The sequence below is a fragment of the Anolis carolinensis genome, chromosome 3 (assembly GCF_035594765.1).
Source record: "Anolis carolinensis isolate JA03-04 chromosome 3, rAnoCar3.1.pri, whole genome shotgun sequence".
Taxonomy (NCBI): Eukaryota; Metazoa; Chordata; class Lepidosauria; order Squamata; family Dactyloidae; genus Anolis; species Anolis carolinensis.
This window is the reverse complement of record NC_085843.1, coordinates 44,532,242-44,676,420: the sequence shown is the minus strand read 5'-3', so window position 1 is coordinate 44,676,420 and position 144,179 is coordinate 44,532,242. Positions and strand designations below refer to the sequence as shown.

General features: G+C 41.7%; 2 long non-coding RNA genes across 2 annotated transcripts; one reads left to right on the top strand and one right to left on the bottom strand.

Moving 5' to 3' along the window:
• Positions 1-32,744: 32,744 nt before the first annotated feature.
• Positions 32,745-77,718, bottom strand: LOC134297387 (uncharacterized). The gene is made up of 4 exons (XR_010004112.1): positions 77,579-77,718; positions 55,700-55,788; positions 49,847-49,962; positions 32,745-34,480 (listed from the first exon to the last, which is right to left on the bottom strand). It is a non-coding gene; the product is annotated as an uncharacterized LOC134297387 (long non-coding RNA).
• A 186-nt stretch (positions 77,719-77,904) lies between these two features.
• Positions 77,905-115,217, top strand: LOC134297388 (uncharacterized). The gene is made up of 3 exons (XR_010004113.1): positions 77,905-77,995; positions 83,813-83,855; positions 114,651-115,217. It is a non-coding gene; the product is annotated as an uncharacterized LOC134297388 (long non-coding RNA).
• The last annotated feature ends 28,962 nt before the right edge of the window (positions 115,218-144,179 follow it).

Below are 144,179 nucleotides of genomic sequence, written 5' to 3'. Positions count from 1 at the left end.
ACTAAGTGACTTGAAGGTTGGGTTGCTGACCTGAAAGCTGCCAGGTTCGAATCCCACCCGGGAAGAGTGCGGATGAGCTCCCTCTTATCAGCTCCAGCTCCATGCGGGGACATGAGAGAAGCCTCCCACAAGGATGGTAAAAACATCAAAACATCCGGGCGTCCCCTGGGCAACGTCCTTGCAGACAGCCATTTCTTTCACTCCAGAAGCGACTCAAGTTGCTCCTGACACACACACACACAAAAAAAAAAACCAAAGTAATTCACCTGAAGGGTTCTAACCTAGCATCATGCATTGGATTCATAACCTAGAGTTACAGATTTATAACTGACCCACATTCATCTATGCTATGCATAGAAGAATGTGGCAATAGAGGCATAATTGCTTCAATTGTATGTGCCCCTCAGTACCCACCTTAAACTCAAGGAAGATATTCCAAGTAATGGAGGTCTGTAGCATGAACAAGTGGAGTTCTTTGAAATGATGTGACTAAAACCTTTCCACCCACAAATCATTGTATGATGAGCCAAAGTGTTTGCCCAGTTCACCAGGGACAGGAATAAGTGAGTTGCATCATTTTGAAGCGCCTAACTATGCCTGTCATGCCTTCCTCTTGAGAGTTCATTGCTCAAGGGCAAAGCAGATCTATCCAAGCAGATGCCTGATAGGCAGTCCAGTTCTCCCTCAATTCATTTTGAGGGTCAACCAAGTTATTCTCCAAAGCAACAGGATTCTCAAGAGAAGGAGGAAGTGGAAATAAGATCCCCAAGCCTTCAGGAAAGTCAAAGACCCAGACAGTTGGCACAGACACTTCCATATAGGTGCAACAAAAGGGCTTTAAATGATCCATTCATTTAAAATACCATATGGAATATGGCCATTGGATGAACTGATTGTCCTTAAAAGCAGAAAGTTGTCATTTGTTAATTTACTGGGACCAAACTTTCAGCTGATCTCTCGACCTGAAATATATTACTGATTCTGCTAACTCACCTGTTTGTATTTACAGGTTTTTAAAAACTTTTGACTGATTGTTATCAGATACTTCTTGTTGCCACCATTTTTGAACTACCTTGGGTTCTGAGCAGGACAGCGCCCTGGACTGTCATCTCTTGGATAAGTTCCCTGGAGTTTAAGCCAGGGTCTGGGGGTCTGATTCCTTAGGTGATTTATAATTATGTATATGCAGTAACCCTAACGGCGCTCCATGCAGTCATGCCGGCCACATGACCTTGGAGGTGTCTACAGACAACGCCGGCTCTTCGGCTTAGAAATGGAGATGAGCACCAACCCCCAGAGTCAGACATGACTGGACTTAACGTCAGGGGAAACCTTTACCTTTACACACAAATCTTACCAGATTAAGAGACATTTGACAATTTACCTTTACCTATATGCAGTAACACATGCATTTTTTTTATTTCCACATGGAAAATATACTATATGTGAATGTCAATTAGTGCACCGTTCCCTTTTTTTTTTTGCAATATAATTTTTTTTAAGAGTGTCAATACATCGAAAGTGGGAGAATAAAATAAATAGTAAAGAATAGTAGGAAGGGAAGACAGAAGAGAAAAGAGAAAAAAATTAAAAAGTAAAAAAAAAAAGTAAAAAAAGATGACGGTGCAATTTGACTTCCCATCTTATGCTTCGAAGACTTTTTTCTTGTCTTTCCTGATATTTTTTCATTTCTTCTAGCCACCATCTTTTTTGTTTGTTTTTATATGCAAGACAGATCTATTAGTGCACCGTTCCTGATGTGCACATTTTGTGAGTAGTTTCCCCATATTTTGTGAGTAGTATTGACAACAGTATGATTATGAAATGGTATGCATTTTATCAATGTTTTTTAAAATGTATGCTTGATTTCATGCATATGTTATCCTTTGAACCTAACATGACCCTGCTGAACAAATGTATCAAAAGATGCTCACTGCTGAAGAACAGTATCAATTTTCTGCAATCACATGGGGGAAAGGCTTTTAATAATGTGCTGTGTTGTCTCTCTTTGTTGATTTTCTTTTTAATAGGCATGCTATTAATTTTTTTTACATTATTTTTATCCCTATGAAGTAGACATCCTTACCAGAATACTGTCAGGGATGTGTCTGTGATTATTCGTATTGGGCAATCCCATAAGGTTCATATCCACTAAAGAGGTGTTGTTATGTTACTGTATAGGAAAGCCAACAAAGTGACCAATGTCATGGCACTGGTGCTCAACTGGACCAATGCATCTAGGGCCAATGTACATCAGCTCTTTTGTGAATGAGATCATTGTGCATTGGGATATCACCTAAGGCTACCAAAGCACTTTGGGAACTCCCTCTTCACAATTCACTAACAGGGTTTCATAGCATTTCTGCTACACAGAGAGAGAGAGAGAGCGAGAGCGAGAGCGAGAGCGAGAGCGAGAGCGAGAGAGAGAGAGAGAGAGAGAATGAGAATTCTGGACCCGGTTGTTGTAGAATTCCCAATAAAATCACAAAGTTCCTGTAAGTGTATACTTCTATAAACACTACACATCTTAAAATTCAAAGAAATTGATTAGGACAGAATCTATTCTCATAATCTCTCATCTCTGTGTGCCACCTAACATTCCACAGTTAAACTTTTGAACTGTGCCAGCATGAATTGTCATGCAACATCTGTCTGCGATATTAGATTTGTGCTTATAGGTGTCTACATTCAAGCCAGTCTTTATTGTATATAAAAAGAGAGAAATATTTATGTGTGAAATGTAAGTAACTTTGACAAAATAAGATCTTCCAAACAGCTCTCATCTTGTTGTCAAAGGCTTTCATGGCCGAAATCACAGGGTTATTGTGGGTTTTCCAGGCTGTGTGGCCATGTTCTAGAAGCATTCTTCCCTAGGAGAGAATGCTTCTGGAACATGGCAATACAGCCCGGAAAACACACAACAATCTCTCATCTTCCTCAAAAACAGCATTAGTTCAGTGAAATTACTCATAACTCATTGGTACAGAAACACATGTAAAGCACATGTAAAGCATGTGATTAACTTGGTGTTCCTACTCCATTTGGAACCCTGGTAAACCGTTTCTACTTAGTATCAATAATACTGAACTAGAAGAAGTGATGTTTTCATCATTATGAACAGCTTTTTATGCCCATACTATTGCATTTAGATATGAACTACTATGGGGTTTCAAGTATCAGTCATGTCCCTGCCCTGTTACTGTGTATGGTCAGGAGATGTGTATATATTTTTGTTCAGATGTAACATCATCTAGAACATGAAAGATGAGGAATTTGTTGCGCATAAGCAAATATCAATCAGGTCCAAAGCAATAGACAGACAAACAAGAGGAAAAAGGAAAAAAATCTTTACTCTTGTCAGCAGAGTTGCAAAATCAAAAATGAAGTAAACTCAACAAACTTACACAGTTCTTCATAACAAAGAGCATTGCTGGTCAGTCATTGCACATGCAGCATAACCATCACCATCGCCAACTGTATTCTAAAAACTCATACAGTTATACCCCACCAGGTGTGGTCCAAGCTTGCTTGCTGACCTACATCAGCAGCTGCTCATAATAATTAACACAATAAGGTTTTTTTTTTAACACACACACACATATATATATGATCCTGTTACTACTTACTGTAACAGAATTTTAGTTTGTTGGTTTGAGGAAATTGTTTCCAATTTTCACCCCTGAAAATTCTAACAGCGGACATACTCCAGTGTGCTCAACGGAGCTCATCCAGAAACTAGCACATTTGCCAAAGCACATAAGAGCACAGTGTGAGTACTTTTGAGTCAAATCAGGATACTGGACTGCCATCATAATGTACTTAGGAAAGCAACAGAGACAAGATTGGAACTTTTCCAGAAGCTGAGTGCTATTGAGAAAGTAAATAGCATAACAATTCAATAGAACTCTGAAGGCTCTGCTAGAGGCAGGAGATGAGTAGATCAGAAGTGATGCTGCCTAGTGGATTGCTGGAACTTCCCCATGGAAAACAGAAGGCAGAATTTCAGTGTGTATTCAAAAACTGTTTCCAGAAAGGTTTCCTTTCTTGTGATGCTCTATCAAAACACAGAGAGAGGTGTGACAATGCTAGGTATCATTGGGGGGTGGAATGAAAAGGCATGGATATGCTATTTTGTTTGGGAAAGCCATCATCAGGTAGAAGTAAATATAAATTAAATACAGCCAGCAGAGATTCGAAACTATAAAAGATTTTAGGCCTAACCATGTCTCTGTCTATAGGTGTAGAAAAAAATAATAAAGCTTGACTAAAGCTTCAGTGACCCTTTTCGTTAAATTAAGAATTAGAGACGGGTATCTTATTTTACAAACCATCCAGCTAGGGGAAATGACAAATTTTCATACTGGCCCTCCTCACTTCTTGGATGCTTACTCCTGTTGGGAGATTTGGATATTCCATTCCCTTTCACATGTGCAGCCCTCCAATACAAGACTCATAGGAATTACTATGAACAGGCTCACAGATGTCCTGTATCAAACAAAAGAGACAAGCATTTTTTCCAGAACAAAGCCATCAATTGATTCCTTCTCCCTTTATCTATGTCAGTTTAGCACATGTTTATTCATAAATCTGTTCTGATTGATTCTGACATGGACCTAAAAGATTTATTTTATTAAACCACTTGAAAATTCAGGTGATGTTGGCATGCATGTTTCACCTCAAAATTATTCATTTCTATGTATGGCTAACATATTGCAAAAGTTTGGCAAAGTAAGAAAAGCAAAGAAAACTGTTTTGACATCACTGTATCAGCACAGGAAGGGTTACATAGGCTTTGATTTAAATAGAGATCAAACAAAATCCTCAGACACCTGTACCAAGTTGGGAGGTCTGCATGATGGGAGACAGGATGGAATGTTTTCTTATAAGCAGATCATTGTAACCAGTATGCTGGTCGTCTTCTAGAGTGCATCTACACCAAAGACGTAATGCAGTTTGACACCACTTTAACTGCCTTGGCTCAATGCTATGGAATCATGGAATTACATGATTACACAGATTAAACACAAATTGCACAGTCTAGATGCATTCTTAGACTTCTCTCCACAAAGCAATTGGCATTCTCCTTGGCTCAATGCTATGGAATCATAGAAGATTCAATTTTACATTATTTTTAGCCTTCTCTGTCAAAGCGTGCTGGAGCGTTTCCAAACTACAACTCCCCGGATTACATAGTTTAAACATGAATTACACAATCTAGATACATTCTTAGACTTCTCTCCACAAAGCAATTGGCGTTCTCCTTGAGTAGTCCTGACTCTGTGAAACATCAATTCACAGATAGACCGATACAGCCTAACTCAAATGGCATATGGAGAAATCATTTTTTTCTGGTTGATGTTCCAAATTTCCTAAGGGGTGCATTAGGTAGAATACCCAAAAGGTGGCAAAATATTTGAGAAAAATTGGCACAAAAATGCATGTGTACTTTTCATGCATACTAAACCGCACAAATTCATACTAATGTTTCCACAAACATTTTTTTAAAAGCAAACTGATGCAGAAATAACACAGAGTGATTTTGCCCTTCCAAAAATGCAGAAAGTATAAAAACAAAATAGACATGTTCATCCATACATACCAATGAGGACTTCTCTTCTGAGGAAAGAGCTTAAGATTATTGTAATTCTATCATTAACATTGTTTCCTTGCTAGAATTTAATTTAAATTGCAAAGCATGAAAATATTACCTTTTCATGGCTATGTATTTTATGAATTGTTACATTGTTAAATACTCCGAATTACACAAAAGGAATACAAGAAATAAGTAGACAAGTCGACAGGAAAAGAAGGAAGCGTAGTTTGCCCATTTGCTCTGTGATGGATGACATAATTGGAATCTGTGGTTCTTTGTTTTGTTAGTATGGACAAGGTGGTTTCTGTTAAGAGAATTGATTGTCATTGTGCTGTAAAGTAGTTTCTTCCAAGAATTTGCTTTATCTGTTTACAACCTTGGTTTAACTTCCATAGCAACATAAAGACTAAAAAGAACTGGGGGAACACTAAATTACTTGCTGTACTGTCACATAATCCCATTTATGCAGGAGGGATTTTCTTGCAGCATTTTGCAAGCTTCCTCTTCCTTTTATTAATATTTGATAAAATTGCTTTATTAGTATGACATAACGAGAGAATTAGAAATAGTGCTTTTGACTCTTGATGGGATGCTGCATGCCACACAGTTACTCTGTGGCTGAATCTCCAGTGCAAATGTATTTGGTACTATTTCTGTCTCTATGCTAAGCTTTAATCCCTTTGCTTTTCTTGATTACTCTTATTTTCCTCATGATTAAAGCTCCCGTCCCAGCAGTTGTTGAAGGGTAGCTTGCCTGACTTACCTGTGCAAAATTTCCTTCTCAGTTTGTCAAGAGATTAGGTTTATTTGAAGAAAACAGTGCACTTTGATTTTACATTTTTATTTAAGGGATGAGTGGAAGAAATATTCTCCTTCCATTTTATCAGAGCATATTAAGAATGAAATAAGAATTTTATTTTTTGTTTTGTTTTCTTTGTATCCTGACATTATCCTGGCACAGAACCCAAGGCCATTTGCAATATGTTAAAAGAAAGTAGGGCTAAAATCTTATTATACAAAAGTTTCAACATTTAAATAAAGAATTTCTGGGAGTAGTAGGCCAAAACACCTGCTGACCCACAGGTTGAGAACCACTGCTCTAGTGTGATGAGGTCCGTAGTTATGTATGCTTAGTAAATAATGTCTTCTGGCCAAAGCCTCTGAACCAACCTTAACAGCCAGCAGCTGAATCAGGTAAAAGGGGTCTATTCAGTTGCTTGTTAGAATGGAAAAAGGACAAGGTTTCCAAACACCTCCTGCCAGCAATTGATGTGGTGACAAGAGATTGAGATAGAAGTCCTGTTTCTTATCATCACAGTACTGCTTATTGATAAGAATAGGCTGGAAATGCCATCCTTCACTATCCCAATTGGCAGCTGAACTGATCTCCTTCATCTGATTAGCAGCTGATTGTTAAGGTGGGTGGCTATGGGAAAACACGTACATAATTCTACAGTAAGACTATGCTATCTAGTGAACATCAAGCAGTTAAAGATCAGTAATGCAAAGTTACCGATCTGTAACTGCAGTACAGAACACTAGCAATGTTCTTTTCCTGCTGGTGGAAAAAGAGCAGGAGCAAGGATAGATACTTAGATCAATTCCTTCAGAAAACAACTGCTATTTGTAGAAAAGCACAATAAATAAATATTGGGCAATTGATAAGCTGTCACCCGCCTCTCACTTTAAAATCTTCTTGCATTAATAGTCTATCAATGCTAAGATTTCTTTAAAAACCAAGTTGGGGGAAAAACTTCTACCATCAAGAAAAGGCATGTAATATTGCACTTGATACCCCTATCATCTAGTGTTATGATTTAGTTGTGCCTTTTCATTATATATGCAAACCTTGTTACTTAGCATTAAACATCTTCCATTAATCTGCCTTTCTGGTACTGGAATTGACATGCACTAATGTAGCTATTAGAACTATTTATACTAAGTGTCTCAGAGCTGGTTGTTCATAAACATATTCCCAATTGTTCAAATGGCACCTCTGGTCTAAAATATTAAATGGCACACTTTGACATTTTGTTGTTTCTGAATAACCAAATCCCTTGAAAACTATAGGAAAATCTATAAAGCTATTCACTTTTAATCACTGCTTATGTGAATCATTTTTCAGTTAATGCAAAAGCATAAGCTGCATGAATAATGATTTGCGACATTGAGATATGTCATTAAACCAGTTCTCAGTTTTCATTAGAATGTTGTGGTTTTAGGATATGAAAAAGCACATTGCCTTGGTTGGATCATATTTTGATCCTCATTTCATGTTTTCTTGTGAGCTTCCATAACAAAGAAATATAACCTTGTATTCTTTGCTTCAAATAAAGTGGTATGGTTGAGTCATATTCTACATTTCATGCTCATAAGCATATGGGCAGAAGGGTCCCTATCTGGCATCCCACCAGTAGCTATGGGAAGGCACGAGGGTAGACCTTCTCTGCCATGACTTTCTGGTTATGTCATACCCTTTCAAGAGCAACCTGTTTGGCATTAACTCGTGTAGCCTGAGAACAAGTAAAAAAATAACACTAAATCATTCAGCACCTCATTGATTTCTTCCAAAACTATTTATGCTTTTCAATTATTGTAACTGACTTGACAGATTGTTTAATGTGCTTTTCTTCTGTTGGAATTATTATATCTTTTTCAAAATTGTCTTAAACAGTTTTAGTTATTTGTATTTTCCCCTAAGATCTTTAGTTAACGGGTGGGGTATAAAAGCTAAGGATCGTATTCTACATTAGCTACTTAGCTACACATGTGTGCTTAAGGGTGCATCTACACTGTAGAATTAATGCAGCTTGATACCACTTTAACTGCCATGGCTCAATGCTATGGAATCCTGGGAGTTGTAGTCTAGTGAGCCACCAGCACTCTTTAGCAAAGAAGGATACAAATCCCATGGTGTAGCTACATTTCCTGGTGAAAGATAACTGGAAATGCCATCCTCCTTGAACTTTAGTTAGCAGCTGAACAGTCTTCCTTTGCCTGATGCAGTAGCTGGCTATTCAGGTGGACTGGGAGGAGCATTTGCCATCATAGCAACAGTGCTACAATCAGGACTATATACTGAATACAGAACAGTTACAGTCCCTAACTCTGTAACATTTATAAAGCTGCAATACAGAATGTCACCAATATGAACAAATAACCAGTAAATTTAAGTAATTTGTGCAGGAGCCTCACAATTTACACAGTGCTACCATAGAATCATAGAATCATAAAGTTGGCAAAGACGTCATGGGACATCCAGTCCAATTCCCTGTAAAGAAGCAGGAAATCGCATTCAAAGCACCCCCAACAGATGGCCTTCCAGCCTCTGCTTAAAAGCCCCCAAAGAAGAAGCCGCCACCGCACTCCGTGGCAGAGAGTTCTACTACCAACTATCAGGAACACCTTGGTAGGCAGTAACAGTGAGAACTTCCACTTCATGTTGACACATGGCATATAACGCTACTTTGAACCTTCCCAATGATTTGAAATATAGTTCCATTTACCCCAATTAGAAATGTTTTTAAAATGCTCAAAAATGTCTCATTATCATTAAGAAAGGTTGTGTCTCAAACTGTCTATCAGGTAATCCCTATTTTTGTGAAAGTTCTTGCCTCCAATACAAGAAAAACAAAAAATACCACTGTTTTTGTGAAGGGTTCTGCCATTTCTCACACACATTTTTTTTCTATGCAAAACTAGTCTTTGCTCTCCCACCAGTGAAATCACAAGACAACATCACATTGTGGATTAGTTATGGGCAACTTTATTATATGTTACCAATCAATCTCTGTGTGATCTGCCAACCAAATTGAAGGGCTTGAACATAAACTTGAACTTGTACATGAATTTGAACTTGAACTTACACTTGAATTTGTTATGTAATAAAAACAAGGCAGTGGCCCTCAGAGACCAAGTCATCCTCAAACAATGGCAAGACACCATGGTCCCCGAATGCAACCCACAAGGGGACCCATCAAGTAAACAGGCATTGTTGAAGGAATGAAGTGGATGGGAAATGCTCTCCAACTGACCCTGCCCACAACAAGTCCCAGCCAGGACTCTTTCTTGCCTCTCCCTTCACTGAAAAGAAGCAAAGTGCTTCCCCACCCCCATGCTGAAGGCAGGAAAGGAATTGTGAAGCAAAGCACACACAAACAGAAGTGTACAAAAGAATGGTCAATGCAGCACTGATGAAGAGTCAGCTCAGTTTAGCTGCCTAAGCAGTTTTGCTGAATATACCAAGAGGATCTGACATTGTAGATTTCTTCCTGTCTTTTGCTCCTGGAATAACCTCTTTACTCAGCTAAGCCTGTTTCCTGGAAGTCAGTTCAGCCTTCTACATGTGCTTAGCTTTGCCAATTGCTGCCCCAATTCCCTTTCTCTTCTTATTATGTTCCTATTGGTTTGGTCAGGTTGTAAGAGATGATACAGCCTGGCATTTTTCTCCACATTCAGCCAGTTGTCCAGCAAAAAAAATATTATGAATATTAAAAGGGTTTTACAGAACCCTTTCTATTTCCCCACTTTGACCCTTGCAGAATCATTACACCTGGGACCTTTCTATTCCTCCTCTTTAGGAAATAGCTCTATTTGCACTGTTTCTCTCTCCTTTACAATTTCCAGTATTTCTCTATTATCTCTCTCTTCCAATAGTCACTCTTCCAAGACCTATGCAATTTTTATTTTGCTGCATTGCTACTCTGCCCATTCCTTAATTTGGTAACGTAATTTTGTCATTTGATACTCTGCTGCTTCCTCCTCCTCCCAGTTTACTTCCCATTTCTTCACTCTAGTTCTGTGTAATAACAATCAGTGATCACAGCTCCAGGATTGGGTTCATCTTCTCTGTCCTCATTAAAAAAAATCATGTCAGGAGCGACTTGAGAAACTACAAGTTGCTTCTGATGTGAGAGAATTGGCCGTCTGCAAAGACGTTGCCCAGGGGATGCCCGGATGTTTTGATGTTTTTACCATCCTTGTGGGAGGCTTCTCTCATGTCCCCACATGGAGCTGGAGCTGATAGAGGGAGCTCATCCGTGCTCTCCCCAGGTGGGATTCGAACCTGGCAGCCTTCAGGTCAGCAACCCAACCTTCAAGTCTCAAGGCTTTAACCCACTACGCCAGCAGGGGCTCCCTCTGTCCTCATACAAAGCCATAACTCAGACATTCTCCTTGATGAAAGTTTCCACCTATGCTCAGCAGCTAATATGCCCTGATTTATATGTAAAACATACATTTGCATTTAGGGAGGAAAATACCTCCATTCAAATATTAAAAAATAGATAGAATGGGTGATAAGTAGAAAAATACAGGATGACTGACAACTAGTTTGACAGGGGAAAATATCTAGAGCTCTTGGTATATCATAAGCTAAACATGTGTAGCCTCAGAAACTGAAAATATAATTCTCAACTTCATGAGCCAAATGATAGTGTGCAGATCAAGTGAAATACCAATACACACTGATAGTCTTTTGTCAGATGACATCTGAAGTACTGAATCCAATTCTAAACCTTACCATTCAAGAAGGATATGTAAAATACCCAGAGGAAAGCAAACAAGATAGTAAATTATCTGGAAACCGAACTCTGTGAGAAATGCCGAAGGAAGTTGAATGTATTTCGCCTGGACAACAAGAGACTGCGAGGGAATATGATAGTCATCTTTAAATACTTGAAGAGGTGCAAGTTTGATGATGGAGTGAACTTGTTTTCTGCTTCTCCACAGGATAGGATTTGAACCAGTGGTTTTAAATAACAAGAAAGGCAATAATGACTAAAGAATGCCTTGACAACCAGAGCTGTTAAACTTTGGAACAGACTGCCCTGAAAGCTTTTGGGCTGTTCTTCACTGGGGGGATTTTGAGCAGAATTGGTATGGGCACCTGTTAGGAATATTTTAACTCTGGATTCCTGAGCAGTTGGATGAGATGGTGTTTAAGGTTTCTTCTGACTTTATAAGTCTATGGCACACCTCATCTGAAAGTATTAGATTTGTATGTCAATTTGTTGCATGTGTGAATTTGCATCTTTTGTGTAATGATAACCAATAACTAGGGATAAAGGATAGCAAATCATCTTCACAGCTAGACCAACATGGTGATTATAATTACCCAATACCAAAAGTAAATAGCAGATGCTCTGACCACACATTATCCCAATCACTCCCAAAGCATGGGGCCATGACCTGGCACTGAATTAAGAATGACAAACCCACTAAACCAGTGTGGTCCAACCTTTAGTTACCCGAAGGCCAATCAAACTTTAGTATAGGAATGTGAGGGCCAGAGACATTCAAGAAAGAAAATGTTTCTTAAAAACTTAAAGCAGTAAGAAGGGTAAACTATTTTTCCCAAATGTTAAATTAAAATATTTTTCCAGTAAGAAGGGCAAGGGCCAACAAAAACGAATTGATGGGCCACATGTGGCCCGCGGGCTGCAGGTTGAACCACACTGCACTAAACAATATCATTGAGTGCCCTTATCTTTAAATTTGACTTCCACCTGGAATTCTAGATAGCACTGTTTCTCATGTTTAAAGTGGCAGTTGTTCACATTTTATAAATGGATCTAGTAGGGTTAGATACTAGAAAAAGCATACTACCTATTTCAAAAAATAATCTAGATCAGTGTTTCTCTAACTCTGGTCATCTAGGTGTTTTTGACTGATGGTCAGGGCTTCTGTGTCAAGGCAGCTGATGCTTCTGGAGGTTGAAGTCCAGAACACTTGGAGGACTAGTGTTTGGAAATCAGTGCCCTAGAACATTAATTTCTAGAAAAAGTGACTTATTTCCCATGTAGCTACTGCTTATCTCTTGTGTTCACTCTCAAAAGAAAAAGATGAGGCTGCCACACAAAGTTTTCAATACCATCAATTTAGCCTAGTGGCACTTATAGGCTGGGTCAAGTGCACTGCAGCCAGCTGTAATTGGAGACATTAATGCAGTTTTAAATGGATTTCAAAATAACTCGAGGTATTCCAGCAGGCTAGAAACTAATTTTGTTACTGTATAAATATACCAAGCAATCAAAAAGGAATTATTTAAATACTTGGCTGAAAAAGACCTCAATAATGTTTCCAGTTGATTCTCTCAAACCTCAGGCATATTATAGGCAACAAAATGTATTTCTCTTTTCCGCATGTAGGCTTTTACCTGGAAGGGATGCAGATTTGCAAAGAATAAGTACTGTTTCACTTTCTGTTTCTCCTGTCTTTTGGATAACTAGTAAGTGTAAATCTACACATGGAGCCAGAATCGTGTAGTGGTTTGATGCTGGTCTATGGACAAGTCTATATGAACAAGAAAAGGGGAACTCACCTCGAATCCAGACTGGCTGTCCCCATGATGTACACTAACTTTTATTGAGTATCCCAGTTTTTCTTGCTTTAATTTGACTTTGCTTTGGGGCTTCATGTTAGTCTAGACACCCAAATTGGGTCCAGTTTGACACAGTTCCCTGTTGACATGGACACGCATCATCACTCTTTACCTATATCAATCAACACAGGGGAATGGGATGGCTCTCCCCCCCCCCCCCCCCCGGTCACTACTGCCATTCCCCACTGGGCACAGAGCTTATGCAAGTGCCTAGCTGCTACAGTCAAGTCTGCATTGATCAGAATGAGGCTCCTGCAAAATAAGTCCATCTACCCCCACCTTGCTGGTTGCATGGGGTACTGCTATGACATCACAAATGTGACAGGTGATGTTCAGGCACTCATATGGAGCTCTGTGTCTGCAAGGAGCAGTGGTTCTCAATTCACTTCTGACATGATAAATAAAAAAAACAGTGGTAATACGGATGACAAAGTGTGTCCAATTAGGTAAACAAGGTCTTGGCATAGCTGAATGCCAAAGCAGCTCTGCAGCATATTCAGCTAAGTGCATCTGGATGTCATTGCAATGTTCTGGACTGGCCCTAGGCTTAAGCAGTCCTTGCAGACTCACCTTAGGACTCTGGAAGACCAAAGTTCAAATCCCCATTCAGATGTAGAAATCCCATTCAGTGTTTTGGGCAAGTCACATTCTCTCAGTATTAAAAGAAAACTGTGGCAAATCTTCTCTGAATAAATCATGTTAAATAAAGAGTCTCCATAAGCCAAACTGACTTGGAGACACATAATAACAACAATGTAATTCTACACATGATAGGTACTCTTTTGCTCTATGCTTTGCTCTCTTCTGTTGCTCTCAGCCTAATGCAACTACTTGGTTGCATCTGTGAATGCTGAAATGGCATAGTTCAAAAGAGATGCGAAATTTCCCCCAAAGGCCCTAGGGACATAAGTGCTACTAAAGCCTTCACATTTTTAGTACTAAGGTCTGCAGTGTGGAATTTTAGGCTCAGTCTGCTATGTGTGCTATTAAACTGCCTTTGGTTCAGGATAATTCATCACCAGAGATGTGGTGAAATCACAAATTAGGAAGAAAAGTGACATAATTCACTACCACCCTTTAAATGGCCCCAGATTCCAGAAGATGGGACCATGGCAAATAATGCTATAATTGTATAGTCTGAAAGGTTCCAAAGTTACATCGACTGCACTTTTCCACTTGAAACTGGATCACGATGTTACAAATTAGTCCAACATATTTGTTCTGTTTTGTGATTTTGCATGGGTTAAAAGGACCTTTTAAAAATTTGATTAAGGGTACCCAGATGTGTCAGCACTTCAACATGTTTAGGAACTTCTCTTGTCTTGTGACAACAAACTGTCAGAATTCACATCAATCACTTTTGAGAATGACAGGTTATTTTTATGTATATTAAAGAAATAGATTTTCTTTACTCAACTCCACCTGTGACTTATTATCTTCCACAAAATTATTCATGAACTAAGGAATCTGTTTAGAGTACAAAACAGTAGCAGACTCGGTGTCCTGGTACTCCCAACATTTGTTGGAAACACAGTTCTAAAACTCCGAATAACAGAAATACTTTTTGAACAAGCTAGAATGGGGATGTTAACTATAACTATCTAGTGGACAGATGCAATAACTCTGTGTACTGTACCTAAACTGCTTTCCTTCTAGTCTCCCTTCATTTCTTTTTTGTTGGCTTTCTACATCATGCTTCTTTGTGATTCAGTCTAACACTGAGCTTTACCATAGGTTGATTATGATTTTTAATTATTACAGATTCATGGAAGCAACCTGGGGAGACTGTCAAAGCCCATTCCTGGCGAGTTGCTGTTGAAATGACTGCTGTTCACAGCTTTTGTTTCCTCTTTACAAGGGTTCCATTTTTAGCAAATGAAATGCAATAAAATTTGATTTTAACTCTGCATCTACTGCACAGCTAGCAAAATTGAGCTAAAACACATACATTCAGTTTTGTCTGCAGCTAATATCAATTTGGTATATATTTTAAATGACTCAAGCCTTCATTTACCAAAACCTCCTGTATTCATTTTCTTTGGAATCATATATTGAATGAGAGCACTTCTCCCCTGGATCCTATTCAACTGGACTGACCCCCATTTATCTGAAATGGATGTTGTGCCCTCAGACCAAATCTGTTTACATAAACATGGTCCTTGTTGTAGTTTTCTCTGTTTAATAAAATTAGCAGATGTTCCTTCAATTAAAACTTGGCATCAGTTCTTATTTAACATTATCAATCAGGCAGTTATTTTAGCTTGTTTGCATTAAGCATTCTATTTTTCTCTCTCTTCAGTTGGGATGAAAAGGAAAACCTTATTAATAAGCCAAAAAAGGGTACAAGATGCTCTTCTAGTGGCATTTGCAACAAATATAGTGGTCAATAAAGGAAGGGCAGTATTCACAGCCAGTTGAGCAAGTTGTACCCAGATTGACATCCTCTCCTATCTCCATCTTCCCCGCTTCCTGGACCAGAGCTTAGATATTATGACTATTTTGCTGCTCATCATTCTCCTTCCCTATCAATTTTCATTTCCCTCCACTGCTTCTTTATCGCTTTCTTTATCACTTTTGTTGTCAGGCGTACAACTACTCTTAGATCAAATGCATGCCATAAATCCAAGAAATAGGCATTTCACCCATAAAGTATATAAATAAATTTGGCTAGCTTTAAGAGGCATTAGTAGATAATGTTGTTTCATATCCAGAGATGCTATTAAATATCGTCACATCTCTATTTGGAAAAAAGGAGGATTTTCTTATGCTCTCTATGAGGTTTGTACTGTGTACTACAAACCTTCCCCACCCCCATATACTCACACCTCATCCCAATGTGTAGTTTGAACCTAAGTAATGGCAGTAGCACATCCCACACATCACACAGCAGAACAAATAGCGTGTATTGTACAGTATGTTTGGTAAAAGTGCTGTTTTCCATCTTTTGAGAGATCAAGAGTTGTTTTGAAATTGTTATTCTAAAGCATTTTAATGGTTTTTGTTTTTTAAGTCTGCCTTCTTCTGAGAAATACTGGATGCTCAGAATGAGACCACTTAGCCAGAGCTGATGTGGTGAGCTGAAGCAGGCAGTGGTATCCACTGTCTTGAATGAGATAAACTTCCTTGGACCAAGAGATATTTGAGAAATATCACCCCATTGCAAATGCCACCTTCCCTTTTTTGGCAATGTGCTCGGGTATAGTGGCTGGACAGGTGTTTTTGAAGAAAAAGCTGGTATATATTTTTGCCTTTTTCTAGGTCAGGTTCAGATCTTGTCATGGGAGTAAGAGACAAAATGATGCAGTGGTTTCACTCCTTTTAGCTGTGGTTACACAATTGTATGTACTTCCAGTCAGCACAATAACTATGAATGTGTTGTTGCTATTTCATTCATTTACATCCCACCTTTCTCTCAATAATAACTCAAGGCAGTTAACAGCATATTGTAAACAATACATATGAAAATAATGCAAAACTTTCATAAAAGCCTAACATAAAAGTTATTTTAAAACAATTTATAATGTTAAAAGCATTAAAATTAATTAAATGTCTGAATAAAAACTTACAAACAACATCATATAGCATTAAAAGCCCACCCAGCCAGTTTCTAAATGCTCCGTGGCATAAAAATGTGTTGAACTGCCTGACAGGAAAGCAAGGATGGGGGCATTCTGGACTCGCTAAGGACAGGATTCCAAAGTGTGGGAGCAGCCATCAAGAAAGCACTCTCTCTTGTTTCAACAAAACAAGCCTAAGATTGGATGCTATACTATTCCATCATTTCCCTTATGAGGCTTTGTATCTATCTACCGTATAATGCCAGATAAGGTCACTAGGAGTTTTGGACTCAAGATAACTACTGTTCTTTCCCTCCTTATCAGAACCAGGTAAAGCAGTGTAGGTGCTGGATTTCAGATTAGGTGTTATAATGAGGCCAATGAGGGCCAATAAATTAATCATGAGCACTGACAAGATGGACTAACTGGTTCATTGGCTTCCATTTCTGGAACTAGATAAGTTATCCTGTTTGAAATATGCCTTTCTTATGAAGGATCAGGCAGAAAACTTGCAAATTCTCATGGTTCCATCTCAGCTACTAAGTTGTTTAAACTCTTTTGACACTTTCCACACCACAACCTGGCATGTACCAATAGGCACATGTTGTCTCAGATGGTAAATTATGGATGGTCAGCCTCCTAGCCATTATACTTTGTTGGAAGACACTAAGTGAAAAATGTTGTCCTATAATTTCTTGATTCAATCACAGAAACAGAGTGAGAATGAGCCTCTAGGACAGGCCTGCACAACCTGTGGCCCTCCAGATGGTTTGGCTTCCAAATCCCAGAAGCCATAAACAGCTTGTCTAATGGCAGGAATAGGTCAAAACAGCTGGAGGGCTGGAGACTGTGCAGTCCTGCTCTAGGGCCTGCTAGTTCAATACTCCTACCATGCAGGAATACATAGTTAAAGTACCTGTGAAAAATGGCCATCTCATCTCCAGACCTCCAATAAATGAGAGTATTTCATCCTTTAAACAGTCCATTCCTATATCAAGCTGACTGGTTTGCCTCCTCAGTTTGTAACTTTGCATAATACAAATAATTATAATAATACTTTATTTTTTACTTGCCCTCTCTCCCCAAGGGGACTCCTGTTGACTTTAGCAGGTCTAAGCAACCTTGAACTGAATGTTGCTAGGGAACCAACTTTCTCATTCACCAACCTCCCTTCTCCTAACAACAGCAATTTAACATCAGATTTCATTCTCTTACAATTAGTAAAAATTGTATTATTCCAGCCAGGTATCTCTTCACTTCAACCTGCTTGGACCTCTGCTTTCCTCCAGAAATCTTAAATTATTATTAGCAGTAGCTCTGTAATTACTAGGCTTGCTCAAATAATTCGTTTTCCCCGTTTACCGTTATTGATTCGTTATTTTCGGTTTTTTTGAAGCAATATTGAATCTTGGTTGTCCACACGCCTGGATATCGCGGTTTCGAACCGCGATTGGCCGTTTTCCGTAATGGCGCCTTTTTTTTCGTTTTTAAAAAATGCTTTGTCAAATCATCCAAACTTTTTTAAGTCCACTGGGGCAATCTAGTGTGTTGTTTGCACCTTGTAGCCAATCAGAGAGCACGTTTAACCAGGGGGAGGGGCTGGTAGGACGTGCTTAATGAAAACAGCGTGCACACGCCTCGTGGCTCAGTCGCACTGGGAATTTTGGAGAGGGTGGAAGGGTAGATTAGATTTTGGTGCAGGCAGGCAGGAAACATTGCTGCGTCACAGCATGGCTGTGTGAAGACCAGGACAGGAGAAAAGGTGGGGTGGTCTGTGGCTGAGTTTGGTGGTGTGGGTCTTAGGTCTTTCTATTTCTTTTGTTGTTGCAAAGGGCTGTCCTGTGGGTGTTTTTCCTGTTCAAAATACAACTCCTTTGGGGGAAAGAAAAGGTTCCCTTTGTGCCTTTCCCAGTCTCAAACACCTCCAGGGCTGCCTGTGTGTGTGTCTGCCAGGGACGCTTTGGGAAAGAGTTGCATATCCCATACTTTGCTGTTCAAAATACAACTCCTTCGGGGGAAATAAAAGCTTGCCTTTGTGCCTTGCCTTCCCCAGTCTCAAACACCTCCAGGGCTGCCTGTGTGTGTGTCTGCCAGGGACGCTTTGGGAAAGAGTTGCATATCCCATACTTTGCTGTTCAAAATACAACTCCTTCGGGGGAAATAAAAGCCTGCCTTTGTGCCTTGCCTTCCCCAGTCTCAAACACCTCCAGGGCTGCCTGTGTGTGTGTCTGCCAGGGACGCTTTGGGAAAGAGTTGCATATCCCATACTTTGCTGTTCAAAATACAACTCCTTCGGGGGAAATAAAAGGTTGCCTTTGTGCCTTGCCTTCCCCAGTCTCAAACACCTCCAGGGCTGCCTGTGTGTGTGTCTGCCAGGGACGCTTTGGGAAAGAGTTGCATATCCCATACTTTGCTGTTCAAAATACAACTCCTTTGGGGGAAATAAAAGCTTGCCTTTGTGCCTTGCCTTCCCCAGTCTCAAACACCTCCAGGGCTGCCTGTGTGTGTGTCTGCCAGGGACGCTTTGGGAAAGAGTTGCATATCCCATACTTTGCTGTTCAAAATACAACTCCTTCGGGGGAAATAAAAGCTTGCCTTTGTGCCTTGCCTTCCCCAGTCTCAAACACCTCCAGGGCTGCCTGTGTGTGTGTCTGCCAGGGACGCTTTGGGAAAGAGTTGCATATCCCATACTTTGCTGTTCAAAATACAACTCCTTCGGGGGAAATAAAAGCTTGCCTTTGTGCCTTGCCTTCCCCAGTCTCAAACACCTCCAGGGCTGCCTGTGTGTGTGTCTGCCAGGGACGCTTTGGGAAAGAGTTGCATATCCCATACTTTGCTGTTCAAAATACAACTCCTTCGGGGGAAATAAAAGCTTGCCTTTGTGCCTTGCCTTCCCCAGTCTCAAACACCTCCAGGGCTGCCTGTGTGTGTGTCTGCCAGGGACGCTTTGGGAAAGAGTTGCATATCCCATACTTTGCTGTTCAAAATACAACTCCTTCGGGGGAAATAAAAGGTTGCCTTTGTGCCTTGCCTTCCCCAGTCTCAAACACCTCCAGGGCTGCCTGTGTGTGTGTCTGCCAGGGACGCTTTGGGAAAGAGTTGCATATCCCATACTTTGCTGTTCAAAATACAACTCCTTCGGGGGAAATAAAAGCTTGCCTTTGTGCCTTGCCTTCCCCAGTCTCAAACACCTCCAGGGCTGCCTGTGTGTGTGTCTGCCAGGGACGCTTTGGGAAAGAGTTGCATATCCCATACTTTGCTGTTCAAAATACAACTCCTTCGGGGGAAATAAAAGCTTGCCTTTGTGCCTTGCCTTCCCCAGTCTCAAACACCTCCAGGGCTGCCTGTGTGTGTGTCTGCCAGGGACGCTTTGGGAAAGAGTTGCATATCCCATACTTTGCTGTTCAAAATACAACTCCTTCGGGGGAAATAAAAGCTTGCCTTTGTGCCTTGCCTTCCCCAGTCTCAAACACCTCCAGGGCTGCCTGTGTGTGTGTCTGCCAGGGACGCTTTGGGAAAGAGTTGCATATCCCATACTTTGCTGTTCAAAATACAACTCCTTCGGGGGAAATAAAAGCTTGCCTTTGTGCCTTGCCTTCCCCAGTCTCAAACACCTCCGGGGCTGCGTGTGTGTGTGTCTGACAGGGACGCTTCCTGATTTTCCCAAGCCAACTTTGGGAAAGAGTTGCATATCCCATACTTTCCTGTAGAACTGGAAAGTACAGGTATCCCCTTGTAAATAAATAAAACTAACTAAATGTTATAGACTACGCTTTTGCAACAGTATATTGGCCAGAATATAACACGTTGCCAATCAAGATTCAACAAATATTTCCCACCAGTAACACAACACCTTACCATCATCCCTTCTGTTACCTGAAAACACTCCCCTTGTCATGAAGCGCTCAGCTGTACGCGGGTCTGGGGGAGCAAGTCCTGGTAGTGGTCAAGCCACGGCCAGGACACTGTGGGGGGCCAAAAAAGTTAAGGTGGGTCCCATACGTCTGGAACGCCGAACTATGGGAGTGGGTGGACTTGATGAAGAACCAGGCTGTTCTAATGCAGACAGTTCACAGGCATCCACCCGGAGCCGGCTGTCGCATGGAGCTGAGACAACTGGACGATCATTGGAACATACAGGTGTTGCCGTCCTGGAACTACAGGTGGTGGATAGTGAGGATATAGATAACCCCACCCCTCCACCAGCTACTGACAGTGAGGAGGAGGTAGAGGAGGTACTACCATCAAAACGTAGACTTTCTCATGCTGCTGAAAGGGTGCCCACGACTCCCATCTCTGAGGGCGTCGCCACAGTGGCTGTGGGGAGGCCAAGGTCATTTATTTGGGACCATTTCCATGTCCACTCTCAGAGTTCTACTTTGGCAGTTTGTAGACACTGTGGGGCAAACATCAGCAGAGGCAGAGACACGAGACATCTTGCGACCTCGGGGTTGAGCTCTCACATGAAGCGACACCATCCCTCCATTTCGCTTGGAGGGGGAACTGCAAGCCCTTCCAGTGGCAGCCTTAGCACGCAAAGTTCACCAGGTGAAGATAGTGGAAGGCGGACACAGTCCACCATGGAGGATTGGGCCATTCCATTACCCAGAAAGAAAACGGGGGAAACATTGCTCACACCCCAGCAGATAACCCAAACTGTGGGAGAGATGATTGCCCTAGATCACCATCCCTTCCGCCTGGTAGAACAAGAAGGCTTTGTACGCCTTATGAAACGACTGTGCCCCCGCTACAAAATCCCCTCCCGTCACACCTTTTCCAGAAAAGTAATCCCCGGCTTGTACGAGGGCTGTAAGGAACGCATTATCCAGATGTTGCGTACCGCCATGGGAGGACACATCCATTTTACCTCTGATATTTGGTCAAGCTTGGGAGGAGGCCACTCCTACCTCTCTCTCACGGCACATTGGTGGGAGAAGGAAGGCACTATGGATACATCCCATCGTTGGGCACTCCTCGCATTGGAGGTAGTTGATCGTGATCACAAGGCAGAGACCATCTGCAACTATCTGGAAAACATGATGGGGGAATGGATGCAGTGTAGGCCGGAAGAAATGAGGAGGGGCTTTATGGTGACGGACGCAGGGAAAAATATGATCAAAGCGGTTGAAAGTGCCGGGTTTCAGAATGTGTCCTGCATGGCCCACTTGCTTCACAATACCGTCAAGGAAGGTTTAAAGAGCCAGGAAGAGCAGTCGGGCAGCAACACAAACATCTCCCTGCTGATCGAGCGCTGTAGAAAGATCGCGGGCTACTTCCACCGGAGCATCAAGGCAGCCCGGCAGCTGAGAGACAGGCAGAGCCTTGAAGGCCTCCCGCAGCACAAGCTGCTCCAGGACGTCTCGACTCGGTGGAATTCAACCTTAAAAATGCTGGAACGCATGGTCGAGCAGCAGAAGGCGGTACACGGCATCTCCCTCACTTTGGTTGCGCCTGTTAGCAAGCTTGTTCCAACTAAGCAAGAGTGGGACACCATCTCCCAGCTAGTAGACGTACTAAAGCCATTCAAACATGCCACTGAGACACTTTCGGAATCAAAAGCTCTTCTGAGCCAGGCAGTGCCCATGGTCTTGAGGCTAAGGAGGCACCTAGAAAGGCTTGGGGCCGGTCGAACAATGGACTCCCTGGCTGGACCGCTGACACCGCCGGTCCAGGAGGTGGTGAGGAGGTTGTCCTTTGCTGTACGGAAACGGCTAGAGCCACTTCTTTCCAGCAAGGTCCATATGCTGGCGGCCTTGTGTGATCCACGGCTAAAGTACAACGTCTGCCCAAAAGACTTTACCATGTGGAAGGCCCAACTTGTTGACCTTGTGAGGGAGGTCTTTGCTGCCAGGGTGGAGGAAACGGCCACAGCGGCCCCTCTTCCAGAACTGCCTGTCACCCCAAGCACTAGCGCTAGTGGCGAGACGGAAAGTCCCGCGGAGCCGGTAGGGGGTTGCCGTAGGGATACGGATCTCCAGCCGCGAACAGGAAACGTTTTCTTTGCAGAGACGGTGGCCATACTTGCCTGCTCTGAAGAATCCTCTTTGCTGGCTTCTGCTCAAAAGGTAGACTCGGCCGAATGCTCGGTCAACAGGTACTTTGAGGAGCCTCCTGAGATAATTTCTTGTGATCCATTGTCCTATTGGGCTTCACGCGAACACATGTGGCCGGATCTGTCGCACGTAGCCCGCCAGTTCCTCAGCTGTCCTCCCACCAGCGTCCAGAGCGAAAGGGTCTTCAGCATAGCGGGAGATGTAGTCACGCCCCACCGCAGCTTGCTGGACCCTCAAACAGTTGAGAAACTTGTTTTCCTGAAGGCCAACCTTCCTGTGTTGAATTTCCCAGATTTGGATTTTGAGGCCGACTGCTCCTAGAGCAACAGTTCTCCTCCTTTAACCAACTCTGCTTCAGAGTAACTTTGGCCAATTTTTTGGGCGTCCGGGCGGGGGGGTGGCCCCTTTGGACTCTGTCCAACAACTCTCTCCTCTATCCTACAATGCTTTCCTCTCTCTTTTCCCTTCCTTTCTCCTCTTTTTCATCACTCAACGTTGCCCCACTGACGTTTTTGGGTTCATCCATCTCAAGGGGCCGTTTCACGAATCATGTAATCATGGAATCATAGAAAAGTAGAGTTGGAATAGAACTCATGGGCCATCGAGTTCTCCCCCAAGACAGACGCAGGAAGTTTCATTCAAAGCATCCCCGACAGATGGCCATCGAGCCTATGCTTAAAAGCTTCAAAAGAAGGGGCCTCCAACACAGTCCGGGGGAGACAGTTCCACTCCCGAACAACCATCGCGGAGAGAAGTACTATCTTTCATTTGTCCCTGTTGAACTTAATATACTTTTGGCCCATCTCTGTATTCGGAAGTTACAAAACGTTTTCTCTCATGTAATACTGGCTCTGTAGAGGTTGAACGATATTCTGTGGAAAATTAGACCATAAAAGCCAAGGTAGATAATGCTTCCTTTTTGTGTTCTGTTCGGATTTCATTCAATTCCCTTTTTATTTGGGGGGGGGGGAAATATTACCATCACGAGCCATGACTGTTTGGTCTTCTACAGATCCTCGCAGCTCCTGTACAGAAAGAGCACTGTTATATTTGATGTGGATACTTCAGATAATCATTTCAGGTGTAGGAATACGCCAGACTCTCACTTTACAGAGGTATACTATCTGTCCATCTGAACCTTTGAGGATGTCTTTATCCACTGGAATTACTACACCTCGACTTGGGACAGAACTTCTCTAAATTGTCATCTTTCAGTGTCCCATTGTCTAGAGCGGGTGTGGTTGCCGCAGTGGTCATGGGACGGCCGCCTTTGGGTCCCCTAGCCCTCTGCCCGCTTACGCGGAGGGTGCCTTTATAACTCGGAGGGGGGAATCATCAAAGACAGTGGTACTCCTCCGCCTTTGCCAGCATTTCTCCAAATGGTTGTCTAGTGTCCCTTCTCCTTTATATGCCGTGGTCTATGCTGTGGTCGTTAAACGGCCGCTTTTGGGTCCCCTCCCCCTTTGACCTGGCACGCAGAGGGTGCCGTTCCCCCTTCAGGGCGTGTTCCTTTGCGGCTGCTTGCAATGTGTGGGCGCAGGTTACCCAGAGTGGGAACTGCCTTTTGCTGGCTTGTTGGCAGGACGATAGAAGAGGTACACGGCCTTCCCCTTGGGTGGTGGGGTGTTGCTGTGGGTAGAGGCTTAAGTCGCAAAAACAAAAAACTTTGTGGGAGGGCCGTGCCGAATTCTCCGGGATGCATGCCGGCCAACTGTGGCCGGCTGGCTCAGGGTGGGGTCTTTGCTGCCCTTTGTTTTTTTCCCTTACTTTTCTTTTCTTTTTGCTGCCTCTCGGACTACGTGACGCCAGACTCTAGAGGTATATGCCCTTCCCCCTTCAGGGCGTGTTCCTTTGCGGCTGCTTGCAATGTGTGGGCGCAGGTTACCCAGAGTGGGAACTGCCTTTTGCTGGCTTGTTGGCAGGACGATAGAAGAGGTACACGGCCTTCCCCTGGGGTGGTGGGGTGTTGCTGTGGGTAGAGGCTTAAGTCGCAAAAACAAAAAACTTTGTGGGAGGGCCGTGCCGAATTCTCCGGGATGCATGCCGGCCAACTGTGGCCGGCTGGCTCAGGGTGGGGTCTTTGCTGCCCTTTGTTTTTTTCCCTTACTTTTCTTTTCTTTTTGCTGCCTCTCGGACTACGTGACGCCAGACTCTAGAGGTATATGCCCTACCCCCTTCAGGGCGTGTTCCTTTGCGGCTGCTTGCAATGTGTGGGCGCAGGTTACCCAGAGTGGGAACTGCCTTTTGCTGGCTTGTTGGCAGGACGATAGAAGAGGTACACGGCCTTCCCCTGGGGTGGTGGGGTGTTGCTGTGGGTAGAGGCTTAAGTCGCAAAAACAAAAAACTTTGTGGGAGGGCCGTGCCGAATTCTCCGGGATGCATGCCGGCCAACTGTGGCCGGCTGGCTCAGGGTGGGGTCTTTGCTGCCCTTTGTTTTTTTCCCTTACTTTTCTTTTCTTTTTGCTGCCTCTCGGACTACGTGACGCCAGACTCTAGAGGTATATGCCCTACCCCCTTCAGGGCGTGTGCCTTTGCGGCTGCTTGCAATGTGTGGGCGCAGGTTACCCAGAGTGGGAACTGCCTTTTGCTGGCCTTTGGGTAAAACGATAGAAGAGGGTGGAACGATCAAAGACAGTGGTACAGTCTCCCATCACCCTGAGAGGTTGTGATTGACGCTGTTGCTGCGGAACGTCCGCCTTTGGTTCCCCTTGCCCACTGTCCGCGCACACGGACGTTGCCGATTGCCCGTCAGGGCGTGTGCCTTTGCGGCTGCTTTCAAGGAGTGGGCGCAAGTTCCGTCTCGTGGAAACTGTTTCTTGCTGGTCTGTTGGTAATAACGAGGGTGGAGTGATCACAGACTGTGGGACAGTGTCCCATTCACCTTAAAAGGAAGTGTACTCAACGATGTGGCGGCAGAACGGCCGCCGTTGTTTCCCCTCGCCCTCTGGCCGCGCACGCGGAATCACTGAAAGAAGTGGGACACCTTGGCCTTTACCACTTCTCAAAATTGTCTTCTTTTACTGTACCATTGCCTTGTGCGGGTGTAGTCGAGAGCATGTGATGATAATCTTACGCAGAGTAAGAAGTAGAGAATCAATCCACTCAGAAACTCTTTTGCTATTAAAAACAATTACTTAATAATGCCTTCATGTTTCCTTTGGAATCAACATTTCTGCTTTGTTTCTACTTTGAATTACTTTCTACTCCATTACACACTATATCTTTCATAATTGTACTTCCTCAAGTTTACTTAAACTGTATACCAACTGAAGTCATTTCCCTCTATCCAGGTCATCTGCAGGAGAACTTTAATAACCCCTGAAGAACACACTAGTCTTCCCTGCAGTGGAACTGCATGGAAACATGTGCCTAACATCAGAGCCTTAAAACCTTCCTCCTCCAAAAAGCATTATAGGTCTGTGTGGTCGTTTGTAGCCTATTTAAGAATAGGTTGACAGGCCAATAGTATTTCGCACTGTATAGTTTTTTAACTGTCAAACTACCTCCTCTTCAGTCCTCGGACTAGAGCCGTGTTTTTACACCACTGTTTTTTAAGCTGGTAATGCTGTATGCTGACTGTGACTTCAGTTATATCTTATGTCTTATTGACCCAACATGAACACAGAAGAGTCTCACTGATCAAAGCCGAACGGGCCTACCAGTGCTGAAATAAGCAAATTTCTTGGATTGGACTTGTTGAAGAAAAGCATATAACACATCATATCAGGTTATTATTTTCCAAATAAAGCACCATAAATGCATGTTATACAACCAAGGAGACATAAGAAGTCGTTCTATATGCTGAAATGATATGTTGCTATTGCTTACTTTATGAATTTAGCTGCAAAATATCACAATATAATGGAATCATTGACTACAGAAATGGCTAGATTTTTCCAGAGGCTAGACGGTTTGCTGTTATGGAGTGTATCTTTGTGTCATGGGTTGTGGTGTGTGGGCGTGGGGCCGGCCAACGGTGGCCGGCCCCCCGGGTCTGATGGGCTTGGGCCCACATTTTGAAAGCAGACGTGAAGAAAGCATGCCCTTCCCCCTGTGGGTTCAGCGGTGTGGGCGTGGGGCCGGCCAACGGTGGCCGGCCCCCCGGGTCTGAGGGGCTTGGGCCCACATTTTGCAAGCAGACGTGAAGAAAGCATGCCCTTCCCCCTGTGGGTTCAGCGGTGTGGGCGTGGGGCCGGCCAACGGTGGCCGGCCCCCCGGGTCTGAGGGGCTTGGGCCCACATTTCCTTTTTTTTTTCTTCTCTCTCTTTCTCTGGGAAGCGTGCCGGCCAACGGTGGCCGGCCTAGTATTTTAAAGTGTGGGCCTTTTTGGCGGTGGCTTTTTCTGTCTTTTCTTTGGTCTTTGCTGCCTCTCGGCCTACGTGGCCGAGTTTCCCCCGATGCACCGCCTCTCTCTTCTCTCTCGGCTGTCGTTCTTTACCCCTTTATGCGAGTTTGCACCGAAGCCTCCTTTGGGGCGGCGGCCCCTCTTTCTTCCTGTCTGGGAATCGTGCCGGCCAACGGTGGCCGGCCTAGTATTTTATAGTGTGGGCCTTTTTGGCGGTGGCTTTTTCTGTCTTTTCTTTGGTCTTTGCTGCCTCTCGGCCTACGTGGCCGAGTTTCCCCGATGTACCGCCTCTCTCTTCTCTCGCCGGCTGTCGTTCTTTAGCCCTTTATGCTATTTTGCACAGAAGCCTCCTTTGGGGCGGTGTCCTCTGTTTTTTTTTCTCTCTCTCTCTCTCAGGGATGCGTGCCGGCAAACAGTGGCCGGCCCGGCTTAATGTATGGGCCTTGTCGCCTGTGGCTTTTTTCTTTCTTTTCTTTTCTTTTCTTTTCTTTTCTTTTTGCTGCCTCTCGGCCTACGTGGTCGGGTTTCCCACGATGCACCGCCTCTCTCTTCTCTCGCCGGCTGTCGTTCTTTACCCCTTTATGCGAGTTTGCACCGAAGCCTCCTTTGGGGCGGCGGCCCCTCTTTCTTCCTGTCTGGGAATCGTGCCGGCCAACGGTGGCCGGCCTAGTATTTTATAGTGTGGGCCTTTTTGGCGGTGGCTTTTTCTGTCTTTTCTTTGGTCTTTGCTGCCTCTCGGCCTACGTGGCCGAGTTTCCCCGATGTACCGCCTCTCTCTTCTCTCGCCGGCTGTCGTTCTTTAGCCCTTTATGCTATTTTGCACAGAAGCCTCCTTTGGGGCGGTGTCCTCTGTTTTTTTTTCTCTCTCTCTCTCTCAGGGATGCGTGCCGGCAAACAGTGGCCGGCCCGGCTTAATGTATGGGCCTTGTCGCCTGTGGCTTTTTTCTTTCTTTTCTTTTCTTTTCTTTTCTTTTTGCTGCCTCTCGGCCTACGTGGTCGGGTTTCCCACGATGCACCGCCTCTCTCTTCTCTCGCCGGCTGTCGTTCTTTACCCCTTTATGCGATTTTGCACAGAAGCCTCCTTTGGGGCGGCGGCCCCTCTTTCTTCCTCACAGGGAAGCGTGCCGGCCAACGGTGGCACGCCTAGTATTTCAACGTGTGGGCCTTGTCGGCCTACGTGGTCGACGTGTTTCCCACGATGCACCGCCTCTGTCTTCTCTCGCGGCTGTCGTTCTTTACCCCTTGGTGCAATCTTGCACAGAACCCTTCTTTGGGGCGGTGGCCTCTATTTCTTCCAGTCAGGGAAGCTTGCCGGCCAACGATGGCCGGCCTAGTATTTCAGTGTGTGGGCCTTGCCGGATGTGGCTTATTCTTTCTTTTCTTTTATTTTCATGAAATCAGCGGGGGAGGATGGGCGGGTTGTGTTTCCACAGAACACCACTCAAAGAAACAGTTAGCGGTATCCTATACTGTTCTAAATTGCTCGACAACAAAATGATAGAATCATAGAAACATGGCACCAAACATCATATAATCATAAAGCTAGAAGAGACCATCCAGTCCAACGCCATTCTGCCATGCAAAAACAATATACAGTAGAGTCTCACTTATCCAACACTCGCTTATCCAATGTTCTGGATTATCCAACTTATTTTTGTAGTCAATGTTTTCAATATATTGTGATATTTTGTTGCTAAATTCGTAATTACTACGTAATATTACTGCGTATTGAACTACCTTTTCTGTCTAATTTGCTGTTAAACAAGATTTTTTGGGGCTTAATTTGTAAAATAACCTAATTTGCTGTTCAAAAGGCTTTTCCTTAATGTCTCCTTATCATCCAACATATTTGCTTATCCAACGTTCTGCTGGCCCGTTAATGTTGGATAAGCGAGACTCTACTGTATCCAGAAATATCTGATGCTGTAACCGATATATCATTTACCGTCCCGGAATACTAGCCAGATGGCCCATGAATGGTCACAAAAGTCATAGAAATATGGTCACAGAAGTCATGGAATAATAGAAACATGGTCCCTAAAGTCATAGACTCAAAGAACCAAGTAACAGAATCATCCCAAAAGTCCTAGAATCCTAAAATGATAGAATCATAGAATCATGGCGCCAAACATCATAGAATCATAAAGCTAGAAGAGACCATCCAGTCCAATGCTATTCTGCCATGCAAAAGCAATATAACACTCTTGCAGGCTTCATCATTACTGGATCCGTCCTTCAGGACTTTGGCAAACGTTGGATGTGCAATGTTGCTATTTCATCCAAGGCAGAAATTCAACTCATTCTTGGATGGACAAACAGAACCACAACTGCTAACGTTCCCTTAAGGCAGTGTTTCTCAACCTGTGGATCTCCAGGTGTTTTTACCTACAAGTCCCAGAAATCCCAGCCATTTTACCAGCTGTTAGGATTTCTGGGAGTTGAAGGCCAAAACATCTGGGGACCCACAAGTCGAGAACCACTGCCTCAAGGGAGAAACTGTGGCATTACCTCCGAAGTGAAAAAATTGGAAAAACCAAACTCTTCCTTGAAAAGCTGTGATTGTCTAGACATGTGGGGGTTAAATCTAGGGCAAAGGAGGGTAAAAATAGATGGGAGGGTCCAATGTGAAAGGTTTGGAACCCCTCCCCTTATATATAAAACAAAGACTCCGCCTCCAATATGTGGCATTCAGTGTGTGTCCACACCAGGGTAGAATTGGCACCATGCTCTCCAGATCAGCCATGCACGTGCCACATTATGCCCCTTCCATGTTCAGGGAGTTTGACAGATGGAAGGGCTATCTGAGCCTTGCGAAAGTGGTTACGGAGATCATCGCGGAACGCAAGAAGGTCCCATTTCCATCTCAGAGTTGGGACACAATGGAGTACGACATGCAGCTAGTCCTCAACGAGGACAACTTTGAAACAGCATCACAATGGGTTAATGGAAGCAGTTCCAGCAGCAAGAGCTCCAAAGGTAGTGCCAATGGCCAGGCTTCCCAAAACAAGGAGATTTGCAATTTCTGCAAACACAACGGGGAATCCAAGCAGGTCTATTCGTCCCACCGGCTGAAGGGGATGGACGGCACCGTGGAGTGCCCCATCTTGCGCAAATACACCTGTCCGCTCTGCGGTGCCACGGGCGAAAAGGCCCATACTTTAAAATACTGCCCACTGAGCCAAGGGAAGAGGTCGCTGTATCGCAAGTGCGGACGTAACTCGGCTGGACGCAAGGTGAGGAGATAAGAAGATCAGGAGAAGACCGAAGCATTTATTCTTAGTTTTAGTTTGACTTTGTAAAAGAACAACATTTGATTTCGAGCATCATTAACACTCTTTACATTTCCTCCCACTTTGTTTCAGGTTTGGAGAATGGAAGCCCAATTCTCTTAGACTACATTTGTGAGTCCAGAAATGTTTTTTTATGTATATTGTTGCCTTCTTTCACATTTGTTGTACCTAGGTTATATTGTGTTTCTTTTAGATGTGTCAGTTGCCTAGTGTGATGACTCATGGGCCCTGCAGTCCTATTCCTGACAGTATTGTGGCAGATGAGGAGGAAAATATGGAGTTTTCCCCAGATTTCCGGTCGGAGTCAGAGCCTTGGCAGCTGCCTGAAGTTCTAGTCCAAGAACCAATTAAACCTGACCTTGGTGGGAACTCTCCCCCTTATGGGAGAAAACAGGCTTACACGACTGATAGAGGATCGAGAGAAAAATTTAGAAGTAGTGCTCGCCTTGCTGCCAAATATGCCACTGATTAGAAGTATTTCCCCTGAGAAAATACGGGGAGTCTTGCACCTGCAAGCTGGTTTCCTTCGCTCCCTGTTCTCTAGGGAAAGTGATTGTTGTTTGGGGAAACGAGACCCAATATAGGGAAATTGCGCAAAGGATTCCTTGCGGAGTCAATTCGTCAGCTCCTGGAGAGAGGTCATGTGTGTGTGGACTTCGAATCCTGTTCCTTGCCTCCTGAATCTAGTTCCAAGCCTTGTCCTCGTCTCACGGATTTACCACAGATCTTGTTCCATGCTTCAAGTTGCTTTGCCTTTAGCCACAGCTCCAGCCACGTTCCAAGTAACTTTCAGCCTTGTGTCAAGCTTCATTGGATTCAAGACTTTTGCTGTTTTCCCAACGCTTTGCTTGGCAAAGCGTGTGTTGCGGTTATTGGATTATAATCTTTGGACTCTAATATTTCATATTGGACAATAATCTGCTGGACTATATTTGGCCTCATTTGAAAGGTCTGCTTCTGAACTTTATTCTACACTTGTTTTTATTGACTTTATATATTCCTTTAATAAAGATATTAGATAGAATCTGGCCTCAGTGTATGGTTATTGGTGCCCAGCAGCCTAGATCCTGACACCTTGTATCATGCTTTTTTATACATATAATCATGTTTTTTACATATGTAATATCACGTTCCTTTTACATCTGTAATTGCCTTATATCATATTTTATATTGTGTTTTATATATGCAGTTACTTTACATGTTTCTTTTATGTATGGATGTATAATTTTTACATGTTTAATTATATTATTTGCAACTATAATTGCCTAATATCATGCTTCTTTTATATATGCAATGACATCATGTTTATTTAACGTATATAAGTGCCTTATATCATGTCCGGGTTATCATGTGTGTCTCCAGAGGGATGCAGCCCTATCCTTTGCAGGGAAAATATAGAAATATCTTCTAAATGGCTACTGTCTAGAATTTTGTTTTGTAAACAAAGGAAAAGTTTATATGCTATTGGAAAGAAAGATACTATTTTATGTTTAAATTTTGGAAAGGAATAGAATTGGTTATTATTACTGTGGTCTAACCTTCAATTGTTTGCAAGTTGTTCTAAAGTTTGGATCGTAGAGTTTAATAAACAGAGTTTATGGTTTTGGCATCAAAACTGTTCATGTTGTGCTTAAATGGGATTGAATTTTCTTTAATTTGTGGCCCATAATAGGCTGGTTATAAGCCTGATCTGGAAGGCAGCCAAGGCAAAGACCATTGAGCTGCTGAACTTGCAGACTGAAAGGTCCCAGGTTCAAATCCCGGGAGCAGAGTGAGCGCCCGCTGTTAGCTCCAGCTTCTGCCAACCTAGCAGCTTGAAAACATGCCAATGTGAGTAGATGAATAGGTACCGCTGTGGCGGGAAGGTAATGGCACTCCATGTAGTCATGCCGACCACATGACCTTGGAGGTGTCTATGGACAACACTGGCTCTTGGGCTTAGAAATGGAGGTGAGCACAACCCCCAGAGTCAGACATGACTGAACTTAACGTCAAGGGATACCTTTACACACACACATATGCAGGGACTACACCAATTTAACAAAGTTTCAGCCACAAAAACAAAGTTTCTAAAGTAGAGCAATGACTTTCACAGTAAAGACAACCCAATTTAACAGGAAATAAGACTTTCAAACCAGGAACAGATTTCTGCAATTATTAAAAAATGGTTTATTATAAAAGCTATGAAAATTTGCCAAAAATCAGAGGATAAGGGAAACGTTCCACATTTTGGTGAGCTATCAGTGTTAAATGTGTTCTACCACTCTACCAAGTTTGAAGAAGATCACTCAAAAAATGAGGGCGGGAGAGCCCCCTAAGTCCCCCCCCCTTCGGGCTGTTTTTGGGCCACCGCGCATGCGCGTCCGCCATTAACGAATTAATTTCGAAAATAACGAATTTTCGTTAATTTCGAAAAATTTTGGGGGCCAAATTCGTTATTAGCAACAAAAACGAAAAACTGCCCCCTCTAGTTTTGAAACGAGTTTAGAATCAAATTTTTCATGGATCGATCAAGCCTAGTAATTACATTTGCTAGTTCATTTGATAGTCTTGGGTGCCATTCATCTGGCCATGAGAATTAATTTAAAATAGTTAGATATTACCATGCCACCTCATTTTTATCCTGGCCTACATTATTTGTTCTATTTGCATCAGATAGAGCACTGTTTTTCTATTGGGAAAAGGTAGAGGCAAAGGTGTTACTGTGTAGCTTTACCTTCTTCCTGTTTACTGTTACTATTTCACCATCTTTTATAGAGCTCACTTTTAAATTTCAGCTCATCTAAAAGTTCTTTGTATGCCTATCCTTGTTTGTTTTTTTAAAAACATCTCACACTTTTCTACTACATTATAATGGTTTACAATTCAATATCTTCTCTTTAAATATTCCCATCCATTCTGAATCCCTTTCCTTTTCTTAGCTCATTGAAATCTACTTTATTAACATCCAGAGTGCATGTCTGTTATAGTTGGCTTCCCTTTCTTCTGTATGCCAAATCACAAAAGGACATGGTTGTTGTGACTCAGCCTTTGTGTGACTCTGATGAGTATTCTGGGATGCAGTTTGAGTATTCTGGGATGCAGTTTCAAGATGATGGGATTCAGGTTCAGGATGAGTTTCAAGATGATGGGAATTATGGGGTTCAAGTGCAGAGTGTTCTTGCTGTGGGAGATGAGGAGCAGGAAGGTTTCCCAAGAAAAGAAATGTTGTTGTTAATGATGATGGTTTTCAGGTGCAAGAAGCAGAAAGGGAGAGCAGCTCCCAGCCTCTGTCTGATAATGCTAACGAGCCCTGTGGCCTTGAAAGAGAAAGCGATGAAGCCATGTCTCTAGATCGGGCTAGTCGTCTGGAATTTCGGGGGTTGTGCAGAAGTCTCCGAATAGCAAATAAGAGGGTGTTCAAAGGAACGCCTTTATGTTATGCTATTAAAACAGTCTGTTGAGAGGGAGAAATTTGTCAAAGTGATTTCCTCACTTGAATCAAGAACCAAGTCTGCTTTCCTGTGTTATTTTGTAGTCTGGATGTATCCACGTTTCTGGGACTTTGGCTTCGTTTTAAGGACCTTGTTTCATGCCTAATGTTTCCATGGATTTGTTTCTTTCAACCTTGTTTTTGTAACTATCTACTGGAACCGAACTTCTACCTTTTATGATCTATTTTTTCCTTATTTCCTTAATAAACTACAAAAGACTACAATCTGTGTGCAGCCTGGTGTCTCTAGCAAGGTGAAGCTAACCTTAGGTGCAACAATGGTTACTTCCCATTATTTCCACTCCATTGACCAGTCCTTTCCTATTGCTTTGTATCAGGTCCAACAAAGCTGATACCCGTGTTGCCTCCTCCACTTTCTGGACAATGAAATTATAAGTAAAGGCAAGTGAGGAAATTACTGGACATTCCCTTTTTGGCACAGTTAGACTTCCTATAAATATCAAGGTGGGTAAAGCCTCCCATAACGTCTATATCTCTCCTTTTTGAAAGTTTGATCATCTGTTCTAGGAAGACATCATCATTTATCTCCTCAGAGAATAAAATTGCATTGCTGAGCTCTGGAGGTATTTTATCAAATCTGTCACTGTTGTATCTCCATGCTTGCTTTCCAAAATCATCTTCTGCTATGGAGGTCCCTTAGGAGCAGGGGCAGCTGGCAGCTTCCACAACAGTGTTGTGGTGAATTTACTGTCAGACTTGAAAGCACATATTCAAGATGCAGAAACTTTTGGAAATAGGATTCAGCATTTTAGACAGTTTCTTTAAAGTCTGCAATAAAGTGAAACACAGATTAACTGTATCCTAATATGGGAACCACTGATTAACATTGCTAGGAGCTTAAATCATTTAATCAATGTGGAGCTGGAATTTTAGGAATAAAGGGATACATTCAAATATAGAACCATTACACTGGTCAACACACATTTTGGAGCCTCAAATGTTTGACCTGTTTCTGGGTATGTATATTTGACTTGCTGGTTCTAAAAATGGCACCAGTCTTTCCCAATCTGGTCTAGTTTTTTTGAGATATAGAACATATTCCATCTATCACTCACCATTTGCTTACTCATAGAAAACCATGATTACCATACCACAGCTGATGTGGTCTATCCAGTGCAATTTTCTGAATCTCCAGGAACAGGCCTAAAAACCAAGTCACCAAGAAACATTTTTGTTGGGCTGTATATGTGAACTGAAAGCAAGACACACAATTCATTGGGACCTATTCCCTAGTAAAGATGTGAAGGATTTAGGAGTAGGCTTTATGTCAAAAGAAGGAACTGGAAAAACCACCTCTGAGTATTCCTTGCTTAAGAAAACCCAGTGAAATTCATGGGGTCACCATAAATTGAGAGGCAACTTGAAGGCACATACATAGAGATATACTGCAGCACCTATGTCAATCTTTTCCACTTAGTAATATGAAAGAAATCTACTTCGGCAGAGTATGCAGACTTACTCGGTTCCCTTTGGCCCACAGTGGATTTATGTTAAATACATTTTCCTTTCCAAACGTATCTGGGCTGGACTGTAGCACAGCTGGTAAATCACCAGCAGTAATAAGATCTACCAGCTGAAAGGTGGCCAGTCCAAAGCCCAGTTGGGGTGAGCACCCAACCGTCAAGCCCAGCTTACTGTTTACCTAAGCAGTTCGAAAAAAAAGCTTAGAACTGTAAGTAGAGAAATTAGGTACTGCAAACTGCATGGGAGGTTTTTACACCACCATAAAGGACAAAACCAGAAATGCGGTGACCAAGCGGAAGGTGGAAGGAGGAAGTCCTGATGGCTCTTCGTCATAGAGAATGGAACAACAGCACTTCCCTGTGACTGAATCTGAGCTCAACCTCCAAGGCACCAAAAAAAGTCTGGACTTCAAGACAACATACCTCCTTCTGTCTGTCTGTTCTGCCCTGTCTGTCTAAACGGCATTTAATGTTTGCTGTGTATATATACTGTGATCCAGCCTGAGTCCCCTTGGGGAGATAGTGTGGAATATAAATAAAGTGTTATTATTATTATATTTCCATGAGGTCATGAAGAGTCGGAGATGACTAAACAACTGAGCAGCAATATTATAATTACTGGAAGACATCAGATAATATATATACATTTGAAAACTGCATAAAAAGCCACTCATGTCAAATGCATCAAAAAAGTTGATAAAACAGGCTTTTATGATCAAGTTAGTTTATATAAGCAACATATTTGAATCGGAACATGTTCATACTGTGCCTCAAAGTGGACATATTTCATGCAGTTAAAACAAAACTGGATAGAAGCAAGCACAAACTGGACATGCTGGCAGAAAAGGGGAGATATCTATAGGTATAGTCTTGGCAAACATACACCCTTATACCTATTTCCATCAATGACACATGAAACTGAATTACTGGGACATGCCAGGCTTGTTGAGGAGTCTCTGTTACCACAGAAGCATCCTAAATTTCATATTCATTTTTGGTTGGCTGGTTTTGCAATCAAACACCAAGATATTTCAGCAACTCTGTTAAGTATACCTATATTTATCTTCTCATTACTGCTGCATATCAGCTACTAAGTTGTTTATGCTTAAAAAACAGTTTTCTCCTCCCTTATCAGCTTTCACCTGCTGTTCACTCACAGATAGAGTAACATGTCTAACCCTTTCTTTGATGATAAATTGTGATGTCACAAACTGTAGACTGTGGCATCACAGAAGGAATCAAGTTGATAAAGAGCAGGAGGGGAATGCTCCTTTTGCAGAAATGTCTTTATAATGGTCAAGGATTGATGAAGGTATCTAGCAAAAGAGAGCACAGATAATCCATGCCAGAACATGTATTTATCTTAAAGTATAGGAAGGAAGGAGGGAAAAGAAAGAAAAGCCACAGGGTTTGGAGTAAAAGTAGGATTTTTGTTGAAAGTATTGTTGTCATGGAGCCAAATCCCAGGGCTGAATTTCCAAGCCCTGAATCTGGCTTCATAACATAACATAAATAACCCTGCAAGCACCTGGCGGGAGAAGATAAAATGAGCCTGGGAACTCAGGGTTGAAAGTATAAACAATTATAATTGATATAGTGTGGGAATGGTAGTAATGTGATCCAGAGGGTGGGATTTGATGATGATATTTGCGTGTGGTATTACGTTGCATCAGAAGTGATAAAATTGAATGTATGTAAACATTAGGTCATTCTCGACTTTTCCAAAGTCATGTATTCTTCAATAAAGATTGGATTTGAGAGCAGCTATCTTTGATCTGCGTTCAGACTGGTCCTTTGAAGTGAGCCTGACATTTAAGTCGAGAATCCCGTTCTCACCCTCCTGCGGAATTCGCAGTGAAGTGATAATGAGTGAAGAAGGAGATCAAAGCCCAAATGGAGCAGGGAGGCCTTCGCAAGGGGCCCGGCCGAAGAGAGAAGAGACGCTGCAAGCCATAGCTTCCTCTACGGGGTACCCCAGGCCGAACGGCGTGACCCAGAGGATTCCCAGGGAAGGAAGAGGCGTCTCTGCGGCTGCAGAAACCAGTTGGGGATCTGGAGGAAGTATGCCGGAGACCGTGGCCCTGCGGTTATCCATCCTGGAAACTAATTTATCCAGGCTGTCGGAAACCGTGGGGAGGTTGGTGCCACTATTGGAAGAGAATCTCCAAAAGGAGCCCATCCGATATGGCGCCGAGAGAGAGCCAAGTAAAGAAGGAGATTGGAGCCAGAGGGGCCAGCGAGCATCAACGCAGAGTCCCGTGGCGGCAAGGGACGAGGGAGATGAGGAATACTGGCAGGAGCTGGAGTTCCGAGACAGAATGGCACGCGAAGTGGAGCGCCAGCGAGCTCTGGGAACTCTGAGGCCGCCATCTCCAACAGAGCTCCCAACCCCCCGAATGGGCGTCGGGGTGGAAAGACCACTGGGGCCAGGGATCGGGTCCAGTGGATTTGCAGACGAAGGCGGAGAGGAGCAGGAGATCCAGGAAGAGGAGGAGGATGTGCCGTACGACGAGGAAAGGCGAGATGCGGGGGCTACAGCGAGGCCAGTATGCGGATGGGTGGAAGGGCCGACAGCGGCAGCAGAATTTCGGGAGCCGCGCAGAATGACCACCGGAGTGGGGCGCGGCGTGTTCCAAGGGGCCGCCCGAGGAAACCCGATGCAACCCTTCCCCATGCCTCCCAGACAGCATCAACGGGCCGCAGAATGGATGCCAAGAAGGGAAGATCTCAAACTAGAATACGGAGGGGAATCAGATGAACTGAACTTTTTTCTAATTAGCATCAGAGGATACATGGAAGACAATGCACACACATTCCCCTCCGAAGCAAGCAGGGTTCGAGCCATCGGCAACACACTAAAGCGAGGAGCAGCCAGCTGGTATGTGCAACTACATGCCAGACGCGACCCATGCCTGAGGTCAGTGCCCCGCTTCCTCGCCGCACTGGAAAACCGGTTCAGAGACCGGCTAGAGCAATTGAGGGCTCGAGACCAGCTGAAAGGAATAAAGCAGAGGGACAAAACGGTGCCCGAGTACGCAGAGGAATTCCTCCACCTCGCGGAAAGGGTACCAGAGTGGTCTGAAGTGACCAAAGTGGAATTATTTAAAGAGGGACTACGCCCCGAGATTTTCAGCTGGGCAGCGCACAGAGATGACCCCGAAACGCTCCAGGGATGGATTCAACTAGCGGGGCGCGTTGAATCCACCCTGGCCCAAGTAAAGCGCTTCAGGAGCAGCGGCGGCCAGCAAAGACCGGTGGCGAGAGGTCGAGGAGAAACGAGGAAGCAGGAAAGACCCGGAGGGAGGCCGGGGATTCCCTCCAGAGGAGACGACAACAAACCTAAACCGGGATGCTTTGTATGTGGGAAGACGGGCCATCGAGCAGCAGAATGCTGGGCCCGGAAGGGGGAGCCGCCAAAACCCCCAAAGCCCAAGCCAGCAACCGGGAGGCGTGCGGAAGAGGAGGTGCAAGCCCCAGAATCTTCAGAAAAACTGGTGAGTCGGGACAAACGCATGATAGTAGTGCCAATCTGCCTCTCGGGGCTAGAGAATCGGGCCACCTGCAAGGCATTTGTGGATTGTGGTTGTTCTAGAAACATTATAACTCCGGAATTAGCAGGAGCGCTGAAATGTCAGCAGATGGCGCTTGACTCCCCAATTGCATTTTCGCAGCTAGATGGATCAGTCGCTGCTGGGGAAGTATCTACAAAGGAAATACGGGGGGTCCCATGTAAAATAGGCAAATGGGAAGGAAGAATATCCTTTGTGATAGCCCCTATTGCCACATACCACGTAATATTAGGGATACCATGGCTCGAACAGGCAAATCCTGAAGTAGATTGGAGAGGAAAGAGCCTAGCATTTAAAGAACAGCAGACGCAATGGGAGATAAGCAAAATTGCAGAAGAGGAGGACGAGGGAGATGAAGCAGATGAGATAGACCCACAGCTATTGCCACCTGAATACAGAGACTTTGTGGATGTTTTCAATCAGAAAGAGGCCAGTAAATTACCTCCCAAAAGGAATATAGAAGTAGAAATTGAAATAACCCCAGGAGCAAACTTACCAAAACCAAAAGTGTATCCCATGTCTGTGCAGGAGAAGGAGGAATTGAGGAAATATATTGATAAAAACCTGGCGCGAGGCTTCATTAAGCCATCCAATTCTCCTCTCGGGGCCCCAGTGTTATTTAGGAGAAAGAAAGACAACTCCCTAAGATTGTGCATTGATTATCGAAATTTAAATGCAATTACTAAGGACAATAAATACCCTATGCCCTTAGTAAAGGATTTAATTACCGTATTGAAGAAAGGGAGCATATTTACCAAACTGGATTTAATTGAAGCATATCATAAATTAAGAATTAAACCGGAGGATACTTGGAAAACTGCATTTTCCTGCGCATTCGGCCATTTTGAATATAAAATTTTACCTTTCGGATTAAAAAATGGAGGCGGTTGCTTTATGCAGCTTATAAATGAAATACTACACCCATTGTTGTACAGAGGGGTATTCATATTTCTTGATGATATCTTGATTGTGAGCGAAGATAAGGAAAAGCACGTAAAATTGGTCCGGGAAGTTTTGCAGAGACTAAGAGAAGCAAAGCTGTACGCAAAACTGTCCAAATGTGAATTCAATAAAACTCAAATTGACTTTCTGGGGTATCGGATATCTCCAGAAGGGTTAGCTATGGATCCAGCTAAAGTATCAGATGTGAAAGAATGGGGAGTGCCTCAAACAAGGAGGCAATTGCAATCATTTCTGGGGTTTGCAAATTTTTATAGATCCTTCATAAGAGGCTTCGCGCAAATAACCGCACCCCTTACTGAACTTTTAAAAACAAAAGGGAAAGGGGAGACAGCAAAAGTAAAAGCTCCTGGCGCCAAACTGGGTTGGACGCCAGAATGCCAAAAGGCATTTGAAACCCTAAAAGAATGCTTCACAGAAGGACCCATCCTAAAACACCCCGATATCAGGAGCCCTTTCATAATCCATTGCGATGCCTCAGACTGTGCGTACGGGGCAGTACTATTGCAAAAAGATCAAAATGGGAACTTAAAACCCTGCGGATATTTGTCCCGGAAGTTCAGCGAAACTGAAAAATGTTGGCCAATATGGGAAAAAGAGGCATTAGCCATATTAAAAGCCTTAGAATGCTGGCGACACTTCCTCGAAGGAAGCGGAATCCCATTTGAAATTTGGTCTGACCATAAGAACCTCCAGTATTTAAAGTCTCCTCGAAAATTGTCCCCCAAACAAATTAGATGGGCGCAATACTTCAGCAGGTTCGATTTCCAATTAAAGTTTTTTCAAGGGAAGCAGAATGTCTTGGCAGATGCTCTTTCACGCATGCCTCAACACGGAGGCATAACCACAGCAAAAGAGGGAACAATATTCTCTGATAAACAATGGGGCTTAGCTGTCAGGACAAGAGCGCAAACCCAAAAGGAGAACACTGCTATTGTTGAACTCGACGGGGAAGATAATTGGGGAAACGAACTGAAACAGTCTTATGATGGAGATCAGTGGATCGCATCCAACGCAGAAAAGGGGGAGCAGAAGGGGGGATTTTGGTTTGTGAACAAGAAACTGTATATCCCAGCAACATTAAGGATTAAGATTTTGCATCGTTTTCACAATAACCAGAGCGCTGGTCATACAGGAATTACAAAAACAACAAAGGCAATAGCAAAACATTGCTGGTGGCCAGGGATGAGGAAGGACATAAAGAATCATGTTGTTCAATGTGATGATTGTGCCAGAAATAAATCAAGAGGAGGGAAGCCAATGGGATTATTACAAACAGTAGCAGAACCTACCAGACCTTGGGAATGTGTAGCTATGGACTTTGTGGGGGAACTACCGGTTAGCAAAGGACATCGTTATATTTGGACAGTATTAGACCTGTTTTCTAAACAGGCCCACTTTATAGCACTGACGAAACTACCATCAGCCGAGAAACTAGCAGAATTGTACATAAACCACATTTACAAACTGCATGGATGTCCCAGTAGAGTGGTCAGTGACAGAGGAGTACAATTCACAGCAAAATTTTGGGAAAAATTCTTGGAAATGCTAGGAGCAGAAAGGAGTCTAAGTTCTGCTTTTCACCCCATGACAAACGGGGCGGTAGAACGTACTCAGCAGACACTTGGGCAGTTCCTTCGAATGTACTCTAACATGAGACAAAATGACTGGTCTAGGTGGTTGGCTTTTGCAGAACTAGCTTTTAATTCGACTATACATTCAGCAACAAATAAAACCCCCTTTGAAGTGGTTTACGGGTATGAAATACAGCCTTTGCCCCAGTTGCCAAGATGGACAGAGAATGAGGAAACAGAGGCAGGGAAATGGAAAACGCAAATGCTAGAATGCTGGAGTCAAGTGACTGCATCCTTAAAGGAAGCACACAAAAAGTATAAAGCGTTCGCAGACAGAAAGAGGGTGGAAGGCGATAAACTGGATAAAGGAGATCTAGTGTGGTTAAGTACCCAAAACATCAAATTGGGGCTACCTTCGAGAAAATTGGGCCCCAAATATATTGGACCATTCAGAATACAGGGTGTTATCAATGAAGTAACTTTCCAGTTGGCATTGCCAAAAAGTTTAGGGAAAATACACCCAGTATTCCATCGCAGCTTGCTGAAAAAATACATGGGGACTTTGGACAAAATGGACACATAGAGTTATTGTTTGATTTGTTTCAGGATTATGATGAAAGAAGAACCGAAGAGGAGGACGAAGAAAACGAGGGCGCCATGTCATGAAGCCAAATCCCAGGGCTGAATTTCCAAGCCCTGAATCTGGCTTCATAACATAACATAAATAACCCTGCAAGCACCTGGCGGGAGAAGATAAAATGAGCCTGGGAACTCAGGGTTGAAAGTATAAACAATTATAATTGATATAGTGTGGGAATGGTAGTAATGTGATCCAGAGGGTGGGATTTGATGATGATATTTGCGTGTGGTATTACGTTGCATCAGAAGTGATAAAATTGAATGTATGTAAACATTAGGTCATTCTCGACTTTTCCAAAGTCATGTATTCTTCAATAAAGATTGGATTTGAGAGCAGCTATCTTTGATCTGCGTTCAGACTGGTCCTTTGAAGTGAGCCTGACAATTGTATGAGAGGCAAACACACTCTTCAAGTTCAAATGGTGGGGGGTGGGCTGTGATGAAGCAGATTTCCTATTACATCCCCTCACTCTTTTCATATAACTTAGGCTATTTTATCACCTTCTTTCCACTGACTGAGCTTCAAGTTCCCTTTTTTACATGCCTATATATCAATCAGTCACCATGTCTTTAGAAGCGCATTCCAGAAAGTGCAAGCTGCAGAAGATCAAATCATATTGGTGGTAAGACAAATAAAAAATAATGACTGAGTATTTTTACCTCTTTGAACTGGAACAATTCGGAAGAAATATTGGGCTTGACAGTTACTGCAAAGGCAAAGAACTAAGCAATCACACTGCCAATGGCTTTTAAGGGATCCTTCTGTCCTTTTCCAATGCTCACCTGTAACTCATTAGATTTATTACAAACTACATAACATTACAGGGGAGAGCAACAAAGCAATCCAACTTTGAACTCATCTGATCTTCCTGAAAACTATTTTTACAGCAAGCAAACTCCTGGCTCTTATAAACCCATGGCTTGAGATGTTATCAACATCTCAAAACCTTTTATTTTTTGCTCTATTTTCCTCTGTTGGTGGACATTATGACAAGAAGAAGAGCTGGAAAAGAGATTGAGAGGTTTTGAGCACCTGTTTTGCACTTTCCCAGAAACACAAATGCCATGTGGACTAGGAAACAGTTTGGAATAACACAAGCAAAGCTGTTTGCAAAGGCATTCAGAAATTTATGGCTTATACGGTTTCATATTGCTGCAATTGATAAATGGTCTGGTTTAGCAAGATAAATCCACTGCAATAAGAAATAATGGACTGTTCTTTACAAGAGGAGGATGTAGACCCTTGCAGGATATTTTTTGCTAACTTCCAGAAGAGATGAGGTCAGAATAGAATATGGATATAATTCTTCACCAAGTTTCTTCTTGAGGAATTTCAGCAATTCCCTTCCCACTGCAAGAAAGTCTTCAAAATACATAATTTTGTGCAGAATTCACATATAAATGTTTTGCACAGAAAATATTTTTTATGCATGGAAAAGTAGTATTTTAATGCAGAAATATTAATGTTGCCAAAGAAAATGCAGTTTTCTATATAAATCAAACATGTGTAAATTTGTGAGAAAAAATCCCCTATGACATCATTTTCTACACAGTAAACAGTATTATGTGTATGGATGCTAATATTTCAATGCAGAAGTATTAATTCCCATGCAGACAATGCCATTTTCTATAGAAGGGAACCACGTGTGAATATTATGCCGAATAAATTAACAATTCTAGTATTATCTGTGCATGAATTCATATTTATACATCGAAATATTATTCTCCATGCAGAAATATATTTCCTTGTCAAAAAATGCTGTTTTCTCACATAAAATCTGCACATTTTGCACAGAATAGATTTCAAACTGTAAAAATTACCATCATTTGTGGAAAGCCATTTTCTGAATATTTTTGAATATTCTTTCCACCCCTAGAATGGAGTGTAAGGCAGTCATGCCAGGGGCTTTTTCACACTGCATAATAAAAACATTGTGATTCCACTTGAACTGCCATGGTTACATCAAATTGAAACCTGGTTTTTGTAGTCTAGTGAAATGCTGGAGCTTTCTGGATAAGAATCCCAAAGTTCTTCCCTAAACTGCAGATCTCAAGATTTCTGCAGGCTGGACTCATGGAAAATCACCTAGAATCATAATACTATAAATATGTGCTGTGAAAAAGGCAAAAGATCAAACTATGCTCTAAACATTGAGCAAAACCTCTGTGAAAAATGAAGACCTTGTCATTTTCAGGAGGAGTTCTATGATTCTATGATTCCTCTTGTAAAGAACAGCCCATTATTTCTTATTGCAGTGGATGTATCTTGCTAAACCAGACCACTTATCAATTGTGGCAATATGAAGCCGTATAAGCCATACATTTCTGAATGTCTTTGCAAACAGCTTTGCAAACAGTGGAAATCTCTGCCCCAGAGTGTGGTGGAGGCTCCTTCTTTGAAGGCCTTTAAGCAGAGGCTGGATGGCCATCCGTGCTTTGAATGAGATTTTCCTGCTTCTTGCAAGGGATTGGACTGGATGGCCCGTGAGGTCTCTTCCAACTCTACGATTCTATGATTCTAACCAAATAGCTGTTTTCACTAAAGATGATTTAAAGAGAGGTAATATCAACATCGGAAAGTTATATGATAGTGATGGTTTTAGCAATGTTACTAGTCATGCTCAGAGCTTTAAAAGTATATAAGGCAATGAAAGGATTCCACAAAGTAGTCATCTTCCTAAAAGCAGCATTCTCTCCTGACGTTTCACCCACATCTATGGCAGACAACCTCAGAGATTGTGAGGTATATTGGAAAAAACTAAGCAAGGAAGGTTTATATATCTGTGGAAGTTCCTGGGCAGGAAGAAGAACTCTTGTCTGTTGGAGGCCAGTGTGAATGTTGTAATTAATCACCTTTGTTGAAGGCCATTTAAGGCTAGAGAGAATACTTCTAGAACATGACCATACAACCCGGAAAACACACAACAACCCTGTGATCCTGGCCATGAAAGCCTTCAACAACATATTCTAGTTTGTCAACATCCTTCTTGAATTGTAGTTCCCAGAACTGGACACAGTCATCCAGGTGAGGTTTGACTAAAGTAGAATAGAGTGAGGCTATGACTTCCCGGATTCTGGACACTAGGCTACTATTGATGCAGCCTAAGTTCATAGTTGTAGTTCAGCAAGATCTGAAAAACCAGAATCTCTCCATCCCATTAGTCACACCCAACATATTAAGCATGATTGTTATTCTAGTTCTGAAAAATCTGGAAGACCACAGGATCTTCATCCCAGTTGTTCAGGGTACCTAGTGTCATTAGAGACAAACTAGCTCTTCTGATGGCATGGTGGTGACAGCCCATCCTACCTGTTTTTTGTGTCAGGAGCCACTTGAGAAACTCCAACTTTCAGTTGAGAATCCAACTGAAAAAAAATATTCCTTTGTACTTGGTGCTTGAACTAATAGATGTTGCTGATGAAATGACCAGCACTATCCCTTCTTCTTTGAAAGGCATCTCAGCCTATGCTGTTGGAGTCATCATGCTGACCTAGATGGACTCTACATCTGATATCCCAGGAGAGCAGCTCTAACCCTTACAAGCATGATGGAGGGATGCATAGCTCTTGGCTTCTTTCTTGTCCCTGTGTGTCTCACCTCTGTTATTTTCACACCAAGGGGTAAACAACAGAGCATACTAAATTTCCTGCTGATTCCTCGCTTTCACCTCTTGCATTTTTGTTCCCTCCTATATTCTATTTTCAAGCTGATGAGCGCTCTGTGACATTTTAGCAAAAGGGGATCAAGCTCTGTCTCTTCACCATTAAGCCTAGCAGTTTCTTTTCAAGATACATGCTGCTTTCTCCACATGCCCTGTTCACAGCCCACATCACAGAAGCAACAACAAAATGTGCACTCATGCTCTCCCCTTTCTCCTCCTCTTTTTCTTTTAAAACACTGCAAGGAAAAGAGGAATTTTGAGGCATTTAACTAATGGTAAAAAGTGCAAAACTGAACGAAGAAAAAAAGAGAAATTAAGAATAAAGAGACCAAGGATAAACTATATGAGGCATAACAGTGGTGTGGATATTTGATATTACATTGCCACCTAGTGGCAGTAAAATACATAGTGGAGATCAAAGAATGGAGATCTGGAAGACGACAATTCTCGTACCATTTCCTGGGATGAGGAGCATATAGTTACAAGAGGGGCAGAATGACTATGATACTTCCTCTCTCATGCTGTTCATGCTATTAACTTGTGGGAGAGCTGGTTTTCCTTAATGTTAAGGCTTAAGAAAGCTACTCTGTGTTTCAGGGCACTAATGCCTAGTTACAAGCAGGAACATTTTCTATTTTGTTTGCCTACTTTTACAGCATGAAAATGTATTTATTTCCTTTAAAGATAAGAAGCAATCATTTTACATTTCAAAGAGAGATACTACAAGGGCAATATATCAACTTTGTGCCAGCACCAGCTGCTGTGTGTTGAATAATGTTATGTGCTGGTGACAATACAATCAATTGATGGATATGTTTAAATTCTTTGCAACCTGCCTCAAAGCAGCATTGCCCCAATTTAGATAATGAGATCTGCAGACTGAAGCAAATTTATTTGCAGAAATTACCTGCCGATTCAGAAACTATGGACACAAAAAGCAGTGTAATGTAATGCTTTTTGTAGGCATGAGTGGTATGTAACCTTCTAGATGTTATTGGACTGTCACTCCCATCAGTCCAGGGCAGCATAGCCAACAATGAGGGATCATGGAAATTTCAGTATAGTAACATCTGAAGACCATGTGTTCCCCATCCCTGGAGCAGAGTACTGAATTTGAATTGAAGAGAGGCATGGCTAAATCCTCATCCAAAACTAATTTCCCTGAATAGGCTTGGACTAGTTGCAACCTCTTGGCCTTGTCCACTATATGGTGCTTGACATGAGAATGCAATCAAAGCGGCAATATCTTGATCTCCTTTGAGGAAAGATGCATATATAAATAACAATATTCAATTGGTCTCTTGCACTCTGAAACAGAGGTAGTCACACAGTTGCAAATCAAAATGTAATCAATTTATATCACACTAGCTATGCCCGGCCACGCGTTGCTGTGGCGAAGTATGGTGGTATGGGAAATAAAGTATTGAGGAACTGGTGGTAGTTAAGGTAAAGGGTAAAGGTTTTCCCTTGACATTAAGTTTAGTTGTGTTGTCCGTTGTCCGTAGATTCCTCCAAGATCATGTGGAGTGACTGCATGGAGCACCGTTACCTTCCCGCTGGAGCAGTACCTATTCATCTATTCTCATTTGTATGTTTTTGAAGTTTAGGGTTGACAGAAGCTGGGGCTAACAGTGAGGGCTCTCTCCGCTCCTCCAATTCAAACCTGTGACCTTTCGGTCCAGAAGTTCAGCAGCTCAACCCTTTAACACGCTGCACCATTGGGGATATTATTTCCTAAAGGTTGTGAATATACAATATTTTTGATTTTTTTTTGTCTGTTGGAGGCAAGTATAAATGCTGCAATTAGGGAAAATGATTAGCATGTGTAACGGAAAGCCTTATTTTATTGTTAATTTTTGCCTATGTTATTTAATGTTGATTTAGAGACAAAAGTGGGCAGAAGTTAGCTACTGATTATTGGCCATGTGTCACCATGGTAACGTAGCTGCTTCGGTAGAAATGTAACAATTCTAAGCTAGTGAAAGGGGCGGAGCTAGCTGGAGGAGAAAAGGAGGAGAGGATGTTTTAGAAAGAAGGGAGTTATGTTGAGGTTTTCTGGTGAGGGAAACTAGAGAAAAGATGTGTGTGTCTGGGGTTCAGTTATGGTAGTCTCTAGCTGGGTGAGCTAGAGGGAAAAGGATCCAAGTTTAAGTTTGGGACTTCAGTTGGAATACTGAAGGAAAAAGTGACTATTATTGAGTCAGATCTGGGTTTTCTTGTGAGGTAGAACAGAAAAGAAAAGGAATAGGGGAGAGACAAAGTTTCAGTCAAGTGGTTAATGTTGAAGAATGAAAGATATGTTTGATATTGTATATATGTGAAACTGAAGAAGTAAACTATTGACACAAGTTACGATTGTTGGACTGAAGTAACCATAAATAAATAGTTCTCTGTTTCAAATAAAGAAAGTGCTTCTGAGTGGTAAATTGCTTGACTTAGTATCAGTAGAAGATTTGTTTCAAATATTGCCCCTCAGTGACTCATCATATTGTACATGCACACGTACAGACTCAAGGGTTTATAAATGACAGTAGCTGGGATCCTGAAAGAAGGATTGCCCCTTGCCTGTTATTGAAGTGGACCCTTGCATTTAATGGTGGCAGCGGTGGGATAAAAAGATTCCCCCCTGCCCAAAAGAGCCTTTGTCCCTTGCAGCATGTAATGGCCTTGCAGCTTTAAAGCCTGGCTGTTTCTTCCCTGAGTGAATTTTTTGTTGGGAGGTATTAGCTGGCCCTGATTGTTTCCTGTCTGGAATTCCCTTGTTTTCAGAGTGGTGTTGTTTGCGATATTTTATGTGCTTCTACTGTCTGTGGCCCTCAGAAAACAGAGGATTTGCCAGACTTTGGTGATGGCAATACTTTGTTGGGCGGTGTTAGCTGGTCCTAATTGTTTCCTGTGTGGAATTCCCCTGTTTTCAGAGTGTTGTTCTTTATTTAGTGTTCTGATTTTAGAGATTGTATTGTTCTGTTTTATTATACCACAGTAATTTTTATATATTCTGATTTTAGTGTTTTTGAATACTTGGAGCCATATAGTATTCATTTTCACAGTTCACAGCAACACAATAATAATAATAATAATAATAATAATAATAATAATAATAATAATAATGACTTTGGTAATACACACTGCTTCACTCTCTTCTCAGCTTCCTTTCTGGAAGAATCCTTTTTTGGGAGGTGTTAGCTGGCCCTGATTGTTTCCTTTGTGGAATTCCCAATTTCCCTGCTTTCAGAGTGTTGCTCTTTATTTACTGTCCTGTTTAGAGATTATATTGTTCTGTATTATTCTACCACAGTAATTATTTCATATTACAGTAGAATCTCATTTATTGAACATTCGCTTATCCAATGTTCTGGATTATCCAGCACAGTCTGCCTTTTAGTAGTCAATGTTTTTGTAGTCAGTATTTTAAATTAATTGTGATATTTTGGTGGTAAATTTGTAAATATAGTAATTACTACATAGCATTACTGCACGTGGAACTACTTTTTCTGTCAAATTAGTTGTATAACATGATGTTTTGGTTCTTAATTTGTATAATGATTACCTAATTTGATGTTTAATTGGGTTTTCCTGAATCCCTTCTTATTATCTAACATATTCACTTATCCAACGTTCTGCTGGCCTGTTTATGTTGGATAAGTGAGACTCTACTGTATATTTATAATCTTATATTATCTGCTTAGAAATGGATTATATGAGGCTCCTTCTACACAGCTGGATAAAATGCAAACTGAAGTGGATTATATGGCAGTGTGGAGTCAAGATAATGCAGTTCAAAGCAGATAATATAAGATTATAAATGGGTTATATAGCTGTGTTTATAGTCTCCTCTGCCATATAATCCAGTTCAAATCTGATAATCTGTATTTTATAGGCAGTGTGGAAGAGGCCTAAGTGAGGTCTAACTCTGCCTGTCCCCTGGGCTGAGTGGGTTGCTAGGAGACCAAGTGGGCAGAGCTTAGCCTTCTAACTGGCAGCAATTGGATAAAAACAATTATTCCTCTCCCTCTAATTAGGACTTTATTTTTCTTTTCTTTTTGTTGTATCAACCTAGAGGTGTGAATGAGGGGTTGTGCTGTCAATTTTAGAGGTTGTGGGGTGTTTAGTTTTTTTGTTTTGTCCGCTGCCATGATTCCAACATCACTCTTTATAGATAGATAGATAGATAGATAGATAGATAGATAGATAGATAGAAGATTGCTTTTGATGGCATCCATAGTTGTACAAGCATTGGGATCAAAAATTGTACAAGCATACATACCAATATCTGTATCTCCTTTGCAGAAATTCCCTCAGTAATCATTACTTCAAAAAAGGGTTCATCTATAGAGGCCTTCACTCAGCAGCACTTGTGACTTTTTTTACTGGATCATTTCTCTGTAGGTCAAAAGCATATGAACATTTGAACTAAATTTGTTCATCTTGCCCAGTGGAAAACAAGCTCCTACTGAAATATCCATAAAATGTAAAATAGTAAGTTGGTTCATTATCATTACAGCTATCTTAGTTCAAAGCTACCAATATTGTAGCAGTTGTCTAATGACAAGACAATTGATTGTTCAAATATGTATCAGCCAGAACTGGCAAGGGAGCCAAGAGAGGCAGTCCTACAACCTGATGTTATAGCAAAAGGATTTATGGTATAACTCATAATCACTATTCAGCACATTGCTTCAATTAGATCATTAATTTCCATTCCAGGCATATCTATTAATGCCTGCAGTACAGGTTACTTCCTAGAGCAAGCATCAAGATGCTACAGAGAAAATTGTCTTCTCCTTCCTCCCCGTATCAGGGACTTGCATATTTTGGCTAGTGCAGTCTGCCAGCTTGCAAGTCTTTGATGGCTGAGCAATGCCAAAATCCAGTTCCTACTGAGAGTATCCTGCCCATTTCTAATCCAAGGATGACCAATTCTCAGAGATTCCAGTATTATTTTCCTAAAAGGAATTCATTACTTATGCTGTTAAACATCTAAATCAGTGGTGGTTCTTCTGTCACTCAATACTTATTGATACTTTTTCATTACCATTGCAAAGGGGGGAAATATTAAGATTCATAATGGAATATCATTGAACTTGAAAAAAATCCAGTCAAATTGTTTTCAAAATGCTAAGGAAAACAACAAATAAAAACAATTAGGGAATATTGCTGCTTACACCCAAAGGGAAAAGCATAACACCCACAAGTTTCTATAATAAAACACTTTTTAACTCCCACAACCCCTTTGCTAGTTAGTCAGAACCATAGATGCTAATTTTATGCATTCACTTTCTATTATAGTTTACTTAGTAAGTTAACTTATTTGTTATTTTGAGAGTTTTGTGAAAGCATTAAGATTTCAGAAGAGCCAAAATCTTTTATAAGAAAATAATATGAAAACTTCCCCAGATATAAAGAGAAAAATTCTCAAGCTTACTGTAAAAATTTTGCAACATGAAGATATATAGACTTAAACTACAAATCTAAAATTCTTATCATTTTCAAATAACAGATAAGGGGGAAAGATCCCTGCATGTGAACAAAGAAATGTAGAAGACCAGTATTGACACGCACCATTATAAATGTGTCCATACTGAAAATATAGCTGAATCGATAGAAAATCTTTTCAAAAGGTGTATCAAGAAGCTGATGTTAATCAGTGACTTTCACTGTAAGAACAATTAATTTCTATACAAATGGAAGCTAGCCAGACAGTAAAAGAGTACCTGGCAAATGTGAAAGACATTAGTGAACAATTAAAGAGCATTAATGGAGAGATGGATGAGGAAATGATTGTTGCACAAATTTCCATGGGGTTATCAAAAAAAATCTATGAGAACATGATGACAGCTATGAAAGCACAAACAGGAAGGCTTGTTTTGAAATTTATTATGAATAAATTACTAGCAAAAGATATTAGCTAAAGAAAAAAGAGTTTCCTCCATTATGTAGGTATTATTGCTGAGGCACAGTTCTGAAAACGTTTTCAGCCTTGGAGAACATAGGAAATCCCTTTCAGATATTAAGTGTTCCTCCCATGGGGAACTTGCCATTTAAAAGTTATTGTCCTAGATACAAAGTTCCAACTTGTACAGGAGAAAGGAGTGCATCAAACAAATTTGAATTCTCATGCTAGACAAACTTTTTTGAGAGACAGAGCATAGAGTCACAAAGTGATGGTTTTTATGAAGGATCTTTGCCATTTGAAAAAATGGCTTTTACAGGGGCATATTCAAATTGAAGCACCTATATATGGAATCTGTAAAGTGGAGCAATTCTTGCATCATCTAGCATAACGGTGATTGCCAGTTTGAATATATTTCACCTTTGTACCAATATGGGACCCAAAGTATCTTAAAATATACAAAATCTATATCATATATTGGAACAAAATACAACTGCAGTCAATCATGATAATAAAAAATAAAGGCTAAATAAAATCTCATATGAAAACAAGACTGAATTAAAAACACTTTAAAAGCATTTTAAATTAGATGAGAAAAAAATAGCCACCCCTTATAAAAACCTTCCTCGTTGCTATAGAGAGAAAGCACCACAGCAACCAGGAAGGCTCTCCCACATGTCCTCACCCACACATGCCTAAGACAGTGGAAGGAGAGAAAATATTTTATGAAAATCTCAAAGCTTTGGAATGTAAATCTTTCACTAGTTCATCCCCAAAAACAAGAAATGATAATTTCCATAATGTTCAGTCTATTATGGCAAAAAATAATATTATGTGCAGAAATGCATAGTTTTATGCAAAAAAAAATCACTTTTGTTCAAAGAAGTTTCCAGAAAACCCTGCCTATTTCTGCACAATAAAATGTTCAGAATAAACTAATTTTCCTAATACTTTCAATGTTTTATCTTTAGAGGCAGCAGGTTCTGATCTGAAACCATAGTAATAAAGAGAAGGGCTCTAGAACTGCCATTTTAGGGTCCTGAGATTCAAAGGATAGGAAAGAGATAAACCTTGGGGCTGGCCTGGGGCTTTGCTCTTATGTCCTATGGATTAAATCACCCATGAAGATGTTGCATACTGTGGTGCCATGTAGTTGCCTATGGCAGAACTCAAAATTATTATTCCCTAAAATAAAGTAGTAATAAGTACAAAGTGGCAGAATTTGACAGCTAGGTCTGTTATAGTTTCATTCAGGATCATATTCTTGATGGGCCAAAGTATATCCTGATTTGGGATATTGGTTTATAGAGATTCTGCCTCCATAGTGGCTAGGATAGTGTTCTCTGGGAGGTTGTGAAACAGCTGTATTTTCCTCAGGAAATGAGTACTGTATCCTTCACATAGTGCAATGTGTTGATAGTATATTGTTGTGAATGAGTCTTCTGAGGCTGTGAGTGATAATGGGGGGATCAGGAGAGGAAGGAAGAACCCTCGCGAGGAGGGCTCGCTGGAAGATTTATACAGGAAGAGAATCAGGGAGATTGATGAGGAGTCTTCTGAGGAAGATTCATGTGGGGACTTGGGAGGGGATCTTGAGCTGGAAATGGATGCTGAGGAACCAGTGGTGACGGAAGACGTTGGCATAGATTGGGCATGGGCTCCGGAGGATCTTGGGGAGGAATCTGGGTCCATGGATGCTGTAAATGCTGGAGAGACTTGGGTATCTTCAGAAGCAGATCCCACATGGTCTGCCTGGAGGAATGAGGGTAGTTCTACAGGTGTGGATAGAGTTGGGTGTGGGCAGGATGATCTTGACTCTGATGAGGAGTTTGGGATGCCTGATCCAAGGGTGTTGGCTGTTTGGAGCTCAGATTCTGATGAGGAGTTTGGGACACCTGATCCAAGGGCGTTAGAGGTTTGGATGCCCAAGGAAACCTAAATAAATTGGGGATGTTGGGTCACTATGCTTTGCATGTGGCAAGGTGTTGCTGGGCGCCATTGGTTTTCCTGTACGTGATTCTGAAGACTGGCTTGGGACTTTGCAACAGATGTAAGTTTGATCCTGGTTATTCTGCAATGGAGGGCTGGAATTGTGTGGGCTTCCCTGGACTGCAGTGTCATTACTATTTTGCATTAGCTGCTGTTCGCCTCCGTTGTCTTGGCTCTTTGTGCCATTCCATGATGTGGACCTTCTTGTGACAACTTCACCCCTTGGACCTTGGACTGGAACTCAACTCGGCTTATCTCTTTGCTCCCAAACTCAGCTTGGCGTCGTTCCTGTCTTTGTGGCTGTCTACGGTTGCTGACTACTGGCTTTGTTTCCGACCCTGACGCGTTCTCCTTATCCCGACTTCGGACCGGCTTGACTACGTTACAGCGTTCTGCTCCTTTAACTCCTGGCTGAGCATTTGTCTCTGCAGCGGTTTACCGCTAACTCTTCAGCGTCTTCCAGTTTCGCTTGTTTTTGCCGCTCACAGCAAAGAGCTTTTTAGCCCGGTTTGGGTTCCTGTTTCAGTTTGGAATCGCTGTTGTACTTCTGGGTTTTGGGAAAGTTTTTGGGGCTTCATAACTGTTTCCCTTTGTTTGTTTTGCCATTTTAAGCCCGTTTTGAGCTTTTTGGGCTGAGTTCAAGTATTCTATGTTAAATCCGGATTGTATCTCTGGTTAATCCGGATTATATGCCAATTAATACTTTTGGCGTTTTTCCTGCTTTGACTGCCTAATAACACTGGAGATTAAGTGTTTCAAGTCTCTGTTAATTTACTGAACTATTTTTGGACTATTACTTTAATGAACTATAGTTTGGCTCTCAGTTGGCATCTGACCTTTGACATATATGGTCAGAAATTGAGTCCATGTATCCAGATATTTCAATAGCAAGAGTTCTGATGCAGCACTGTGATTGGAAAGAGCTGGTTGAGTTAGTGCCCCAGATTTTACTATAGAGCTGTTGTTGAAAAAATCCAGCTTCTGTCCTTCCTGCATCACACCCATCTTGGCATTTTCCTTTTGTGGTCATGTTAAACACAACCAGTTTTTTCCTCGCTTATTTTTAATGTTCTGCTCTGTAGATCAATCCAAAGCACTTCAGGCCATGCTGTTACATTTGAAAATTGGGCAAATCTAGTTGAATCCAGAGCTGGTATAAATCCCTCTGAATCAGCCAGATTCACTTTGTTATTTGAGATTTGGCAGATTGATTGCACAGAACTATTTTTTTAGTATTGAATCAGCACAACAGATGCATGTTCAGTATCTAGATATACAAACACTATGTTTCTACATTGAAAGATAGAGATAGATATTTACATGGAATATCCTCCAGGCTTTGAGAATCAAAATAACAAGTGTCTTGTATGAAAACTTCAAAAGAGCAACTACAAAATGAAAAAAGCTGACAGAGCTTGGAATGGATATAAAAATAAAATAAATAAGATGCCCGTTGAGAAAGTGTTCACACAAAGATAGATTGTTTTATGCCTTTACTCAAGACAACAAGTAGTCATTTATTCTGACCTGAGATGATGGTCTCTTTCTTTGTTTTGCAGACAGAAAAGACACCAATGAAACAGATCTTCTAAATGAAGAAATAGAAAAAGTATCCAATACCAGATGTATCAGCAGCATTTGAAAATGCATGCAGAAAACAACCCAATCCACCAACTAAATCTGATTCAAATGCTATGAAGAGATTAGTTGACTGCACTACTAGAGCCAAGCAAACAGCAACACTAAGCTGATTGGATATGTAGATGCAGATTGACTGGTGGGGTAATAGTCTACAAATGGATACTCTCTCCTATGAAAATGGATTTGCATTTTGAACTACTCATAAGCAAAAGTTGGAGGTATCATCCTCTAGAGAAGCTGAATACATCTTGGCCTCAAAAGCAGACAGATCATTAAAGTGGCTACAACAATAACTGTTAGACCTTGGAACATAGAAGCCAAAGCCAATATGGGAATATGGGGCAGAATATAAGAATAAAATTATTATTATCTTATTATTATGCATTACCTCTACAGTGTAGATGCATCCTTATTTACATCACTGCTTCCATTCCAAATAGTGTCGTATTAATGTACGGTTAATTTTTCCTTAAGCTTGCTTAGTATTGCCCCCTTATATTAATTGTAGGTTTAGGATTCATTCATAATTGTAAGCAAACAGGTGCCTTTTCTACAAACAATTGAAGACAACCAGCAAGGGATATGGTGGCTTCTTACCTGATGGGGCATGCAGCTCTTTCCCTTTTCTTCAAGACCAGATATATTTTCGTTCACTGATTGTATTTTTAAAAATTCTGATACTTCAACTGCAAGAACAATGATAGAATAAAAGAACTGATGTCTCATATAAAAAAGGAATTCTCTTTGGTCCTAATTTATCTTTAAACCTCCTTCAAGTAGTGTGATGAAGAACCATAATAGTTGATTACTCCAGGGATTATGACATATGTATTTTCTCACAATGGTTGGTAGCTGAGACCTCCTGGGAAATAAAGCTAATGATGAACATTCATCAGTTTCTCTGCTGTGTCGGATTCAATCAATAAATAGAAGGTCACTAGAATTGATAGCTGATCAGCAGCCAAATGTTCCCACAATGCTATGCACAACAAGGAACGGTATACAGTATGTCAGATGTTTTGGCCTTCACCTCCCAGGATTTCTGACAAGCTGGCTAGGTTTTCTGGGAGTTGGAGTCCCAAACACTTGGAGGGCCACAAGTTGTGCAGGCCTGCAGTATGTTATATTCTAAATCTTCTGAGAATAGTTTAGAATATGCAGGATTCCTGAAATATGTGTTCACAGCTTGGGAGTCTCTCCAAATGTCAGCCCAGGTAGATGTGACAGTCAGGAGTGCTTACCACCAGCTTTGGCTGACAAGCCAGCAATGCCCCTGCCTAGATTTGGAAAACCTAAAGATGGTAGTGAATGAGCTGGTAACTTCAATGTTGAACTTCTGCAGTGTCAAATACATTGGGCTACCACAGTACCAAATTTGGAATCAGCTCAAAACATGGCTGCCTGACTAGTTCTGGAACATTTAGGAGTAACCACATCATACTCATATTAAAATCACTCTATTGGTTGCTCATTAGTTTATGGGCAAAACACAAAGTGTTAGTTTTGATTTTAAAGCCCTACATGGCTTAAGCCCAAGTTAACTCCAGGATCACCTTCTCCCATACAATCCACCCCAGACACTGAGGTCCTCTAGGCAGCAGTTACTCCAGCCAGTCAGAACCCAACTGGCAGCCATCACCCAGAGAACCTTTTCATCAGCTGTCCCAAGACTGTGGAATGACGTGCTAGAAGAGTCCTGGTAGCTGAATACAACTAAAGACCCATCTCTTCCAGCATATCTACTTAGTCAATTTTAGCTTGTGAATTTTATTTGCCTTTATCAATGAATTTTAACCTGCATTTTAACTATGTGTATCTTGTATTTTAATATCTGTCTTAATGAAATTGTATCCTGCCTCAAGCTGCAAGGACAGGTGGGTTATAAATGTGTTGTTGTTATTGTTGTCATTGTTATCATCATCTACACTGCCAAATAATGTAGTTTAACTGCATTGAACTGCATTATATGGCAGCGTAGATTCATATAATGCAGTTCAATTCAGTTAAACTGCACTATGAAACTGTATTATGTGTCAGTGTAGATGGAGCCTGAGTCAGGCTGTGCAGGTCAGTATTGGAAGATGAAACTCTATATGAACTCATTTTTGGACTAAGCAGAGGTGACCAGTCTGCTGTATGCAGGCTTTAGAACATCTTCCTTCTTCTCATTTCACTGAGAATCACTGTTTTGTCAGAACACCTGGTTTGAAATCACTATGTACAATTTTGAAAGCAGCCTTCGTGCCTTAAGTAATCCCATAGCTGCTTATTTGGTCATCATAAATAGCTTCTGCTTCAGGAATATTATTATTCTTTTCCCCCAAAAGGGAAAGCTAATGGCTGTTCAGAAATGTCATTATTCTCTCCTGAGAGGTACATTATTTCCCACATATTCTTCCTGATATTTCAAGTTGCTTTCAATATATTTTATTCTATTTTTCTCTCATTTTTGGTCCTCACCTGCCAAAGGTTCTGAATCATCAGGATTAATCAAAATCCTGGAAGGGATCCAGGTGTAACAAATAAAAAGCAAGAAGCTTTTGGTTTTCTTCCAGACCTATTGGGATGTGTAACTCATGTTTATCAGTGTGAGGAAAAGTGGAGCTAATCAGAAGAAAGGAGGAGGCAGGGAAGAGACAACTACTGTTCTTTGTGATTTTATGCAGGTTGTACTGCTCACTGTGTATTTATGTATTTGATTAGCCTCTGAGAGATTATTAAGGAGATTGTATTTTTTCTGATCAGCATAATTCAATAACTACAAAGTTCTGTAGCACAGGTGTACTTGTTCTCTTCTACACAGAGAAATTTAATGGGTGCACACTCCTACTTTGTGTATAAAGATAAACAATTATTAAAGATAAGATAAACAAAATAAACAGAGGTAAGCACAACTTTTGTTTTTCCAGAGATTATATCATCACCCACCAAGCAGGGTTCTTTTTCCACTCTGAGCTTAGTCACATTCCACATAGTAGTTCATGAGGAGAGTGGTTTTCCAAGCAATCATATATTGTTATATAATCACTACAATCAATTTGCTGATATCAGGCAACACAGCTTGTGGCATTGGGAGGTACTCCTTGGTGGATGTGATTGTGGAGTGGAGACTGTTACAAGCACTACTCCCAGGTCAGAATATATGAATGTCTTCATTCACACATTTTAGTTTCCCAGATCTGGTTCAAGGCATTTTTCTCACTGTGAAAGATAAAATGTGGCCCTCCCCTATTTCACATAGGACAGAATAGGCTAGCTCGTCTTCACATCTCTGTCCTCCAAAATATCACTGCTGCTAACTCATCTGTCCCTAAGAGTTTCCTCGGTCTACCTAATGGTAAGGTTAGCCCTATTCTCCCAGTAGTACTCTATGATGTTAGTTCTACAATTAAATAAAGAAATGTTGTACCCATTGTGAATACAATAAAAGTTGTTGGGTGGTGTCTGAAAAAATATCGACCCATAAAATAGGCATCTGATGCTCTGTTGGAAATTCCACTTCTTTGTTTGAACATTTACTGTGACTTCATTTTCTCCAGTAGTCTTGCTACTGTCATTGAGACAGACCTTTGCATCATAAAAACAAAGAGAATTTTAATCCTGCTGCTAGTCAGGGGCTCAGCCACTTAGCTCATTCATGCAGCCGAACAGCTATTCATTCAATGTGGCATCCACATTGAAGCAACTTGCTGTGCTAAGTCAAATTTTCAAAAAGGGCAGCAAAAAGCAGTTCCGAGATTGCAGCGACAGGTCCCTAAAGGAGACACATGGTTCTTGTCCTTGACTCAGAAGAAGATAGTGAAATCCATCAAGGTATTTATCTGATGAAGCTAATCAAAGCAATTAATCAGCATGTGGACATACCCAGACTGGCAGAAGCCTACAGAGATGTGCTATAGAGCCTTCTTTGTTGTTCAGATATCAAACAACTTTGAGATTTCTAATAGCAATAGTTAGACATGGATTTGCAGAAGAGACAGCAGTGTCTAAAGGCATGGTTGTTTCCATACATCCTATTGCTGTTAATGCATTTGAATTTACAGGTCCTTAGAAACCATTGTTTACCAAAGCATGTTTCCTAAAATTCAAGACAAAGCATTCATATTCTGAAACTGGGAGCATTCAGTAATTTGAGATATATTTTCCAGCATTCCAATTCTAATTAAATAGAAAAATAGAAACTATAAAAATACCAATTGTCTTTGAATGCTAGTTATATCAGACCATTATATATAATTAAATATATATTGAAAAGACAAAAGAAAGTCTTATATTTATATTTTTGCATAATGGCTAATTCCACCCAGATTAGATAATATTTATGTATATCAGGAATATATATATAAACTATCCAAATGCAGCACTTGATACTTGACTATTAACAGAAATATGTTTCTAATAAGTCCCCAAACTGTGTTTAGTTTTCTTATATTCTCCACTGTTTGTGGCTTTAACCTCCCCTATTTAACTTTTTACAACATAGATGAACTTACTCAGTGATAAGCAAACAGAATTCAGTAGTAAGTTAAATATGAAAACCATTTCCATGGGAGCTTCCTAATTCATATTTCGTTCCAAACACTAAATTAAACACTAAATTAAAGATTTTGTGTCATAATATGGCTATGTGACATTGTGCAATCAAAATGTTATTTTTGTCAGGATGTCAGACTTGACTACAGGTGGCTATAGACATCATATAAGTCCTCTGTTAAAGCAGTTTCATTGACTACTGCTCAATTTCTGAAAGAATTCAAAGGAGGTTTCTGGAAGAATTCAAAGTGTTGGTTATGATCTCTAAAGTCCCGCATTTCCATCTAAACATTAGGAAGAATTTCCTGATGGTAAGATCTGTTTGACAATGGAGTGTAGTGAGTTGCCCTCTCTGGAGATTTATTTTAAACAGAGCCTGGGTGGTCATCTGTCAGGAGTGCTTTGATTGTGTGTTCTACAATTATTGGGTCCATACTGTCTAAAAGACCACATTGTTGCACCTTAGCAGGGTTTCACCTTGCTCACAACACCCAAGAAGACACCAAGTATATAAGTCAAAACAGTTTATTAAAAAAGCATATATAAAAAGGGTAAAACACTATGGAGTAAAAAAAAGAATAAGACCCAAGAGTCAATAAAGTAGACAAAAGTCATAGGCAACAAACCAGGCCAAACTGTGTACAGCAGATAATCCACAGGCAGAATACATCCCAGAATAAAGTGTTAACCAGAAGCATGAAGACAAGACAATTCCAAAGGTTTTTAAACTGGAGCATGAAGACAAGAGAAGCCCAAAACATAAAGCTGAAACCTGGAGCATAACAGGGAGCAGAAATTCCAGAAAAATCCATGGAACAAGGAGCCAAAACAGGAACATGAAACATGAGTCTCCAACCCAAACTTGAATGGAGAACAAAGCTAACAGCTCTCCTAAGTTTAGCGACATTGGCAGATCTAAAATCCTCTTACAGAACTCTGCTTTAAGGGCTGCAAAACATGAACACATTCTTCTGTACTCCCTGCTTGCCCCTATCTCTCCCACGAAGTTTCTCACTTTGTCTGCACCTGATTCCCTCCTCCTTGAAAGCCAGCTGAGAATGTTTATGTAAATCCACTGTTCCCTCAGATGAGCTCATAGTATCTCAGCTGCGGTTATTAGGTGAGAGTTCATGTCCCTGACTGCTGGAGACCAAAACATCAATAATTTCACAGGGTTGCTCTAATAGCACGGCTGTATCTGAATCCAGCATTCCCCCAGCTCTGAAACTGCATCTCCAAGTCTCCCAGGCCCTGACACAAATCCCTGATCATCATCAGGCTGAACCACAACACACATCTCTACAAACAAAAAGTTTGAATATCTTTGATCTTTTTCTCAGTCCTACCATCTCAGGTCCTTCTGGTGGGGACACAAGAAAGAGCCTTCTCAGTGACTATTCTGAGGCTGTTCTCCTTCTGTTGGATGTTAAGTTAGTTCACTCCCTGCCATCTTTCTACTGGCAGGCTGTACTATGCCAACTGTTGTCCTATTTATTTTGAGGTCTTTGTCTTTTATTCATATGGGAGTGTGGTGTTTAATAAACAATATGCCTTATTTCCCCTTGCTAATTATATTTTAAAAGTATTTTATCCATGTGCTTCTTAAGATAATTGTTTTTTTAAAAAAACTTTAGTAAAAAGTTATTTATTTTTTAAACATTTTGTAGGCTGTATTGGTTCTCATCCCAGGAAATAGGCAGGGAATGTGTTGTCCCCCCATGTTGTGACTGCGCCTTCGGGGATTATGGTTGATGGTGATGGAATTTGAAGAGGAAGAAAAAACCCTTGTGATGAGGGTTCACTGGAGGAATTGCGCAGGAAGCGACTTAGAGAGCTATATGGGGGATCTTCTGAGGAAGATTCAGATGGGGAGTTTGGGGAAATGGATGCTGAGGAACAGGTGGTGGCTGGGGAAGTGGGCACTGAATGGGCACAGCCACCGGAGATATCTGGGGATTTGGGGCCTATGGATACTACTGAACCTGGGGTTTCTGCAGGAGTTGACCCCACTTGGGATGCTTGGAGAAGGGAGGATGGTTCTTTAAGTGTTCATGGGGCTAAGTGTGGGTAGGATGATTGGGACTCCGACAAATTGCTAGGTACTCCGGATCCACGAGCTCTAGCTGTGTGGAGTTCAGACTATGAGTAGATTTGGGACACCTGGTGTTTGGGTGTGAGTGTTTGGTCACCCAGGAGGAAGGGGAATAAAATGGGAATGTTTGGCCACAGCACTTTGTGTGTGGCAAGGTGTTGCTGAGGCGCCATTGGGATCTCTGTGTTTCCATGAAGACTGGACTTGGACTGTGATTCGGATCTGCTGATACCATCTGGCTTGGCTCTCGCTGTGTCTTATCGTGGACCTGGTTTGGATGACTGCACCCTCTTCGGACTTTGGATTGAATTTGACCTGGCTTCTGTCTACGCCCTCTGACTGACGACTACTCCTGGCTTCTGACTACTGGTTTGCCTTTCAGAATTTGCTGCTGCCTCCTGACCTGACCTTGGATTCTCCTGACGACGGCTATTCATCATCCCTTTGAAGCTTTCGGCTTTATCTGCACTGTGGAAGCAGTTTACTGCTCTTCTAGTTTGTTTGTTTTCAAGCCAGTTTGCTGTTTTTCTTTTGGGAACTGTCCCTTTAAATCCGCAGAGCCGGCTGTCTGTTTTCAGAAATGGTTTGAAGCCAAAAGAGGCTTTTGCACTTTCAGTTATACTCTGCAGCTTCTGGAAGGTTTCAAGCCTTCGTTTATTTTGCATATTTTCTTGCAGTCAACTCTATTTGTTCTCCAAAACTGAATTGAAGTGTCTTTTAGTTTTTATTGAATGCCAGCATGGGAAAATAGCGTGGCTTGTTTTTGAGTTATTTTTGTCCAAACTACTCTTGAAACACTGATAAGTGAAGTGTTTCAAGGATACTTTCTGTGTTTATGTTATTTTTTGGCTTATCTTCAGAATAAACTCTGTTTTGTTTGTTACCTGGCGTCTGACTCTTGACACCCCATCACGAAATAAAGAGACCAGACAAACAAAGTATGGTATAAAGTAACAGTTTTTGACCTATTTATTTAATTATTTAACTGCTGCAACCTGCAAAAAAGAGAGGTTAAATCCACCTGATGGGTATAGTCAAGACTAGATGTCAACCCTGGGACTACCTCCATAGACTACCCTTGGGCCAACACTAAATCTTGAGGATAATCCAAATTATCATGATTACTCACCCCAGCTATTTTTCATGAGGGAGAAACCCCCATTCTAGCCCCGAGGGTGTCTCCTTCCCAGCAACCTGAGCCCCAGAACCCAGAGAAGATGTTCCAGAGGCCCACCCTTCGCCCACAAAGGGGGTGCCATGGTGCTTTAAGATTCCTAACGTGCCAATAACAAATTATTTTAGTGACACCACCAAATGCCAATAACCACAATCCAACAGAGACAGTATGTGGTAGGCAAAAATTTGCCAAGGTTGTTACAGAGTATTTGAAATAGGCATGCAATATTATGCCTGGAAAATTATAAGTGTGACAAGATTAGGTACAAAATTCTGGGGGCAGTAGAATATTTCAGCTTAAAACAGTTGTTCTCAACCTATGGGTCCCCAGATGTTTTGACCTTCAACTCCCAGAAATCCCAACAGCTTGTAAACTGGCTGAGATTTCTGGGAGTTGTACGCCAAAACACCTGGGGACCCACAGGCTGAGAACAACTGGATAAAAACAAGGGTTAAGGCTTGGGCTTCAAAAAACAAAAATTAGATGCTAAGATTTGGCTCTTGACAAGCATGCCCTCTGGTTAGATATGATGTTGTATAATGTCACAAACTGTGCTTGTAAACCATTATTATTATTATTATTATTATTATTATTATTATTATTATTCCATTCATTTACATACCACCTGTTTCTCAGTAATGAGAGAAATGGGTAATAAGAGGCAGATAACCACATGTCAAAGGTAGTGCCAGTTGAAACCATACAAAAGCTTCTATAAAATATAAGTATAAAATGTATTAACAACAATAGTTTATTAACCATGATAATTTCCCTCACTTTGGCTCTCAATAACCAGTGGATGGATTGTAACAAAGACATCTTTGCACTGATACACATTTTACTATGTGTGAATTCATTAATATGCTTAGAGTAATGATCACTGTTTGTACTTAACTACATTCTGCTTCCCTTTGACCCTACTGATTACTGTCCATCATTCACTCATTCAAGCATATGCAGAGTAGTTTGTCAAATTTCCCTGCATCTTTGAAGTGCGATGCACTTCACAAATCACTATGACAAATACATTTCTCAAAAAGAGTATGTTAACTTGTTTTTACTGCAATAGTCTAGTATGAATATCATTCATAGAATCATAGAATCATAGAGTTGGAAGAGACCTCATGGGCCATCCAGTCCAACCCCCTACAAGAAGCAGGAAAATCTCATTCAAAGCACCCCCGACAGATGGCCATCTAGTCTCTGCTTAAAAGCCTCCAAAGAAGGAGCCTCCACCACATTCCGGGGCAGAGAGTTCCACTGCCAAACAGCTCTCACAGTGAGGAAGTTCTTCCTGATGTTCAGGTAGAATCTCCTTTCCTGTAGTTTGAAACCATTGTTCCGCATCCTACTCTCCAGGGCAGCAGAAAACAAGCTTGCTCCCTCATCCCTATGACTTCCCCTCACATCTTTATACATGTCTTCTCTCTGTCTTCTCTTCTGCAGGCTAAACATGCCCAGCTCTTTAAGCCGCTCCCCATAGGGCTTGTTCTCCAGACCCTTAATCATTTTAGTTGCCCTCCTCTGGATGCTTTCCAGCTTGTCAACATCTCCTTTCAATTGAGGTGCCCAGAATTGGACACAGTATTCCAGGTGTGGTCTGGCCAAGGCAGAATAGAGGGGTAGCATGACTTCCCTGGATCTAGATGCTATACCCCTATTTATTTAGGCCAAAATCCCATTGGATTTGACTTGTTTTTGATAAATCCGTGTTGACTATTAGCGATGTTTGATCCTTAACAATCTTTTCCAGAATCTTGCCTGGTATTGACATGAGGCTGGGTTGTCCTTTTTTCCCTTCTTGAAGACAGGGACCACATGCGCCCTCCTCCAACCTGCTGTGACTTCTCCCGTTCTCCACGAACTCTCAAAAATGATTGCTAGTGGTTCCGAAATAACTTCTGCTAGTTCCTTCAATACTCTTGGGTGTAGTTGATCCGGCCCTGGAGACTTGAATTTATTTATTTATTTATTATTCAAACTTATATGCCGCCACTCCCCTAGGCAGTCAGATATTCCTGGACGATGTGATGACTCATGGGTCATGTAGTCCCATTCCTAGTGCTGTTGTGACTGACGAAGAGGAGAACTTGGGTTTTCCTCCATTTCAGCCAGAAAGGGAACCATTTCAGCCAGAAATTGAGCCTTTGCACCTGCAGGAGGCTTGTCTTCCAGAAATCTCCCAAACAAGCCCGGAGTCGAGTTCTCCCCCTTTTTCGCGCCGTAATTACATTCTCCAGCAGAAAGGAGTGCAACAGGCTAATCGCAGGAGTTTGAGAATAGCAGCAAAGCATTCAGATGATTAAAGCCTGTTCCCATGAGAAATTTTAGGGAGTCATACATCTGGACACAGAGATTGACTTTCGTTTCTGGTTCCCCAGAGAAGTATTCTCTGGTGGGGAAAACAAGGCCTATTTAGGTTCCTTGCTCCCGGAGGGATCTTGCGGAGTCAATTCGTCAGCAACTGGAGTAGTGTGTGTGGACAGCTACTCCGCTTCCAAGCCTTTGTTCCTGTTTCAAGCCTTCGTTTTCCAGCCTTGTTCTTCCACGGATATTGCCTTGCTTTCCAAGACCCAGCCTTGCCTTGTTTCCCGGATTTTACCAAGTAAATACCACGGATCTTGTCCTTGCTCCTCGTTCCTTGCTGCCTTGTATCCAAGCCTTGTTTTTCCAAGAATCAAGTTACTTCCTAGCCTCGTTCAAGTTCATGGACTAAAAGACCTTGTCATCTCCCCTCACTTTGCCTGGCAAAGTGAGTGTTTCGGTTATTGGATTACAACTTTGGACCTTAATATTTCATATTGGACATTGCTTCTTTGGACTAATTTTGACCTTTCCTGAAAGGTCTACTCCTGGACTAATTCATACGCTTGCTTTTATTAACTTTACATATTTCCTTAATAAAGATATTAGATAGATTCTGGCCTCTGTGTATGGTTATTGGTGCTCTGCTGCCTGGGTCCTGACAGTTTGACTCCGCCACCCTAAGCACCAATTAACCTAGGCCAGAATGTCTACCGGAGCCGGGCCGGGAGGCCAACCGATCAGCTACACCATTGACAAGGATGAGGTGGACCGGATCCGTGATAAGCTCAATGCGCAGGATGGGGAAATCAAGGGTTTGAAGGAACGCGGAATCCGTCTCCCGGCCATGGCGTTGCCAACCAAGTTTTCTGGAGAAGCTTCTAAGGTTCATGTTTTCCGTCGTCAATGCCAGGCTTATCTAGAGGCCCGTGCTGCCGAGTTTCCCCAAGAAGACATCAAGGTGGCGTGGGTTTACAGTCTCCTAGACGGGCCAGCGGCCAACTGGGCGACGGCACTGTTCGACCAAGCCTCCCCACATCTAAGGTCAGCGCAACACTTCTTGGACCACCTTAAGGAGACCTGGGGAATCGAGGACAATTTGGAGGCAGCCGGCCACAAACTCCGGCGCCTCTCCCAAGGGGACAGACCCTTGTCCCAGTACATAGCCGAGTTCCGAGTGCTGGCCCACAACACTGGATGGAACGATGTAGCCCTTAGAGGACAATTTCGGGAGGGCCTCAACATTGAGATGCTGGAAGAAATCTCCAAGGTGGATCCTCCCCACTCTCTTGAAGCACTCATTGATCAATGTTTACGAGCTGAAGTCATGCTTGCCAACAGGAAACAATGGGTCCGAGGCCAGAGCGGTAGAGCTGGGGTGAAACCTCCCGCTCCCACCGGCGTCCAGCCGCGCCCAGTATGGAGACCCCCGCCACCAGCCCCATACCCCAGAGGGAGCGAGGAGGTGCCGATGCAGTTGGGCAATGTGCGTCCCAGATTAGATGCCGCCGAGAAGGCCCGCCGCCAACGCCTAAATCTCTGCTGGTACTGCGGAAACGGGGGCCACTTCGCCAGAGAATGCCCAGCCAAGGGGAAGCCCGCCGCCCGTCTGGCGGCGGCGTCCTCCACAGAGACGAAGACGTCTGAGGCGGCTGGCGCACAGCCGGCGGGGGAAGCCAGCGACCGGGCGTAGAGAGGCTCGCCAACCCGGTCAAAAAACCCACTCAAGAGCCGCCAACCGGGGTCCTGTTTCTTCTAGTGGTCACCTTGTGGTCAGCAAAAAAAGGACCCGTCATGGTCCATGCCATGATAGACTCAGGAGCCACCAACAATTTCATTGATAGAGAGTATGCCGACTCTCTGGGATTACAATATCATGACTTCAAGAACGCCCGTGTGGTGCAAGCCATCGATGGCCGCCCCCTCAAGACGGGTCCCGTAAGTCAGTGGTCGGAACCCACCAGAATGTGGATAAGGGAACATATGGAAGAGATTTCCTTCTTTGTTACCGAGGTTCCCCATTTCCCTGTGATTTTGGGTATTCCATGGCTGACACTTCACGACCCAAGCATCTCCTGGTCCAACAGAGAACTGCAGTTTGCTTCAAAATATTGCCAAAACCATTGCCTTGTAGCTAAGATCTGCCATGCCACGGACACTGAACCCATTATCACCTTGCCCAAGAAGTACTCAGAATATTGGGATGTATTCAATGAAAAAGAGGCCGAGAGATTACCCCCACATAGACCTTATGACTGTGCCATTGACTTGGTGGAGGGGGCCCCGATCCCGCGAGGACATCTCTACTCCCTGACTGAACCGGAGCAAGAAGCTCTCAGGGAGTTCATAGAGTCAAACCTTCGCAAGGGATTCATCAGACCCTCTCAATCCCCAGCCGCTTCCCCAGTGATGTTTGTGAAAAAGAAGTCAGGGGAATTACGCTTGGTGGTGGACTATAGAGCATTGAACAATATCACTAAGCGGAACAGCTATCCCCTGCCCTTAATCTCGGACCTACTAGACCGACTTCGAGGAGCCAAGGTCTACACCAAGCTGGATCTTCGGGGAGCGTATAATCTAGTTCGCATCAGAGAAGGGGACGAGTGGAAGACCGCCTTCCAGACTAAATTCGGATTATTCGAGTCCCGAGTTATGAATTATGGATTATGTGGAGCTCCCGCAACGTTCCAGCATTTTGTCAATGACATCTTTCAGGATTATCTAGATCGGTTCTTGATCATCTACCTGGACGATTTTTTGGTGTTTTCTAGATCACAATCAGAACATGAGAACCACGTCAGAATGGTGTTACAACGATTGCGGGATCATGGACTTTATGCCAAGCTGGAAAAATGTGCTTTTGATCTACAGGAGGTAGATTTCCTGGGGTACCGCGTCTCGCCACTAGGGCTCTCCATGGACCCGGCAAAAGTTTCAGCAGTATTGGAATGGCGGGCGCCAACCAACAAAAAAGAGGTGCAACGATTCTTGGGGTTCGCGAACTATTACCGCAAGTTCATTCCAGATTTTGCCCGCTGGTCTGACCCAATCACCAGCTGCATCCGTGGGAAACAGCCCTTCCGCTGGACAGATCAAGCAGAGAAAGGGTTCCAGCAACTAAAGAAATTATTCACGTCCCAGCCAATCCTTCAGCACCCAGATCCTGAAACCCCTTTTGTTGTGCAGGCGGACGCCTCCGATGTAGCAATTGGGGCTGTACTCCTACAACCGGTGGGAGATCATCTTCATCCTTGTGCCTTTTATTCCCGTCAATTGACCGCACCAGAGAGAAACTACACCATTTGGGAAAAGGAACTATTGGCCATAAAGGCAGCCTTTGAAACTTGGAGACATTGGCTAGAAGGGGCCAAATTTCCCATTGAAGTCCATACTGATCATCGGAATCTAGAGCATCTAAGAACTGCCCGCAAGCTAAATCAGAGACAACAACGCTGGGCTTTATTCTTTGAACGTTTTAACTTCCAAATTCATTATGTAACCCCAGCCCAGACCAAGCAAGCAGATGCTCTGTCACGGAAACCGGAATACGCTGCAGGACGCAAGGAGACCTTTGAGTCCCAGCTGCTACAACCCGGGAACTTTGCCACGCTCACAGTGGGAAACACCAAATCCACTCCCATTGAATCAACTCCCTCTACTCCAGGGCCCCTTTGTGCTCAAGAGATCTGGGCTAGTCAGCAAGCAGATGCCTGGGCGCAGGACCAACTTCGCCAGGACTACATTTTCCCTTTTCGCTTAAGGATGGGCTGCTTTGCTATAGAAATCATGTTTACATCCCCCCAGGACCGGGCAGGGAAAAGGCACTTCGTTTGTGTCATGACTGCAAGCCAGCAGGGCATTTCGGGCTATTCAAAACTATGCATTTGATCCTAAGAGATTTCTGGTGGCCCAAGATCCGCAAGGATGTAGAAAAATATATCAACACCTGCCCAGTATGCCAGCGCTCCAAGACAAGAAGGGAAAAGCCCTCAGGGCTTCTGCATCCCCTTCCTACCCCATCTCGCCCATGGGAAATAATCTCTGCGGATTTTATAACTGATCTACCACCTTCCTGTGGATTCACCACGATCCTAGTGGTGGTGGACCTTTTCACCAAGTTAGCCCATTTTATTCCCTGCGAAGGCCTTCCCACGGCCAAAGAGACTGCAGATCTATTTCTCCAACATGTTTTCAGATTGCATGGATTGCCCAAGAGTTTGGTCACCGACCGTGGGTCCCAATTCACCTCTCGCTTCTGGAAGGCACTACAAAAACTATTGGGCATAGACTCTCGTTTATCTTCGGCTCATCATCCTCAAACAGATGGGCAAACTGAGCGCACCAATGCCACTTTGGAACAGTACCTTCGCTGTTATGTAAACTACCAACAGGACAATTGGGCTTCCCTGTTACCACTGTCGGAGTTTGCCTACAATAATGGGGTCCAGGCTTCAATTAAGGAAACCCCGTTCTTTGCAAACTATGGCTTCCATCCACGTTTCTTTCCTCCTGTCATTGAAACCTCAGAAGTTCCCGCAGCAGAGGACTGGCTGCAGGAACTCACAGCAGTGCAGCAACTTTTGCTCCAGCAACTGGACCAAGCCAAGGAGGACTATAAACGCCACGCTGACAAGCATCGCCAGCCGGGCCCCGAAATCAAGGTAGGAGACCGGGTTCTTCTGTCCACTCGCTTTTTGCCCTCCCACCGTCCCTGCCGGAAGCTAGATGCCCGTTTCATTGGTCCCTATCCAGTGGTGGCGCAACTTAACCCCGTGACTTTCAAACTCCAACTTCCGCGCTCTATGCGCATTCATCCAGTGTTCCATCGCTCCCTGCTCCTTCCGGCGGATGGTGTGCGCCCTGATGCAGACCGGCCGGCCCCCGCCCCTGTTCTGGTGGACGGAGAAGAAGAGTTCGAGGTTCAGGACATTTTGGATTCTCGCTTTCACCGCCGCCGCCTACAATATCTCATTGACTGGGTGGGTTTTGGCCCCGAAGAGCGCTCTTGGGAAGACGCTTCCACGGTTCATGCTCCTGATCTAACCCGCCGCTTCCATCAGGCCTCTCCCGCCAAACCGCGGCCTCGCGCCTCGGGGAGAGAGTCCCAGTTTGAGAGGGGGCTTGAGGAGGGGGATAGTGTGATGACTCATGGGTCATGTAGTCCCATTCCTAGTGCTGTTGTGACTGACGAAGAGGAGAACTTGGGTTTTCCTCCATTTCAGCCAGAAAGGGAACCATTTCAGCCAGAAATTGAGCCTTTGCACCTGCAGGAGGCTTGTCTTCCAGAAATCTCCCAAACAAGCCCGGAGTCGAGTTCTCCCCCTTTTTCGCGCCGTAATTACATTCTCCAGCAGAAAGGAGTGCAACAGGCTAATCGCAGGAGTTTGAGAATAGCAGCAAAGCATTCAGATGATTAAAGCCTGTTCCCATGAGAAATTTTAGGGAGTCATACATCTGGACACAGAGATTGACTTTCGTTTCTGGTTCCCCAGAGAAGTGTTCTCTGGTGGGGAAAACAAGGCCTATTTAGGTTCCTTGCTCCCGGAGGGATCTTGCGGAGTCAATTCGTCAGCAACTGGAGTAGTGTGTGTGGACAGCTACTCCGCTTCCAAGCCTTTGTTCCTGTTTCAAGCCTTCGTTTTCCAGCCTTGTTCTTCCACGGATATTGCCTTGCTTTCCAAGACCCAGCCTTGCCTTGTTTCCCGGATTTTGCCAAGTAAATACCACGGATCTTGTCCTTGCTCCTCGTTCCTTGCTGCCTTGTATCCAAGCCTTGTTTTTCCAAGAATCAAGTTACTTCCTAGCCTCGTTCAAGTTCATGGACTAAAAGACCTTGTCATCTCCCCTCACTTTGCCTGGCAAAGTGAGTGTTTCGGTTATTGGATTACAACTTTGGACCTTAATATTTCATATTGGACATTGCTTCTTTGGACTAATTTTGACCTTTCCTGAAAGGTCTACTCCTGGACTAATTCATACGCTTGCTTTTATTAACTTTACATATTTCCTTAATAAAGATATTAGATAGATTCTGGCCTCTGTGTATGGTTATTGGTGCTCTGCTGCCTGGGTCCTGACAGACGACATGTTTCCCTCTTTGGAGTTGGATTTACCCCAATCCTTCATCCAGTCCATGTTGTTGAGGTTGAGGCTGGCTTTCATTTTGTGAGAAAGCTGAGGAAAAGAAGGCATTAAATAGTTCTGCCTTTTCCCTATCCCCTGTCAGAATTACCCCATCAGCTCCACGCAGAGGCCCTATCGCCTTCTTGTTCTTCCTTTTCCTACCGACGTAAGCAAAGAAGCTTTTTTTTATTGTTTTTAATGTCTCTGGCAAGCCTGAGCTCATTTTCTGCTTTAGCCTTACAAACCTTTTCCCTACAAGAGTTGGCTATTCATTTGAATTCTTCTTTGGTGATTTTTCCCTTTTTCCACTTCTTGTTCATGTCTTTTTTGAGTCTTAGACCAGTTGGGAGTTCTTTGGACATCCATTCTGCCTTCTTTGCACTTGTCTTGTTTTTATTCTTTGACGGCACTGTTTGCATTTCCACCTTGAGTATTTCACTTTTGAAAAACTCCCATCCATCCTTAACTTCCTTGTCTTTTAATATTGGTGTCCATGGAATGCTGCTCAGTATTTCCTTCATTTTTTGGAAGTCAGCACTCCTAAAGTCCAGAATGCGGGTTTGACTTGTCTTAGTTTTGGCCTTCCTTTGTATTGCAAACTGCAGGATCACATGGTTGCTTGCCCCTAAGGATCCGACCACTTCGAGTGCATTGATCAGGTCCTCCCCATTTGTTAGGATGAGATCAAGAGTAGCTGATCCCCTTGTTGCCTCTTCTACCTTCTGTACCATAAAATTGTCTGCAAGGCAAGCAAGGAGTTTGTTGGACTTTGTCCTCTTGGCCAAGTTTGTTTTCCAGCAGATATCAGGATAGTTGAAATCGCCCATGACTACTATATCTCTTCTTTGTGCCTGTTTGGTCAACTGCTGAAAGAAGGCTTCATCAAGTTCTTCTTCCTGGCTCGGAGGTCTGTAGTAGACACCCATGACGAGATCTTTTTGAGTCCCAGTTCCCTTGATTCTTATCCAGATGCTTTCAAGCTGGTTTCCCGGATTGCCGTCTTGTATCTCTTCTGCAACGTAAATGTTTTTGACATATATGGCTACTCCCCCTCCTCTTCCCTTTGTTCTGTTTCTGTGAAAGAGGTTATAGCCTTCAATGGCTACATTCCAGTGATGGGAGTCATCCCACCACATTTCAGTGATGCCTATGACATCGTAAGTGTGGTGTTGTGCTAAAAGTTGGAGTTTGTCTTGTTTATTCCCAATGCTCTGTGCATTGGCTTAAAGACATGTAATCCCTTGGGACCTTCCCCTGAGCTGTTCATTTGGGATTATTATGTTCTTGGTAATTGGTCTTTGTTGTATTTGTTCAACCCTCCATTGAGCCTTAAGGCGATTCCCTGTGGTTGTGGGTAAAATACTGTTCACAAGGCTATTGTCCCCCTCCCCTGGCTGACCTAGTTTAAAGTGCACCTGATGAGGTTTATGATTCTGTGAGCAAAAAGGTGTTTTCCTACTTGTGTGAGATGCACCCCATCCCTTGACAGTAGGCCTTCCTCCTGGAAAAGCAGCCCATGGTTGAGGAAGCCAAAGCGTTCCTCCTGACACCATTTTCTGAGCCAGTTATTGACCTGTACTATTTTTCTGGCCCTTGCAGGGCCACATGTTACAATGGGGAGAAGGGATAAAAAAGTACATTATTTTGTTTTAGCTTTGTTCCAAGAGCTCGAAAATCATTTGTGATCTTTTGAAAGTTATGCCTAGCAGTATCATTGGTTCTTACATGAACCAACATGCGGGGGGAGGGTGATGAGGCTTTAGGAGCCTGGTGAGCCTCTGAGTGACATGGTGTATTTTGGCCCCCAGGAGGCAGCATATTTCTCAAGCCATTCCTGTCTGGAAATGATGGCTTCCATTCCTCTAAGGCGGTAGTCATCTACTACCAAGACCTGTTTCCTTTGAGAATTGACAGGGTCTCTTTTGTGCAAGATAGTGTGTAGGTCCCCTGAAAAGTTTTCCTGTTGAAGTGGATCGTGTAGGTGTAAAATATTGTCCTCCTCCTTGAAATCCCCAGTGCATTCGTCAATGACAATCCATTGAGATGCGTCCAAGAGCCCATCACTCTCCCAAGGGTGTTCCTAAAAATATTTTCTTTACCTCTCTAGGAATGTTAGATAATAGATATGCATGAAAAAACTAACAAATGCTGATGAAGTAAAAGTGCTGCTGGGTGGTATGAAACTTGGTTTGGGGATTTGGGATTCACTCTGTTCTGCATGTGCAAAACACTTTTCAACATTCAGATAAAACAGGTTGTTCCTAGGATGTGACCTGAAATAATTTGTTGGCTGCATCAACAACTTAAGAAATACACCTCTCTCAGGCAATCCATAATCTTTTTCAGTTTTGAAGACAAGACTGGAAACTATTTGTACCAATGTTGAAGAGCTCAGATATGAAGAATGTAACCAATCTGACAACCCTAGTTTGACATTATAATGTACAGTTACTGCAGAAAATGATTCAATAGTTGATTTATTACAATTTAAGACAAAAGTGTGAAGATAGTTAAATCCACCATACCATATGAATTAAAGTCTATGGACCGCATCACATTGTTGAGGGGCAGTGGAGCAATTCACCACCATCCATGATGAATCCGTGGGGCAATCCCGGTGCCCCCCCTTTCTCTCCTGCAATGATACTTCCCCCATTACACATGGGGAAGCGTAATTGTGTAGCTCCCCTCTGTGCTGGTCCTGTTTTTCCCTACAGAACACAGGAAGCCTCCTGTCCTGTTTTGCCTTTCAAGAACAGCCTTAAAACAATGTGGTAAGTAAATGAAAACTGCTTTACTTCAGCAAAACATAAAGAACAGCACACTCAGTGGTATAATGCAAAAGAAAGCAAAGAAGTCTTAGGGCAAACACAGTTCTTAGGTCTCTGATCAATTCCCAAATCAAGTAGCAGTCTTACTTCAGACAAAGAAACAGCAATAAATCCTTAGGAGCAGTTTCCCAGATGCAGACTCAAAGCAAGCACAAGGGGAGCGAAGGCTTAGGCTTTGTTTGTTACCAGCAAAAGCTGACTGCACCTGCTTTTGCTTTATAGCCCTGACTTCCCTCACAGCTGCTAGGGCAGTTCCCAATTACTCAGCTGCATTTGAAACTGGCAGCTATTCTAGCTAAACAACATCTCTGCTCTGTTTCCTCTCACCTCTCCTGAAATGTGGGTACTTGCAAAATCTCTTCCTCATATTCCAACTCCCCCTCAGATTCATTAACACTTTCCTGCTCCCCTTCCTCTTCTGAAGAGAAGGAATCCCTAACACCTCCCATGTTCTGAGCAAAGCATCGTAAGACACTTGCACCACTTGCATCCATGGAGCCCTGCCAGAAGAGAGTGTGCATCACGTGATGGACAGAGTGAGACTCCATGGATCAATTGTGCTGCAAGCATTTGTGAAAATACATGTAATAAAGTCATATAATTTGCAGATCTCTGGAAACAACTTCACTCCTTGCCAATGCATTTTGACACTGATTCTTCACATAGCGGAGAAACAGAAACTTTGACTAGCTCATGGCTGCAGGAAATGGGAGTTAAGGATCTTGGCCCAAAATTACTTTCGGCTTCCTAGAAATTATAGGACACCATGGGAATCAGCTTCAAATGTGCAATTTTTTGGCATTTTTCTCCCCTTTTTAACCATAAAAGATGTCAGGCTGCTGCCAGAACATTTTATATATTTGATATTTTTAAAAGTAAAGGGTACAGAATGTAAGCTGGCCTTATAGAAATAGGACATAGGTTTTAAATGCCACACAGGCTCTTTGTAAGACTCACTTTGACCCTAATAATCAAAAACACCTCAGATGTGATGTTCCACAGTAAGTGCTTCTAGTAATGTTATGGACCTCAAGTAATGTCATGAACACCTGTCTTTGGCATCTCCTTACTAGCCTCGATACCTGCCATTTTTTTTCCCAACCATGCTCCAAAAATTGATCTAACTATGCAGTGCTATGCACTATAGTCTCAAATTATGAAGAGGGGCTTTGTTACATAAACTGTAATAACAGTGATTTGGCCAGTATGTATAGAGATTTGAATGATCGACTAGGACCAGCTGTGGTAGATCACTTAGTGACCTCAAGCAAATGATACTTTCTCATGCTGCAACTGCACTGTAAGAATTAATGCATTTTGATACCACTTCAACTGCCATGACTCAGAATCATGGAACTGTAATTCCAGGATCCCATAGTATTTAGCCATAGCAGTTAAAGTGGTGTCAAAGTGTATCACTTTTACAGTGTAGATGAACTCTCAGTCTTGAAGGAGGGCACAGGCAAATGTCCTCTTAATATATCTCCCCCCCCACACACACACAAAAGAACTGACAGTGTCATATTAGTCAGCTGACCTGAAAACACATGGTAACAACAGTAACAATAACAACTAAGGGCTTTAACCCTCAAATGTGCTATCACATTGCAGTTACACCTCCCTTCAATTTATACAATTTCATTTTGCCAATGATCATACTTCTACATGTAGTCATAATCTTGTTTTTCCCATAATACTGCTGGTTGTGTCTGTGTATATTGTATAACTGTTGTGCAATTCCAACTTTTGAAAACATAAAAGCACTTACAATTATAAAATATAAAATAAAAGGAAATTAGACAGCTTTTGAAAATGAAGATGAGGAGGAAGAGGGGGAGGAGATAAGCCCATATCTTCTCATGTACCTTTTCTGCCTGCATGCTGGCACAGAAGTAGAAGGAATCCATTGCACCAAGATGGAATGTTGAAGGGTTGGCAGCTATTGACAGGTTTTACCTGTGATTAGCTAAAAACTCACAGAGTAGAGGCATTGTGTCACCAAAAGTGGCATTTCAGTTGCAATGCCAGTTTGTCTGCTCTGTATATTGTTAACTTTCTAAATTTTCTGTTTTGCAGAACTGTTAGAATAGTTCAGATTCCTGGTTTTTTAATTGTTCATATTTATTTGGAAGTAAAGTTGTGTGGCATTGTAAAGCTGAGATATCTAGGGATATTAGCAACAATGTTTTTGATGGTGAACATTCCTTACACACACACACACACACACACACAATAATTTAACATTTGAAGCATTGTCAAAGGAAAAGGATTGACTTGAACTAACAACACATTGCCACAAAGATCAGTTCTCTCAAGACCTCTTTCCTCCACAGAGTTTGCCAAGAGTCCTTCAATCATGACACCAGGCCAGTTCAAGAGTACATCTGCACAAATGTTTCACTGATTTGGAGGTCTAGATTACAATGCCACATGAAAGTCTAATTTGACCTCGCAAAATTGTGCTATAACAGAAATGACAGCATTTTCATGTATAGTAGAACTGCCCTTGAATTGTTAATTATAGGGTATGGCTTCTCCAAACAAGGAGAAGCCTTTACCTTCAGCAATCTAACTTCAGCAATATGTTCAATCATTAGCCTGATTAGAGGTTCTTTTATCTTAAAAGGCTTTTATTTTGTCAATAGTATAATTTGGCCTATTGAGCAATATAAAAGGAGGAGAATTTTTGAAGTGTTTACAATGCTGAACGGATCATAGAATTATAGAGTTGGAAGAGACCACATGGGCCATCTAGTCCAACCCCCTGCTATGCAAGAAAAACACAATCAGTTGGCCATCCAGACCCTATTTAAAAGCTTCCAAGAAAAGGAGCTTCCTCCACACTCCTAGGCAGAGAGTTCCGCTGTTGAACAGCTCTTACAGTCAGGAAGTTCTTTCTAATGTTCAAGTGGAATCTCCTTTCCTGCAATTTCAATCCATTGCTCCAAGTCCTAGGACTTAATCACATGAGATTGAATTTACGGGTGATAGCAGGGGGATTTCCCATGCATTATGGTTAATTCAGGGTGCCCCTGGTGGCACAGCAGGTTGAACCGCTGAGCTGCTGAACTTGCTGACCAAAAGGTCACCAGTTTGAATCCAGGGAGCAGGGTGAATTCCCACTGTTAGTCCCAACTTCTGCCAACCTAGCAGTTCAAAAACATGCAAATGTGAGATCAATAGGTACCGCTTCAACAGGAAGGTAATGATGCTCCATGCAGTCATGCTGACCGCATGACCTTGGAGGTGTCTACAGACATTGCTGGCTCTTCGGCTTAGAAATGGGGATGAGCACCATCTCCCAGAGTCGGACACAACAGGACTTAATGTCAGGAGAAACCTTTATCTTTACCTATGGCATATCCAGTGGGAGAACCCATCACCCCACGACTCGCATTGTCCTCATTGTCACTTACCCATCCCATGGGGGGAAGTGTCGCTGCCAACCTTCCCCCTCGCTAGCCCCATTTTCCCCTATGAGAACACTGGAAGCCTTCAGTTTTCTTTTCAGTGTCCTAGGACACTTGCAGCATGCTGAAAGGACACAGCCCCACCAGAAGTAGTTATGCGTTATCTGATGGTATCCAGGCAGGCTCTGTCCTCTCATTGTCCTCCAAGCATCCTAGGATGTTAAAAACTCATAATGTGATGTGCTTCCTTGTCACCAGGGCAACAGAAAACAAGCCTGCTCCCTCTTCCTTATGACATCCTTTCAAATACTTGTACATGACAATCATGTCTCCCCTCAACCTTCTCTTCTGCAGGCTAGACATCCTCAGCTCTTTAAGTCACACTCATAGCGCAAGATATAACATAATCATCTGGATTTCAAGGTATGAGGACTTTTGAAAGTCTTTCATTTTAATTTCATGGTCCTAATAGGACATAAAGCAAAATGAGAAATGTTTTCATAGACTGTCTATTTAACGATAATTTCTATTTTCTAAAGAAATCCACCCTATAAGAATTAAAAATGCAGGTGAAGATAGACCACACAGACAATTATTTTCATTACTGTTCAGCATCTTAAATGCTTCAAACCATTACAATTTGATGGTGGTTAAATAGAAAAGATTTTTTGTGTGTGATTAGAACTCCAAACATTAAGGGAAGGTTCAGCCTGCCATTATTTGCAGAGAAATGGTAGATTCATAGCTATAAAATGGGGTGTTAAATAATTTAAGCTATTATATTCCTTTAACAAATTAGTAGAGCATGTTTGAATAGATTTATGAGTATTCAGTGGAGTATTAGCCCAAGAAGGTCAAGTTATACAGAAAACTTTCTGTATGACAAGGTTATTCACATCGCATCTACACTGACATTTAATGGCTCTGATGTAATTGTTGAACATATTTGGGACTATACTTTCTTCTGTGGAACAAAAATGCCAATGATTTGGTTGCAGAAACCACTAAGCAGAAAAAAGCTGAAAATAGTGGTGATACAGTTGACCATTCTGTTGAGGACAGGCAATAGATTGTGTATTCTAGAATTAATACCAACAGTATATGTAGGTCAGATGTAATAAACTTAAAATATCAACTGTTCAAAAAGCTATTACAATATACAAAGGAAAAGTGGGGAATTGTTTATATGAAAGAGTCTGAAGGTTGGTTGCTGTTTGAATTTAAGGCATATTATTGAAGGAATTACATATTAATCTTTAAGATGGAAACTGTCAACATGTTACACTGCGGTGGATTTGAGTTACAATGACATGATAAAAGAGTGACTTTCAACTGCAACAAGAAGGGCAAAATAGAATGAATGAGCAGTTACAGACTTGCCAGGCTCCAATTTATTTGCAAGCACTTTTGTAGATGTCTGACTTTGGAAAACAGTCTTCTATGACCATAATGGGGGTGATGGACTTTATCTATGTCCTCCTGTAACATTTTTCTTCTGGTAGGGATCAAATGTTTTGGCTGTCCATGGGTATAGAAGTAGTTCCTTATGCTCTTGATCCCTCTGAAATAGAGGAGAAAGAAATGTAACCCTAGGTCCCTGTTATTGCAATCCTTATAGTCCCACTTTGTGACCCCTGCCTTTTCCCTGACAAAATAAACACACACATTTATAAAATCATGAATTATAAAATTCAAAAAAAGATAGATTAAATTATCCATAGAAATTAAAGCCTATCAAACAAATATACATATATATTGAAGGTATGAATGCATGAATGAAATTGTATGAATGAACATAAGACAGTAGGAGAGAAAGCAGTAAGAGGTGATGCTTGGTGAGATCACTCAAGTGGCTTTTTGGCTATCTCTGCACTCTTTTCTTACCATTCTAGCAACATCCATTGGACTGGAAAAAAAACCCAGCAAAACAGAATTTCTTGGCAAAGAGTCCATGCCACAAACAGTTTAATTCTGTTTGAGCCCAGTATGGTGTCAGAGTCTTTTAAGCTTTAATGTTTAGCATCCTCTGCTGTTGTGAAATGAAGTACTTATTTTGCCTCCAGACAGAATGCAGAAGGTTCTTTATGTTATCTGAGTTCAGCTCCACAGAACCAGCACCTGGCCCCGGCCCAACTATAGCTCTCAAGTGATTCAAAGATATAGTTGCTCTTTAGCTTCCACTGCTCCCTTGCCCAAGGCATGCAATTTCTTATGCTATTGAAAGAGGCAGGAACCCTGATGCTTTGAAAAGCAAGGGATTGCTATTTAAATTCAGCAATGAAGAAATCATTTGAAGAGAGTTTCTTTTGAACAGGGGAACTTGGAAATTTTGAGCACCCCTCTCAAATTACTGGAGCGACCCCAATTCAGTGTGAGATTGCACCTTCTCTATTCAACTTGGGGCTGCATTTACAGCTGGAAATGAAGATGTGGGGGGTCTGCATGTGACAGACCTCTACTAATGAAATCTTCCTTTATGATCTTCTTTCTGTATCCTTCCAGCATGTCTTTCTTATATTAGGTATCTTAAAGATGATATGCTCCATACTAGTCAGCTTTACTCTACAGTAAATCCACAGTTAATTATGTGCAGTGATCTGAATGTTGGACTATGACTCTGGTGAGCAGGTTTCAAATCTCCACTTAGCAATGTAAAACTCACTGAAGAAGGAAAATTCAAACATCTTTTTGAAAATAAATTGTGCTGGGGTTGCCTTAGGATTGTTAGAAATGACTTGAAGGTACACAAATCGCAACCACTATTTTCTGTTCTGAATCTTCCACCTACATTCTCCATGTATGGTTTTATCATGTCTCCCCTTAGAGATCGGTCTTTTCTAAATTAAATCCTCCCATTCTGAATGAAAACTGTTAGCCATGGTTCACAGATTTCCCTCAGACATGAAAGTATCTTCCAAATCTCTAAATCAGCTTCCCATGTCCAATGTCAAAGATTGGCATCTTTTGGCATTTTTAATGGGTGAAATGCCACTGAGAAGCACAAACTGTCCTATCAGAAAATGGGGCCAACAAGGACTAAAATCCCCACTCCCCTTACAATACAACCCCTAGAGAATATATTCTAAGGAGCTTAACATAAAGGCTGTGCATGGGCTCCTGGCGAGGGGGGCATGGAGAAGCCACTGCTCCATGCCCTGCATTGCCTGCCTTGCCTTCCCCCTCATCCCATGGGGGGTAACATGGCTGCCCGGCTTCCCCCCATTGAAGGGAAGATAACATGGGAAGACACTCATGTTGTGGTGGCAGATGCTGCCTCACCTCCCTTGTCAGCAGGGAGCCCGAACGGAAGTCCCTTTACAGTGGTCCATGCCATAAAGGAAGGTGAAGCAGCATAAAACAGGCAAATCAGCCCATCTTATGAAGTTGTAGATACCTTCTCTGTTGATACATGAAACTGTAAACCCTATACTGTAATTATAATTGGGTCAGAAGAATATTATAGAATAGCACTGGAGGACCTAGGGAAGCTCATAAACACTTTTCTGGGGATATTTTTTGGAACATGGGTAAGCAAAACCATGCATATATAGTCTGTGAATAGGTGGTGGGCATACTATGCTTTGTTGAAGTAGGCAGCAAAAAAAACTCATACTAGTGTGCACTGGCTCTTTATATTTTAAGTAAACACAATACTAAAGGGTTTCTTTTAGAGTGTTGTTGAGAAAAACTGCTGCACAACTAGCAGCAGTTCTTACTGAGAAGTTTAATTTTTGTACTTCTGATGGTAACTAAAAGGAGATGGATAGATATGCTGCTAGTTTTACTATCATGACCAGGATGGATTCAATAGAAAAGTTGAGTAGCTCCACTACTCCTTTTGCTGCCTGAGGGATATTTTGCCATTTTGTTGTCTGGAAGGAACTTCTAATACCACAGAGGTTCTTCAGTGGTACTGGGGGATCCACCATGACAGGTTGCTATGAACTCTTCCTCTGCTCCCCATACTTTTTATTAGAATAGTGTGTGTGTGTGTGTGTGTGTGTGTGTGTGTATAAATTCTCAACAATACAGAACTAACCAGGTTACTACCCAAATATATCTCTCTACCATCTACATGCATGGGCACTGGCTGTGGTGGGTCATAATGATAGGGAATGTGGTACAACACATGTCAAGGTTGCTTCGTTGTATAATGTTGCTCTAAATTGATTGAAAATCAGAATGCAGAATTGTTGCCAAGCCAAGGAATTAATATAGTTCTTCTGTTTGTCTGCTCCTCCTAAATTGTACCCAGATAGTCCTGCCTTCTAAATCCACCATTCAAAGAATAGTTTGTCTATTCTGCTGTTGCTTTAATGAGCCAGTTCAACTTACAAAGGCTCAAAATGTTATAAAAAGAAGTTAAATTACAGGAGCCCAAGAAAATCAAGTTGAAGTAGTATTTTATGTGAGTGCTGAAATAGGAACTTCACTGTTTGGTGTAAACTACATAGAAAATTTATATTTATATACAACTTTGAGATCTCTATACTGCACCTCTACAGTGCTGAAGATGATAACTGTTAGTGAACCATTATTAACCTTCTTGTTAGCCTGCCATCAATATGGATCCCCTATCAAAAAAAATAAAACAGTTCAAATGTTAAGTGCCTAGACTACAGTTTGTAACCATATTTTAAATAAGTAATTAAAATTTTAATTCATGAAATAACTTTATCAGTTACCTATAGTACTATAATATTCCAATATAACAAAGTAGAAAAATGAAAATTGTAGAAGAGAAAAACAACCATGTTAATAAGTTTCTATAAAAGCTAACCAAATGTAGGTATGAATTCTATCCATTATTAATAGAAAGGGAGAAAGTTTACCTTTCAGTATCCAATTATTAATATTTTAAAAATCAAAAGGATGTGAAAAATCTACTTCTGATGCCCTTCGTTCGTTTCTAAGACAAAGGTCTGTAATTCAACAGATCATGCACATATTAGAGAGATTTCCAGTACCAAGTGTATCCATCTAATTACTTCTAGCCAAAATGAGGCAACTAAAGATCAGCTCCAAAACATATGAGGCATTAATGGTATTTCATCTCCAGAAATTTGCCAATTTAAATAATCCTTTCGATGAAAGACCTATTTATCTGACCCATCTATCCAAAACAGCTCCTTCTGCTGTAGAAGATATAATCAAAAATCTACACCCATATTTATTTTAGATGTGAAGACAGTTAACCATTGATTAGTCAGAACTGGACTTTCCAGTTCCCTATTATATTGCTGTTGTAAACCTTGCATGCCATTTATACTGATAGATAACAAAACTTTATATACATCTTGATTAAAATATTTTGCCAGCCTCAATTAAGGTTTCTAATATTAAAGGAACACCAGAAGCAGTTATTTCAATTCTAGCAAATGCTTCAATTGTAAATATTACCATTGCATCAATAACTATACAGGTAAGTGGGAGGAGGAGAAAGGAGGAAAGGAGAAGAGTGGCAAATAAGCTTCTGTGGTCTCCAAGACAAGAAATTGCTGTTGACTCAGGGAGAAATTAAGATGTCTTATTTCAATATAATATCTCAGTATGTTGATGATGATAATTAAAAAAAAAACCCCTTATTTTACCTGGGGGTTTAGTGTAGATTTTCCAAAGGTCAAGATGCATCAGTGGTTGCTAAGCAGCTGTGAAACTTTTTCTTCCATCTTTTATGAAATAACATTAATTTTCTTTCTGGTGCTTTTTTCCCTGAAAGTTCTGAAGGAAAGGTTCTCTGTACAATATCCCACAAGGGTTTCATAGAGTCACTGCTTTATGTTGGGTCATTTCAAAACCTTTGATTTTCCAGTCTCATTCACTCAATTTCCCCGAGGCTTAAGAAAGTATGTAGTAATTCTTTCTATAGTGCATATATTGCCACTTGAGAAAAGAAATAGCATACTCTACTATAGAGTTAGGGAACATGTGGCCCTTTAGATGTTGAACTGAGACTCCCATCAGCCCCAGCCAGCACAATCAATCTGAGGGATAAAGGAGGGTATAGTTAAACAGCATTTTGAGGGCCACAAAATCGCCATTCCTGTGTTACTACAACAAGCAGTAGTAGATATAATTGAAGGATCTGACTTATTCATATTTTCATTCTTTCATTCATTCAATTCAGTTTCTATTCCACATTTTAACTAAAGTATAACGTAAGGTTGGCTGATAGGGAGAGACTGGATAAAAATCATTAACAGTTAGTTTTCCCATCTGTTCAATCCATCTCTCTGCCAGGGATCCTCATAAAGTGACACTGCCTTCAGGTGACAGCTAAACAGTAAGTGATCAATGAGCCAATTCAAAGTCCAGTGTCTTCTCACACTATATATGTAATAGGACTGTGATTCCACTTTAACTGTAATGACCAAAGGTCAGAATGGAGTGTTGGGTGTCCATGCCAAGGGCTCTTTCATAGTGCATAATGATAGCACTATGATGCCATTTGAACTGCCATGGCTGCATCCAATGGAAACCTTGCGCCTGTGGTTTGTAAGGCACCAGAGCTTTCTTGCTGAAAATTCTTAATTTTCATTCTTAAACTGCATATCTCAGGTTTCCATAGATGTTGCTGTGACAGTTAAAATGAAAATATAACATTTTAATTATGTATTGTAAAACAGTCACCAGTCTCTGAAGTTCTACTTATCTCCAGAAAACAATAACAATGTGGAAGCAATACAGTATTCATATTCTTAATAACTGTTACCTTGCATAGATAAAGTCACATTACTATTTTCATATTGTGTTACTATGGCCAGAATCTTGTTGGTGTCACACACACACACACACACACAAGTTCCCTGTCACATAGTTGTATTTTTTGGGCATTGCTCAATGAATGTATTGCGTTCATGATAGAATAAACAGAGATCTGCAAATGGAACTGCTTTACATGAGTTGTGCATTCTTGGATGACGTACTGTTTGAGCCACTGGTGTTGTGGGAACATCCATGATGGATTCCTGATTGTTTAATGGGAAAATAAGTAAGCAAATTGATAGGTATAGAATCAATTGCACAACACTGACTTTCAGCTGAAGAATAAGGCTGATATTCAAGGCAAATTCCAAAAATAAAAAATTATATTACAATAGAATTTAAAAACAATTAAAGTCACCCAAACATTCTGCATACATGGGACTTTTATTTATTTTGTTGTACTACCTTTCCTTTCCATTTTCTAGGTCATACAAAAGTTTCAGTAGGGAGCTGTTAAATTATAAACACAATGAAATGTTTGACAACTCTGTTATGTTATGTTGACCAACATATCACTGGCCCACTTTTCTCAGCCAACATTCATATGCCTCATGCCAGTATCAGAAAACAGGCCACCATTGTTCTTCCACATCCAATATGTGGTGATATCTTAAGATCTACTTTATTCTTGGGAATGATGTATATTAAAATTCATCTCAAAGGATGAAATATGTGGTGGAAAAATAGTGTTGCATCCTGAGATGTGAGAATTACTCAGAGGGACTCTACTTAAATAGCAAATGTCAGACTTAAATGGCAAATGTTAGATTGTTCCTTTACCATCTGTGTCACCATCACTTCCCCCAGCCAGTAACTCACATAGAGGTTTTTAATTTTTTAATTTTTATAATTATGATTATGATTATTATGATTATTATTAGAAATAGACAAAATAATGGAAATAGGTATGGGAAAGAAAAAAATAAAATATTTGGGAGTGACAATAAAAAACAGAAAAGATGATGGAGAATAACTATAAAGAGGCATGGAAAAAAGTTCTTAAGATCATGAAAGGATGGCGGGGGGGGGGGAGAGAACTTAAGTATCCTTAGTAAAATAAAAGCTGTTAAAATATTTTTAATTTCAAAAATAATGTACCTATTTCAGGTCCTCCAAATAGAAATTAATCAAAGACAATTTAACACTTGGAACAAGACCATTAGAGATTGCATTTTAGGAGAAAGGAAATCTACTATTTTTAAAAAAAAGTATTATACACACCAGGGAGAATTAGAGTGGGGATTCCAAATCTGGAACTATACTAGGAAGCATTTCAATAAAACCGCTACTAGGAAGCAGGATAGAGAAAAGAGAAGAATGGTCTAGAATAGAGGATAAAGTAAATAATGGAAAGGGAAATTTTGGTGTATTCGCAAGCATTAAAAAACCAGAGGCCCCAGAAAATTAGCACGAAAATATGGAAAATAATGACATCCAATATAGATGCCTGAAATATTGAAGTGGACACCCTTAGAATGCTTGTATGAGAAGGAGTTTGACCGCAGTTGATTGAAAGACATGAAGGACAAAGGCTATTATTATATTGAAGATCTGTATGATATTAAATAATCAACTAATCCCCATAAGTAAGTCATGCTCCCCCTCTATTCTGCCTTGGTCAGACCACACCTGGAATACTGTGTCCAATTCTGGGCACCGCAATTGAAGGGAGATGTTGACAAGCTGGAAAACGTCCAGAGGAGGGCAACTAAAATAATCAAGGGTCTGGAGAACAAGCCCTATGAGGAGCAGCTTAAAGAGCTGGGCATGTTTAGCCTGCAGAAGAGAAGGCTGAGAGGAGACATGATAGCCATGTACAAATATGTGGGGGGAAGTCATAGGGAGGAGGGAGCAAGCTTGTTTTCTGCTGCCCTGGAGACTAGGATGCGGAACAATGGCTTTAAACTACAGGAAAGGAGATTCCACCTGAACATCAGAAAGAACTTCCTCACAGTGAGGGCTGTTCGGCAGTGGAACTCTCTCCCCCGGGCCGTGGTGGAGGCTCCTTCTTTGGAGGCTTTTAAGCAGAGGCTAGATGGCCATCTGTCAGGGGTGCTTTGAATGCGATTTCCTGCTTCTTGGCAAGAGGTTGGACTGGATGGCCCATGAGGTCTCTTCCAACTCTACTATTCTATGATTCTATGATAATAGAAAAAGTGGGAAATAAAACTGCATAAAAGTATTAGGCCTATATAATAAACTTAAATAGGGGGAATTTTGGGAATGTATAGGAAAAGAAAGTAAGCTGGGGAGTATACTCATAAAAAGACAGAAATCAGAGAAAGGATTAGCAGGAGCAATATATACAGTGATGATAAAAGATGATAAATATATAGTAAGAACACTACAAAATAAATGGCAGAAGTAAGACCCCCTCAAAAAAACAAACAATAGAGGAAATAAGGAAGAGAGTTTAGAAAATTAAAATGGAGAAGTATAAAGAGTTAGAAAGAAAAATTATTTGGAAATGGTACAGGACACCAGCCCAACTATCAAATATGGAATGGGAATAAGCTCAACATGTTGGCATTGTAGAGCAAATAAAGGTTGGTACATCCACATGTAGTGGGAATGCTCAAAGACAATACGTTTCTGGAAAAAGATAGTAAAGAAAGTGGAGAAACTATATAAAATATCAATGCAGGTAACTATAGACTTATGTTAATAGGAATACTAGGAAATATTAAGATTAATGTAAAAAACAAGATTTATTCAGAGCAATGATTCTAGCAGGAAAGGTGGTAATAGTTTGGGGGTGGAGAGATGAAAAAATGGAATTTGGAATATTGGAACAATTATCCTATTTAATCAAGTCCAATCTAACATTATGGCATGTATAGTTTGAGAGGGTACACAAGAGGATAAAACAGAAGAAATTAAAGAGAAATAAGTGACTTTTATTGAATGGATAGAAAATGGTGAAGCCAATATAGATATTGTACAAAGATTAAGAAAATTGTGTTCATGATTAAAGCACAAAGTAATTCTCACAAGGAATGAATGAGAGTGTTTGAGACTACAGCCACCACAGGGCTGGGAATGCCAGCAGGGAGAGGAACTTATAACAAGTCACCTTGTACTAAAATAATAGTAGTAGAATAGTATTTTGCTGAATCCACAACAACGATTTTAGGAGAAATGTTGTTTCAGCTTCCAGAATCCTTAGAATGCTGAAACAGGTTAGCTTGTTTTTCTCACCCCTCTTTCTTTCTCCTTTCTTCAGTGTTGATGAACGGGTTAATAGAATGTTGTTGCTGGTTAAGTTCAAAATCCCCCCTGAGATAAGAGTGACTTATCAGTTACTTATCCGTCTGTTGTCAGTATTCCTCTCTAATTGTGCTGCTGAGCAGATTAAGAAGAGAAGAAACAATGAGGGACTGAAAGAGACATAGCTCCAGCTATAACACCATCTTCCCAGTTTGTTTCCTCTTTATAAGATCTGCTGGCCAAAGAAATCCAAATAAAAACACTTGTGTTTGCTATAAGTCACAGGTAGGAGGAAACGGGAACCCTCCTATTTCACATTTGGAATAGCCAGGATCCAACACACAGTGTGTATAGGTTATTCATCACACAAACATAATTGAAGCAACTTAGTCTATTTTCATCTGTTCTCCAAACTGCAAATCAGATTTTCAACTGCCTCCAGCAACACATGCTCGCATCTGAAGAAATGAATTTGGTTAATGATAAATATAACTAAACACCTTGAAACTATTCAACAAGTAAGAATAATAATTCTTTTGGTAATGCTGCACTATCCCATTTTGTACTGTTAACATGTTTTTTTATTGTATTTACAAGCTTAATTAAAAGCAAGTTGTTGTTTTTAAAATGTCAGCCACGTAGAAATACAGAAAGCTATTTTATATCAAGTGAGACCCTAGGTTTATTTAAGTCAATATCGTATACATCAGGTGATAGCAGCTCTCCAGAGTCTTAGATATTATTCTTTCTCACCCCTCCATGGAAGTTGATGATACATATTGAAGCCTGGACTTAAAATCCTCTATAATTAATCCCAGTACAGGTCTGCAGTACACCTGGTAGAAAGTATAGACTTTTCAATTGTGAGCAAACAGATGATTATTCAGGGAAGAACGCAATTTTCAAAACAAAACAAACACAGATTTATCCTTTCTGCCCAGAAGACCATCTCCTTGAAATGTAATCAGTATTGAAGCATGAGTTAAAACTGTTTCACTAGAACATAACAAATCTCTAAAACTCCCTGACAATATTTGTGGTTTTAAAATCTCATTTACTTTTCAAGTTTGTATTATTTTTAAATTAATCTTCCCAGCTTTGTGGAAAACCTATGCAAACATCAAACAAAACTGACTATATAAAGAAGAAGATTAAAGGGTTCACTCACAGAGCGCTATCAAATGTGTGAAGAAAATTCATTTTCTCCTTCTCCTTCTTGGTGTTACTTGCCACAAGAGTAAGGAAATAAAATACAACCCATGGATTGGATGATTTTTAACTGATGGTTTCCCTTTATTCATTTCTTTTTTGTTTTAGAGCAACAGAGTCAGCCAACAGTGTGACTGATCTTATTGTTAAAGTATTAAAATATCTACCACTGCTGAGGACTTGTCCATCATTTTCAGATTTCCTCAAGGCTGTTTTAAACATTCTGACAGAGGACTCTATACAAAAAACCTTCATGACATTTTGTGGAATAATGTGAATCCAAATGGTTTAGTTCCATGGTGTTCTTCTCTATTATCAACCATATTAAAACAAAAGGTGAATAATTCAGGAGTAGAATTCAGTAGATTGGGTTGGATCCAGGTTTAGTCATGCTTAGAGTGATCTTCAAAATTCAAAGGTACTGAATTCATTCAAAACTACCTTAAGCCCTGTGGATTTAAGGTGATATACTCTAAGGATCTAAATCAGAGATGGAAATTTTGCAGCCTACCAGATTTTCTATGCTGACCAGACCTGCAATTTAGTAACAACTGGAAGTCCACACATTTTCCAGTCTTGACCTAAATCCAACATTATGCTACATGGAGAGACTTTCAAAAGTCCCATGCTGCCCAAGGCCTTCTGTTGTCACCTGAAATCTGGTTCCAGGACAGTTAAATATTCTTGATCATTCTGCCATACTGGATTGGATCAGGTGATGCCTCTATTTTTTACCCAACACAGCAATTTCACCTTTGCCATCCTTGTCTTCTACTGAAGACACATCAGGTGTCATAGGTGTTGAGGAGGAGGAAAAAGAGACAGTAAGGTGTTATTATAGTTCTGTCCCTTCAAGCTGATTCTTTTTCCTCCTGTTCTGCAACACCTATGATAGCTGATTTTTCTACTGCTTGTGGATAAAATGCCTAAACAGACAAGTTGGGATGAACCATGTTTGAAGGAGACTGAAGCCAAAACAATCGGGATGTGGTAGCCATACTTGAGAATAGTATTTTTGAATGGAAACATTTCAAATACTGTGTCTTTGTCTTAAAAATCCCAACCAGAATGAAATTACCCAGAATGCCAATTCCTGAGTATACCATGCCCACCAAATTCACCATACATGCAGGACCAAGTGATGCATTAAGTCATAAAAAACCTATACAAACTATGTTTTGATACCATTCTGGCCAAAACATCTGCATCACAAATAGCTAGGAAAGCCACCTTTTCAGACAATCATATCATCAAATTCTCCAGTTGCATATTTGATATGAATGAATACTACAAGAAGCCACCCCCTCCCCCACCCAAAAAGAAAAAAGAAAAACCACACCTTCTTGTACCTAGTCCAGGTAACAATGTTAGACTTTCCAGGGAGCCATGGTCCAGAACAATCCCCATTATTGCTATGTTCCCTCCACTTCACCTTGCTTACACCCTCACCTCTGCATCTGCTTGAAACAGCAATAGCACAATTGCCTTCCCTTGCCTGGTTTTCTGTACTCTTTAAAGCAGTGCTGAAACTAAGTGCAGAGAAGCTTCTGAGAAGTCTAGGCAGGTAGCAGCATCAATCTAAAGTGAAACAGGGGAATAACTGAGGTTGGTGGTGCAGTTGCAGCTATAAGAGGGAAAAGCATGATAGAGCTAGAGGAAGCAAAGAAGGGTAGAAGATGCTGCTAGTTGTGTCGTTGAACACAAAGCAGGTATGGCAGCATGAGCAGGGCAGAAGATGATGGAAGGGAAAGTTAAAAAAATGCTAGTGATGGAATGCAGAAAGGAAAAGAGTGAGACATGGCAAAGGAGTAAGGTGTAGCAAGGGAGATGAAAGGGGGAAAGAAAGAGTGAGATGTGCAGATAAAGAAGCAAGAGGGAGAGGCATAAGATGATGCAAGAAAAGGAGAAGTGATGACCCAGGGTAAGGCAAGGAATGGGAAAGGGTTGGAGATAGAAATAGTGCACACTGAAATAGTACAGTCGACAAAGCAAAGGTAGGACCATTTAAAGGTGCAAAGGAATTCCATTGTTAGGCTTCATTGTTCCTATCTCTCACCCTAGAGCTAGTGGAATTGTGGCTACACATTAAATATGCCATAAAGACATCTGTCCTTCACCTCTCTTCTTTTGCCTACTTTATGTGATCTGTACAATAGGCCCATCTCCCTTTCCTTCTTTTGAGAACTGTTAGAGAAGTTAACAATGAATTCTTACTTAAATTGGAAAGAGCTGACATCAAGGGCAAATGATGGCATATCTACCATACAATTTGTGCCCCAAAATTAAACTACGGCTGTTCAAGCAGCACTTTTTAAAAGGCTAGGCGGAGAAAAATTCTTGCATATTTCCATGTTTAATCCATTATTACAACCTTGCTCTTTGACCCTTTGAACAAAAGAGCTCATCAGACAATAATTGTCATAAATTAAAGCAAGTAACATTACATGTTTTATGAAACATTGCAATAACATTACTATAGATGGTGAATACATATCAATGTAATAATAACATTGGCTCTGCTATTGTAGCAGAAATGATTGCTCAATCACTAAATCAATCAAATACGATGAATGGTGTTTTATGCTTTCATATTACTCTGTTCTTTGCTTTGCTAGATTAGGTTAGACAAATATGTCCTGACCATTACTGCATCTCAAAGGTTTTTGAATACATTTGTGAGATTGCTTTGTGGTGTTTTTTAATCAAATGTATTGAAATTGTTTCCTGTTTAATGCATCATCATCATCATCATTTTCAGCATCATCAAAATCCTTGTTATTATGAAGGATATTGTCATAAATATTCATTCCACTGCAAACCTTAGGCATTAATTGCCCTACGTTTTTTGAAAATAAATAAATAAATAAATGAGAACAAGTTTTAGACCACCTTGCATACTCGTAAATTGTAATCTGGATTGGATTTTGGATACAAGGGTGCAGTTCTATGAAAATGGGGAGCACCTGTTTGACTGTTTTCTGTTGTAACACTATGATTTAAGCATGTGATTAAATATGCCTCAGTTGCAATAGGCATGTTTAAACCTAGAACCTCTGAAGTGTAATACAACAAGACATAGTGTTTCAAACATGTCTTCTAAACCAACTCTATCTGAATGGATTTCACAGAATTATCCCCCAAGGAAAGAGAGGGCCATAGGAAATGAATTCAGCTCTCAGATATCACTGCTATCATAAACAGGAGTTCCTATGCACCACACCACCACAATATCCACCACATCTGACCACAATCGATCAGTTAGCCACTTGGTTCTCCCTCCAGCAAGATACTTTGGTGTCTGAGAAGGACAAAAAAGCACATCTTCCTCCATTCCACATACAAATGATCAGATTCCCAGTTGAATCTTATTCCAGAACTAGAGATAGGATAGTATCGTCCACAACACTTGAGAACAGCAGGCTAGTTTAAAGAGCAAAAGACAAAACATGTCCTGTGCTCACTTCTGTTCTCCAAGAGGATGGGTGGCAGGTTCCAGAGCAGTAGCTAGGCAATTGCCACTGCTGTCCCCTGGCATTTACCCACTCAGGCAAATTGTCTCACTGTCTAAAAGAAAGGTAAATCCAATTTCTTAATTACTAGCTGCTACAAATATTCTCATTCCTCGAATGGATGGAGGGATTATCAGTAACATGAACAGCTAGTCTCTATCTTCAGTGGCAGCTGGTGACTTGTCAGTAAGGTGATGCTTCAGTTCTGTTGAATATCTAGGTTCTAAGCTATTTAAGGCTTTGAAACTAGTCATCAACATCTTGAAATGTATTGTCAGCCAGTGTCAGTTTTGATATGGTTTGATATATTTTATTCCTGTCAGAAATCCAGTGGCCACAATTTAGACTCAAGTTTTCTGGAAAGTTTAGCAATAAATGTAATTTTCAAAACACACAGAGAATCTCAGCATGTGCTTTATGCAGAAACATAGAATACTAATACACTGCAAAATGTGAGGGGGGGGGGGTGAAATATTAATTAAATATCCTGGATTTCTGAGGACAAAATGTAGCATCGAGGCAGCCATGCACTAAATCAGTAGATAAACTTGGCATCTCTGTTGTTGTTGTTACAAAATGATTAGGGAGTACAACATTTGATACATTTCAGTGAATCATCCAATGCTATGGAAAGTACTGCTAAAGTGAAATAAATACTAGTGGATGGTTTGTGGGGTTGGAGACGTTTCAGATAAGAAAGTGATAAAGAAAAGACAAAACGGCCAAAGAAAATAAGAAAAAAATGCCTTCAGTTCAGTGTGAACAGAAGATTATGAAAATTTGTGGCCTCACAATACCAATGGCTATTAATGGCATAATACAATTGAAATGCTACACATTCCTGGCAGCAAAGCAAAAAAAGCAGAAAAAAGAAGCAACTTAGTAGTACCCATAGTGTTTTTATATTCTATTACATAACCATTTCAGTGTACACACCTTAGAGTTTGTTTTTAGTTGCAATGTATATGTACCTCAAAAAATGGACACATCCCTACAATCTAATGAAATCTCAAAAAAACTGGTGGCAGTAATGTCATTGGAGGAAAGACTCGTCTGTTGGCTTTAACTTGAATTTCAAAAGAACTACTCAAATAGCTCAACCAAATACTCCCCAAATATGTTCAGGACCTTGGACAGCTTGTTTTTAACTACTAAAACTCAGAGTAGATTCTAGATTGTATGAAATTGCTCTTTGTTTTGCTGAGTTTCATTTTTTTTGGCTCATTTTTGTTTTTGTCTCCGCTTCTGAAAATGGGGCGCCTATCTGAATGGGATTTTCATCAAGTGTCTGAAAAAAACAAAAAAAATTAGACCATTGGGAGAAAATAATTATAGTTCTCCTAAGGGCCAGTTTTAGAGAGAGACTGAAGGTTTGAATAGAAACAGGAGCCCAAAAATGTCTTTGCTTTCAAAAACATATGTGATTTATAACAAATAATAAGACTATCCTATTGTATTTGTTCTCTATACAGCCCAAAGGAGAGAGAGGACCAAGCCACAGGCAATACAGAGAGATAGGGAGAAATAAAAGTAATTTTTCCAAGGGCCAGTTATAGAGACAGAGGCAGGTTTGATTTCTAAGGGAAGCCCAAAAATTTATTTCCTTTGAAAAATATTTGTTTTAAAAAGGCACAGAGAGCAAAACAAACCCCACGGGGTATTAACCCTTCCCTATGCTAGCCAAAGTATATGTGTGTGTGTGTGTATACACACAAACACACACACACACACACACACACACACACACACACACACACATATATATATATATATGGTAAAGGTTTTCCCCTGATATTAAGTCCAGTCATGACCGACTCTGGGGGTTGGTGCTCATCTCCATTTCTAAACCGAAGAGCCGGCGTTGTCCATAGGCATCTCCAAGGTCATGTGGCCAGCATGACTGCATGGAGTGCAGTTACCTTCCTGCCAGAGGGGTACCTATTGATCTACTCACATTTGCATGTTTTTGAACTGCTAGGTTGGCAGGAGCTGGGGCTAACAGCGGGCGCTCATTCCGCTCCCGGGATTTGAACCTGGCACCTTTTGGTCCGCAAGTTCAGCAACTCAGCGCTTTAACGCACTGTGCCACCAGGGGTCTCCATATATATATATATATATATATATATATATATATATATATTATTTATTTATTTATTTACTGCATTTATATACCGCTTTTCTCACCCCTGGGGGAACTCAAAGCAGTTTACAACATAATGGCAAAATGCCAACCATACATTAGAAAACATAACAGACTGATCACAGCATAAACAATAAAATGAGCAAGATCAAGTGTACTTATCAAACAATTCAAAAATAACAAAAATAGAAATTTATATAAATCAAACATTTAGGACATTTTTACTAATAGATCTAATATTAGTAAACAGTTAAAACATTAAACATAAAAAGGCAATTTGCAACAAGCCAACAGGCAGATGTAGTGTCAGTGTTTAAAGTGCTGTCTGAATTAGATTATATTGCACAACTCCACAAGATAAAAAGGGCCAAGTTAAGGTTTGGTTACCATTCCCCTCCCCCACCTGCCTCCCGAATTCCCTCCCCATAATGTCTAGCCCCAGTCTTTATGCCCTCCCAAAGATTCCCAGATCATTGCAAATAAGGACTCCTCTGGATACTGTTCAGGCAAAGCCCAGGTCTTCATGGGGGGCGGGCGGTGTAAACTGTGATATGAGGTCCTTGGGGAAGTAGATGGGGGTGTTTTTTCTTGTGATGGTGAGGTGTCTCTATCCATGATGGTAAAAGTTGCTCAGCAAAGCAGGCTCTGGGTCCAGTGATGGAGTTTTTATCTGCTGCTGGCTTCTGGTGGAATAGTACAGGTGTGGGGGCCACGCCCAGTTTGTTTGGTGAGGCTGGCCCCAGGCAGAAGTTCTTAGGTAGAGCTCTCACCCTCTGGCTGCCTCTGTTGCTCAGCAAAGTTACACTTAAAAATGTACCTACTCTGTCTTACAAATTCAACTTGAAAACATATCTACAGAACCAATCTGGTTCATAACCTGGGGACTGCCTGTATATATCTTTAACCAGTATGACTAATACAAAACATAAATGGGGAGTGACAACGATATTTCACAGCCACACCAGCACAGACTACAATGCAGCTCAGACCCTACCATGTAGGAATGTTGAAGGCAAGACAAAAGATAAATACCCAAAAAGATGCAAGATGAATGTACATCTAGGATTGGTCCCAACCCTGGGTATGGCGACAATTGATATGGTGGGTAATGGGAATTGGATCAAAGAACTGGAGTGCAGAGCTATATACACTACCATCTGGCTGTCCAAGTATACTTCTATATGGTGGGGAAAGGTGCTGAAGTAAGATGAGTACAAATTGAGAGGGTCAATAAATGGAGAGGGATGCACTATCTTGTCTTTTACCTTGGGCACCAAAATGTCCTTGGAATTTGTATACTTAGGCCTAAATCAACTGCTAGTTCCTACTGGAGCTGACTTACTGCATTGGCTTCTGAATGGTAGCCATAAATCCAAATGATTAAATGACTCTCACTAGAACCAGCATTTGGATTTAAGCCTTGGAGACCATAATAATTCACATAGGGTATAAATGGTTATAACTATTCTGGGTAGGCACTCATTTCATACAGTGTATGAATTTCTTCATCTCGATGTGTGTAACATAGCTAGAGTTCAGCCAGTGGACTCCTGTTTGAACAGCAGCCATTCAAATTCAGCCATGTTCACCATTTTGAAATGATTTGCAGTGGCAGTAATTTTATGCAGAGAGCTGTACAAAATCTGCTACTGCTGCTATTGGAAATCTGACAAGCTTTTTGAAGATTATTTTGGTCTGCCTCAACATAACCCAGATGTTTCACCTAAAGTATTCTCTAAATGTAACTCCAATCTTGCTCTAGCTGATATGTTGGTAGCAACTCTGCATGTGAAATGTCTATAATCAGTTGGAAAGAATGCAGTCATGAGATATGTCTGGCCCACTTTACCCCCCTTTGACCAAAACTGATCATTAGCACGATCAGGAGGAAAGACCTGATCAGCTAGATTGCAAATGATGATGGATTTTATGATGGCAGTTTAAATTTCCGTTTCAAGAACTGGAGTGAAATATATTTCCCACCGGGTTTGAGGTGTGAAACCCATCACTACCAGCATATAATGGGGTAGACACTGGCATGCACACTTTCTAAGGGACTTTGTCCATGAACTCGCAATAAACAACAACCTATTTATAAAATGGGTCACTGCCAGAGACCAAGTTCTGGTGATAATTGCTCTCTCCGATCTGACACAGTGTGATTGAGTGCATGCAGTGTCCCTTTCGCAAGGAGTTGATTAAGCAATTTTAATTAGCCAATTAGCCATACTCATTCTGATGAAATTGTTAAATGCCAAGGTTGCAGAGCCAAAGTACAGCTGAGAACTCCTGAAAAGTTATGCTTTATTAATCAAAAACTGTGGAGCCAAATAAGAAATTAGAGAAAGTATAGAGGAAAGAAATGCCTAGGTGATGATGGTTAGGACAGTTAAATTACACCGATGAAAAGGTTTGTATACATGGAATAAAATTGGGTTTTTTTAAAATTGCTAAGTCTCATACTATTAATGTTCTTATCACAGAGGTGGTTAGGTAAGCGTAGTCATAGGGCAAACCTTCTCTCCCTAAATGCCTTCAGGGGACATGGACTAATGAAAGTGCCTCAAACCACAAAAGTAGCTGGAAGTTCACTTCTGGTTTTGGGAAAGTTTTTAAAATTGTTAAAGACTGCAGGGACCCCAAGTTGGTTGGAGCAATGGTTCTTTTTGGGATATAAGAGGAGCAAAACTCTGAAAGAAACATTTCTGCTACCTGTTATGCATGATTATGTTAAAATAAGAAAAGGTAAACTCATCTGAAGTACATAAGGCAAAGGGCTGTTGTCATCCTGCATGGAGCTATCTCAGTCAATCAACAGATCAATAATAATAAAAAAAACTTTATTTATATACCACCCCATCTCCTATAGATGGTTTACAACAAGGAAAAGCATTCAATTGCCAGAGACCATACAACAAAGTCAAGCATCATGTAACAAAAAGTATACAATTAATCTAAAAAACAACCACAAAAATTAAAATCCAGTTTCAGTTTGCTCCATCAGACGGGTTTAAAATACCAATGGCCAGAGTTTCAGAATGGACATGGGCATCTATGAAGGGCAATGAAAAGGTTAATGTGACAGAGTATCATAGGGCCGGGGAAGTGGGTAAAGTGCAGAACAGGATCCTAGATGACAATCACGGGGGGGGGGGGGGGGGCGCTAGGGACTAATCGTGTTCGAGAACCTGCAGGAACCACCAGGTTTTGTAGTCCCTCCGGAAGGTGGATAGTGTAGGGGCTTGACTGATCTCTCTGGGAAGGGTGTTTCAGAGTCGGGGGGCCACCATCAAGAAGGCCCTCTCCCTCGTCCCCATCAACTGTGCTTGTGACAGTGGCGAAAGCAAGAGGAGGGCCTCTCTGGAAGATCTTAAAGCCTGTGCCAGTTCATAAGAGGAGATGCGATCACAAAGATAGGCAGGGCCCAAACTGTATAGGGTTTTATAAGTCATCACCTGCACCTTGAATTTGGACTGGCAGCTTATTGGCAGCCAATGGAGCTGCTTAAGTAAGGGTGTTGTATGCTCCCTATAGTTAGCTCTAGTTAGAAGTCTGGCTGCCGACCTCTGAACCAGCTGTAATTTCCGGGCCGTCTTTAAGGACAGCCCCATGTACAGAGCACTGCAATAATCCAATCTAGATATAACCAAGGCGTGGACCACCATGGCCATGCACGATTGGTCAGATTGACAAATCCTCATTGATATCGTCAGGACCCAGGCTGCAGAGCACCAATAACCATGCGCAGAGACCAGAATCTATCTAATATCTTTATTAAAGAAATATATAAAGTCAATAAAAACAAGTGAAGAATATAGTTCAGAAGCAGACCTTTCAGATGAAGTCAAATATAGTCCAGAAATATATTGTCCAATATAAGATATTAAAGTCCAAAGTTATAATCCACTTGACCGAAACACACACCTTGCCAAGCAATGGTGTGAGGAATGACAGGGTCTTTAAAGTCCAAGGAAGCTTGACAACAAGGCTGGAAAATAGGCTTGAATCTTGGCTAGATCAAACTTGAAACAAGGCAAACATGAAACAAGAACTGAGTCCATAGAAGTCTGTGAAACAAGGCAAGGCTGGAATCTTGATCCGTGAAACAAGGCTAGGTTGAAAACTTGATCCGTGAAACAGGGAACTGGGGTACGAAGTCTACACATGATCTCTCTCCTCAGGCTGAATAAATTGACTCCGCAAGGTTCCCCTTGCGGCAAAACCCCTATATAGGATCTTGTTTTCCCGCCAATAGAACACTTTCCCTGGAGAACAAGAAGTGAAACCCAAACTGTGTCCAGATGCATGACTCCTTAGAATTTCCCAAGGGAAGCAGACCTAATCAGCTAATTGTCTGGCAGCGATTCTGAGGCTCCGGCGATTAGCCTCCCTCGCCCCTCTATCTCTATTATAATTGTCCTTTCGGGAAAACGGGGGAGAATTCTGCCCAAGGCTTGTTTGGTTAACTTCCTGAGGACAAACATCCTCCAGGTGGCGAGGCTCCGATTCAAGCTGAACCGGTGGAAATCCCAAATTTTCCTCCTCATCTGCCACAATAGCACTAGGAACGGGACTACAAGGCCCATGAGACATCACACTATCCCCCTCCTCAAGGCCCCTCTCCAACATGGCCGCTCTCCTCGAGTCGCGGGGCCGCGGCTTGGCAGGGTAGGTCTGATGGAAGCGGCAAACTAAGTCGGGGGCATGGACCGTGGAAGCGTCTTCCCAAGAGCATTCTTCGGGCCCAAAACCCACCCAGTCAATGAGATACTGAAGGCGGCGGTGATGAAAGCGAGAATCCAAAATGTCCTGAACCTCGAATTCTTCCTCCCCGTCCACCAAAACAGGGGCGGGGGGCGGCCGGTCCACATCGGGGCGTACCCCATCCGCCGGAAGGAGCAGGGAACGATGAAACACCGGATGAATGCGCATGAAGCGCAGGAGTTGTAGTTTGAAAGTCACGGGGTTAAGTTGCGCCACCACTGGGTAGGGACCAATGAAGCAGGCATCTAACTTTCGGCAAGGACGGTGGGAGGGCAAAAAGCGAGTGGACAACAGAACCCGATCTCCTACCTTGATTTCAGGGCCTGGCTGGCGATGGCCATCAGCGTGGCGTTTATAGTCCTCCTTGGCTTGATCCAGTTGCTGGTGCAAGAGTTGTTGCACCGCTGTGAGTTCTTGCAGCCAGTCCTCCACTGCAGGGACTTCTGAAGTTTCAATGACAGAAGGGAAGAAACGTGGATGGAAGCCGTAGTTCGCAAAGAACGGGGTTTCTTTAGTTGAAGCCTGGACACCATTGTTGTAAGCAAACTCCGATAGAGGTAATAGGGAAGCCCAATTGTCCTGTTGATAGTTTACATAACAGCGAAGGTATTGTTCCAAAGTGGCATTGGTGCGCTCAGTTTGCCCATCCGTTTGGGGATGGTGAGCTGAAGATAAACGAGAGTCTATGCCCAATAGTTTCTGTAGTGCTTTCCAGAAACGAGAGGTGAATTGAGATCCACGGTCAGTGACTAAACTTTGGGCAATCCATGTAGCCGGAAAATATGCTGAACGAATAAATCTGCAGTCTCTTTGGCCGTGGGGAGACCATCGCAGGGAATGAAATGGGCCAACTTGGTAAAAAGGTCCACCACCACTAGGATAGTGGTAAATCCAAGGGAGGGTGGTAGGTCAGTGATGAAATCCGCGGAAATTATCTCCCATGGGCGAGATGGAGTAGGAAGGGGATGCAGTAGCCCTGACGGCTTCTCCCTTCGTGTCTTGGAACGCTGACATACAGGGCAGGTATTGACATATTTCTCCACATCCTTGCGGATCTTGGGCCACCAGAAATCCCGTAGGATCAAGTGCATGGTTTTGAAAAGTCCAAAATGCCCTGCTGGCTTGCAGTCGTGACACAGGCGAAGTGCCTTTTCTCTGCCTGGACCTGGAGGGATGTAAACATGATTCCTGTAACATAGTAGCCCATCCTTAAGTGAGAAAGGGAAATGTAGTCCTTGGCGAATCTGTTCTTGAGCCCAGGCATCTGCCTGCTGACTGGCTCTAATTTCTTGAGTGCAAAGGGGTTCTGGGTTAGAGGGAGTTGGTTCAATTGAAGTGGATTTGGTGTTTCCCACTGTGAGCGAGGCAAAGTTTTCGGGCTGCAGCAATCGAGATTCGGAGGTCTCTCTGCGCCCTGCAGCATACTCTGGTTTCCGTGATAGAGCATCTGCCTGCTTGGTCTGAGCCGGGGTTACATAATGGATCTGGAAGTCAAAACGTTCAAAGAATAAAGCCCAGCGCTGCTGCCATTGATTTAGCTTTCGTGCGGTCCTTATGTGTTCCAAATTTCGATGATCAGTATGAACCTCAATAGGAAATTTGGCCCCTTCTAACCAATGTCTCCAATTTTCAAAGGCTGCCTTTATGGCTAAAAGTTCTTTCTCCCAAATAGTGTAATTTCTCTCTGGGGCTGTTAGTTGACGGGAGTAATAGGCACAAGGATGAAGATGTTCTTCCACTGGTTTCATGAGTATAGCCCCAATTGCCACATCAGAGGCGTCAGCCTGCACAACAAAAGGGGTTTTAGGATCAGGGTGCTGTAGAATTGGCTGGGTCGTGAATAACTTCTTTAGTTGCTGGAACCCTTTCTCTGCTTGCTCCGTCCAGCGGAAAGGCTGTTTCCCACGGATGCAGCTGGTGATTGGGTCAGACCAGCGGGCGAAGTCTGGGATGAATTTGCGGTAGTAGTTTGCAAACCCCAAGAAACGTTGCACTTCCTTCTTGTTGGTTGGCGCCCACCATTCCAATACTGCTGAAACCTTTGCCGGGTCCATGGAGAGCCCTAGTGGCGAGACGCGGTATCCCAGGAAGTCTACCTCTTGTAGATCAAAGGCACATTTTTCTAACTTGGCATATAGTCCATGATCCCGCAATCGTTGTAGCACCATTCTGACGTGCTGCTTGTATTCCGATTGTGATCTAGAAAACACCAAAAAATCGTCCAAATATATGATCAAGAACCGATCTAGATAATCCTGGAAGATATCGTTGACAAAATGCTGGAACGTTGCGGGAGCTCCGGATAATCCGTAATTCATGACTAGGGACTCAAATAATCCGAATTTGGTCTGGAAGGCGGTTTTCCATTCGTCCCCTTCTCTGATGCGAACTAGATTGTAAGCCCCCCGGAGATCCAGCTTGGTGTAAACCTTGGCCCCTCGGAGCCGGTCTAATAGGTCTGAGATCAAAGGCAGGGGGTAGCGGTTCCGTTTCGTGATATTGTTCAATGCTCTATAGTCCACAACCAAGCGTAGGTCCCCTGACTTCTTTTTCACAAACATCACTGGGGAAGCAGCTGGGGATTGCGAGGGTCTGATGAACCCCTTGCGAAGGTTTGACTCTATAAACTCCCTGAGAGCTTCTTGCTCTGGTTCAGTCAGGGAGTAGAGGTGTCCTCGCGGAATCGGGGCCCCCTCCACCAAGTCAATGGCACAGTCGTAGGGTCTATGTGGGGGTAGTTTCTCGGCTTCCTTTTCATTGAAAACATCCCAAAAGTCCGAATATTTCTTGGGCAAGGTGATGATGGGCTCTGCGTCTGTGGCATGGCAGACCTTGGCTACTAGACAATGGTTTTGGCAATATCTTGAGGCGAACTGCAGTTCTCTGTTGGACCAGGAGATGTTTGGGTCGTGGAGGGTCAGCCATGGAATACCCAAAATCACAGGGAAGTGGGGAACCTCGGTAACAAAGAAGGAAATATCTTCCTTGTGTTCCCTTATCCACATCCTGGTGGGTTCAGTCCATTGGCTTACTGGACCTGTCTTTAAGGGACGGCCATCTATGGCCTGCACCACCCGGGCATTTTTGAAATCATGATATTGTAATCCTAGAGAGTCGGCATACTCTCTATCGATGAAGTTGTTTGTTGCCCCTGAGTCTATCATGGCATGGATCATGACGGGTCCTTTCTTCACTGGCCACAGCGTGACCACCAGGAGAAATAGGACCCCAGTTTGCGGCTCTTGAGTGGGGTTTTTGACCGGGTTGGCGAGCCCCTCTACGCCCGGTCGCTGGCTTCCCCCGCCAGCTTTGCTCCAGCCGCCTCGGCCGTTTCCGGCCCCACGGAGGACGCCGCTGCCAGGCGGGCGGCGGGCTTCTTTTTGGCTGGACATTCTCTGGCGAGGTGGCCCCCATTCCCGCAGTACCAACACAAATTCAAACGTTGGCGGCGGGCCTTTTCGGCAACATCCAGTCTGGGGCACACATTGCCCAACTGCATCGGCTCTTCCTCGCTTCCCATGGGGTTTGGGGCTGGTGGTGGGGATCTCCATACTGGACGTGGCTGAAAACTGGCAGAAGCGGGGGGTTTCACTCCGGCTCTTCCACTCTGGCCTCGGAGCCAATGTTTTTTGTTGGCTATTAGGGCTTCGGCTCGTAAACACTGGTTGATGAGTCTCTCGAGAGTCCCTGGAGGATCCACCTTAGAGATCTCTTCTTGCATCTCGAAGTTGAGGCCCTCACGAAACTGTCCTCTAAGGGCTACATCGTTCCAGCCGGTGTTTTGAGCCAGCACCCGGAACTTGGCTATGTACCGGGACAATGGCCTGTCCTCTTGGAAGAGACGCCGGAGTTTATGGCCGGCCGCCTCCTCGTCGTCCTCGATCCCCCAGGTCTTTCTAAGATGATTCAAGAAATTTTGCACAGAACTTAGCATGCGCAGAGACCAGAATCTATCTAATATCTTTATTAAAGAAATATATAAAGTCAATAAAAACAAGTGAAGAATATAGTTCAGAAGCAGACCTTTCAGATGAGGTCAAATATAGTCCAGAAATATATTGTCCAATATAAGATATTAAAGTCCAAAGTTATAATCCACTTGACCGAAACACACACCTTGCCAAGCAATGGTGTGGGGAATGACAGGGTCTTTAAAGTCCAAGGAAGCTTGACAACAAGGCTGGAAAATAGGCTTGAATCTTGGCTAGATCAAACTTGAAACAAGGCAAACATGAAACAAGAACTGAGTCCATAGAAGTCCGTGAAACAAGGCAAGGCTGGAATCTTGATCCGTGAAACAAGGCTAGGTTGAAAACTTGATCCGTGAAACAAGGCTAGGTTGAAAACTTGATCCGTGAAACAGGGAACTGGGGTACGAAGTCTACACACGATCTCTCTCCTCAGACTGAACAAATTGACCCCGCAAGGTTCCCCTTGCGGCAAAACCCCTATATAGGATCTTGTTTTCCCGCCAATAGAACACTTTCCCTGGAGAACAAGAAGTGAAACCCAAACTGTGTCCAGATGCATGACTCCTTAGAATTTCCCAAGGGAAGCAGACCTAATCAGCTAATTGTCTGGCAGCGATTCTGAGGCTCCGGCGATTAGCCTCCCTCGCCCCTCTATCTCTATTATAATTGTCCTTTCGGGAAAACGGGGGAGAATTCTGCCCAAGGCTTGTTTGGTTAACTTCCTGAGGACAAACATCCTCCAGGTGGCGAGGCTCCGATTCAAGCTGAACCGGTGGAAATCCCAAATTTTCCTCCTCATCTGCCACAATAGCACTAGGAACGGGACTACAAGGCCCATGAGACATCACAGATATCAAGGACCGTTGTTTCAAATAATAAAGAGAAGGCTCTTAAGAAAAGACAGCAATGTATTTTCTTGTTATGCTTACAGATCTTTTTTTAAAAAAAAACTAGAAGTAGAAAAGAGCACTTTTCAGAACCATAGCATAAAAAAAGTTCTTATTGATTCCCTATTACTACTCAAAGTCACACTGGTATACAAAATATTGAAAGCTGTTAGGGGCAGAGGGCAGTATTATTTTTCTAATGATTTAGAATAGTTACTACAGGTTCTTGCTTTCACTCATCATCGAGATACAACAAACAGGCTGGTTCCTGATTGCTTGAATTAGGAATTCTGAGTGAATGTACAATTTATTAGTAAGCTATCATCATTGGTTAAGGGAAATAGGATTGTGAGCACAATTAGAAAGAAAAGAGGAGGGATAAAGTGGGTAGCTCAATAAGATGTGGAGATGAAACTAAAATAGCATGTCAGAGGATGAACACAATTTGCAGTTTTAGCAAGCTGCAAGCAGAAGATAGAATATTGGCAGCTGTCTAATCCTAGATTGCAAACCCAGATGTAAGATAATGTTCCCAGTAACCCAATGTTTAAAACACATAATAAAGTTGGAGCCTTTTGGAAGATGTCGTGTCAGTTACATTTATCATTTCATCTCTATACTAATGGATATGCATATTTCAACCTTTGCTCATTAATGAAATAATTATTTGTATTGTTTACTCCCAGAAAAGCCCTTTAACGTATGTGTGAGGGGGGGGGGGGACTATGTGCTGTTATTTACTGTGAACAGAAATGCTTTACTCTCCTCCAGGAATAGAAGCAATGTCAATACTATTCATCTCGATGGAATATATGTCCCACTGTGTTCAGTGGGAATTAAAGGTTGAGCATATGCAGTCCAGAATGCTAAAATGCAAAACACTCCAAAATTGGCAATTGTCTACATGGGTGGGTGATATAATGGCTCCTCGGCTTTCTGATGGTTCAGTGTATACAAACTTTGTTTCATGTATAAAATGTTGTAGAAAATTGTCTTCAGTCTATGTGTATAAGTTGTAAATGAAACACAAATGAACTTTGTGTTTAGATTTGATTCCAAAGTTTAAGGCATCTTCTTATGTAAGTATATGCAAATACATTTGAAAATCCCCTAAAATCCAAAATATTCCTAATCCCAAGCATTTCAGACAATTTCTTTATTTATATACCACATTTATATCCCACCCTTCTTACCCCGCAGGGGGCTCAGAGCGGCCTTACAAAAGGCACAAACATACATACAATAAAATCACAAATATGTTAAAACAACAAGTTAAAAACATCTTCTACATTAAAACCAAAAAGAAACTAATTAAAAACCACATAATCCAAGGGACACTAAACTTTTATTTAGTCTGAATAACTGCACATAGGACAGTAAGTGTGCTTTATTCACTTCACCTGGGACACTGAACTACAAACTAGATGGTTCAGACTAAATCTACAAGATAAAAAAAGGATTACAAGTGACGTCAGAGCCACAATAGAGTAACAAGGCAGCATTGGAATGAAGTTATTCACCCCTACCTTCTCTGGGTTGACAGCATAGTCAATGAAGAAAAACCTGGAACATATTATGTCTAAAAGCCAAAATCCTGTTTCCAAACAGGAGATTAGTAAATAATCCAAGCCCAAACATAGAATTCAGCCAAGGAGACAAAGACTGCAAGGAATGACACCCAAAGCCAATTCAAACAAATACTAGAATCCAAGGTTAATTCACAAATCTGAATGCCAGAGTCCAAGAGATAGTCCAAAGTTCATGAAACCAAAGATAACCAACAGTCCGAGGTCACAGCTCCAAACACTGATATTACTGCCAGCAATATTGACACCTTGAGTACATTTAATGCTAGCTTCTCAGGTGTTACCTATTGATAGCTCATTTCTCTGCTACCCTGGAGGGCCTGCAAAGTTGAGTCTTTTCCCTTCACAAGTCTAAAAGAGCTGGAACACTCAACTCTTCCTCCACCTGCTCAGATGAACTTGGTTGTATTTATTCTGCAGGATGAGAAGTGGTAGCTTCCTGCATAGGCTCTTTGTCCAAGCTTGACTGAGAAAACTGTTGGGCTCTAGCTTAAATGCTGGCCCTTCAAACAGAGCATCCTCGCCATCACTATCAGAGTGATATTCGCAACATGTTGGGTGAGAGATGTTTGCTTGCTGACTTAAAAAAAGAGAAGGCATAGATAAAGTATGGCTTTAAAAAAGAGAAAGCATAAACAAAATAGAATAAAATAAGCCAGTGTCCTGATGGTCCTAAAGGAGTCAAGGTAAAGTCTGGGAGCCATTGTCCCTAATGTCCTTTTCACAAAAGTTATTGGGCTATGATTTCTCTTGAATGATCATAGCTTCATCCTGAGGTCTGGTGAAGCACTGGCTAGCTCACTGAAAAAATTAAATACCCTTCCCAAGGTTCCATGAGACGTTGCCATATAAACTAAAGTGGAATCATCAAGCTATAATTCTAAAATGTGTGTGGGCATCCAGAAATATTGCATACCTTTGCACTTATAAGTTTCATGCCTTTGGGGAGTTTTATTTATTTAAAACAGAAACTTATCCTATAAAGTAAGTGTGTGTGTGTGTGTGAATACAGAGAGAAGAAGACAGTATGCACAAATATCTACAACAAGGGGAATGAAAACACTCCACTACTTTATTAAAAAGTTGTAAGGATTACAGAAATAATATACGTGAAAAGCTTCCAAGTCTTACGAAATGCTTAATTGGGCTGCCAGAGTGAAAACGTGACCATGCTCCTATACCTTGTATGTTTTTTTAATTATCTTTACCAGCAAGTCTATAACTATATGAGACAACATGTGCTTTTCCCTTAAGGGGGGAAATGTTACTATCAGACTTCTATCAGGAGCAGATGTTATTTATTTTAAGTTCTAGGCGAATATGGAAGTTGTTATTGCATTGCTCCTTTGTTTTCAAAAGCATTTCTTATCAGAGATTTGCATTAAAAAACCTGGTTTCTGTTCTTCTGATCCAAGAAAGACAGCATGCAAGATTTTAGACAGCATGAAATTTAGCATTCTTTGATGTTGTTTGCAGTATACCCTTCTTTTGCAAAGCCTATTTATAATGGCTTGCAAAATAATTGAGGGCCTGAAGCCAATTGTTTAGTTAAACTAGAGTCAGACAGTGTCAAAATGCGGGAAAAATAAGTTGGGCAAAAAATCGCAATACCTGAAAGCAAGTCCAGACACTGAGCTGTTAGTCCTGGTATATCCGTGATTCTCAATCTGGGATTCCCTAGATCTTTTTGGCCTTCAACTCCTAGAAATCCCAACAGCTGGTAAAGTGACAGGGATTTCTGGGATTGTAGGCCAAAAAACATCTGGGGACCGCAGGTTGAGAACCACTGTGGTAAATGGTCCCCCAGCATCCTGACACTTTCATTTGTAGCGGACTTTAGACATCCACAAGATGGATAGAGGACATCCAGACTTCATAAGCACTGGTGCAGATATATGAATGTACACACAAACAGATTTCTTGTAATTATTTCTCCTCATCCTCTTGTTGCCTTTACTTTTTTGCTTATGAACCCCATTTCCCTTTGGAACATGAGGAGCAGTGGCTGTTCCCAGGGTATGGAATTCCCACCCATGACAGGCTTAGTTGGTGCCCTCCCTGCTCTTTTTTCACTGGCAAGCAAAGGCCTTTTTGTTTAGACAAGGCTTCAGTTCTTTCCATGTTGTGCAGAAGAGTTTTTTTAAAGGGTTCATGAGTGAAAAAGTCATGGCAACAGGAGGATGAGGAGAAATAATGACAAGAATTCTGCTTGTGTGCACATTCATATATCGGCTGAACTGGTTTTTATTATGATAGAATAGAATAATTTATTGTCATTGTACATTGTACAATGAAATTAAATGCTTTCCCCAACACACATCACAAAAACAACACACTAATCCCTCCACATCCCAACCACCACCACATAGCCCCAAAGTCACACCAATGGGAAACCATGGAGTTCAATATAGTTACAGCTCAAAGATAAAAGCTGTCTCTCAGTCAGTTTGTCCTTGTCTTTGTTATCCTGTACTGTCTGCCAGATAGTAATATTTTTTTAAAAAAGAGAATATGCCAGGTGAGATGGGTCCTTAAGAATGTTCTGAGGTTTCTTAAGGCTGCGAGTCTTATAAAGTTCTTCCAAAGAAGTGAGATGGCAGCCAATGATTCTCTGTGCAGTAGTGGTGACCGCTTGGAGCACTTTTCATCTTCCACTATGCATTTACCAAACCATACTCAGATACTGTGTGTTAAACATATTTTAAAGGTTGTAAAATTAATATTGAATAGGATAGACTAATTAATTTTTTGAAATATGTATTAGTTATAGTTGTATTTTATTTTAACCTACAGCTTCAATTGAAGCTCCCTGTGATACAGCAGATTAAACCACTGAGCTGCTGAACTTGCTGACTGAAAAGCTGGCAGTTTAAATCTGGGGAGTGAGGTGAGCTCCCACTGTTAGCCCCAGCTTTTGCCAACCTAGCAGCTTGAAAACATGCAAATGTGAGTAGATCAATAGGTACCACCCTTGCAGGAAGGCAACAGTGTTCCATGCAGTCATGCCAGCCGCATGACCTTGGAGGTGTCTACGGACAACGCCGGCTCTTCAACTTAGACATGGAGATGAGCATCAACCCCCAGAGTCGGACACAACCAAAATTAATGTCAGGGGAAAACCTTTACCTTACAGCTTCAACCAGTTTCATAGGCAGGTGGGATATATACAAAATGAAATAAAATTCTGAGAAGTGGCTCTTATTTAGGACCAGCTCAAGATATTCTAGCGCCTAAAGAGGGCAAGCAAATGGTATCTCTCCAGGGGTTAGGATGCATCATACCCAAACCAGCCAAGTCACTTTAGTACACATATCAGAAAATCTCACAGATATTTCTCACTATTCCTGATTACAAAGATACAATAAGAAACAGCAATATAATGCATATTTGGTGACACCCCAAATCTGCCTCAAGCTGTCTAATGCCATAGACATCCTAGTTCTTGTATTAAAGTGCTGTTTGTAGGTGTCTGCAAAGTCTATGCAGAAAAGACCATGCAATGGCAAGTGCTGTAATTGATTTGCTTTTCCTAGCACAGCTGATGATCTCTTATTGCAGGAAAGGACTTATTTGTTCATCAATCGCACATAGGTATTGTCTCCTTATTCATTAAATTTTAAAGGAGCTGACAATGTCTTTCATTTGTAATACTTTCACACAGTGATGTACTTTGATAATCCCCACAACCATATCCCCCCTAAAAATCCCAAAATGCAAGATGTTGTGCTGATTCTTATTCACAAAGCAGTTCCAGCAGTTTCCATCCTAAATACAAGTTCTAGTCCCAAGTAGGGCAAATTCATTGCATCTTAATGGTGGATCCCATTGATTCAATGAGTCTATCCTATGGGACAGTTGCAATTAGATTTAGGCTTTCACATTCACCAGAAGTCTCTTTTGCAAACCTTATTGGGTTTTAATTGTTTATTCTAAAACAAGCCAAATCACTCCATTCAAGACCAACTCTTTGCCATGCTGGCCAAAACCTCTCAACTATAATATGCATTATTGTGGATCACACATAACAGCATGTTATTACTATAATAACACATCCCTACATTGCAGTGAGAATGCAGCTATACGGAAAGGGGACAAATTACTGTGGCAGATTGCAGAAGAACTATACTCTCTAGTTATCAATCTGTCCAGCACCTGATTTTGGGAATCCTGGCAGGATTATATGGAAATCCAAATGGGGGTGGCAGTTTGTTCCCTCTAACTTTAACTAACGGAACAATGTGACAAGTTTTCTCATGGAGTCCTAAATTATTCCCCATTATTTACTTTTTCACATTGCAAAAATTTAGAGAGTGGATTTGAAGTCTCCAGATGTATGTGATGACTGTGGGTGGATTCCTTTTCTCTATACCCTCTTCTCTTTCATATTTGATGACCATCCGAAACATCTTTGCTGCAAAATAAACAGCTGTATGATAAGTATTAATGTATTTTTAAGGTTCTAGTCTAAAATTTTTGTGTTATTCCCACATAGAATCATAGAATCATAGAATAGTAGAGTTGCAAGAGACCTCATGGGCCATCCAGTCCAACCCCCTGCCAAGAAGCAGGAAGCTCCTTCCCTTAGCATAAAGGAGACCATTTTGTTTCCCTTAAGATATGCTAAATACACACCTCATATGAGCCAGCTAGATCCCTAAGATCATCTGGAGAGGCCCTGCTCTCGGTCCCACCTTCCTCACAAGCGCGACTGGTGGGAACGAGGGACAGGGCCTTTTCGGCTCCTCGGCTGTGGAACACCCTACCAACAAATATCCGACAAGCTCCAACCTTTCTGGGTATCAGAAAGGCCATGAAAACATGGCTGTGTGCACAAGCTTTTAACAAGTAATACGATAACGTCAACATGGTCCGTTTGAAGGCTGAAGCATGAGGTTTTTAGACAAGTGGGTCTGATTTACATATGTTTTAAATGTTATAATGTATTTTAATGATGTATTTGTATAGTTTTAATTGATGATATGTACTGTTTTTGTTTTATTATGTTCTTGGCATTAAATGTTGCTAACTGTTGTAAGCCGCCCTGAGTCCCCCCGGGTGAGAAGGGCGGGGTATAAATGCTGGAAATAAATAAATTGTCATCTATGGTTTGCTCACCAGAATATCTTTTTCTATATGTGGGATAACTGTACTTTTATTTTATTTATTTATTTATTTATTTACAACATTTATATCCCGCCCTTCTCACCCGAAGGGACTCAGGGCAGCGTACAAATTGGCAACAATTCAATGCCTACACATAATTAAAACAGCAATGAAAATCCAATAAAACAATTAAAACAATATAAAAATATAAAACATATGATTAAAATCCATTCCTCCAAAATCCTCATGCTGTAGCCGTAAATCAGTCCGAGGTCGTCTTTACCATTTAATCTTCGAAAGCCTGGGGACATAGCCATGTTTTCAGGGCTTTTCTAAAACTCAGAAGGGTTGGGGCGTGTCGTATTTCTCTGGGGAGGGTGTTCCACAGCCGGGGAGCCACCACCGAGAAGGCCCTGTCTCTCGTCCCCACCAGCCGTGCCTGTGAGGCAGGCGGGACCTCACCAGATGACCTTAGGGATCTTCCTGGCTCATAGGAGGAGATATGTTCGGACAAGTAGATTGGGCCAGAACCGTTTAGGGCTTTATAGGTCAAGACCAGCACTTTGAATTGGGCTCGGTAGCATATCGGCAGCCAGTGGAGCTGGCTTAACAAGGGGGTGGTACGCTCCCTGTAAGCTGCCCCAGTTATTAATCTTGCTGCCGCCTGTTGTACTAGTTGGAGCTTCCATGCCGTCTTCAAAGGCAACCCCACGTAGAGGGCATTGCAGTAGTCCAAACGAGCTGTAACCAGAGCGTGGACCACCATGGCCAAGTCAGACCTCCCAAGGAACGGGCGCATCTGGCGCACAAGTCTTAGTTGTGCAAAGGCTCCCCTGGCCACCGCCAAGACCTGGGGTTCCAGGCTCAGCGATGAGTCCAGGAGAACCCCCAGACTGCGAACCTGTGTCTTCAGGGGGAGTGTGACCCCGTCCAACACAGGCTGTAACCCTATTCCCTGTTCGGCCCTACGACTGACCAGGAGGACCTCTGTCTTGTCTGGATTCAGTTTCAATTTGTTGGCCCTCATCCAGTCCGACACAGTGGCCAGACACCGGTTCAGGACCTGAACAGCCTCCTTAGTGACAGGTGGAAAGGAGTGACAGAGCTGGACATCATCTGCGTACAGATGACACCGGACCCCAAAACTCCGGATGATCTCTCCCAGTGGCTTCATGTAGATGATGAACAACATGGGGGACAGTACTGAACCCTGCGGGACCCCACAAGTCAATGGTTGTGGGGCCGAGCAGGTGACACCATCTGGGAACGACCCTCCAGGAAGGACTGGAGCCACTGCAAAACAGTGCCTCCAAGCCCCATCCCAGCGAGGCGCCCCAGAAGGATACCATGATCGACGGTATCGAAGGCCGCTGAGAGGTCCAGCAGAACCAGCAGGGACACACTCCCCCTGTCCAGTTCCCGGCGTAGATCATCGACTAAGGTGACCAAGGCTGTCTCGGTACCATGCCCCGGCCTGAAGCCAGACTGTGCCAGATCCAGAAAATCGGTATCTACCAAGAATGCCTGGAGTTGTGCGGCCACCACACATTCCACGACCTTGCCCAAAAAGGGGAGATTGGAAATAGGCCGAAAGTTCTCCAATTGAGTGGGGTCCAGTGATGGCTTCTTCAACAGCGGTTTGATCACAGCCAATTTCAGGCTCGCTGGAAATATGCCTTCCCGAAGGGAGGCATTCACCACCACCTTCATCCACTCGGCCAATCCCCCTCTGGCTTCTCTCACCAGCCAGGATGGGCAGGGGTCTAGGATGCATGAGGTAGCCCTCACCTCTCCAAGCACCTTGTCCACGTCCTCAGGCTGAACCAATTGAAATGAATCCATCAAAATAGGACAAGTAGGTGCTCGTGTTACATCCTCGGAGACTGCCGTTAATATGGTGTCAAAGCCAGAACGGATCAAAGCGACTTTGTCCGCAAAGAACTGAGCAAATGCTTCACAGCGGGCTGCCGAGTTGTCAGGGATCCCGTCTTGAGGGACGAGATATAACAAACCTCTGACAACTCGGAACAGTTCCGCCGGACGGTTCTTTGCCGACGCAATATTAGCTGCAAAGAAAACGTTCTTTGCAGCATCTATTGCCGCGACATATGCCCTAAGATAGGAACACAGCCGTGTTCGGTTTGGCCCGCTCGGCTCCGAACGCCACACGCCCTCTAGTTCCCTCTTCTTTCACTTCATCGCTGCCAACTCCTCAGTAAACCAAGGAGATGGTTTAGCTCGGGTACTCGAGAGGGGACGTTCTGGAGCGATTGTGTCTATTGCCCTAGTTCCAGAGGGTGACCAGAGCATCAACAGAATCACCAGCCGAGGTGGCGGGGAATTCCCCAAGAGCCGTCAGGAATCCATCCGGATCCATAAGCCTCCTGGGGCGGACCATTTTAGGTCCTCCACCCCTGCGGAGGTTGGGGAGTGCAGTGAGTCTAAACCTGATCAGGTGATGGTCGGTCCATGGCAACGGAGCGATGGTGAGCTCCTCCACACCACCACCTTCCTCCCATCCCTGGCAGAAAACCAAGTCAAGTGTGTGCCCCGCTCTGTGGGTAGGGCCAGATACTAATTGGGACAGCCCCATGGTTGCCATGGCGGCCATGAAGTCCTGAGCCGCACCGGAGGGAGTGGCCTTGGCATGGACATTGAAGTCCCCCAGCACAATGAGCTGTTGGGACTCCAAAGCCAGGCTAGCTCAGGCAGGGAGACTGTAGTGCAGAGGGGTGGTCAGTACACTAGCAGAATCCCTAAACTGTCCCGACTCCCTACCCTCAGATGAGCACACTCAAACAAGGTAGACTGCGGGATGGGGCACCTGGTCAGGGGGATATATATATTTTCATATATGGCTACTATTATACTGTACTGAGTTTACATTTCTTCCTCCTTTCACCACCACATTTTTTTCGTTGGTGGGAAAAAATAAGATAGTATACCAAAAGCTAAACAGCATAAGTGAGATAAAGAAAAAACCAGATTAGTGGGTGGCAGTAATATCCCTTGACAATAGTAGATAGGGAGTCATTGAACTATAGGGACATGAGAGACCACACAACCATGTCAAATAAATACAGGCAACTTTTATTAATGTTACCTATTTAACTTTTCTAGGACCTGCAAACCAATTCTTAATGGGTATGAACTTGGTGTGGAATAAGCTGAGGCAGTGGCCATCCAAAACCTACTCCTCAGCTAACTTGGGTGAAAAATCTGGGTCCCTAGGTGTAATCAAACTGTACTGTTTCCAGGGCGATTGCTCATGGAAACAGAATGGAAATTTCTGCCCCAAGTCTGGATATCAATTGGGGCCAGAACTCCACCCACTCCAATGCCATTTCCTTTCACTCTCACCCGTTGTTATATAAACTGCATGTAAGGGTTCTTGTTTCTGGCCTACACCACAAAGGGATGCCTAAAGTCTACACAGCCATCCCTGATTTCCATATGATCACCTATTTAAAACCCAGAAACAACAATTGCCCCTAATGAAGAAACAGTGTAGGTTAGGCAGAAAATCCCCCCTAAAACGTGGAGGGGAAAAAAAATCCTACCTGGCCCCAGAGGCGACCCAACAAGTACACTGTTAGCGGGTGGGAGGGTGGGTCAGCAGTGGAGTGAGCTTCTGGGGCAGAGCTGCTTGGCTAGGTTAGCTCTGCCCCTGAAAAATAGTCCCTGTTGGACTATTTCTCTGGTCTGTTCGCTGGAGGAAGACAAATCACCCTCCCCACTCAGCAAGCAGAGAGGGGAAATCTGATTTTCTTCCACTTTACCAAACATCATTGTCTTCTCATTACATGTCCAAAGTTCAAGAGTCACATTTTAGTCATTTTCGCTTCTGGGGAGAGTTCAGGCTTGATTTGCTCTAAGGACATTATCCCATCTTAACTTTACCCCATTTTCTTACCATCTTCATTTGCTGGCAAAACAGAGTCCCACGGAGGCCATCCCATGACACAGCTGGGAACCCATCTTGCCAGCATGCAGAGACAGAAAGAAAATCCATTTTCAGGAGTCAAATGTTCCCCAACTCCTGGTTGAAGGAAGCAGCAGAAAGTGGAGGAAGGCAAGAAGACAACAGAGAAACATTGTAAGATAGCTGGCCATCCCCAAATATGGACTTTGGTGAGGTAAGACAGGTCCTCACTCTTCAGGATGCTTTTCCCAGCTTTCATCTGCTTCCCCCCCTTCCATCCCACCCATGGGATTACAGTGGTTTCCAGTCTTTGATCCTCCAGTTGTTTTGTGCTTTAACTCCCAGATATTCCAGCTAGCTTACCAAGCTGTTAGGAATTGTGAGAGCTGAAGTTCAAAACACCCGGAGGACCAAAGGTTGGAACCACTGCTATAAGACAGAGAACTGTTCTCCAGCACCACATTTCAAATGATATTATTTGCATCCTAGAATCATAGTATCATAGAATCATAGAGTTGGCGGAGACCTCATGGGCCATCCAGTCCAGCCCCCTGCCAAAAAGCAGGAAATTGCATTCAAAGCACCCCCGATTTTCATCACTGTTCAGCTTTCACAAACATGCATAACAATTAGAAATACAACAGAATGAACTATCTTAACTTTAGCATTAATAACATATCTTGCCATCTCAGGATCTTATCTAATTTGTCCATAACTGCCCTTCTAAATCCTAGTCTTCTGTTTTCTTGACTGCACTTTCCATTCTGATTAATGAGTGAGCCAAGGTATGGAAAATATTGAACTATTTCAATGTCTTCATCATCTATTTTAAAGTTATGGAGATTATCTATAGTCTGGTCATTATTTTTGTTTTCTTAATGCTCAGTTGTAAACCTACCTTTGCATTTTCTCTCTTGCCTTTCCTCAGTAATTGCTCCAAGCCTTTGCTATTGTCTGCTAATAGTATGGCATCACATTTTTTCTTACCACATTAAAAAAGTTCTTGTTAAGGAAAGACAGAACTGCAGAATTTGCGTATAACAAATTGTATCTGGCATTATTCTAATCTGTTGCTGGATACATTTTTTAGCAGTAAGGAAGAGAAATATTCAGTAGTAAATAGGTTACAGTACAGACAGTGTTGTGGGCTAGAAACAGGAACAACATTATTTTTACATAAATAATAAACATATAAAGAAATAGAAGATTAAAATGACTATTGTTACTTTGCAACTTTCATAGTCTTATATTAAGAGTATATTTTGGGGACTATTCTATATGTGACCAAGGAGAACATATGTGAAGACGTATCTAGCTGCTTAGTTGTTGAAGGCATTGTCAACTATATCTGGCACTGTTTTTTGGTACCATGGATTCAGAATTCACTGATACCTAGAAAGTCCTGCTTTTTTTGTCACCAGATGTTGTTATTGCTTTCAACCCTTTGTCAATTCTGGTTCAGTCTAGAGTGCCATCACACCTCAGAAACAGTGCCAATGTGGCTTCAGCCAGTGCCTCCATGGGGTTGTCTCTGTCACTTTCAATGATGAATTACATCATTTTGCACAACCACATGCAGTATCAGGTGGGTTAGGGAGAAACATCTCCTTAGTACCATGTTTCTGGCTTCTTGTGCAAGTGGGACAGGGGAGGCTAGAACAAATCCTGGATAGCACTCTCTTCAAGTACCCATGGTCTCCCCATTTCCTCCATGTCTGGCATGATGTGAAAAGCAATCATTAGGCACACATCTATAACCAGAAGCTGGAAGCCATTTGCCAATCATTGCTAAGCTGTTCGCACTTGGGAGTCTAGTGGTGCCAACCATCTTTGGTGTCAGGCTGATCTTATCTGGCCCTCTAGAAGAAAGCTCAGCTGCCAGAGCTTTGAGCTGATTAGTAACAGTTCCAAACTCTTGACAGAGTATGGCCTGGAGTGCCAGAAAGAGCAGCAGGAGAACACAAGAGCCAGGAGGCTTGGATCACTATGAGACAGCTAATTTCTATAAAGAAGGCCATGGCAAAACACATAGGCAGACTTGGTTGTGTTTTTTTGCAGAGCTTAATAGTACTTGCATTGGTTTCCAACCATTCGCATCTCCTATTGCAGATGAAGAAGAGGAAGACAAATTGGTCTGTTTCCAGTCCACAGCACTTTCATGTGGATTTATCCATAATTTGGCATTGTTTCAATGTAATCAGCTATGTTAAAAATAAATCCCCTCAAATGTGGATAACATGAATACACTGACCAGTATTCAACTAAATTGTGTACATGACAGGCATACAAATGCTGTTGGGGATATGAAAGCACAGAGGGATTGTCCAATGTTTTAACCAGTGTTAATTATTCTAAACAAACAAAAAAAACCTAAGGGCACCTGAAGAGCATGGCTGGATCTGAACAAAGGGCTCTTCAGTCCAATGTTCATCTTGTTCAGTGGTCAGCCAAAGGCCTATGGGAAAACCTGCTTGTTTTTATTGTTGGGACAAAGAAAGTATATACTGAATTTCATAAAGTTAGAATGAAGAGAAAATGCAAAGAGAGAAGGGAGGAGGGAGTGAAAAGGAGCAAGAGGGATAAAGATAAGATGTAACCAAAGCATTGCTAAGGCAAAGGGTGCAGATCTGTGTAAAAGGTTGAGAGAGATCAAGTTGACCTCAAAAGATGAGAAAAGAAGAAGAGATGAGCAGGATGCACAGGAAATTGTTTTGAGAGCAAAAGAGAAAACAAAAGGGTGTTTACTGAACAGAAAAGCACAAGAGGCGCTGAAGCAGATGATAAGCTCTGAGAGAAGGAAATTACAGAAAGAAAAGAGTTTTGATTCATGTGTGCGCATGTGCATGTTTGCATCAACTAAGACTCTAAAACCCATTATCCAGAGACAGTCAAACATAGCACTCATTTGGCTTAATTGTAATTACCGCTAGTATGCTTCTGCAGAATTAAACTATGGTGTTTTAATCTCCTCAACCATAGCCTTTAATTGGGAAGTAAAAGGATTAGAGGAAGATAAGGAGGCATTGTGCCTCTACATTGTAAAACAGCAAAAACTTGCCATTTATTTAAATTATATCTTGTTGTCCCCTAGCACATAATCCAAGGTAAACCACAGTTAACTTTTAGTATACTGATATTTTGGTTCCTGAAATATTTGTTTAAATTGAGTGTTGTTTGGTTTCCGGGCTGTATGACCGTGTTCTAGCAGCATTTCCTCCTGACTTTTGCCTGCATCTGTCGTTGGCATCTTCTGAAGATCCTCTGAAGATGCCAGTCACAGATGCAGCCAAATCACCAGGAGAAAATGCTGCTAGAGCACGGCCATACAGCCCGGAACCCACACAACATTCCAGTGATTCTGGTCATGAAAGCTTCCGACAATACATTTGGTTCAATAATTTCCAAGTCTAATCTTTGCATTCCTGTTTAACATTATTAGAATGCATTGTCTGCCTCTGAACATAAAGTGTGGAACACATGATTGAAGAACGACATGGAAATTGCAATCACCCTTTACAGATGGGCTAATAAAGATATTTAAGACCTCATGGCTCATGGAGGCCATGGCAATGTGCTGGCAGTTTCCAGTGAAAGGGAAGGTGCATGGGGTGCCTTGTGTTGCCCCATGCACCCTCCCTCCTTTCCCCATCATATGGTAGGGATGAGACAGGGTATGTTGGCATCCTGTCCCCATCATATGGGAGAAAGGGCAGCAACACACATTGCCCTGCCCCTCGTTCCCCCATTATATGGGGGGAAAGGAAGAAAAGTGCGGGTAGCTCAATTGAATGCTTCCCCTCCTCTTTGGGAGAAATGTGAGCAGGGCCTGCTCAGCATCGTCTGATGGCACTCAATAGGCCCCAACTAAGCCCCTGCTAAAAGCACCAAAACTAGGCTATTTAGCCCCATGTGAAGAGATCCTTAAAGATGAAACCTTACATTTCTCTGTCTTGGAAAAAATTCCCCCAGTTTAAAAAAAATGTGTTAACTATATTCCTGACAATGAAATAATGCAGATAATTATTATGCAGAAATCAAGCAATTAAAGTATTTTAATTGCTTGATTTGTTTTTATGCCAAAAAGAGTTATAATTCCACCACAGAGAGGGAATAATGTTTATTTTAAATCAATTTTACTTTTATTTTTAAATTCATGTCAATCAGCACTGGCCTTATTATCTGCATCTCCAATATATTGCTACACTTGGTTTCACTCTGCCTTTAAAACTAAAAAATCCATGTCCTCTCCTTTAATTAAAAGTTGGATGGCAGATTTATGAGAACACAAGCTGGATACCCAGAAGAATTTTTGAAAACAATGATTTATGTTTTTACATTTGGATAGTGAAAATCTGCAAGAGGCTTTGCAATTGAGACATCAAAAGAGTTGCTGAGGTTTTGATTCAGTAATTAATCAGTTCAGATTTTGTTTTAATTGGAATGGCATAGCACCCAAATCGAATACAGAGAAGTTTTGAAGTGTTACCCAGAACAAATGGTTTTCTGTATCTTATCTTGAAACATAGCAGAGGGGTAGATTACACTGTGGGATGACTGCAATTTGACACCACTAATTACTATGGCTTCATGCTATGGAATCATGGCATTTATAGTTTCAGAAGGTCTTCAACCTTCTCTGCTACAGAGTACTGGTGCTTAAACTACAAATCCCAGATTTCATAGCACTGAATCATGACAATTAAAGTGGTGTCAAACTACATTCCCTATACAGTGTAGATGCACCCAGGGACTGCTGAGTGGATCTCTTTGCTCACATTCTAATTATTTAAATTCCTTTAGCAGCAGGGTTGCAATCCAAAATGCCCTAAAAGTGCTAAATTCTGTCTGATTTTGGAAGCTAAGCAGAGTCAGTCATTGTTAGCACTTGGATAGGAGACTGCCAAAAAGTACCAGATGCTGTAGATTATGGACCTCATGAGACCTCAAGCCGGGGGAAAGCAGGAGCATCCATGTGGCAGTGGAGCAAATCTGGTGGGTAGCAGAGGAAACAGACACTTTGTGCCCCACATCGCCTCCATCACCCCCCTTTCCCAAGCTTTCCCTGGCTTGTCCTATGAGGACACAAAGCCTGCAATGTTCTTATTGCTCTATCGTAGGATGCAAAGCCTCACAGGAAGTAACCTTGCCTCGTCTGATGGGATCCGGCAGGCTTCGTCCTCCCAGCATCCTGGAAGTATCCTATGACGCTGAAAAAGTCAAATGTTATGAGGTCCTATATTTCAAAGAAACAAACTGGTAAAAATATATCTGAGTATTCTTTGCCTGTAAAAACCCTGTGAAATTCTTAGTGTTACCATAAATGAACTTGAAGGCACATACTCACACATAGCTGCAGATCTGAGAAGATGGTAAGAGCTTACTCTGTTTTTTTTAAAATATTTTAGTTCTTTTTTTCCTCTCCTACTTTACCCTACAGAAAATGTCTACATTCTTAGGTTAAGAGGTGATACATTTTTCTCTTTCTCTTTTTCTCTTTTCCTTTTGGAACTTTTGCCTAGAGAATTGTTAAAAGGGTTTTGCAGTTTTGTTGTAGCCATGCAAGACTCCTGAACTATTCATTGAAATGGTACTCATGATTATTCTAATAGTATGTTGGATAAAATACTAAAGTTTCCCTTGGGGAAAAACAGCTTTCTGTCCAGCAATCTTCATAGGCACATCTGGTGAAAAAATGGGGGAGGATCTTTTCAAATGCTGAATCCAAGCTATTCACCTCTCTTCCCAGGTTGGCTAGCATGGCTCCCCTGTTGTCCTTCAGTCAGCAAATGAAGCTTTTTTATATGCCAACAGGCTTTGGGAATTGTAAGAAAAGGGCATTGAAGAATGTTCTGTACTATGTTTATTGGGGGACACGGAAAGAGCCTCCCCGAAGATTGCGTGAATTCAGTCGGGCGTCCCCTGGGCAACGTTTCTTGTAAGCAGCCGATCTTTCCAAACCCAAAAGCATTGGATGAATGGATGAATACCAAAGGTCTTTATCAAGACCATTGCTAACGATTATGTCTATTAATATAGAAGGTTTGTCACTTGCTAAGGAAGAACTATTAGCCAAAATGTCTGAGGACATCTCGTGTGACATCCTATGTATACAGGAAACACACAGACATCACAATGAGAAGACCAAAAATTCTTGGAATGCAACTGGCAGTGGAACGACCTCACAGACAATATGGCAGTGCCATTTTTGTACGATCTGGTGTAGCAATCTCTGCAACTTCCCTCACAGAAGTGAACAACATTGAAATCTTATCTGTGGAACTTGATAGTTGCACCATATCATCACTCTATAAACCACTTGGGGCTGATTTCTATTTTACACCCCCAACCAGTTGCCACAATCATGAAGCCCATTTTGTTGTGGGAGATTTCAATAGCCACAGCTGTGTCTGGGGCTATGACGAAGATGATAGAAATGGCGAAGCAGTTCTAACATGGGCCGACAATAGTAGAATGAGCCTCCTCCATGACAGTAAATTACCACCATCATTTAATAGGGCCAGTGGAAGCGTGGTTATAACCCTGATCTGATTTTTGTAAAGGAAAGCATAAGCCACCAATGCACCAAAAGGGTATTAAACCCAATACCTAACACACAACACAGACCAATATGCTGCGTAGCATATGCAGCTGTAAGACCGAAAAGTGTCCCATTCCGCAGAAGATATAACTTCAATAAAGCTAACTGGACAAAGTTTACAGAGACCTTGGAAGCTGCTATTTCTGATATAGAACCTTCTATAGAAAATTATGACCTGTTCGTAGAAGCTGTGAAAAGATCCTCAAGGCTCTCAATCCCTAGAGGCTGTCGGACAAGCTACCTACCAGGCCTAAACGAAGAATCACTAAATCAGCTACAAGAATATCTCAGATTATTTCAAGAGAGCCCATACAGTGATGGGACTATAGCAGCAGGCCAAAAACTATCTACAGCCTTAGCTAATGCTAAGAAAGACCATTGGATAGAGCTGCTTGAGAACCTGGACATGTCCAAGAGTAGCCAAAAAGCCTGGCAATTGCTGACACTCCTGGATAGTGACCCTCTGGTCAACCCTGGACACGCGAACGTGACACCAAATCAGATAGCTCACCAGCTAATTCAGAATGGGAAAACCAACTGCAGCAGAATAAAGATGAAAATCAACAGGGTGCCAGAATTTGAAACCCACCAGTTGTCTTCTTCTCTAAACCTGAAAGAACTCAGAGAAGCCATCAAGCGATGTAAGACTGGTAAAGCACCTGGCCTAGATGACCTGATGATGGAGCAAATCAAACACTTGGGGCCCAAAGCTGAAAACTGGCTTTTGAAATTCTACAATCAATGCCTGGCACACAAACAGATTCCCAGAGCATGGAGGAAAACTAAGATCATTGCCATCTTAAAACCTGGTAAAGATGCCTCCAATGCCAGGAACTACCGACCAATCTCCCTCTTATGTCATCTATATAAAGTCTATGAGAGGATGCTATTAAATCGACTAGGACCTGTTATTGAACCCAAGCTTATTGCACAACAAGCAGGTTTCAGACCAGGGAAAAACTGTACAGGTCAAATTCTTCATCTGACTGAGCATATCGAGGAAGGCTATGAGAAAGGCTGCATTACAGGAACAGTCTTTGTGGACCTTACGGCAGCCTATGACACGGTGCAACATAGAAAAATGCTGCATAAAGTCTACCATATCACCCGGGACTTTGACTTTACAAAAACTGTCCAGAGCCTCTTAGAAAACCGCAGCTTCTATGTGGAGTTTCAGGGCCAGAAAAGCAGATGGAGGAGGCAAAAGAATGGTTTACCCCAAGGCAGCGTTCTTGCACCGACCTTATTTAATATCTTCACGAACGATCAGCCACAACCACCACTCACAAAGAGCTTTATATATGCTGATGACCTTGGCCTTACAACACAAGCAAAAGATTTTGAAACAGTTGAAAAGCAACTCACCAATGCCTTGAAAGATCTCTCCAGCTACTACAAGGAGAACCACCTGAAGCCTAATCCTTCCAAGATACAAGTGTGTGCTTTCCACCTACGTAACCGTGAAGCCAACAGGAAACTGAAAGTTACTTGGGAAGGCCAAGAGCTCGAACACTGTTTCCATCCTAAATACCCTGGTGTCACCTTAGACCGAACACTAACATATAGGAAACACTGCATGAACACCAAGCACAAAGTAGCTGCACGCAATAACATCCTGCGGAAACTGGCAGCGCATGGGGAGCAGACCCACAAGTAATAAGAACCTCAGCCCTGGCCTTGTCTTTCTCAACTGCAGAGTATGCCTGTCCTGTTTGGCACAAGTCTGCCCATGCAAAGCAGGTGGACATAGCACTGAATGAAACATGCAGAATCATCACGGGATGCCTTAAACCTACACCTGTTGATAAACTCTACAAGTTAGCTGGCATTGCCCCTCCTGACGTGCGACGGGAAGTTGCTGCTAACGGTGAGAGAAAAAAGGTCAAACATTGTGAAAGCCACCCACTGCATGGCTATCACCCTCCTCCCACCAGACTCAAATCAAGGAAGGGCTTCATGAGAACCACCACTCCTCTTGATGTTCCTCCAGCAACAGCAAGGGTATCCCTCTGGGCAGCTAAACCTGGCAATTCTAACTGGATGGCCCCCCAAGAGGGTCTTCCTCCAGGGGCAAACCAAGAATGGGCAACTTGGAAGTCCCTGAACAGACTCAGAAGTGGAGTGGGCAGATCAAAAGACAACTTGGCAAGGTGGCACTACCTGGAGGAATCCTCCACCTTGTGTGACTGTGGAGCTGAACAAACAACTCAGCACATGTATGCTTGCCCACAATGCCCTGCCTCATGTACGGAGGAGGAGTTGTTTAAAGCTACAGACAATGTGGTTGCTGTTGCCCGCTTTTGGTCCAAAACTATTTAGTTGCTTGTGATTTCTTTTTTTTTCTTTTTTTTCCTTTTTTCTTATTTTCCCATTATTTGAAATGTATTTGTTGTACAATGCTTTTGACACGAAATAAATAAATACTATGTATATTTTCTAATCTTTTTTAGTTGTTATGTTTTCAGTGGTTTGATCTCATAAGGCACAATTTAAAAATAGCTTTTGGTATTTTAGCCGTGTTGGATCCCAGCTATAGGGACAAGGCATTGTTATTTGATAATGATGTAAGCTTCATGTCCAAATGGAGATTTGAACCTGAAACTCCCAATTCATTCTTTAAAACTATGCTAGTTACTGTAATAAGTTTCAACTGTAGACAGACTTTCAGTGTTGTCATATCATATCCTTCGGCTGTAATATCTTAAAATAGCTTTTGAACTACTATTTAAAGATAATACTGTTTATAAAATCCCTGGGTTGTTAAATCTACACTTTATTTCTGCTTTCCACATGGAATTTCTTTGGAAGTTTAGAAGTAACTCATTGTTAATAAATTTTAGAAGCCATGATAACCTTTGAAAACAGCGATTATTCAGGTCAAGTATTACAAAACACAATTATATCCACTACTGGTTTATATTGATTTTTACCAAGGGATTTTAAAGAAAAATATACAGAGTTGTTTTTGATGTATGTTAAAAGAAATGGATGGAAAAGAACAAATCAAAGACAAAATGGGAAGGGATGTTGTGTTGGAAGAAGTAGAGGGAAATTCCAAAAAGTTTGTTATAACGTGTCAGCTTATTGCTTTATGGAGGGGTGTGAAACACACACAAAAAAATAGTTTCTAATTGCAAAATTCAGGTAACCTTCATTTCATTTCTAAAGTATTTCTAAACCATCACAAGGGGTCTGTTTCACTTCTAATACGAAGTTCCAAAAATTTCATTATTTTTTCATTTTGTTATTCCACCCATTTTTGCCAATAGGGTAATTTCTGGGGCTCCTTTCTCCCTCATTTTAGGGATATCAGGATGAAACTTGCTACAATTGTAGTACACTACTGTAAGCCCCCCTGTTTCAGAACATTTTGCTCAGTCACTAATTTTTGGATTTTTTAAAAAGATTTTATGAACAACATTTAAAACTGCAAGATTTCTCTACAATGCCACAACACAACCAGGCATTGCCCCCCCCCAGGTTTCAGAAAGATTCATACATATAATAATTTTTTTAAGTTTTTAAAGTTTTGCGCAATTAAAAAAAACTGCAAGACTACAGCACTTTGTGGAATTGAATTATACTTTTGAACCAATAATAGATTTATAATATGGGAAAGGAAAAGAAAGAAAGAGGTTGGTGGTTGCAGTTGGTACTCGGTGGTACTACAATTGCCCCAAAAATATGGCAAAGAAAAGGAACAGGTTGTTTGGTAGACTAGAATTAAAATAAAATTAAAATAGATGAGAAAATAAAACAATTTGTAGAATTAATTTTAAATTTAAAAAATCCAAAGGGGGGAAAATGGGGGAAGAAAACCAAAATTAATTGTAAATGGAAATACCCCTTCCCTCCACACACACACACACACACACACACACACACACACAAAGAAAAAAGATCCTAAAAGGATCCTAAGCTGTGGCCAGAGCCGGTCCAACAATGAGGCAAATTAAGCAGTCGCTTGGGGCGCAAAACATATGGGGGCACAGTTGAGACTGCTTTTTCTGTTGATTTCTTGTAAAACATGATGTTTTGGTGCTTAATTTGTAAAATCTTAATGTAATTTGATGTTTAATAGGCTTTTCCTTAATTATCCTCCTTATTATCCAACATTTTCGCTTATCCAACGCTTTTATTTTTCAGTGATTGGTTGGGGGGGGGCAAAATTCTGTTCGCCTACACTTGAAAAATATCTAGGGCCAGCTCTGGCTGTGGCAGTAGTAAACTGCTGTCTGGCTGCTGCTAAAATATTCCTAAAATGAATCCTAAGATGCTAGGCAAACTAAAACCAAAAGTTACTGCATGGAGTATGCAAAAGCATTTGAAAACTGACAAACTGAGCTCCTTCACTTCCCTCAATCTCCCTCCCAGCTTGCACAATGGCGACAAAAGCAACATGACTCCTGCATTGAAAAGCAATTGCCAGGGGTCCACCTCTTCATTTCCCCTCTTCCTCACCCCTAATAGGCTGAGAAGACAATTTTGGCTGCGCCTCCCAGGGAAGTTTGCTTGCACTGAAAAACCAGCTGACTCATGGCAACTTACAAAAATTAATGAACTTCTTATGAGAACATCATAAATGGGTGTTTTTATTCATTGCATTGGGGGCAGGATGGCTCTGGCTTCATAAATCAGGTTGTAAGTACAGATTTACCAAAACATCTCAACTTACGACCCGTGTCAGATTTTTTGCACAGCTTTTTGCTTTATTTTGGATGGAGTTCGTTAGAGAATAATATTGGCAATGTCAATTATGGGGCAATTGAGAGTTTAAAATAAATGAAGCTTTGTATTCCTTTGCAGTCTTATCCAATGCTGTGATTCATTAGAGGGTTGGATTGTATGGTACTTCTGATCTCTTCCAGTTCTAAGATTCTGACCATGCCATCATAAATCAAAACCTATTGTATATGTTAAAAATAAATAAAAAGGCCTTGAAGATGACATTTAAGAAAAATTTGATAAGACATGGGGCACATATAGAGAAGAAAAGGAAGCAATTTCGCTGTGCAGATGATTACATGTGAAATTCTAAAATTGATTCAAGGTGCTTAAATGCACCACAGAGACTGGTCTCCATTTGATTCCAGGATCTTCTGTATCCATGGATTCATAGTCCTGGAGGAACTGGGATCACCATCCCTTAATACGTTTTGCCATGTGATGTGGGTTACATTTAGGCACTGTGATGCACCTTTGGGACTTTATTTCAGAGTATCCCCTGACTTTTTAATCCCAATTTTAAACCCTTAATGTGTAGAGTGCTCCCTCACTTATCACTGGGGTTAGGTTCCAGGACCACCAGCAATAAGTGAAAATCCATGAAATAGGGACACTATATTTATTTTTATATTTATACATTGTTTTAGTAGTTATACACTATTTTAAGTCTTTATCAACCAATCATGTGTTGATAAATCGCCTCCTCCTCCTCCTGTTGCCACTTGGGCTCCTTTTCTCTCTCTTTGGCTTCTCCTTCTTCCCTTCCTTAGGCTGTAAATTGTAATTGTTTATGATTTATAATAGTCTTTTAGAGCTTATTGAAAAGCTGTGAAACAGCAAATCCACAAAAAGTGAACCGCGAAGTAGTGAGGGAACACTGTATTGCTGCATGCATTTGTGGCATCATCTTCAAACTGCATTTAGTAGTCAGTGTCAGTGTGCCAATAGAGTAATTTTAAAGCATGTTTGTCTACAATGTCCTGTATACCTAGCCATCATAGAGTGCATCTACACTTTAGAATTAATGCAGTTTGATACCATCATTTGTAGTTTGGCGAGGCACCAGTATTCTTTGTCAGAGAAGGGTAAAGACATTGTAAAGCTGCAAGTCCCATGACACCATAGCATGGAGCCATGACTTCTATCAGTATACCAATTTCAGTATACACATATAATATATTGCAAGTATTGATCATTCTGGCCTATTAAAAGCCAATCCCAGTGCAGATTCGTTTTGTAATGCCAAGCAATGCTTATTCTTGAACTATTCTTAGTTGGCATTTGTTCATTGTGAACTCCAAACTGTTAGATTAATAGCATGACCGTGTCATCAGTTTTACACCATTGGGAAGACCTTTATATTGTTCTAGAATATTTTATAGCTAAGACACAATGTGTAAGATTAGAAGAGTGGCTGTTTTTCACTTGCCAGCTTAGATCAAAGTGTAATCTGCTTACTCCATCTCTGCCACATCTAGGTTAAAACTGCAAGCAAGATACTGCACATAAATATGACACCATTAAACAGCCTAACATCCAATGTAGTTGTTGTTATAACTCACCCTTTTGAGTCAGAAGATTCAGACAAAGAGCAGTCAGATTTCCAGGAATTTACTGCTTCTGGTAACAGTGGCATCTCGGATTCTAAGTAACTGAGGTGGTTAGGGGTGTGATACTCCACAGCATGCGGTGACAGATGCAGAGGATGCACTACCCCCTTTTGAAGATTGTGGAAAAGATAAGAAGAGATTATATTGATCTCAGTGGCTATTAAATAGGAGATACTGACCCATTAAGCACCTGGTGTCTTAAGACAGCTGCCAATAAATCTCCCAGCAGCTGCCTAGCATCTTTGTTGTTTGCAGCAATTCTATCTTGATGACTTACAGAACTCTTCCACATGTGTGTGTTCTTGACCTTGTGCTGAGTACAATTGACAACTGAATTTTATTCCTTGCTGATTGTTTTTATCTAGTATACTAATTTGGTGTAATGTCTTCTAGACCAGCTGCTAATCACTCTGTTGTTTTTCCCTTCATCTGACTGGATAACCTGTGACTGATCTGCACTGGATTAACTACCTGACCACTTGCTCTTGCTGATTGGAACATAGGATAACTGTCCATCACCCACCAATACATAGGGAGGAACTAAATCTGGACTATTGTGGCTTTTTGTTTGTGTTATCCTAGTAAGCTGCAGTTTATACAGGGAACTTGCTTTAAGGTTACCAGATCTCAGGATTTGCCCCTGAATTTCCAGTTTATGGGAGTCAATTCCAAGCAGGAGATGAGGGCACAAATTCTCAAAATGTAAATGGCTCAGCTCTGCATTCAAGAGGGAAAATCTGCCTGAAAATCTACAGTTCTTCTAAGAGGGTAGCGGCTTGTTACAGTTTACAAGATTTACTCCATAATATCTGCTTTGAACAGGATTGTCAGAGTCTATACTGCTATATAATCTAGTTTCATGTGGATTTTATACAGCTCTGTGGAAGGGGTCAAAGAGTGCTGGTTCAAGAGCATCTCACATTGTGTGGTTCCCAGGCCAAAATCTGAGACATGTATGATATCATTTAGTGTTGTGCATTAAATATTAACTTCAGTTTTTCACTGCTTATTATTTAAACACACATTGTTCCTGTTTGGAAATGAAGACTTGGTTTAAGGGACCTTTTCCTGATTAAGGTGAAATGATGGGATTATTTATTTTCACATATTTAAATAGGGGATAAAGAAAACTTAATCTAACATACTGTGATGACTCATGGGCCATGTAGTCCCGTTCCTAGCACTGTTGTGACAGATGAAGAGGAAAACTTAGGTTTCCCACCGTTTCAGCCAGAATTGGAGCTTTTTCAGCCAGAATTGGAGCCCTTGCACCTGCAGGAGATTTGCCTTCCAGAAGTCTGCCAAACAAGCCTTGAGCCGAAATCTCCCCCATTTTCTCGCTGTGATTATTATAAACAACAGAAAGGCGCTCAGGAGGCGTCTCGCAGGAGCGCTAGGATTGCTGCCAGGCATTCAGCTGATTAAGCCTGCTTCCCATGGGAAACTTTAGGGAGTCATGCCTCTGGACACAGAGAATGGCTTTCGGTTCTGGTTCCCCAGAGAATTGTTCTTTGGCGGGAAAACGAGACCCTACTTAGGTGTTTTGCCCACGTAGGAATCTTGCGGAGTCAATTCGTCAGCTTCGGGAGTAGGTTGTGTGTGGACTATGCTACTCCCGCGTCCAAGTCCTTTGCTCCCATTTCCAGCCTTGCCTTGCTTCCCAGGACCTTGCCTTGCTCCACAGACCTTGCCTTGCTTTCCGGACCTCGCCACGAATTTACCACGGATCCTGTTCTTGCTCCTCGTTTCTTGTTGCCTTGAATTAAGCCTAGTGTTCCAAGAATCAAGTTTACTTCCTAGCCTTGCTTAAGTTTCATGGACTAAAGGACCTTGTCATCTCCCCTCACTTTGCTTGGCAAAGTGAGTGTTTCGGTTACTGGATTACAACTTTGGACCTTAATATTTCATATTGGACATTGTTTTCTTGGACTAATTTTGACCTTTCCTGAAAGGTCTACTTCTGAACTATTTTCTACACTTGCTTTTATTAACTTTATATATTTCCTCAATAAAGATATTAGATAGATTCTGGCCTCTGTGTATGGTTATTGGTGCTCTGCAGCCTGGGTCCTGACACATACTACTAGCCAGAAAGCAGATACAGAGGAGATGGAGGGTGAGCTGTGGCACCACAAGGATTGGAATCGACTCTCACCCTGGAGTGTCTTTGCAAGTTGCACAAAAAATATGATGACCTGACTTGATATTCTGGGTTATATGACTGTGTGGAAGGGTCCTGTGTATGCCAATAAAAGCCTTTTTTGTGTATGAATCAGCATTCTTGATATTCATGACTATATAGCAAAACCCATTCCATGAATTCTACAGAGTAGGAAAGGCCTCATTGTGAATATTTGTTACTGTGTTTGTATGGTTAGTCAATTTAATGAGAATGTGTTGATGAGAATGTTTTGCTTGCAATCTCTAACCTTCCCCTTATTCAACTGCCATTGTTTTCAATCAATTGATAGGCTTTCTTTCATAGAATCATAAAGCTGGAAAAGACTATAAGAGCTATCCAGTCCAACCACTTGCCATGCAGGAAAAGCACAAAGATGACCATCTAGGCTTTGTTTAAAAGCCTCCGAAGAAGGAGCCTCCACCACACTCCAGGATAGTGAGTTCCACTGTTGAACAGCTCTTACAATCAGGAGGTCCTTCCTAATGTTCAGGTGGAATCTCTTTTCCTGTAATTTGAACCCATTGCTCTGACTCCTAGACATCTAATCTTTGTAAGGACCATAGAAGAGGACTTTATCCCAGCAACATGTTTTGAAGAGCACACATACAACAAATGTCGGAGGTGGGATGATGCCTAAAGTCAAACTCCTTTCTTCTACTTCTTTGAGGCCTTATTTCTTTGAGGCCTTACAATCATTTCAATGCCACCCAGAAGAGAAGTTCAGTTGAGTGGCTTCTTCTCTACACATCATGGTGGTTAGAATAAATCTTGCCATGTTAGCAAGTGAGAGAGTAGAGAGTGTTGGTAGCTTAAACTCTTGACTATCACCACCACTTTTTATGCCAGTAAAAGATGTTAAATGCACGAAAACATAAATAAATACTGGTTACCAAAATTGGGGAAACTAAACAGATGAAAGTGAGTCCCATGGAAGACAAAATCTTTTTTGAACAACCAGGGAAGGAAGGAAAAGAAAGAAAGACCTGGAGGGATTCTGGTGCTAATGAGCCTAGCCTTCTATATTGCATTTACATAGGGATTTGAGTCAGAAAAATTTGTGCCAGTGAAAGGAAATAATTATAATGTTGTCATTTGGTTTCAATAATTATATAAGTTTATATAAGTCAAAAACATCATGCTCCTGTTTTCACACAGATACTTTGCCACAAGTGGAGACTGTAATTCCATGCAGCTCTCCAAAGTTGTTGAGGGGGGGGGGTTATCCCTCCAGATTATCTGGACAGCTCCTTTTCTGATTCAAACGTTTGTGATTTGCCTATTCTAGAATAATCCGATAATAGCAGTGCCCTATTAGCAGCCTGGAGAAACAACCTGCTTTTTTTAGCATTTCAAAAAAAAAAAACCCAGGAAATACACTTCACAAAACCGTATGTGTACTTCTAGCCATTTCTGAAGAGAGTTTTTATTGGCATTTGGGGTCAGCAATTGACCAATTCTCCCTTAGTCTCTCCCCCAGCCTTGAAGATGAGTAATCTCTAGTGAGCCCATGCCTCTTGTAATCCCTTCAGGCCCCTTAAAGTTGCATCCCTGAGATACTTTAGGTTGCAAATACTACTCGATCAATCCTCAGACTGTAATCAGATATTGCCATAGGCGTCTTGCTTTGACATTGGCTCAGTGCCCATGCAGAGCTCCACAAGATACTGTCAAAATGAGATCAAGCAACAGTCTACAATGCAGACTGAAACACTGAAACCTAGAGAGGTGAGGAGCATTTGCCAGGAGCAGTCCAGGGTTACTTACCGGATAACCAATCAGCATGTCAAATTTCAAGGGATGCAGCAACAAATAAGTTTGTAAAACAGTCTAGGTCATATACAGTTCAGACCAGAGATCAAGAACAAAGACTGAAATGGGATTATTTCAAGTGCTATTCAGATGCTTATAAAGCTAGAGATTTCTTGCCCCATCTAACCTCCCTGCTGTTGTCAGTCAAGTTTTCTTCAGATGCCTTCCTTCTGATTACAACCAAGAGAGATCATCTAAAAGGGAGGATCTGAGTTAGTTTCTTATATCAAGACCTTTTTTGGAGGCTTGAGAGCTATTCTTCCTTTTGATCTGTCTCTGAGCTTTTATAGGCAGCAGAACAGGGGCCTGGCTGTTTTTCAGCTATCTAGCTAGGCCATCTCTGGGTCTTCTTCCTTTCATGCTTGCGTGATAAGGCTATTCCTCATTAGATAAGGAGCCCTCAAGAGGAGTCTTGACATCAGGGCAACCATATTGTAAGCCCTACTCAAGAAAATCTGAGAGAAACAAATAGTAACACATCTTTTCACTGTTTTTTTTAATGAAAGAAAGTTGAGTGACGACAACAACAATGTATTGTGGAAGCATAACTATGTACATGACATGGAATAGGATAATATGCTTGTCCCTAAGGGCGGCATTCTTACTAGGGACAAACCAAATATTATCAAGTGGAAGAAATGAAATTTGGGTGAGGCACATTTGGAATGAGTAAAATTACCTACAATCTGCAAGGCAACAGATGTCACCTCAGGAACTGCTTACCAAAAGCCATCATTCCCACCGCCCACCCCATGTTCTCACAGAATCATAATGTAGCATCATTACAGGAGCATTACTGGGGCAGTGACAGATGCTGCTATTTGCAATATTATCAAAAACATTACATAAATTATAGTTAATGCTGTTACCTATTAACTTACAAATTATACCTCAACATCTTACAAATAAATTCCCCTCCCATCTAAATTGCTACCTAAAAATGAGTTTTGTTTTTGTTCAGCCCCAATTTCATTGACAGCCATATATATTGTGCCATTTATTATCAGATTTCTGTCCTTCCAATCCATACAGATATACATTCAACCATAGTTCTGGCTTCTTATGTCCTTGATATCTAACGAACAGTGAAAGCAAGAAGAGTGAAGTAAGATTGTTAAAACACATCCTCTGTAATCCAAGAGTAATCTCCGAAACATTTAATGAGACGCTCAATCAAGTATAGTATGTGATGTTACTAGTAACGGTGAAGAAAGTCATGATTCAGCCTCAGGGAGAAAGAAGCCACTTGAAAATCCTGACACACAACACCATGCATACTCTGTTGAAAGCAAACGGCTTCTTTGTATTTCCTTACATTCCTGACAGCTTGATTGGCAACCCTTGGCCTTAGAAATGTGTACTTTAGTGCTCATATATCTCAACCAGAGGTAATCTGAGTTCATGGACCATAGGTTTGGTGACATGAACTCATCCCATTTTGCAGAGGCTAATCAAGGTGATGAGCCTCTGGTGGCTCAGTGTGTTAAAGCGCTGAGCTGCTGAACTTGCAGACCGAAAGGTCCCAGGTTCAAATCTGGGGAGCGGAGTGAGCACCCGCTGTTAGCTCCAGCTTCTGCCAACCTAGCAGTTCAAAAACATGCAAATGTGAGTAGATCAATAAGTACCGCTCCGGCGGGAAGGTAACAGCACTCCATGCAGTCATGCTGGCCACATGACCTTGGAGGTGTCTACGGACAATGCCGGCTCTTCAGCTTAGAAATGGAGATGAGCACCAACCCCCAGAGTTGGACAAGTAGAGGGAAACCTCTACTTTTACCTTTTTAATCAAGGTGAAGTAATATATATAAGATACTTTCTGTTCTTCTCTATCTGCTTTGAAATAACTCCATCTCACTTTGTAGGAAAAACTGTTTCTCGCAAAAATCAAGGCTCCAGAATAAAGCAGTCTCTCATCCGTTGGCAAATGGGCGTTTTTTTTTTTTTTTTAAAGAGAGACTGTGAGTTTATGCAAAGATCTACGAGCTGCATGAGAGTCCACTTTTTAATCACCTTGGAGGTGGTAGTAGTTGAACCTTGTCTCATTTAAGATGGCCCTTCTCTCAATTGCAGCTCCTCTATACATATTAAAAAAGCAGAACAAACTGTACAATTGCAGTGTAATACGTGTGGTATATGCAGCAGAAAATGTGGATTTGAATGGGTTTTCATTCTGTTCAGAGTAGCAATACTCGGGATTGATTCCAGGGAAGGATACAGCCATCACCCAGAGGACCTTTTCATCGGCCAGCCCAAGACTGTGGAATGACCTGCTGGAAGAGGTTTGACAGCTAAATCAGCTGTCAGAATTTAAGAGGCAAATACCTATCTCTTCCAGCAGACCTAACCAGTCAACTTTGTTCTGTGTATTTTAATATGTGTATTCAATAGAAATAAATTTTAATGTACAATATATGTATTCTACTGAATATTTTATGATGGTGTGTTTTTAATTATGTTGTGAACTATCTTGAGCTGTGAAGAGAGGTGGGCAACAAATAAATTGGTTGTTGTTGTTGTTGTTGTTGTTGTTGTTGTTACACTCTCCATGTCCATCCCACAGTGACAGCAGGGCAGAGTCTATATCAGGTTTGGGCAAACTTTGGCCCTCCAGGTGTTTTTGACTTCAACTCCCATAGTTCCTAACAGTTGGTAAGCTGGCTGGGATTTCTGGAAGTTTAACTCCAAAACACCTGAAGGGCTGAAGTTTGCCCATGCTTGGTCTAGATATTCCAGTGGGGCTGAAACTTGGTCAGCCCTGCTGGATGATCACCTTACCTTTTCTGTCACCATTGCTGCTGCTGGATGGGGTTGTCCTATTTCTATTATCATTCTCTTGGCAGACAAAGAGCCTTTCCTTCAGGCATGACTTTGACAAATAGGGAAAATAGATGTAAATATCATTATCTCAAGCAAAAATAATTTTATCACTTTTCCAAGAAGAAAGTCTTGCTCTCTCTACTGGAATATTATTTTCTTTGCAGAAATGTTTTCTATTCAAAAAAAAATCATTTTTAAATGCAAAGTAAGTCTTTTTTTTTTTAATCATTTTATTTATGGTTATATCAATAGACTAAAAAAAAAAGAGAAACACATATGAACCATACAAACACATGGAGAAACCACTGAAGAAGAAAAACAAAAACAAAAAAAGAACACAAACTATGACTAAAACAGAAAAGGACATACACTGCTACAGTTCCCCTATACCCCCCACCCTCTACTGCCTTCCAGCTCCCCTGCTCTGCGTTAAACTTCGTAGAATTCTCTTTTATTTCATATCCCGTACCGGTAATCTTATCCCCCTGGAGTGCCTCCTCTGTAACATAAAGACTCTTTATATATTCCAGTTCCTTTTTTCCTTTAAGTATATACTTAATTTACTCCAGTCCGTTTTCATTCCTGCATGATTATCTTGGGAGATTATCTGCGTTAGAATGTCCATGCTCTGTATATCCAGCAATTTCAGTGTCCATTGCTCCAGTGATGGGACTTCCGATGTTTTCCAGGTCCTCGCTATCACCAGTCTAGCTGCACTTATCATGTATATAAACAGTTTTTCATTGTTTAAGTCCGTAAAAAAATCTGTTAAGCCTAATAAAAAGTATACTGGTTTAAATACAAGCTTTTTTTGAAGTATAATTTCCATCTCTTTCTTAATTGATCTCCAAAAGCTTTTGATCTTCTTACACCCCCACCACATATGAAAGAAATCCCCCTTCATTTTCCTACATTTCCAGCATTCGTCTCCCATCTTTCCTTTGTTGAATTTTGCCAATTTAACTGGTGTAATATACCACCTGTAAAAAATTTTATACCAGCTTTCTTTTAACACTGTTGAATATGTATATTTTATTCTCTTTTGCCAATATCTTTCCCATTCCTCTAACATTATGGTATGTCCACATTCCCTTGCCCATAAAATCATGTTTTCTTTGACGTAAACCTCTTCAGTTTCCCATATTAGCAGTTGCTGATATAATACTTTAATTATTCTCGTCTCAAGTTTTAGGACCTTATCCCAAACTGTGTTACTTGTCTCAAATCCTATTTGGTTATCTACTTTAAAGCATTCCCTGATCTGCCAGTAATTCAGCCAGGTTATAGATGGCTCTATTTGTTTGATCTCCTCATAAGATTTAAGATTTGTTCCAGACTTATCTATCTTTAACAGTTGCTTATATGTTAGCCATCTTTCCCTGGGGATCTCTCTTTTATGTTCTAATTCAAGTGGCGAGAGCCATAATGGGGTCTTCCTGAGGAGTCTGGGTTTATATTTCTCCCAAGTTAATAGTAAAGCTTTTCTAAGGTAATGATTGCTAAAATTCCTTTCTTTAAAACCTTTCCTTCTCCAAAGGTAAGCATGCCATCCCTTATACAAATCCTGTCCTTCTAATGCCAAGAGCCTGGTTTTCTTCAGAGTGGCCCATTCCTTGACCCATTCCAGTGCCGCTGCGTCGTAGTACAACTGGAGGTCGGGAACACCCAACCCCCCTCTCTGTATGTCATCCTTCATATATTTAAATTTTATCCTCGCACGTTTCCTGCCCCAGATAAATTTGTTGATTTCTCTCTGCCACTCACTCAGTATTTTTTTATTTCTCAGAATAGGTAAATTCCGGAATAGGAAAAGCATTTCGGCCAAAACCTTCATTTTTATTATCGCAATCTTTCCTAGGAGAGAGGTCGGTAAGGTCTCCCAAGTCTTCAATTTCTTTTTCATTTCTTTCCATTTTTTATCATAGTTGTTTTTTTCTAGTTGGGCATTGCTTACTGTGAGCTCAATCCCCAGATATTTGATTTTTTTAACTACCTCAATCCCTGTTTTATTTTGTATTTCCTCCTTTTGTGTTTGTGAAGTATTCTTTGTCAAGATCTTAGTTTTTTCCCTATTTATCTTTATTCCAGCTATTTCTCCGAAACTTTCAAAAGCTTCCAACCAAGACATTATCTGACGTGAGGGTTCCTCGATTATACAAACAATATCATCTGCGTATGCACGTATTTTATAACTATTATTTTTGGTTCTCAGTCCCTTCAGATCTTCATTTTTCCTGATTACATCCAGGAGAATTTCTGCAGTTAAGATGAATAAGAGAGGGGAGAGGGGACACCCCTGCCTTGTTCCTTTTTTTACTTCTATGGTGTCTGATAATTGTCCATTTATTATGATTCTTGCACTTTGTTGTGAATAGATCTTTTTTATAGCATTCATAAAAAAAAAACCTATGTCCATTTCTGAAAGAATTTCAAGCATGCAAAACCAGTTGACACTGTCAAATGCCTTTTCGGCATCTAGAAATAAGAAAGCAACTTCTTTTTGTCTGTTTTTTTCATAATACTCGATAGAGTTTAGAATTATTCTAATATTTTCTTTTTGTTGTCTACCTGGCAGGAATCCACACTGATCCTCATGAATTCTTTCAGCCAAAACAGATTTCAGTCTGTCTCCCAGAATGCTAGAGAAGATTTTATAATCAACGTTTGTCAGTGAAATTGGTCTATAATTTGAAACTTTCACATTATCAGTATTTTTTTTGGGGATTAATACTATATTAGCCTTTTCCCATGTTTGTGGGACGTTACCCCCCTCTAAAATACTATTCATAACCCTTTGTAGTGGGGAACATAAGATGTCATGGAATGTTTTGTAATAAGTAGATGTTAGCCCATCAGGCCCAGGGGCTTTATTGGACGGTAGCCTTTGAATAGCTCTCTCTATTTCATCTAATTCTATTTTTTTATTCAAACGTTCTCTTTGGCTTTCTGATATTTTCTTAATATTTTGTTTCCCTAGATATTGCGTAACTTTTTCCTTTGGGATGTTATCTTCTGTATATAGTTTCCTATAGTAATTAACAAATTGATTTTCTATCTCCTTCCAGTCCAAATATGTATCATTGTCCTCTTGAATTTTATCAATGTAGTGTTGTTGTTTCCTTTTATTTATCTTTCTCGCTAACCATTTTCCTATCTTATTCGCATTTTCGAAATTTTGTTGCCTTATGTATGTCATTTTCTTTCCTATTTCTTCCAATTGTAAACTTTCTATTTGCCTTTTCACTACCTCCAAGTTGAAAGTTGATTCCTTATCTTTCGGGTTTATCTTAATCTTTTCTTCTAATGCAGTAATCCTTTCTTCCAATTCCTTTTGTTTGTCTCTTTTGTCTCTATTCTTTCTTGAATTTTGTTGTATGAAATGTCCTCTAATGTACGCTTTACTTGCATCCCAAATAGAGGTTATATCAGTGTCTTCTTCTTTGTTCAGTTGAAAGTATTCAGACAATGCCTCCCTATATCTTTTCTGATCCCGTGGTTCTTTTAACAGCATATTATTTAGCCTCCATCTATACTCTCCCTTTGAGTACCTTTTGTCCTCCATTGATATCTCAATGGGTGCATGGTCAGAGTGTAATCGTGGTAGTATCTTAATAGAGACTACTTGGGCTGTTATTAATTTAGTCCCCCACACCATATCAATCCTGGACCATGACAAATGTCTTTTCGAGAGAAACGTATAATCTCGCTCTCTACTATGTCTATGTCTCCATATGTCCTGTAACCCTAGGTCCTCTTTCAGTTGAATAAAACTTGGGGGCAGCTTTCCGCATCCCCCCTTTTTGGACATTCCTTTTGTGTTTGACCTATCTAATCCCACATCTACAACTCCGTTGAAATCACCCACTATTATTAAATCCTCATACTCTTGTTCAAGAATCTTTTGATATAGATTGCTAACGAAATTTGTTTTACAGCCGTTTGGGGCGTAAATGTTACAGATGAGTAATCTTCTATCTCCTATTTTTAATGTAATACCTAGGATCCTACCTTCCGAATCCTTGAATGCAATGTCCGATGCAATCTTATTATTCACATATGTCACTACCCCTCTTTTTTTTTCCGAATCCGACGCATAATACGTGTTACCCAGACTGTTTTGTGTTAGATATGCCACATGCTTATGTGCTATGTGCGTTTCTTGCAGACAAATTAAATCATATTTCCCTTTTTTTATGTGATGCCAAATTTTCTTTCTTTTATTCGGGGAGTTAAGACCGTTCACATTATTTGAGTAAATTTTAAGCCTTTGTACTGCCATCCTCTTTCTTAGTTTCTTCTCCTCTCTCCTTATTTTCCGTGTTTATAGCCACTAAATTGATAAGATCCTCCGGAGATTTTTCTCTAACTCTCTTTTTCATTCTCCCTGAGTCATCCTTATCACTCGTGAACCATTCACTTCTCTGGTCTTCCTCACTCTTTCCTTTGCATTGATATTCTTCCTTTCTATCCTCCTTTCTAACTTTTTCTGTCTTGCTTTCCTTATTCAAGTATTTCTCATAGAACGACTTTGCACTTTGTTCGCTTGTTATCCATTTCCTAGTCCCTTCCCACGTCACCATCAGACCATCAATTCGATCCCACCTAAATCTAATATTCCTTTTCCTGAGTTCGTCCGTTAGAAAGAAGTATTTACGTCTTCTTTCCAAGACCGAGATTGGGAGTTCTTTTAGGATTGCTATTCTTTCCCCTTTATAAAATGTTGGGGACTTGGAATTACTTGACAGAATATCATCCCTTGTCCTCTTCTTATTAAAGCGTACCACTATATCTCTTGGGATGTTAAATTTTTTTGAGTAGCTGGACTGCACCCTGTATGCTCTCTCTATCTCTTGCTCTGTCTCGTCCTTTGTTTTTTTGATTATTTCGGCTATAATATCTATGCATAGATCTCTGACGTTTTCACTATCCTTTTCCTGTACATTACGTAATCTGAGATATGATTCTTTTTCTTTTATTTCCAGAATTTCCTGCTGCGCTTTAATTACCTTAATCTCTTTTTCAATTGTTTTCATTTCCTTTCTCATTTCTATTTGGTTATTATGGGTCACTCTATTTTCTTCGGCCCTCCTTATGCCTTCTAGTTTCGTTATTTCCAATTCCTCCCTCAATTTATTGACTTCTTCTTTAACCAGTGATTGAATTTCGTCCTTCAATTCTTTCCTCATATTTGACATCTCTTCTTTAACTTTGTTAAATTGTATATCTTGTTTTTCCTGAATTTTAATCACCTCTGTTTGAAGTTTTAAGATTTCAAACATTACATCTTTAATACTGTAATCTTCCGTCAACGAATCTTTTCTCCCAACCCCTCTTTTTTCCTTTTCTTTATCCTTCTCTTTCTCCATTTTATTCTTGACCGCACTCATCTCTATTTCTCCAGAAACCAGTAATTCCCTGCCTTTCAAATCAAAATACAAAACACTTATTTAACGCAGCTAAATGGTGAAGGATCTATACCCCAGCAGCTGATATATCTATGGATTTGTCTATTAGTTATTAGTTTTGTCTATAGTTTTGTCTTGAACTTACTGTAGAGAAAGATATTAGAAGGCAAAGATGAAGTACTTTGGCCACATAATGAGAAGACAGGAAAGCTTGGAGAAGATAATGATGCTGGGGAAAATGGAAGGAAAAAGGAAGAGGGGCTGACCAAGGGCAAGATGGATGGATGGTGTCCTTTAAGTGACTGACTTGACCTTGAAGGAGCTGGGGGTGGCAACAGCCGACAGGAAGCTCTGGTGTGGGCTGGTCCCTGAGGTACCAAAGAGTCGAAAGTGACTAAATGAATAAACAACAACAAAACAAGTCCTGAACTACAAAAGTCCTTGCCTACCCAATTTTCCAATTGTTGACCATTTCATAGAATCATAGAATCATAGAATAGTAGAGTTGGAAGAGACCACATGGGCCATCTAGTCCAACCCCCTGCTAAGAAGCAGGAAATCGCATTCAAAGCACCCCTGACAGATGGCCATCCAGCCTCTACTTAAAAGCCTTCAAGGAAGGAGCCTCCACCACGGCCCCGGGGAGAGAGTTCCACTGTCGAACAGCTCTCACAGTGAGGAAGTTCTTCCTGATGTTCAGGTGGAATCTCCTTTCCTGTAGTTTGAAGCCATTGTTCCGTGTCCTAGTCTGCAGGGCAGCAGAAAACAAGCTTGCTCCCTCTTCCCTATGACTTCCCTTCACATATTTGTACATGGCTATCATGTCTCCTCTCAGCCTTCTCTTCTGCAGGCTAAACATGCCCAGCTCTTTAAGCCGCTCCTCATAGGGCTTGTTCTCCAGATATTTGATCATTTTAGTTGCCCTCCTCTGGACGCTTTCCAGCTTGTCAACATCTCCCTTCAACTGTGGTGCCCAAAATTGGACACAGTATTCCAGGTGTGGTCTGACCAAGGCAGAATAGAGGGGGAGCATAACTTCCCTGGATCTAGACACTATTCCCCTATTGATGCAGGCCAGAATCCTTTTTTAGCAGCCGCATCACATTGTTGGCTCATGTTTAACTTGTTGTCCACGAGGACTCCAAGGTCTTTTTCGCACACACTGCTGTCAAGCCAGGCGTCCCCCATTCTGTATCTTTGATTTCCATTTTTTCTGCCGAAGTGAAGTATCTTGCATTTGTCCCTGTTGAACTTCATTTTGTTAGTTTTGGCCCATCTCTCTAGTCTGTCAAGATCGTTTTGAATTCTGCTCCTGTCTTCTGGAGTGTTAGCTATCCCTCCCAGTTTGGTGTCGTCTGCAAACTTGATGATCGTGCCTTCTAACCCTTCGTCTAGGTCGTTAATAAAGATGTTGAACAGAACCGGGCCCAGGACGGAGCCCTGCGGCACTCCACTTGTCACTTCTTTCCATGATGAAGACGACGCATTGGTGAGCACCCTTTGGGTTCGTTCGCTTAGCCAATTACAGATCCACCTAACCGTAGTTTTGTCTAGCCCACATTTTACTAGTTTGTTTGCCAGAAGGTCGTGGGGGACTTTGTCGAAGGCCTTACTGAAATCCAGGTACGCTACATCCACAGCATTCCCTGTATCGACCCAACTCGTAACTCTATCGAAAAAAGAGATCAGATTAGTTTGGCATGACTTGTTTTTGGTAAATCCGTGTTGACTATTAGCAATGACCGCATTTGTTTCTAAGTGTTCGCAGACCACTTCCTTAATGATCTTTTCCAGAATTTTGCCTGGTATTGATGTGAGGCTGACCGGACGGTAATTGTTTGGGTCGTTCTTTTTTCCCTTCTTGAAGATAGGGACCACATTCGCCCTCCTCCAATCTGCTGGGACTTCTCCCGTTCTCCAAGAACTCTCAAAGATAATTGCCAGTGGTTCTGAAATAACTTCCGCTAGTTCCTTCAGTACTCTTGGGTGTAGCTGATCTGGCCCTGGGGACTTGAATTCGTTTAGAGAGGCCAAGTGTTCCTGGACAACTTGTTTCCCTATTTGGGGTTGGATTTCCCCCAATCCTTCGTCCATTCCGTGTTGCTGAGGTTGAAGATGGCTTTCTTTTTCTGAGAAGACCGAGGGAAAGAAGGCATTAAGTAGTTCTGCCTTTTCCCTGTCCCCTGTCGCCATCACCCCATCTTCTCCTTGCAATGGCCCTATCGCCTCCTTTTTCTTCCTTTTTTTACCAACGTAAGCAAAAAAGCCTTTTTTGTTGTTTTTTATGTCCCTGGCAAGCCTGAGCTCATTTTGCGCTTTAGCCTTGCGAACCTTTTCCCTACAGGTGTTGGCTATACGTTTGAATTCTTCTTTGGTGATTTCTCCCCTTTTCCGCTTCTTGTGCATGTCACTTTTGAGCTTTAGCTCAGTTAGAAGTTCTTTGGACATCCATTCTGGCTTCTTTGCACTTGTCTTATTTTTCTTCTTTGTTGGCACTGTTTGCATTTGCGCCTTGAGTATTTCACTTTTGAAAAACTCCCATCCATCCTTAACTCCCTTGTTTTTTAATATCGGCGTCCATGGAATGCCGCTCAGTAATTCCTTCATTTTTTGGAAGTCAGCTCTCTTAAAGTCCAGAATGCGTGTTTGACTTGTCTTAGTTTCAGCATTCCTTTGTATTGCAAACTGCAGGAGCACATGGTCACTTGCCCCTAAGGATCCAACCACTTCAACTGTATTGATCAGGTCTTCCACATTTGTTAAGATTAGATCAAGAGTTGCTGATCCCCTTGTTGCCTCTTCTACCTTCTGGACCATAAAATTATCTGCAAGGCAAGTGAGGAATTTGTTGGACTTTGTACTCTTGGCTGAGTTTGTTTTCCAGCAGATATCGGGATAATTGAAATCGCCCATGACTACTATATCTCTTCTTTGTGCCTGTTTGGTCAGCTGTTGACAGAAGGCTTCATCAAGTCCTTCATCCTGACTCGGAGGTCTGTAGTAGACACCCACGACAAGATCTTTTTGAGTCCCGGTTCCCTTGATTCTTATCCAGATGCTTTCAAGCTGGTTTCCCGGATTACAGTCTTGCATTTCTTCTGCAACGTAACTGTTTTTGACATATAAAGCTACTCCCCCTCCTCTCCCCTTTGTTCTATTTCTGTGAAAGAGGTTATAGCCCTCAATGGTTAAATTCCAGTGATGGGAGTCATCCCACCAGGTTTCAGTGATGCCTATGACATCGTATGTGTGGTGCTGTGCTAGGAGTTGGAGTTCGTCTTGCTTATTTCCCATGCTCTGAGCATTAGTGTAAAGACATGTAAGCCCCTGTGACCTCCCCTCGAACTGTTTATTTGGGATTATTCTGCTCTCTGTACTTGGTCCTTGCTGTGTTTGTGCAGCCCTCCGTTTAGCCTTTCGGCGGTTCCCTGTGGTCGTGGGTAATATAGTGTTCGCCAGGCTGTTGTTCCCCTCCCCCAGTGGATCTAGTTTAAAGTGCGCCTGATGAGGTTTGTGAGTCTGTGTGCAAAAAGATGTTTTCCTACTTGTGTGAGATGCACCCCATCGCTTGTCAGTAGTCCATCCTCTTGGAAGAGTAGACCATGGTCAAGGAAGCCAAAATGCTCCTCTTGACACCATTTTCTGAGCCAGTTATTGACCTGTACTATTTTTCCAGCCCTTGTAGAGCCGTGTCCTACAACAGGGAGGAGGGATGAAAAGATCACATGTACATTATACAGTTTTAGCTTTGTTCCCAGAGCTCGAAAATCATTTGTGATCTTTTGAAAAGTATGCCTAGCGGTGTCATTGGTACCTACATGAATCAACATAAGGTGGGGAGGGTGATGGGGCTTTAGGAGCCTGCTGAGCCTCTGAGTGATATGGTGTATTTTTGCCCCCGGGAGGCAGCATGTTTCTCGAGCCATCCCATCCGGTCTGGAAATGATGGCTTCCGTTCCTCTAAGGAGGGAGTCACCTACTACCAAGACCTGTTTCCTTTGAGGATTGACAGGGTCCCTTTTGTGCAAGACAGTGTGTATGTCCCCTGAAGAGTGTTCCTGTTGAAGTGAATCATGTAGGTGTAAAGTGTTGTCCTCCTCCTCAACATCCCCAGTGCATTCATCAATGACAATCCATTGAGATACATCCGAGAGCCCATTACTCTCCCAAGGATGTTCCTGTTGCTCCTGGTCTATGATTGGGGATGGAGCATTTGCATGATTACATAAGTGTGACTGTGGTGATGCACTTTCCCCGTCAGGGCTATCCCCTGCGCATTGATCCAGGGTGGTCCACTGAGTGGTATCTAAGAAACTGTGGTCCTCCACAAGATGTGTTTCCTGATTGCATGTTAATGATGTAAGAATTTCAAATCTGTTGTGTAAATGCAGCTGAGCA